Genomic DNA, 124741 nt, shown 5'->3' on the forward strand with positions numbered 1-124741 from the left:
CACTGACAATACCTTATTTATGGTAGGCCTACATCATATTTATCATATTTGTTACTTCTGAATTTGTTGCGTTTAACCCAATACAGCTCCAAATTTGATCCTAGTGAAAACAAAACCCAACTCCAGTCATCAACCTTTATTGGAAATGTTAAAGCTCACTTTATATACAGTAACTACAAGCATATATTGAGGGTGTAGTGATCTTACATAATTCACCTATCGAACTGAAGTTCCGGGGTTCCGGGGGAACTGTTATACTGGGGGAATTTCCTGTTTTGTCTTGTTGGCGTTTTGAGACTATCAGGAGTTTACTGTCTGCTCCGTTGTTGTTACTTGACAAGTGCATTAATGTCATTAAAGCAGTTAGCTCCGTCTTTTGACACTCCGCCTCCGACTCCTGTCTTTACACGCCACAAGGGCATACTTTATTGCATAGTCCACACGGTCCATCTAGCCTACATAATACATGTAAAATTGCCAAAATTGTCATAAGAATTAAAGAAAATACAAGCATCATGAGTTATAAGTGCTACTTGATGAAATTCTGAGATCCTATGTAGTATAAATGTGCGAAAAAAATTGTTACTGTGATGTCACAGTAAAAGACATCACAGTAATATTTACAAAGTACGTTTTTTTTAACCCTATATTTCTCTTTCTGTGATGTCACGAGAAAGAGAAATATAGGGTTAAAAAAAACACTCTTTCTGCCTTTTCTCAGGCTAGGATGAACCGATTTTAATTTTTTTTGCACATTTATACTACACAGGATCTCAGAATTCAATACACCTTCATATTCAAACCGGTGAAGTAGGCCTTTAAGTGAGTACACAACTATCAAGGGGGATGTAGCCTGTATGTGGTATACAAAATACAAGTATTCAGCAGCAGAATGACCCCCTTCAGAGTTTTATATTACAGTGGATTATTATCACTGATGTTTTGCTTTATTAACAGTATATTGAAGCTGGATGAGGCTATATGCCAATGTTTGTTAGTTTAATTGATAACCTGCAACAAATCATACAAAATAAAACATATTAGCAGCTCATATGTTTTCTAGTAAATTCTGGATCATCAAAGTAACAAGCAACCATAGCTGTAGAGAATATATAGTGCAGTAAAAAGTACAATAGTTCCCTTAAATATATTTATATTTACACAGTAACTTTTTTAATTACCCTCTCACTCTCTACAAGAACTTCTTTTCCATCCTCTCTCTCTGCTTGTGTCATCTTTCTCTTCTTCTTTACCAAGAGGTAAAATGCCACCACACTTCCCACCACCATTAAACTGAGGGCCAGAATCACGAGTCCCAGTACCAGTAAGTGAGAGGTTCCCCCTTTAGACCACTTCAGTTCGTCCCACAGCCCCACAGCTACACAACTGAAGCCGATGAGAGTTCCCCAAAAACCAAAGGCCAGCATGCACGATCCACAGGACAGCTCAGCACCACCAGTCACTACCGTGATGCCCGCCACCGAGACCACCCCTCCTGGTAAGGTCACTGTCTCAGATTTAGGATCGTAGGTGACAGTAGAAGTGACACCTGGCAGCTTTGAAGGATCAAGCATTTCCATCTTGGTTGTCATGGTTGCTTTGTATTCCTTTGTCAGATGGCCAAAAGTGATTTTTCATGCAGCTTCCTCTTCTTCTTTTTCTAAACATACAAAACCACACAGTCATGATTATTTTTCTTTCTTTCATTATGTAGCTTTAAGGTTGGTAAAATCATCTTATCCCTATAGTTGAACTCTTCATAAGCTGAATGATGTTTTCACTGCTTAGAATATTTAAAACTAAGAATCCATATTATGATATAGCTTTTGATCAAATTTGCCTTGTGCACAATTTACACGTTTTTACCGAAAATATGATATGATTAGTATAGCTTTGAGAACTTTTGCATCTCGACTACAATTTAAAATCAATGTACGTGGCTGCACCGCATAAGCAGTAACTGGCCCACTGGTAGGCTTTACTAATTGAATATGAATGTTTTAACTTTTGTCATTACAAATGATAAAATGCCAAAATTGCTCAAAGGATTTCTTCCGAACTGAGTTAAAAAGTACAAAGCAAGTGAATTCAATTCTATATACAAATACAGGTGAAAACTCTTTTTCTTTGGTCTCTCCCACTTGAATCAACAAAGATTAGAGACTGCATTAACTATAGCCTCATATCGATATCATTAACCTTAGCCTTAGTTTTCTTCAGCCCGATGTATTTAGCATTGTAATATCATGTAAAGCGCTATTCTTCACTACATTTTTGAATTCTAAATTGAAATCAATATAAAAAGGTTTCTCATAAATGCAAATCTTTACCATTCAATCAGGTGGATATAATAGAATATGAAAGAGTGGCTTACATGCTTACACCATAAATTCAAAAAGATTAAATTAGTAATGACAAAATTACATTATGTTGATATTGATAACTTTAGAATAGCTAAAACTAAAAACTTTCTCTGTAAAAATGTCAGCATTTCTTACCACAGTGTTGAATCGGGTGATGTCAGTGGAAATTTTTCTTCAGTGAAGGTCCTTTAAATTCATAGATTTGATTTTGTTTCCCCACAACGTTTTGTGAGTGATTGTAGTGAAAGTCTAACAGTGCTTCTGACTTTCTTTCTGGACAATGGGTGTAGAAATGTGGGCAGGGGCCCCTAAGTGCTGTTACCTTTATCACATACGTCACAACCTGAGGCCTCACAATATGGTGGACACAATTGTCAAGATTGTTGTCATAGTTTGTTTGTTCCTCTCTTTCCTTGTGTTCAGACGGAAGCTCTCGTCTGTCATTAAGCGTCATTACAACCCATTACCAGATATTTATCTTTAGGAACAACTCCCTTCCTTCTTTTCCTCCCTCTCTCATTCTTAAGATTTAGTTGTGTCCCACCAAAAGGCATTGTATGGGTGTATTTTTCTTTTTTAAAGCATGTTCCTGTTCAGCATTCCCTTTCTCGTGTCACTTGTAGTGTTGTGCATCAGTGCGCTTTCTTATAGAACTCTCTTTTCTAGAACTTTAGGACAGGAGGTGAACGACTTAAACGTGTAGCTCCCTTGAAATATGATTGAGAGTTGTCTACCTTTATGGAAGACATGAAAAAAACGTGTGTTGTAAACAGGCAGTTAATTTGGGAAATAACCATTAATTATATCACACAAATATAACAAACATATCCTACTAAGTGCAAAATAATACAGGAATGCAGGGGCCCCTCAAGTGGGGCATATTTGAAGTAGATGTGTCAGTGCTGGTATTGAACTGACTGACTTGTTGATGCTTTAATGCAGGAAGGTGAAGCTACTATATATTCTGCCAGTTAATAGGCTGCAATGCTGCCCTGCCAACTGGGATATTGCCAACTTGCCTAGTGACTTAATTGCAGATATTTTTAGATGTGTTGGGTTTTACAACTGATGAACTTTCACCTGTTACTGATGTATGTTTAATGTCAATTATACATTACTGTGCTCAAAATAAATATAGATCCCATTTAGTGTTGCAAATAAATGTAATAAACAATACTACAATATTTATAAATGAATGAACTGGCTGTGTCCTAAAAGGAGCAAGGGGAAACCAAAGCTTATTAATTCCCACCCCTTACTCAACTGCTTATAATTATCTTATAAATATACATATTATCAGCTATAAACAGTGACACATATTTACATATGAACACCAAATTATTTAAATGGTTACAATAGTTGAATATTCACAAAGCCATACAAAAAGAGACACAAAATAGAATCAGGGTTACTTATATACCACAAGAAAATGTGTTTATTAAATTATATTTTTTGGTTGAAATACTGTAGATCAGAGGTTTTCAAAGTGTGAGAGAGTGAGCCCCCCCCTCAGAGAAAAAAATTCAGCTGAGCCCCCCCCCCCAAAAAAAAAGTTCTAAATCCCTGTGTGTTTTGAAAGATATTTTAATTATTTTACACATTTTAAACAACTCTGTTCCTATTTTACACATTTTAAACATATTTTTTAAACATTATAACACGTATGTTTTTGTTTTGCTTTTTTAAAATACATTTGAACATCTTAATCCAGTGGTTCCTGCTTCCTTTAAGCATGGATAGTAGTGACTGAGTGTGCAGCGGAGTGAGAAAGATAGGCAGACAGACTTGCCCAAATTATTGACTATTGTTAAATGTCCATCACACACCCAGTTTTTTTTCTCGCTAGTGCCTCCAGTGTCCTGCTGTGTGAAAATAGTAGCCAGCTGAGACCCAGACCCTACTAGGGTGGTCCGGGGGTACGCCCCCCCGGGAGATTTTTTTTTTACCTTTTTAAAGTGAAATGCATGAATCTGGTGCACTTTGAGAGGAAAATTAAGAGGCTAAATATGAGGAATTTTGCGTGAACAAATAATTTGGAGACACTGGGTCGGATGAATTGGAAGCTATTGAAAGAAGACACTTGAATTTTCCATAAAAATATTAATTTAAAATAAAATATTATGCAGGGTCCTCTGGGTTGGGCTTGGTGCTCTTTTTCTTTAACAAGACATATTTCTCTGTAATATAGTGAATGCATTTAAATGCTGTGAGAGGAACGAAGCAGAATAACTCTTGTCCAACTATCTTTATTTCCACAGACGAGGCTGAAATAGGCTATAGACTATACACAGTGCATGTGAAACTGAGGGCAGCTATCAAAACTATAATAATATTCGCGTTCGTTGATCGGATGTATGGAAGGTGAAAAATAAATGATTGTCTGAAAAAAAGTCTCTGAGTTATAATTGTTGTTTAATATGAATTCACATGATACAGAATGCAAGTCAAGAGCATCAGGAAACAGTGAAAAAAAAGTGGCTCGATCTTCTCAACAGCAAGATCTATATACAAAACTTAACAAGGCTGATGATTGGCTAAAATGTTGTCATGTGTTTCATATGGTTCCTCTTCTGACTGACATCATCTTCTGCATTATGGGAGAAAAGTATGACTATGCCTTGTCCCTGAATGTATCAATGGCTTGCTCAGCTGAGAAAACGGAATTACAGAAGGCCTTTGTTTAAAACGATACCTCGCACCTAGTTCTATCGCTATCTTTATGGGAAAAGCATCGTAAAGTTCTCAAAGGGGCTTTTTGTTGCAAATTCATCTCTACCTCCCTTTCTCTCTCACGAGTCTGGAGTGAGAGAAGATGAGCGAGTTTAGACACACGTTAAGAATATATTGATTTTTCTATTGATTATCTATGAGTAATGCAAATTAATGAGGGGGGCTATAACATAATTTAATTAGACATGGGGGGGGGGCATAGTATCATTAATTAGAACTATATTTCCTTACACAGCCCCGTTTCCAAATGTTTTTAAATAAACTCAATACACACTGTGCTAGGACGTCATCGTGACATCACGTGATCAATTAACCTCGGATTATCTCCCAGATGATCTGATTCAATTATTAGGCTATTAACAATCTAGACCAAAACATTGTATTCCTTTTTTGTATGATAACTTACATTTGCTTAATATGATGTTAATATCAAAAACACAAACAAAAAAAAAGTGGCGCCCCACAGTTTGAAAACCACTGCTGTAGATTGTTCTTAATATAAACATGATCTCTCCAGAGGTAGAAAAACATTTGCAAAGGGAACACAAATCCCTGTTTGCTCTAGTAATTAGCCGTGAGGGTACAGGTCAGATGTGAGGACTTTTCTGTGAAGGGGAGGGGGTAATTCTTTTGGCCATGACCCTCATTTGTGGATGTTGATTGTAATTGGCTAAGGGGTGGATTGGGTGGGACTGGGCGTGGCATTAGTAATCCAATAGATGAACTCACTGTCGAGCATATTTATGGAGCAAAGAAAATCCTGACATAAAAACAAGACATGCATGCCTGATAATCATATATTGTAATAAACCAGTGGTTTTCAAACTGTGGGAGTTATGGCAGGGGGGGCGCGGATGAATATGTGAAAAAAATTTTTAATTTTTTTTTAGTTTGTGTTTTTGATATTAACATCATATTAAGCAAATGTAAGTTATCATACAAAAAAGGAATACAATGTTTTGGTCTAGATTGTTAATAGCCTAATAATTGAATCAGATCATCTGGGAGATAATCCGAGGTTAACTGATCACGTGATATCACGTTCACGTCCTAGCACAGTGTGTATTGAGTTTATTTAAAAACATTTGGAAACGGGGCTGCCCTCAGTTTCACATGCACTGTGTATAGTCTATAGCCTATTTCAGCGTCGTCTGTGGAAATAAAGATAGCTGGACAAGAGTTCTTCTGCTTCGTTCCTCTCACAGCATTTAAATGCATTCACTATATTACAGAGAAATATGTCTTGTTAAAGAAAAAGAGCACCAAGTCCAACCCAGAGGACCCTGCATAATATTTTATTTTAAATTAATATTTTTATTTTCAATAGCTTCTAATTCATCCGACCCAGTGTCTCCAAATTATTTGTTCACGCAAAATTCCTCATATTTTGCCTCTTAATTTTCCTCTCAAAGTGCACCAGATTCATGCATTTCACTTTAAAAAGGTAAAAAAAAAATCTCCCGGGGGGGCATACCCCCGGACCCTACTAGTAGGGTCTGGTTCTCCGCTGGCTACTATTTTCACACAGCAGGACACTGGAGGCACTAGCGAGAAAAAAAATTGGGTGTTTGATGGACATTTAACTATAGTCAATAATTTGGGCAAGTCTGTCTGCCTATCTTTCTCACTCCGCTGCACACTCAGTCACTACTATCCATGCTTAAAGGAAGCAGGAACCACTGGATTAAGATGTTCAAATGTATTTTAAAAAAGCAAAACAAAAACATACTTAGATAAAGATGTTAAAATGTTTTAAAAAAATTTTTTTAAACGCACAAAGATGTTTAGAATGTTTAAAAAATATGTTTAAAATGTGTAAAATAATTAAAATATCTTTCAAAACACACAGGGATTTAGAACTTTTTTTGGGGTGGGGGACTCAGCTGAATTTTTTTCTCTGAGGGGGGGCTCACTCTCTCACACTTTGAAAACCCCTGTAATGAACAATATGAGAAATGTTATGTCGTCAACATATGTTTCCATTGGTCTCCTTTACACAATACACACACCCTTGTGCATATTTGTAACACATTAGCTCTGCCATACGCAACCACCGCCATGCTCAGCCAAGTTAAGACAACCAAGATAATACTGTCAGTCTAATCGAGAAAACACAGACAAACCAGACTAACAACACACATGAAGGAGTCAGCCAAATTGGCAAGGGGTTAGATTGATGTGCTGATAGTTTTTATTTATTTATTTGATTATTTGCTGATTAGTTAGATGAGTTACATTAGCGTCAGTCAGTACACAAAACAATACTCCTTTAGTGCGACAGACTACACTCAAAAAAAGCTGAAAAGACAGAGAATATGTCAGTCTAACAGCAAAACACTAACACTAAATAAACTAAGGCTAATTTGTAAAGTCAGTAAAAGCAGGGAGGAGGCGTAGGTGGGATTGGAAGTGGAGGTGGGCGAGAGAGGGAGATAAACTGCCTGGACAGATGGTAGTCTGGAATTAGATGACAACTAAGTCCATTGACAGGTCACTACTTAAATAGCAAACATGGTGCCGAACCTAAAGCAACCTTTGAAAACCCACCTGGAGCCATGTTTACATTGTCCCAGAGCATTGTCTTCTTATCTGCTGCCGGCCCATGAATAAAAGTATATGTTTAAGTTTGAATCATTTTGTAGCACTCAGATACCAAACCATTTCACAACGTGGTTGTAACCTTAAAGGAATACTTCACCCTTACGGAACCGGCGTTCTCTCATTATTAAATTGCTATTATAATATATTGAATGAGGTTTTTCTTTCCTCAGTTTTATCTTGGCCCAGCTGTCCTATTTATCCTAACCCTACATTTTTACTAGTGTGATGTCACACTAGTAAAATGTATGGGTTAGACAGTGAGACCATAAAACACTCTTTCTGCCTTTTCTCAGGCTGGGATGAACTGATTTAAAAAAATGTTTGCACATTTATACTACATAGGATCTCAGAGTTCAATACACCTTCATATTCCCACCGGTGAAGTAGGCCTTTAAGGCTCAAGTGAAATGCATTATACCTTTGCAGATTGATTAATATTGAGTTATTTAAGATTAACAATTTATTGGATACACTGTCACAAGGTATAACTCAGAATTCCTACTGTAAATAAATAGAATAACACTGGAATGACCCTTTTCCTATACTGTAAATCTTTCTAGACGTCCAGACTCATTAGATGCAATTAGGATTGTGGGGTTCCTTTTGGTAAAGAGCTCATCCACCTTAAGTCCCGCCAACAGGATTAACCCGGTCAGTGTTCCCCCTGTGCTCCTTATCTCCGACGCATGATAAAGACAAAAGACTCCAGCCAAAGCCATCGACTGACAGCGAAACACACAGGTAAGCTTTCTCTACATTTTCTGACAATCCTCGCAGTGTAATTTGCTGATTAGTATTATAAAAAAGTAAGGATATAACAAGCGGACTGTACCATAGGTGTCAATCTCCCTTTAAAAAAAAACAGAATTGGTTGAGCTAGTGAAAAACAATATACAGTAGCCTATCTAGAACAAAGGAAAGGTTCAGGTGGCAAGGAAGAAAAAAACTCCAGTGGTAAACATTTGCCTGTGTGTTTGTTTGTCAGACACATTATAAAAGACGCCAGGAAGCAGCTACTATGGGAAATACCACCAGTAGCGCGATGTCGAAGGAGATCCTGGAGGACCTGAAGCTCAGCACCAAATTCACCGAGACTGAGATCTGTCAGTGGTACGAGAACTTCCAGAAGCAGTGTCCGACGGGCCGCATATCGCCGGAAGAGTTTGAGCAGATTTACTCCCGCTTCTTTCCCGAGAGCGATGCCAAGAGCTACGCTGGACATGTGTTCCGCTCCTTTGACACCAACGACGATGGCACTTTGGACTTCAAGGAGTACATCATTGCACTGCACATGACCTCCACCGGAAAGACCACACGGAAACTGGAGTGGGCCTTCTCGCTGTTTGATGTCGACAAAAATGGATACATAACCAAGACAGAAGTGACGGAGATCTGTCAGGTGAGGAGGGGGATAAAGGCAGTGATGTGACACATTTAAACGTGGTCGTAGTGTGTCAAAAAGCAGCTGCGATTTCCACTGTTCCAACATCATGATGATATGTTTCAAATTATTTCTGTTATAGTTCATTTCTAAACTGCTATCAAGCTATGTTAAATAGAAGAACTAAAGTCAGGCTTTTTTGTCTCTATTGTAATAATCATCATTATGTCGGTTAGTCGGTAAGTGAAATATATGATATTTGTTTGTAACAGTTGAAATGGGGCAAAAGGGGGAGGACATATTGAAGCTTTTCTTTCGCTCATAGTCCTCAGGGAAAGGTTTTTTTCTTGTCAAAACTTCAACAGAAAGACAAAACAAGAGGATTACTTGAACTCATGTAATTCAATACAATAGTCCTGTTGTAAATATATGCTACTACTTTTTAGTTATTAATGTTACATTTTCTTGTATTTTTTATGCTAATTGGGCATTATTGAGGACAGAACTTTGGAAAATGGTTGTCAGACTGCATCATGTTGACATTTATTGCCTAGGCTATTCCCCTCATTGGATGCATGACTCAATGTTAATCGCCAGCCCAAATACTAGTCTTTTTGAGTCTTAGGGTGTATTCACACTGGGAAAGTCCGCTAGTTCACTTGCTTTGGTCCAGACCAAATAGAGGTTTGATTTTTGTTTGTTTGGTGTGGTCCACTTTCATATTGCCCCTTTTGCAAGTGAACCAGCATTACGAAGCAAAACCACACGTGATCTGAGGTCATTCATTCATTGGACAGACATTCTGGGGTGGAGAGAAACAGGAAGCATGACGTTAAAACTGCGAAATATATATCATTGATATAATATGGGGTTAAAAATAATAAAAAGGCCTACATCTAAAGGCCAGGACACACCGGCCCGATAATCGCTGTCGTAGAGTTTCGAGGGGACGGAGAGACGAATCTGTTTGGTGTGTGCCGTGAAATCGGTTGTAGTTGATGTCGTCGGGCTTCTTTTTTTTTTAACATGTTCAATCGGCGGCGGACAGTCTTTCAGTTTGAGCAATTTGATTTGTGGAGGGCTAGCGAATCAGTGAAGCCCGGAAGTCAGGCGGGTAGCACAAACCGCTAACAACAGTTAGCCATCGTTTTAATGTGTTTGTTTGTTTCGTTCAGCGAGTACTCACATGCATCAACCGTTGTTGACTGCTCGACACCATGCTCGACACTCTTTGCTAAAAATGGTGCTCTTTATGGTCCATAAATATAAATACATATTTCTATGGTCTAGAGAGCCGTCCCATCATTTCCGGCTTCCGTATTTTTTCGGGCCACAATACAGATTAGCGCCGCCTGCTGTTATGGAGACATTACGTCCCGCGCAAGCGCAGAGCGTACGGAAAGGCAACAGTTGGTTTGGTGTGTTCTTTGCACTTTTTCGGCCACGACGGGAAGACTGGAGCTCCCTGAATCGGCAGTCACCATTTTCGGGTAGTCGGACTGGTGTGTCCTGGCCTTAACCTATAAATAAAGAGGAAAAACATCAAATTATTGTTGTTTCATATGGTTATAATATGTAGCCCTATGTCAATGCCACGTTATGTGGCTTGTAGCCTACGATATGAAACATAATTTTTACTGTATTTTTGGTGCTGGACGTGCGTCACGCGAGAAGAATAGGCAATTAAGCTGTGTATCAGCTGGGTCGGCGCAGTTCAGCTCCAAACTGACACGGGATAGTAGCCTATTGACGGTCCCGTACATGGGAAGCAAAATAAAAACACACACTTCTTGCGCAGCGTGAACCAGTTGGCACTGTGCGGGAGACGCTCCCCTCTCCTTCATCTGATCGCTGAACACATTCAGCATTTTTACGCGTCCTCTCGATCAAATGTAATATATTGTTCTGGGCTCCCGGTCAAACCACAACTTATCGTCCTAACAATGGCGACAACAACACTTTCCCATAATGTGAAGCTGACGGCTATTTAATAAAAAGAAAAGAAAGAAAAGGCACAGTGCCTCCTGCATTTGGGTCGGATCGAGTCCAGACAAATTCACACCCCAAACGAACTGCAGCAGAGTGCGTTTGGAAACGCACCGAGACTACCTCTTCAGCTAGGTCTCGGAGTTTGGTCCGCACCCGAGTGCGATTGCTGTATTCACACCTGCCTGAAAGATGCGCACCGAAGGCAGAAGTGCATCTGAGTTCGTTTCAACCGAACTAAACACGGCATGTGTGATTACACGCTTAATCTCCTGATAATCTCTATGATTACAGGTTTACTTCTCAAACAATTGAAGCAGTAAGCAAGACTGCTACTGTCCTGGTCTGTCACCAAAGGGTCTTCTCGTTATGCCTGAGTCTAATCCCCTCTTCTGTTTTGTTATTACATAATATTTGTTAGCCTTAATTTTCATATAATCAACACTGATGGAAGTTGTACAGGTTTTTTAAATCTTCTGTTAATACAAGTTATTTAGTAGCCTATCGTAAGAGGTTTAGACAGATCCTCTGAGGATCCACCTGGCATTGTAATGGGATTTAACTCCAGGCCATCTGGCCAGAGTCCATATGCATCATGTTTACAACAAGTGCAAAAAATTGCCACATCATAGCCACCCTGTCATAAAGTTCACAACCTGTAACAAAATTAGACTTTAAGGAAAGGTTGGGATCTGTTTTTTCTTTTATAACTAAACAGTAACTATATAGCTAACAGTGTTCCTATGCACAAGATGGATAGATCAGGAGAGAAAATAGAAGACATCTTGGTATTTGGCCTGTGGCCTGAGTCTTGGCACTAATCCATGTTAATCTAGGTGTCTGGGAGATGAGAGCGTCCTCTCTAAATAGGACACACATTTAAAGGCCCGAACAGTCATTTATAATCTGTTTGATTCGAAGTGGCCCATAGAAGATTAACAAAGGGTGTATTCACACTGGGAAAGTCCGCTAGTTCACTTGCTTTGGTCCAGACAAAAACTTCCTTTCCTATACCTTAACCCCTAAACGTCATCGGGGTTATGTTGATGTTGAAATTAACTGCCCCCAGCAACTTCATTAAATGTGAAGTTGGTATTTTATTTTCTTATGGTGTAAATTATGTGCTACGAAAATAACTATTATGATGTTGGTCTTTTATGAGTTCTTTATTATCTTAATGGGGGAGGAGGGGAGTATTTTGTTTTAGCCGAGTTAAATGTTCCTCTCTTCTCTTCTCCTCTCCTCTCTTCTGTTTTACCTCTCGTTCGTATTCGTGTAGAGTCGGTAAACTCCGGCGGTGGCCTATGCTAAAGGAGGGTTAAAGGATGAATCGAGGCTCCTTTCCTATGCCTTTCCTAAGCATTTTGAGAATTTGAATCACCTATCCGCTGAGCACATCCGGTTCATCTCGATAGGAAAGGAAATTTCCTATGCAAAAAAGACTATTCGGATTGGCCCACGGTCCCGTTAACATGGCAAGAAAAAGAAAAACACACACTTCATGCAAAGCGCAGAGTGAACCTGTTGGCACTGTGTGTGTAAGCGTCTCAATCAAATGTAATATTTTCTCTCGGGGCTCCCGGGGCCTCTACGGATTCTCTTTTTTGCATAGGAAATTTCCTTTCCTATTGAGATGACCCGGAAGTACTCGGCGGATAGGTGGTTCGAATTCTCAAAATGCTTAGGAAAGGAGCCTCGATTCATCATTTAACCCTCCTTTAACCCTCCTTTAGCATAGGTTACTCCGGACTTGGGCTTCAAGTGGCCTTAAATATTCCCCTTGGCCAAGTCCGATCTAAGTGATTCTCACTCTGTTGGCGACAACCTGATTGAAATCAATATGAAAAGAACGCATGGATCAAACGAGCGCAATGACGTCGGTTAGGAAAAGTGGAGTCGAATTCATTTGAAACAGAGCTGTCTTTTCCTTTGTTCGATAGGAAGCACCTTTTCATCTCTCCTTGACCCCCATGATGTTTAGGGTTAAGGCATAGGAAAGGAGGCTTATGGGATAGGAGATTGGACTATTCGTAGAGGCCCCCGGTCAAACCACAAGTAATCTTCCTAACTATGGCGACAACAACACTTTCCCCTAATGTGAAGCTGACGGCGATTTATTAAAAAAGAAAAGAAAGGAAAGGCGCAGTGCTTCCTGCAATTCGGTCGGATTGAGTCCTGCCGAATTCACACCACAAACGAACTGCAGCAGATTGCCTTTGGAAGCACATCGAGACCACCTCTTCAGCTGGGTCTCGGAGCGCTTGTTTGGTTCGCCCCCGAGTGCGATTGCTGTATTCACACCTGCCTGAATGATGCGCACCGAAGGCGGAAGTGCATCTGAGTTTGTTTCAACCAAACTAAACACGGCATGTGTGAATACACCCTAACAGTGAAAAATTCAAAATCAGTTGTTTGTGTTAATTGCAGACCACAGTTTAAGATTCAATTGTAGGGTACTTGATTTAGTTGTATTTAGCCAAATTGCACATAGTGTACCAGGGTTGATGGTAGTTATCAGGGAGTCCATCAGACAATCATTAGGATAAAGTCTTGGCTTGAAGTTGTCTTGCATCAGACGCTCAATAAAGCACAAGTACATACTGTATGAGACCATAATTAACTCACGAGTGGCTTTAAGCTTATTCACTTGTCCTACTGTTTGTCTTATGTGTTGTGTGGACTTTCCATAAATTATTTGTGAAAGAAATAATGCAACATTATCACCAATCTTATACCCAATCCCCTCTTAGGCCATGTTTAAGCTGATCCCTAAGGAGGACCTGAGCAGCCTACCAGCGGACGAGAACACAGCTGACAAGAGAGCTGACAAGCTATGGTCTTTCTTCGAAAAGAAAGACAACGGTGAGGGAAATAACACAAACGCAACTATTTTTGTGTGTCATATAAGTATTATTATAAGTATTTAAGTTTTTCCCCATTTTTAATGAGGTTGTATGTTTAAAATGTAATTGTATGTATTGTATATTATTATATTATTGCATGTTTAACATATTACTACCTATGTATTACCTGCAACCTTTGCGATCGAGACTGTGTGACACTAAATATTCTTTATTAGGTTAAACACTTCCTGGCACGCAATTAAAAGAATAAGAGAAAAAAGCTACATGGGCTGCGGGGTAATGTGAGACACTTTTTACATTTGCTCCCCTCTAAGGGAGCTAAAATTATTTATCATTCAAATTTACAAATTTTCCATTAATTCAGGATGTTTCCTAGAAAAGAGCATTAGCAGAATTTATTCATGACGAATGGCAGTGAAAATATGATTGTTTTAAAAAAAGTTGTCTTTTGTCTCAGTTTACCCCAGCCGTGGGGTAAACTGAGACAGACCAGAGAAATCAAGGGGGTAAACTGATCCACTTACTTTTTCCACTCTGAAACTACCATAACAACACATGTTGTAACAGTTAGAATCCTGACAGCCAGCTTGAAAACCAAATATTCCAAAACTAATGTCGGACTAGTAACAGAATCATGGAGTTTGGTCAATTAAGAATTTTTTTTCTAAACACTTGAAAGTAACTCTGATCAAATACACCATATATAATTCATATTCAATAATTAACATTCAAATGACAGATATAACCAGTTTGATTAAAACACAGTCTGGGGGTCAGAACACAGGACCCTTAGAGCCAGAAGTCAGAAGTCAGAAGTCAGATTTATTTATTGTCATATGCACCGTTACAGCACAATGAAATTTGCCTTTCAGTACACACCTCGCCAAGAAACTTACAAGACAGTGACAATAACATGGGTGGACAGGAGAGAGTGTAACTGCAGGGTCGCAGCGTGCGCCGCGCCCCTCTTTCATGGAAGGAAAAGGAGAGCAACAAGGGAAGATAGGTTAAAAAAAAAATGCAAATCTCGAACTACGTTCCTTATGGGAGCGCAGTGCGTGATCAGTGAAAAAACACCTTAGCACAAATAAGCAACATGATAAACACCACAAACAATAAGACTCGTAGACATTGCACATTAAAGGAACGGGTTAGGGATTTATGGGAAGGTAGTTGTCACAGCCCAGGCACCAGGGGGCGTACGCAGCCGACAGGCGCGCCCCTCCCGCAGCTTCCGGTCCGTAACGAGGGAGGGAGAGGGGGTGGGCAGTCAAGAGGGCTTGAGTAGTCGGGATTGTGTGTGCTATGTGTTTACGTGTGTGTGTGTGTGTGTGTTCCATGAAGCTATCTTTGTCCAGACGTAGTGGGAGTCTACATGCGCCAGGTGTTATGAGACAGACCGTGGAGACGACCTCGAGGCCCGGTCACAGATAGAGTTCACGGGAGAAGTAGGTGATGGGAGGGTGGGGGTAGAGCGTCTCTCCACATAAACATCCCGGAGAGAAGAGATAACACCGCCAAGGACGGTGTGGGGAGCCGAATCGAGAGATTATGATTTGTTTTGGTTGAGACTAGGCGCTGGAATGAAGCCTGTCTTACAGTCACTGGTTTCCGTAGTATCCAAATAAGCCGAAATCCAGTGGCCTTTTCCAAGTGCCTACGGCCCATTAATGGCAGCCATGATCGAATCCACTTTCCGAATAAGTCCAGGAATCACTTCCAGCTTGCGATTCACCTCGCTTATCACATGAGTCTGTGCATTAACGGCCCGGCACAAACCCTCAAAGACGGGCAGCTTCTCAATGGCCTGATGTGCTGCCAACGCCTTATTACCGTTGCGGTAAATCAAGAATCCGCCAACTCCAAACAGCAGGAAACCTGATACCAGAAGCCCAATAGTGTAGATGTCTTCGGCGTCCTCAATGGAGAGTATTGCTAGACACATCTGGTTCCAGCCACTCCACCCGTTCCAGGTGTATCCAACAGTAAAGGTTCCATCGGGACAAGGGGCATCTCCTTTGCCCCCTTTTCTCGTTGAGAACATTTGGTTAATTGCAGAAAGACCCCAGCTGATCAGATCCATAATTTAGGTTTTCGGAGGAATATGCACAGAGACACTCGGAGATTAGACAGAGACAGCACAAGACAGGAGAGAGCACAGCAGGGAAGATAAGGTTTTCGGGAGGGAACAGAGTATGCGACTGCCCTCGTTGAAGTGCAGGAAGAGAGAGCCTGCTCGTGTCTGGGGGAAAAGAACAATCAGAACCAGCTAGAACAGCTTGGGACTCGGAACACAGGACTAGACCCAGCTGTAATTTTATTTGATTAATATTTGTCTGCATTTGTTTTATTGGGATCATTCATTGAATAAGGACATATTACTTAGAGTCTATTGATGTTAAAGGTCACTCTCCTGTCCCCCACATACATACGTGCCAAACCATGCCCTTGCTGACACCCTTTCAACCATTCAACCCCCACCTCCAGCCCACATTGTCTTTTGTCTTATTCAAACTAGTCTCCTTGCTACCTCAAATATAATGGATTCATTAAAAGACGGCACAGACACTGTCTCACTTTACCCCACAGCATTTGTCTCACTTTACCCCACGGCCACAATTTGAGAAAAAACTAACTCTCGTAGCAATTCAGGCTAATCTTTAGCTAGCATCATCACATGGTTTCATATGTTGGTAGTTCATCAACATGTATGATATAAGTTTTTCTACCTGAATCAATTTGCTTTGGCACAACAATCGATTAAGTTGACAGCAAGAAAATTTCGTTTTACATGCAAAAAAGATTTTTTTGTGAAAAAAAACATGCTTACAACATCACCATGAGGTCCTCTCTTTTATGGCCACGGGGAAATGAGAGGGGCTTGAAAACATTTATCTCACATGACCAAAAATGTGTTCCATTGCCTAGATACAGGGGGTGTCTCACATTACCCAATGGCTCACATTCCCCTGTTCTCCCCTATATGTACAATGTGTGTTTATATATGTTGTGCCCCTGTGGTGCATGACATTTTGTTGTCAGAGAGAGAGGGAGAGATAAAAACTGTGTAAGCTCTTATTACCTTTCCTCAGCAGATGTTCTTAATTTCTAAGACTACATTTTATAATCAACTTAACTTTAACAACAAGCTTTATTGTGTTTGTACCAGCGGTGACCCATCAAACCTTCAGTGACCCAGTAGCCGTGCATACTACGGTTTAATACACATTAAGCACACCCAAACAGGAGATGAGACCAGATTTTCTCACAGTCATTATTCAACCTCATCTTGAACCCACACTCTTGTTTACTGTTCTTCATTCATGCCACTGTAACATCTCCTACTCTCTTTCTTTTTCCATCCATAGAGCGACTGGCTGAAGGAGAGTTCATCAAAGGAGTAATCGAAAATGAGAATGCAATGCGTCTGATCCACTACGAACCAATCAAGGAATAAAGTCATGCCCATTTAACCCCTCTCCTTTTTTCTCTGATTAGACTTATTTGTTTCTTTTAAACTTTCTCCCTTTCCTCTCCCGATCCCTCCTCTTTAATCAACTGACATCGTACTATTTGTAATTACTCTTTTCTGCAGTGTCTTGGTTGCATCTCACTACGTTTTGTTCACGTAATTTTATTGTTTTACTTCTGTCTGTTTAATTAATTTAAGAAGAATCTAGGTTAAACTATAGAAATGATTAACCTTTTAAATGGTTCTAATTAAATTGTGTCTATGGAGAAAATAAGTGGTAAGGATAATTTGTATCATGCTGGATTGTTAGTTTGTTTGAACTTGTTTACAACATATCTGAAAATGTCTTGATAGAGGTTGAGGTTCTTCAGTGTTGTACTTTATTCAATGTACATTATATTAAAGATTTTCTCATATATCAGTGCTTTTACTTTTCCCAACCCCCATCTTTACAGAAAAACATTTAATTCTCACATGACCTAAAAAACATACTATTTAATATCATGCTGGTGGTGGTTGACAAAAATCGTGTTTTTAGTCTTACGTTTTCAATTGTATTCATCCCCAACACTAAATCCAGGATTATCCCAAACGTATTCTTAGTATAACCTACAGACATTTAAGGTACATTTATTTAGATTTAGAAATTGTTGCATCTATGATTTCACATTAAACACAGTAACTACCAGAATATAATATCCATTCCCGAAAAAAATTATCTTCCTGAAAGCAAGGTTTTTTTCATGGTTCAGATTGTTTGTTTGTGTGTGTGTGTGTGTGTGTGTGTGTGTGTGTGTGTGCATGCCTTTCTTTCCAACTTTCATGCTGATCCCTACCACCCAGTCCCACCTTCCCCCTTTCCATCTCTTCACATGCCTTCCATCTCTCCTTACTCCATTCCTCCGTCTTTCCATCCAATTTGGGATTACTGCCTTAAACATAATCTTCTGTTCAACATCAGATAGCAGACTTTTCAAAATCTCTGTAATCTTTCTATCTCTGTGTGTATCTTGTGGGTATGTCTGTGCATCTGAAAAGAGACGGGTGTTCTAGTACAGTAAATGGTAGCCAAGATGCTGCTTACAGTATGTCAAAAGTTGTCACAAGAGAAGGAAGGGCTTGAAGAAAGGAAACATGTTGACTGTCCCACTCAGATACTATTGAATGTAAAGGATGGACTTTACTGTACTGTTTAGGTATCAACAGGAGGAGAAGCATTCATCCCATTTATACAATGAAATGCTCATTGAGTTGTCCTTTTACATAGCATATAAACAATGAAATAATACAAACATTTACAATTATTTAGATGGAGACATACAGTACATTTACTTTCCTACCAATAGGCACTGAGAAAATACCCAGACAACATGCAGGATTGCATGTTAGTGTCATCTATACTTACGTTGCAGCCATTACATTTTGATGTGGATTTCCCTGGCCTTCAAGTACTATTAGTACGTCCCAACTTCATTGAAAGTCATGCTTCACAGTGATCTTCCACAAGCACAGCGACAGCATCTTTCCCCCATCAGGCCTTTTAGCTGATAGACATAAATAATCTCCTAACAGGGTGAATCAACTCGGTCCAGCGCCCCCCCTTCCATCTCATCCATCTCTCTCTCACAGTCTTCACACCCCTCCGGCCCACATCCTCCCACCAAAACCAGCGTTGGTACATCCCCATTTCCCACTCCGACCACGTTGCCGTTAGGTGCCCAGGCCACGTCAATCACGCCATCTGGACACTGCAATAGGCCACTGACAGAGTAGAGCCCGCCCCCTGGAACAACCTCGTCATATGAGGGGGCATGAGTGGCAGCTCTTGCCTCCTCCAAACGGAGCCTCTGTCTGCGACGGAGCTCAATGATGGTTTTTGTGTAGGAGTTGAGTGTGACCACTGCGGCACCCATACAGCAACTGAAGGACACCCAGGCCATACTAGGAGAAGAGGAGATTTAGAATATTAAAAAGGGAGAAAATAAACTTATCACACCCTGCAGCCTTATTTTTGTATCACTCCGCCAATCACCCTCTCGACTCAGGGCTAGTGCAGATTCTTCAAGAGACACAAGAAAACAAATATAAACAGCTGCCTGTCGGCAAACTAAAGCTGTGGAATAATTCTCAGTTTAGCGTACAATTGAAAGAATATTTAGGATTTAGGTTAGCATTTATATATGTGGAGGAAAAACGTTTTTCTTCTGGCCCCCTCTGCAACAATATAAGGCTGATTTCTGCTACAGTGACCCCTCCCTGGAACTCCTAAAAAATTATTGTGCTGACCCCCATCTCCATAAGGTAAAACTAACTATGCCTAAGTACCCCATACAACCCAACTTAAAAAATACTGAACCATCCCTTTAATAACAAGTATTGTATGCTTTAATTAAACAAGCGTGTATGCTGTTCGCTAAGGAGCAACCACCTACGCAAATGACCAGCCGTAGTCCCAGGTCTGAGGCCTCCAGTCTTTGGGGCCCACAATGACTGTCATCTGAAAGACTGTGGTGAACATCATGTGGGCCACCATCCCAAGAAGACCTACATTGGGGATGAAACCAAAAAAAAATAGACACATCAAATCTAAGTTTAGAAAACCAAGATGAGCATGCAAACAGAATGATGTATGAAGAACTTGAAGGATACACTAAGTCTCACCTGATAAGACAGTACAGATAGCTGCATAGGCATTGATTTTAAGTGAGTGCATTTCTTTATGAGAACACAAGACTTCCAGCCACATCAGTAAGAAGCCCATACCCAGCAGGCCGATGTATGTAAACTCGGAAATAACTGACAGCCAGAGCACACCTGCAACATTTGACAATACGAACACAATTGACACAAAAGCATACTTATACAATATTTAAGAAGGTTAGATAGCCTATATATATATACACTCAACAAAAATATAAACACAACACTTTTGTTTTTGCTCCCATTTTTCATGAGATGGACTTAAAGATCTAAAATTCATTCCAGATACACAATTGTACCATTTCTCTCAAACATTGTTCACAAATCTGACTAAATGTGTGATAGTGAGCACTTCTGCTTTGCTGAGATAATCCATCCCACCTCACAGGTGTGCCACATCAAGATGCTGATCTGACATCATGATTAGTGCACAGGTGTGCCTTAGACTGTCCACAATAAAAGGCCACCCTGAAATGTGCAGTTTTGTCTCACAGCAAAATGCTACAGATGCCACAAGCATTGAGGGAGCGTGCAATTGGCATGCTGACAGCAGGAATGTCAACCAGATCTGTTGCTCGTGCATTGAATGTTCATTTCTCCACCATAAGCCGTCTCCAGCAACTTCGCACAGCCATTGAAGAGGAGTGGACCAACATTCCACAGGCCACAATTGACAATCTGATAAACTCTATGCGAAGAAGATGTGTTGCACTGCATGAGGCAAATGGTGGTCACACCAGATACTGACTGGTTCTGAGTCCCCAGACCCCCAATAAAGCAAAACAATTCACATTTCAGAGTGGCCTTTTATTGTGGACAGTCTAAGGCACACCTGTGCACTAATCATGATGTCAGATCAGCATCTTGATGTGGCACACCTGTGAGGTGGGATGGATTATCTCAGCAAAGCAGAAGTGCTCACTATCACACATTTAGACAGATTTGTGAACAATGTTTGAGAGAAATAGTACAATTGTGTACCTGGAATGAATTTTAGATCTTTAAGTCCATCTCATGAAAAATGGGAGCAAAAACAAAAGTGTTGCGTTTATATTTTTGTTGAGTGTATATATATATATATATATATACACACAGTATATATATATATATATATACACAGTATATATTGGCACACACTGATATACTACAACTCACCTTGTGTTTCTCCAGGCGTTAAATCTATAAAGCTTCGACATTTCTCCCCTGCCAACAAAACATACAAACATGAACAAAATGAAGATAAAATCGTTTTTCCAGATTTTGTGGAAAGCTGAGACTACAAATAAAACCTTAAGATACACAGAAATAAGACTAGTCATACAGTATCACTAATAGTGTGACCTATAGTGCAAGTGCATTTGTGTGATTTGACGTTTGCTGTGTTCACACCGTCACTGTGTTTCTCGCAGCTTTCCCAGAAACCAGTGTGGAAGTATCTGAAAGCAAACTTGTCTTCTCCCGTCTCCCAGATGTAGTGAACCGCGTTGGCCAACTGCCTCTGTCTGATCTTGGAAAGCTCATCCCTCCTGGCTGGAGACAGTGTGCGGTTGAAGGGGTTCTGAGTAGGACTCTCTGTATGACAGCACAAGAAAATGATGGGATGAGAAGATCTTTTTTGGCCCATCTTTGCACCTGTTCCTATTGGGATTGATAAACGAGCTGTGGCAGGAGTAGAACTAAAACTGTACTGGGTGGACCATGTCTTCACAGCATGGAGATACCAATGCATTTAATCTCACACGTCTATTGGCAATTTATATTCTCCAAACCAATCCAGGTTTGGATAATATGGGATACCTGCATTAATGACAGATTGAAAACGCAACTTAACAGTGCAAACACGCAGTGTGTGCAAACTGCAAATATCTAACGGGATATAAGATTTGACTGGGTATATTACATAGTCAAAAAACAAAAAACATGGGGGCACCCCAGTTACTCAAGTGGTAGGGTGTGTAACACTAAGCTCAAGACCTTGATGGAGTGACCTGGGTTCAAATCCAGCCCAGGTCCTTTGCTACATGTCTACCCCCCTCGCTTCTTTGTTTCCTATCTATCTCTCTAATAAAACATAGCAATGGCCCCCAAGAAAAAATCTTAGAAGAAAAACCCCTGAATGCCCCCAAAAGTCAGAGTAGACAATTAAATGATGAGCAAACACTGTTCATGCAGGTTTGTGTTGACGGGGAATTATTGAAGGTCCAATTGAAAGTTTTGAAAAAACGTTTTAGAATATGAGATGGATGTGTTTACAGCAGGGGTTTTCAAAGTGTGAGAGAGTGAGCCCCCCCTCAGAGAACAAAATTTCAGCGGCGCCCCCCCCCCCCCCCCAATTTTTTTTTCTAAATCCCTGTGTGTTTTGAAAGGTCTTTTAATTATTTTACAAATTTAAACATATTTTTGAAACATTCTAAAAAATGTTGTGCATTTTTAAACACATTTTTTAATACATTTTAACATCTTAATCCAGTGTTTTAATCCTGCTTCCTTTAAGCATGGATAGTAGTGACTGAGTGTGCAGCGGAGTGAGAAAGATAGGCAGATAGACTTGCCCAAATTATTGACTAGTTAAATGTCATTCACACGCCCGGTGTTTTTTCGCTATTGCCTCCAATGTCCTGCTAGCCAGCGGAGAACCAGACCCTCCTGGGGGGTCTGGGGGTATGCCCCCCCCCGGGAGATTTTTTTTCACCTTTTTAAAGTGAAATGCATGAATCTGGTGCACTTTGAGAGGAAAATTAAGAGGCTAAATATGAGGAATTTTGTGTGAACAAATCATTTGGGTCACTGGGTCTGATGAATTAGAAGCTTTTGAAGAAACACACATGGATTTTCCATAAAAATATTAATTTAGAATAAAAAAATGTATGCAGGGTCCTCTGGGTTGAAACCTGTATGAGACCTATTTCTCTGTAATATAATGAATGCATTTAAATGCAGTGAGAGAAACGAAGCAGAATAACTCTTGTCCAGCTATGGCGTGATCTTAATATAAAAAACACAAACTCAATTTATTTATTTTTATTTTTTTTTTCACATATTCATCCGCGCCCCCCCTGCCACAACCCCGCGCCCCCCACTGGTTTACAGTAACATGCAGGCTTGTTAGCCAGCATCTTGTCATCCCACTGGTGTGTGTGTGTGTTTGTTAATCTGGCTTTGAAGCATAATGGAGAGTTAAAATCCACTACTGCAAGGTAGGTCTTTCTGAACAAGTAAACAAAGTACATCAAAGGGGATTCCTTTATACACTAGTGGATAATAATCTCAGTGCGGATTAAGCATATCTGTCGAGAAATTTTAAAAACAGGCAGCACCAAGCCGCGTAAACCTGACCTGCATTGATTATTTAACCTTTGGGAACTACAGTTCACTCACACCCTACAGCTTAATACTAAACCATAATTAAATTCAGTGTGGGACTAAGGTATGGGCAAAAAGAGATTAAACCTCAAAACCAAGGACAATCTGTATATAACAGGGGGAGTTGTTGATCCAGTCAGATTAGTTCTAGGTATCCGTTGGTATGAATTGAAAAGATCTAGAAATTAAATGCTTGTTTAATCAGTTTCAACAGTCTAGACTGATCGTAGACCAAGTCAAGGTCAGAAATATGGAATATATGCATGTATATCCTGACACCTTTGAGATGATACACAAGAGCTGACTGCATGCACAGACACTCAGACAAGTGTATTATTTATAAACACTTTGTATTGTATCCACTTTACTTGATTCAAAGAGCCCTGCTTACTGGCTTTTTCCATTGGAAAGAGTGAGTCCAATGTATTACTTGATGTGCATTCCGGAGTCTGCCGACAAAGACTGTGGTATGCACATGAAAGCTCCAGAAAAAGCTTATAAATTACACCTTGAGTTAAGATTAAGTTGTCAAAATGATGGGGATTGTTCATATATGATTAGGAGTACATTAATGATAAATACATATCTGATCATTAGATACCAATCAGACAAGCCACTGCAATGACCTGAAGTCATGTTCCTAAATGTGTCATGCATTATCTCTGTCTGACAAAGGGTAATCTGTTGCTTCGATAGGCTGGTACATTTTCAGAAACAATGTATCAACATTCAAATTATACCAGACTATTGCAAAAGCCAATTTTCAAGAAACACCATGACTGTTGAAGTCCAGAATGATGAGTCCAGGAACTCAAGTTGTTTACAATAAATTGTGGCAGGTCACTCAGCACTGATCTCCAGTGAATTCAAGTAATATTCACAAGAAAGATGTTGAGGTGAATTTGATGTGACTTTATACTATATTGTATTATTAGAGGTAAATGTGTAATCATTGTCCACTAAATGTTTTTGACAACCATACAAATGAATTATTTTGCAGATTAATAAAAAAAACAATCTATTGATTAGCCTATTGATGTAGATATGAGGCAGTTGGGTATGTAGAAAGCTAAAATAAGCTTCATGTCAACCAGCTACAACGTTCAAATTCTGCATATATGTGAACACATCAGCAACACTTATTTGAATGCAGGACTTTTACTTGTCATTGAGTATTTTTACATTGCATAACTTCAAAGGATCTGAATACGTTTAGTCTCACTGATTTGAACATATCTGATGTCACCTTTATATCTATGGTTGTCACTTGGTTACTTGTTGCTTCCTTGTTAGCTAGAAAATATCAAGTTAGGTTGAACAGTTATTCTCCACCTTCCTGTTAAATTAAATGTTCTGTTGAGACAAAAATCATTGTCAATACAAGGTGCGGGCTGATTGTCCAAAAAATGTAATGTAAGATCTCAGTACCTGTGGTGTAGGGCTGGCTGTTGTTCTGGCCACAATTCTTCATTTTGACAGGCGACAGGCAGAGGGGCTTCACCACCTTGTGAGTGCCCTCACACCAGTAAGAGGTGCAGAGCGCCAGGATGGAGAGGGCCAGAGCCAGAGTGGTCAAGGTCAGGGAGAGCAGGGAGCGAGAGCGACGGGACATATGCTCCAGCATGGCCACACCAGGGGAGAGGCAGACAAGGGGAGGCTAGACAGACAGATGATGGGGGATAGAGGCCAATAGGGGCAGAAGGCACGTGGGAATAGGACAACACAGGACAGAAGGTATGACTGCAGCCACAGATGGAGCCTAGAGGGCTCGGTTTAAAGAGGCGATGAACTGCCAGGTTTTAAATGGAAAAGCAAAGATGAATGTGATGTAACGGAAATTAAGATGACAAAACACAGCTGACAGAGCGATACTGGAAAGTCAGTGTGATTAAAAGAGAGGAAGATAGAGGGATATAGGGATAAGACGCTCAGCAGTTGATACATGTGGGACAGATGAAACCGAACAAATGAACAACAAAGGATTTAGGTGGACGATGGTTCACATTAGGAGAGAACAGTTGGCTGTGAGGACATGGCCAGAAAAGCCTTAGTGAGATATCCTGCTATTGATCCATGTGGGGAAGGATGTTGCAATACATCCCCTGACCCTTTTTGTGTTCACTTATGAGATCAGTGTGACTGTACCAAAACAGCATAAGGTCATTTAAAAATGCTTGAATCTATCGTTAACAGTTGTTTATCTAAAGAGGAGACCAAGGGCATCCTCAAATGCAAATTTGAAACCTGGCAAGAAAATGAAATTAAATGGGGCAGACAACAAAGGCAGACAGGAGATTTTCCATATGGTGACATCTAACTTTGTTGAATGTCCCTTTAGTTAGATAGTGTCATAAACCTGCCTGAGGTCACATGAATCCTATAGCTGGGTTTTTAACGGAGGAGTTATGGAAGAAGGGGAAGTAATGTGTGCTTTCCTGTGACCCGGGACCCATGTCTCCCTGCTCGCTGATTAACACACTATGGCCTGCCCATGCTGCTTGTCAGGATCTGCACCGCTGGACCCTCTGTAGAAAGACAATAGGCAGGGGAACAAAAAACAAGCGATCATGTTTTTGATGAAATTATGTATAAACCAGATATCTAAATTAAATTTGTGTTAGTAATCCCTAGTAATCTACTTTAATTTGTTTGTGTGTTAGGCATGTTTTAGTGTGAAGTGCCTCCTGACCCTGTCTGCCATCACTATCTTTCATGCAATGCCCCTGTCAGCCCACAGCCCCTGAAATACAACAGAACATTAGTTTAACAAATTGGATTGGGGACAATCCCTTATCTACATAGTGACACACCAGGTGATTGTTGGCGTGTGAATAATGCTGCAGGAAAAATACATTAAGAAGCTATTTGGTAATGAAGAAAAGCATAACACCTAATGGATGCCCTGAGGTAGACCAATTACTTCCTCCAATGTCAGGACAATTTCTTCTCAACCAAGAATATTAGTCTTCAGCCTTCTTTTTTTGCTAGTAGTTATTACATATGAGAACACACAATACAGTGTGAGCAATATAAGTTTGCAAAAGTTTAAAGAAATAACAGCAGTAACTTAGTTTGGTTTATATCCTTAATGGAGTTATCTGTGTCTGCGGCAACTGTCACACAACTGTAACCACAACAAGAATACATTTTGGACAGAGATTTAATAGCAAAAATCTCCACAACAACACCAGTAATCAAAAATGAAGTCCATTATCACTATGAAAATAAAAATGACTCATATCACCATTTAGATGCAGGCTAGTCTGTAGATTGTTCTAGAATCACAGAAGTCTTTCATAAAGACCTTTATAACATTATAGTTTTTTGTTGAAATTTTAAATGAATAAACCTGGAAAATTCTCTATACAAACATAGTCCTGTGATAAAGATGAGCTTATTGTTGTTCAGTTGCATCATCTAGTGTGTCCGTCATTACAAATATTAAGAGGCTTGTTAGAATATGGATACAAAGTGTTTGCCTAATTTTATCTGCATTCATTAGCAAGATGTCGGGAAACTGTATCATCAGTATATCAGAAAGCTTTAATAAGAGAAGCGATATAAAGCTCGGAAGAAAAATAAAAAGAGGCCACTCAAAATAATCAATGTCTCTGGTTTTATCAGTTACAGTCATGTCTTCAAGTGAATTATTTTAGACTACTGGCAGCACTTACTCCAAATTCAAATTTCCATTAATGAATGAGATCCAGATTTGAGAAAAATAGAGTTGATATAATGTGGATATTTTTCCAGAGCTCTATATCTCAATTATTTTTAAGGTTGGAAATAATGATTATTTCTCTTTTCAATCGCCAATGCTTCATATTCCAGAAAATGTGGCTAAATTACCCCATTTTACTGCCATATATGACAAAGGAAGAATAACATTAAAAAAATAGCCGATATAATTATTCTATAATCAAAATTGTTGCCGTAATTCTCTGCCAATTGACATTTCAACTGTAATTCTTTTAAAGCAATACATACCGCAGGTTGTTTTTCTTGTGGCTTGTGGTACTTCAGGTCAAACACTTTCACTTCTTGCAGTCCTCCAAAACCTACAATCCTCGGTTATCTCTGTCTTGCTCAAGAGCCCTTAATCAAAAAGCTCCTTAAGAACTTGATTTTGGTGGCTCCATCTTGATTCTCCGCTTCACTTCCCTCTTCATCTTTTCCCTCTGTGTGTGTCACCAGTATTCCTCCACCAGGATAAACGTCGTGGACCCTTACCTCTCCAGCTGCAATCCCCCTTTAATTCTCCGGCCAATAGTCGGACACAAATCAGAGACTGGTGGAGCCACGGGTGTGTGTGTGTGTGTGTGTGTGTGTGTGTGTTCACGCCGCTTTTCTCTATTTACTGTCTTTCTTGGGAATTTATGTCACAAACCCATCCTGAATCATGTAATCCCTCTAAGTCCATCTGTTACTGCAGTGCCCCCTCTCTTCCCACATCCATCCTTTTTTAGAATCGTTTCCATCTCAATCTCCCAAAATCGTTTACCACCAGTCCAATCTCTTCACCAATCTAACTTCTACTAGTTGTTCCATTATTACACTTAGAAGGGCGGAGAACACATGGACCCACATTATCCATGTGAATGGGCTTTTCCGGTGCACTGCAAAGCCAAATCCTGTGCCCACTTGATTATGTGTTTATTTATGGATGGGTGCCAAATGTGAAACCTAAAAATCACTGTGCAAAAAGCTTTACATAGTCATAATAATTTATTTACAATATGTATGTACAGAAAAAACAAGAAGAAAACAATTGGCAAAATAGCAAAACATCATTGTGTGCATGTTTGGAGGATAGTTTTAAGAAAATGGGAGTCGGAAAAACAGTTCAGCCCCAAGCTTGAGATTTACAGTAATGTAAAACCAGCTTTCCATCACTGCCAAAACACTGAAAAAGAGAGAAAAAAAGACATACATGAAATTATTAAAATGACAGTTTTATTTGACATTAGCCTGTCGAGCAGCAGAATGAGTTCTGGACTTTGAGTGTTTTGCCTTTACTTATCAAGACATTAAACAGGAGACGAGGACTTTGGCACATGTAACATGATGGAGACTCCCTTTTATTGCTCCCTCTGCTGGTCAAACCTCAACACAGCCTCAACATAAACTGGTCTTTAGTGTGCACGTGTTGGTATTTAGACTCATGGTTTAAGTTTGTGTGTAGGGTCCAGTTACTTGCTTCTGAACTTTAACCCACATGGCATTGTCTTTATCAGTGAATGAACGCTGAAGTTGAAAGCTCCGAAAGGGATAGTAAGTGGTTGTTGGAGATGAGACTATGTTGTAACACGTTGGTGAGAAATGAACTTTCATGCTCAAGTTTTCAAAACTAAAACCAAGGAGACAAATGATTATTGCAGAATTGTATCTATATTAAATCAAGGAATATGAGCTTTAAATACACAACACACACTAAAACAGGCATGTATAGTATATTGTCTATACTCACATCAAAAAGGATTCCTATGTCTTGATCCGGTGAGGGGGCGAACGACTGGTTTACATAAATGATCTGGGGGGGTTGGGGGGTGGGGGAACAGATAAAGATGCAGTTATATGAAAAGAACTGAAATACCTGAGGATCTGTTTTCCAAGCCTCTGTCCAAGACATGATTTGCAAGACAAGAAAAACTTGATGCTTACCAGTTGTTCACCAGCATCAAGTTTGAGGAAGCGAGAGATGAACTGAGACAGCGACTGCACCGTCCTCCCCCTGTCCACTGCCCACTTCTTTGTTTTCATTATAGGAGTGTCGCCCACTGCCTTCAGCAGCACATCAACTATAGAAATTGAGAAAATAAAAATGTCAAAAGTGCTGCCGTTGCCACCCAGACAGGTCGAGGCAAATCTGAACATGAACCGTTGAGAGGAATTTCTGGAGAAGTGTTACCGGTAAGTGGTAAATCTACTGTCACATAACCGCTATTCAACTGCGGAAAAAACAAAACTATGAAGACGTGCGTCCATCACAGAATTAGAGAAAACAGTATAGTAATACAGGACCTGTAATGAGCCAATGCCAAAATGACTGACTGATTGCTTTTCTTGATTTATTATCAGCTTTTGTGATTTTGATCAGTGGACATCCTTTATAATTGGCCAGTAGGTACAATTAGAAAATGCATTCCCTATGTGTACTAATATATTAAAGCCTTTTATTTGTTGCAAATATAAGATTTGAGATTTACTGTGAGGATTTAGTGAAAGTAATTACAAAAGAATGCCACATTTTAAGTTTTTTTAATGGAATTAGAGTAGTTTATACACTTGGGTTGATACATTTGTTGTATTTTCTCTTTCAAGTTTATAAAATGTGAATGAATAAAGGATACCTAATTATCCTAAGGAAAAAAACTGAATCACAATATAAAAATATGTACAAATGTCCAATCCGATGCTGTTCTGATCACATCGTGTTCTAGTTGTAGATCAGATTTTGTAAACTGTATACAAACAACATAATTGTTTGCACATAAACTAAATGATAGCAGGACTACATAACAGGAAAAGTGAACTGGAGTCCATTTTCGTATCCACCAGAAATTATGAACTACTGTCACAGTGCAGGCGTTTATTTACTGGTATTAATTGAACTGTGAAATCAATCTAAGGGTTTTATCAGTTGCTAATTACACGCAAATCTAAATAAAATAAATGGTTAAATATCAAAGTCTCCAATACTTTTTTGTGAATTGGCTCTGAAACAGAAAGCCTTCATTGAATTAAACCCCGCCTAATAGAAATTTAAAAAGGACAATATTTATTGCAATCTCTTATTGCTTAACTTATTTCAAATCCTGAAGATAGGCTATATTGAACAAACTGAAAGTTTGACAGTGTGAAGCTAACCGATGCATGCTAGCTTTATTATCCTTATGTACAAGACGTGTAGTTGCTACTAGCAATAGCACAACATATATTTGATACATTTTTTTACACACACAGCACCCCTTTGAAGATAAAACTATTTCTTATAAGAGCAAACATATGTAATGTTGTGTTCATGGACATTAGCATTATATTTAGCCATTTCCACATGTTATAACTTCAATGTTGATTGGTTAAGGAGAAAAATGCTGCCTTCCTATTGGTCACAATTTCTGTAAATTATTTTCAACGTCATGCACCCGGAAGTGATTCCCATCGTACTAGTAAGAATCCTTGGAAACAGATATCATTCGCTAATTGAGAGGAATTCTCACAATATTGCGCTTTCTTACTTTTTTTCTTCTCTTCATTTGTCGCCGAGTCGTCGGACGGAGGCTGTGGCTCGTCTTTTTGCGTCTCTGTCGGGGACTCTGCGTTGTCAGACATCTTCACATAACCAATATGGATGGGTGTTATGGTTCCTACCTACCCGAGCAAGGAAGGCGCCTCGCAGACCTAATACCGGTTGCTATTGGCTCAGAAAAACATCAATCACCAAGACACGCAATACTATTGGTCCTTGCGCTTCTGAGGGGAATGGTGTTTACACCAAAAAGGCTGTTGAACCTCAGTGTCCTCCTCGGTCCTCCTCTTAGCTGAATGCTAGGTTAGTTACAATTTTGACTTTGCTTGATATAGGCCTATGTAAATAACTGTTTCATGATGTATGGTTAATCTTATGGTATGCTGTTTTTGTCCTACATTTAATGCATACTTCCTCTTTCTCTCTCAAGTTACACAAGTTATGTTACTTTCCAGTTACACAGGAGGGATCATATGGAACACTACTGACTGATTAACTTTCTACCGTCCTGTTTAACCTGTCACCCACTCCTCCTCCAAATCCGACCATTCAGACAACAAGAGTAAGTTGAAGGTCGCTTTTTGTTGAACTATTATTTAAGATCGTCTATTTGTCATGTGCACTACCATTACAGCAAAGCAATTCTTGAATATCTGGCTCCCTTTAACAATGCAACATAAAAACATAAATATATAAAGAGAAACTCCCGACTTAACGGCGAAATCTGAGATAAAAAGACACATCTATTTGCAAATAATTTATAATGTAGAGATAAATGTATGATGTATAAAATAGAATGGGAACACACATTTTAATGAAATAGAATACTGTGAAATTAAATTATGTGTTGGCTTCACAGCATGCACGGATTTTAATGATAAGTTATAAACAGGTCTAATATTATTGAACAGATGTGAACCATTGTAAAGTGACAATAATTACAGAGTGTTATTGTCATCTTCACTTGTACCTTGAATCTCTCTCTGTCTGTCTGTCTGTCTGTCTGTCTGTCTGTCTGTCTCTGTATCTCTCTAATGATGGTGAATCCAACATATGTTGTATTGTTTCTTTCCTTCTGACCATGTTCTTGCAGTGGCACACATTGGCAGGCTCTCCACCAAGGATTCGGTGCTATTCCTGTGTGACATGCAAGAGAAGTTTAGACCCAACATCTTCCAGTTCACTAACATTGTTAGCAACGCGTCCAGATTGCTCCAGGTCGGAAATGCTCACTGTTGTACACCTGTCTCAGTGTCTTGTCAGTCACACAGACATTCTTTTGTAACTATTCCTTATTTGTTTAACAAATGTGATGAAATCTGCATGCTGTCTCATCTTTCTTCCCACAGGCCAGCCGTATTCTGGGCATCCCCCCCATTTTGACAGAACAGTACCCTAAAGGCTTGGGTCCCACAGTGCCTGAGCTGGGAGCAGAGGACCTGAAGGCTCATGCTAAAACCTCTTTCACAATGATGATAGAGGAGGTGGAGAAGGAGCTACAGGCCCTGGGGAACCCCAAACAGGCTATACTGTGTGGAATAGAGGCACACGCCTGTATAGCAGTAAGACCACGTCAATATTTCCGCAGCTTAGAATCACATAAGATCCGTCTCTGCATCAAGACGACAAGAAACGGTTTAAGAATTCTTGTTTTTTACCCCGTTGTATTGGCTATTATGCTACTACTAAGTTTTGCCAATATGGTAGTATGTGTGACTGAAGACCTCTGCTTTGTCTGGTCTTCTCCACAGTGCACAACATATGACCTGCTTGAAAAGGGATTTGAGGTCCACATTGTGGCTGATGCCGTCTCATCTAGAAGGTATGTGTATTTAAAAAAAAAAAATAATAATATATATATATATATATATATATATATATCTATCCCTTAGGTGCTCTTGGGGACGTTTTTGTCCTTTCGCACTTTTTTTATGCTCTTTTTTTTGTATAACTTTGGCTGTGCTTATATATATATTGTATAGCATTGTTATCAGCTGCAGTGAATGTAGATCCGTCCCCTTGTGCTTCAGGGAAGTCTATACATCTATGTTACGACTCTTCCGTCTCCCTCCACAGCCAGACGGACCGTTTGTTCGCTCTGTCCCGACTGAAGCAGAGCGGAGCTTACCTCACCACCACAGAGGCTGTTCTGCTGCAGCTGGTCCAGGGCGCTAAACACCCCAACTTCAAGGAGGTACCTACTTCCCTCTGTACTCCTTAGTAACTTTTGTTTGCTTGGACATGTCATAAATATCCGCCCTGGAAGTAAAATCCAAACTTCTGTCGAAAACAGTGCAACAAATCAATTTCCATTCTACAGGCTACAGTTGCCAAAACACACCACCTTTAATAAATATCACTGGCTTTGTTGACGGGGAACAGGTGCACTTATACTAGTTTGTCATGAGACTTCATACTGCAGTGTCAAACTCAAACGTGGCACATTTCTTTGCAGTCGTAAAGCTGCCACCTTTCCCCTGCAAACATGATCAAGTTGATTTAATTCTGATTGTGCTGCCAGCATAAGTAATGAATGCAACAATCATATATTCTTTCAACTTCATTGACAGATCCAGAAGCTTCTGGCCCATCCGTCCCCTGACACCGGCCTCCTTTCCTTCTTCAGCGCTCTATAGGAAGATCGTCAGCTCTCGCACGGTTCCATTCTTACTGCACTGGATTTTTCACGGCTTCCAACGTCCTGATGAAGTGCTTCAATAAAGTGATGCTGCTACTTTAAAATCTGTACTGTTTTGTGTTCATGTTTGTGTTTTAGGTGAAACTTAAAAAGTTGTTCCTCTTCATTTAAAATCCTGCTTAGCCCAGCATCTGCGGAAACTGTGACTTCCAGCTTTTGGAAGCTGAATAGGTGGGACCAGTTTAACAGGGGCGTGTGCAAAGAGTGATGTCACACAGTGGGAGGAGCGAGTGACGTAAATGTGATGCAGTCAGAAAAGGAGGGGAAGGAGAGGGAGGGGAAGGAGAGAGAGGGAGAGAAAAAGGAAGCTCTCCGATACATTTTGAGTGTTTATTTCAAGTTAACCAAATGTAAAGGTTTGACTGGAGGGGATCAACATGCTTAAGAGGGAGATCTAAAGTTGGAAGACGGACTCCAGTTTGTTCAGCTGTTGTGCACAGCTGATGACAACATCAAATATTAACACTCTTTAAGGCCTTGGGCCTCCAGTGGCTGTAGAGAGGTAAGCAAGTCCCTGTTCTTCCATAGAAAATAGGTGTCGGTAGAATCGGCACAGTTAAAGGCTTCCACATGTATGCGATGTCTCTGCTTGTGAATGGAAAGTGTTTATTTGGAACAGAACAAAGTGTTCAGTGTTAGAACTCACTGGTTTGAAACTTACTGACGCTGGTTGGAAATACAGGAACAGAGCGACAGGCAGTGTTACATTACAGCATTTGTCAGTGATTGTGATAACGTAAACACAGAGTCAAAAGTTGATTTAGGTCTTTGTCTTCTCATCCCTCAGTTCCTTGGACAGAGAAAAACAAAACAAAAGTAACAATGTCCTCTGACCTGAACTCCAGTCTCACCAGTATCGACTGGCTGCCTCAGCTGGGAATCAGCAGCCTGCGCTCGGGAAGGGAGAGAGGAGGAGGAGGGGAGAGGGACAAGAAGAGAGACAGAGGGAGGGAGAGGGGAGACTTCTTCCCCACGCTACCGGACCCCTCCCCATCCAACTCTAAAGGGAAACCCCCTCACAGCTACGCCACTCTTATTGCCATGGCCATAGCAGCTACATCTGAGAGGAAGTTGAGTTTGAATGACATCTACACCTGGATCAGTGACACTTTCCCCTACTACAGCCGAGCTGGCCGTGGATGGAAGGTAAGCTTTAGGAACAGCAATTATCGTGCTACTAAAGTACTGTTTGGTGATTTGTAACCAAGTTTAATATTTGCATCACAGTTTAACTTATTTGTTCATTTGACTTTTTTGTGTCTGTAACAGAACTCCATTCGTCACAATCTGTCGCTGAATAAATGCTTCAGGAAAGTCCCTCGGCCACAGAATGACCCCGGCAAGGTGGATTACTTTTTATGTTATGATCTTTTGAACATACATATATGTGCTTGAATTTGAAATTGCCTCATGTGAGATAGATAAATGATTGCTTAAAAGAGCATACAGCTAGAAACTTGAACCGTGTTTTTCAGGGTTCCTACTGGACGATGGATGGCCCCGCTGAGGCGCACCCAGTGAGGGCTCTCAAACGTCCCTATCCAGAGGAGGAGGACGAGGAGGAGAGGCAGGATGTACAGGTATGTTGTTTAATATCACTCATTCAGTTAGTCTCTTTCTAAGCATCACACAGACCTGTATTGTTGAAATGTTAACAACCAAAAGTGTAAAGAAATCACATCACACACGTTTTTAACATTTCCCGGCTGCACTTCATTAATCAAAAAATTTCAAACAAAGGGGGATGAGAGGCAAAAACTGTTTCTGGTGCTCACAGCATTAAAAAAATAACATCTAAAATTCAACACCAGTATCCAGAAACAATGTCCTGCTTACTCATCATCATAATAGATGGATGCAGATAGGTGCTACTTTCTATGGAAGAAATGGTTCCCATTAAAACGGTTGACATTTTTTTGAGAGTTGTCGCCATTCACTGATATTATAATGCGAGGGAAGGAGAAAACAAAATACAGGCAAATAAAAGCATGGCCACATTTAAGATAGCATTTTTGTAATGTAGGCTATTTGTTTATTTTTTAGACACTTTCATTTCAGTTTTTGGGTGAACCAACCCTTTAACTTGAGTAAACCCAAGTAATGCTACGTTCAGCACTACTTGTACCTGATTTAAATACCTTTCCCACAATTGCACATACAGTAGTAACCCTGTGCTGTAACAGGTCCATCAAGTACTGGCTCATAGAGGACCTTCTCCTCATCAACCACAGCCTAGCCCACACACAGACCACCAGCCGCAGGGAGCCATCCAGCAACAATCGCCCCGGTCTGCCTCCCTCTCTCCTCCCCCACGCAAGGTAACGCTACTCTCTCTCTCTCTCTTTCTCTCCCACCCCAGGCTTCATCACAGCCAGGTTTACCAGGTGTGTTTTGTTCTCAGTCAAACCAACACCTCTCCTTTATTTCCACAGCAACCGTCACTTTACATTCCGAGCCCCGTGTCCAGTCTCCCCAGCCCTTACGCGTCTGCCTCTCCCTCAGCTGGACTCCCACCCGTTGCCCCCATGTCCTCCATTGATTCTTTCCCTTCTTCCAATCATCCACCTGGCCCCACTTTCTCCATCCCCGCCTCCTCTGCCACGCCTCTGTCCGTGGCCGAAATGCCTGCGACGGCTTCTCCCTCTTTCTCCCAGGCCGCTCTGTCCTTTCCCTCTGACTCTGTGTGTGTTTCCACTTTCTCCTGCGCCCCCGACTCAGGGCCGGTTCCTGTTTCCACCGTGTCGGGGCCATCACCCTCCTCTGTGTCTGTGGGCCCTTCTTCTTCTTCTTCTTCTTCTTCTACTGTTGCCGCCCCTCCTCTTGTCTCGCTAGACTCCACCACTGACGTTCCGCTGCGTTTCACCTTCGACGAGATGAATCTGCCTGACCTGTACGCCTCGTTCAAGTCTCTCTTCAAGACCATGCGGGAGAGGGGAGGCTCACAGTGTAAGAACTTTGTGTGTGTGTGTACTAATACAACTATTTTTGTGAGATAAATTTGAGTTCTATGAAGGCCTGTTCCAAAGGGTTGAGGGTTAAGACTAGGTTTTAAGGTTCAGGTATGAATCAGACTTAGATAAGGAATAGTGTAAGGATTTTTGGGTTAGGCAATTAGTTTTGATTGTTAGGGTAAGCAGCTAGGGAATTCATTATGTCAATGAATTTCCTCACGAGTCTAGCCCTACAAACGCGTGTGTGTGTGTGTGTGTGTGTGTGTGTGTGTGTGTGAGTGTGAGTGTGTCTGTTTTTGAGTATTTATTAACCCTACAAGGTATACATTGTACACATTAATAGCTCGGACAAATTACTTATTCTTTTCCTCTTTCCAGCCGATGTTGCTTCCCTGGCTGTTCCAACCAATGACACTACCCCACTCCACACTCCAACTCTGCTGCCGATGTCTCCTCACCCCACACCTGCACCACCCGCACCCCCTCCTGAGACAGAGCGCCTTCCACAATACAGTCAGTCCCACGTCACCTCACTGACCCTAGAAACGCTTGAATTGCAATGACAAGAGCAATGCAACCCAAGAAATATCAGTACTTTCTAAAGTCTCCTTCCTCCCTTTCAGCGGTGCCAGCCGGCTGGTTCAGTAACCAGGATTCTCTGAAGGAGAGCTTCCGCATCGTCAGCAATCTAGACTGGGCAAACATAGACCTCTCTGGCCACCCAGGTCTGTGCTGCTGTTCACCAGATACATTTTTTAAAGGGTCGCTTCACCCCAAATGACAAAATAACATCTGTAGCCTGGTGAGCCTGATCTCACCAGCTCGACATATGTTTAGAGAAACAAATGTGAAGCTCACGGATTGGGCTGGTCTCTTGTAGCTTTGAGTGACAGCTGTGAAATTGCATTCACCTACACTGTTCCTCAACAGATAAACACCCATCTCCATTATGACATAGCTAGCAAGCTAGTATGTGTTTGCCATTTAGTTGAACTGGCCCTTTAAGACATTGAACAATAAATATGATCATTTAGACCTTTGCACCATGATAACATTTTGAGATAATTCCTCACCCGTATTCTATAGACCTCTTTATTTACTGAGAGCCTAACCTCACTGTTTTTCATTACCAGATCTACTGGAGAGCATGCGCCAGGCGGAGCTCTGCGACTGGGCCCTGGACCCGACTCTCTTCACCTCCCTCTGTGACTCTCTCAACCGCTTTTTCACTCAGAAAGGCATGATCACCTCTGGGAACAACTCCCCTGTAGCCATGGGCACACCGCAATCCTTACAGGTCCCAACATTCAGCTCCAATCCTCCTCCCACCCTCGCCAGCCTCACTCACCCCTCACCCCTTCCCTACTCTACCATAGCTCCCCCGGCCATCCGGAGGCCTATGCACATGCAGGGACAGGGACTTCAGAGGCCACAGATGACACAGCCTGCAAACACAACCGGTAAGACTATCATATCATGTTCACAGCTTACATTTTCTGGGGAGCATATTTGCAGAATCCTGCCAGGCATGTGGGTGACTCTTAAAGTTGAAGTAAGCGGTTTATTTATGTTAATATAAGTGTAAAATCGCTCTTTATTCATACAGTGATCACTTACATAATGTGCGCGTTTCATAAAGCCGGTCTCTCAGTCAGCTGCTTTGCATGTAATCGGCAAATAAACGTATTGGAGTATCCCGAAATATTTATCCAATCAGAAGAGAGAACGCTACAAACCGACACTAGTCTCACTCATATATACTATATACACTCCATGGTCTCACTGCCGGTGCACGCCAGAGCAACAGATGGGTGAATGTGTATGTGCCTACAATGGCGGAGCAGGTAAAAATCCTTCCCAATTTCTGTTTTGATGGTTTTTATCATGTTTTATCACACTTATGGATCTGAGATGATGCTAGATAACTTGCTGCTTGAAGACCGCAGTGCATTAATGTGGTGACGTAGGGACGAGCGAGGGGTCTGCTAACTGCAGTAACTGACAGGAAGTTAGCTAAAAGAACAATTCCGCTTACAGCACCTTTAAAGTTGGAGGCCATGTTTGAAAATAATAATCACATGGTGTCACTGTCATCTCTCTTCCTGTCTGAAGATTCTTTATTTCTGAAGGCGATTTTAATTTAAGTACCACATCCAATCCTTTCTCCATCAGTCCACGAGGTGTATTCTAACTTAGTCCATGATTCTCTTCCTGTCTCAGCTGGGATGCAGCCTCAGTCTATGACGCCACGACAGCGTCCACCGCTGAAGAGTCTGCACAGCAACAGCGAGGAGATCCAGGACGACTTTGACTGGGATTCTCTGCTCGCTTGATCGTCTGCGTGGAGTTAAAATGGAACTGTTTAGAGAAATGTGACTCTTCTCTGCCCTCTGTGCATCTTGGTGCTTCTGTGAGAGAACGTTTGGGATCAAGTTTGGTCACATATGACTGAACGCTGTACTTCAAGGTCAAAATAGTTGTACGTGTGTTGTTCGTGTTTTTATTTTATTTCACCTTTATTGACATTCATATGCTGTAATAACTTTTGTTTAGGCTTATCTTCAGCAGGTAGTTGGCAGGGTGTTCTTTCTGTTGAATTTTAGTTATAAACATGGCCAGCAAAGTAAATAAAGGAGGTGTGTCAAACATGCGGGCCGGAGATGATTTTTTTATTTAATCCGACTTGTAGAGCATACATTTCTGAGTATGTCAAAAAAAAAGTAACCCTGCATTCCAAATCACATACTTTTTCTTTTTACTACACTACATACTAAAGTACAGAAGAGTTTTAGGGCCACAGGAGAGAGAAAAAATCAGATATGGAAGATTTTCTTTTCATTATGTTGAAATGTCAAGAATAAATATCAATACTGCAAAATGCTATTGGAGTTAGTGGGGCATTTATGTATTTTCAGCATACTACAATTGATTTGCATGTATTGGGACATCCTACTTTTTTGGGCATTCTAAATAGTATGGAAATATGGGTATTGGAACTCAGGGTAAGTCTCTGGCCCATTCCCGTGAGGAGTTATGAATTTTTAAAGAAATAACCAAAATGCTCACTGGAGCCGCTAGGGGGCAGCCAAAAAAAACTAGGAAGAAATTCCACACTTGTCCAGCAGAAGGCACTGACATAACAAGAGCCCATGAAATAAACACCTACCTATAAAAAAAACTAATTTAAATATACACACCGGCCTGAGATATATATATATATAGTGCTGCACAGTTAATTTAGTAACAAGCGCGATCTATACTTGTGCATGGTCATAACTGCGCGAAAGACCCCGATTTGCGGTAAATAAATGTGCATGTGTCTTTCAGCTGCTATGTGTGTGTGCGGCATTGCGTGACATTATTGTACTCTGCAGCAGTTAAAAAAATAAATAAAAACAGACATACACATTACCTACAGAGTAAGCATGAAACAAGCCAAACACACATCCCATGTTTTTGTTTTATTTCATAAATTCCTTGATTTTTTTTTCCATTTTACTTTTCAAATGTGAATGTTCACAGTCATCACCACACAAAATTCAACCTTACCCGATAAAAGATATTTTTCTTGTTGATATAAAATAACAATAAATTCATCAAACTAAATTAAAAGAACAGCATGGAGCATGTCGTCAAGTCCGTTTTTTTTCTTCAAATTCATCCATTCATTGAAATAATTGTCTATTTTCCCCGAAAGAAGCATCAATCTCTCCCTCCTCGAAAGAAAGAGGGATGAAACACAAGGACAGGCACCTGTACACCAGGGATCCCATATGAAATGAGTGATTTGGGGGGGGAAAATGCTTCGGATTAAAAAAAATATTAAAAAACATGAGGTGAGATTGGCAGAGAAATGCGTGACCCTTATAATACCTCATTTGAAATCCCAACATTACATAGTATTAATACAAGTGACAATTTTTAAAAACAAAAATAATTTGATTTAATTTCTTTCTTTCCGAGTGACTGAAATAAGATCGGACACAGGAAAAGAGGAGCCACATTGATACATATACACAGAAACAAGCATTTGCACTATTGCATACTCACAAAAGAGCATTCATATTCTCATTCACACATTGCAGCAAATACACATTCAAAAAACATCCCATCATTTTCTCCCATCAGACCACAGGTGTCAGAACTCTTTAGTTTTCACAATAAATCAGGAAGGAAACAAATAAGCATTTGATTTAAATGGCATCATGTGATTTTCCTTCTTTATTTGTTCCCAAAAAATTGGGAAAAAATAAATTACATTTAAATTAAATTAAAAGTGAAATTGTTGAAACAATTTGACCACATTGTGCCTGAAATGTTAATGCAGGTTTTTCAGTCCGTATCTCAGTCTGGATTGAATTTTAAAAAATCCTTCTTCATGCACTGGTTTCATTTCAGTGATCCAGTGTTTGTCTTCAGTCTAGAGGGAGAGAAGAGGCCAAGGCAGGAACAACAGTTTCTCTGTTCAGTTTGTTAGTAGCTATGTCCCCTCTCCCTTCATCTCTCTCTCAGTGCAGTAATAATATTAGAACACAGTACAGTGACACTACTGAAGACGCCTCCTGTTCTCACAGACTTACCTTCATCTCAAAACAGGACTGAAAACAACATGAAGAACGATACAGAACAGGATTAAAACAAAATAAATAGATCTCTATTTCCCACCCACAAACACCCCATACTGAAATGAAAGGAACTAAATGTGGAAAATAATGAAATGAAATAATGCTTTTGAAGGAAAAATAAAACATAATTTTAGATTTTTTTCTCACATTTTTCTTTTCGGACACAAATTGTGTTGAGGGGATGAATGAAGGGGGCAGCAGGTACGACAGAGGAGGTGGAAACCAGAGAGCAAAGTAGTGGTGACACTTCCTCAAAGAAGGAAAGGGTTGGTGCTTGCTCCCGTCGTTCCTCCGCCTCCCATTGAGCCTCCAGCCCCCATCACTCCTCCTGTTCCAGTGGGCCCACCCAAAATCAGCTGAGGCGGCACTGCACCTCCGGGCCCCAACAAAGCTGAACCTGGGGGGGCCATTGGCGAGAGGCCGCTGTAGGGCATGCCCATGGGGCTGGCCTGCATCATGCCCAGGCCCATTGCTGGAGCACCCATACCCACACTCATTGGCCCCATGCCCATTCCTGGTTGTACCATGGCCAGCATGGGATTGGGAGGCACAGGACTGGAGCGCAGGCCGCTCAGGCCAAGTGATGAGGGCTGAGGTGAGATGGAGCTCATGGGTGGAGCCACGCCAAAAGGGTTGGAGGAGGCAGGCGTCGGAGAAACCCCTCTGCTCGAAATGGTGCTGCCTGGGGTCACTGCCATGCCAGGGGCAGGAGATGAGCCTGAGAGTTAGACACAATAACAGTCATTAAATTTCTGTTTATATATTATGAACGTCAATCTGTGACACTAGCCGGTGGTCAGTATAAAGATGAATAGCTGCTGGCCCTGAACTGTTAAGGCCAGGACACACCGGCCCGATAATCGGCCATCGGACATGGTCGGAGAGTCTGGAGGGGGCGGGGACACAAATCCGTTTGGTGAGTTTGGTGACATCGGCCGTCGTAGATGTCGTCGGGCTTCTTTTCAGCCAATTCAACACGTTCAATCGGCGTCGGGCAGTCTTTCAGTCGGAGCAATTTGATTGGTGGAGGGCTAGCGAATCAGTGAAGCCCGGAAGTGAGGCGTGTAGCACAAACAGCTGTATCGCATCGCTAACCATTGTTTTAGTTTGTTTGTTTGTTTCGTTCAGCGAGTACTCACATGCATCAACCCTTCTTGACTGCTCGACACTCTCTGCTAAAAATGGTGCTCTTTATGGTCTAGAGAGCTGTCCCATCATTTCCGGATACCGTATTGTTTTGGGAAACAATACAGATTTGCGCCGCCTGCTGTTATGGAGACATTACGTCCCGCGCAAGCGCAGAGCGTATGGAAAGTCAGTAGTCGGCTCGGTGTGTTCTTGGCACTTTTTTGGCGGCGACGGGCAGACTGGAGCTGCCTGAATCGGCAGACTCCATTTTCGGGCGACGGTCGGTAGTCGGACCCGTGTGTCCTGGCCTTTAGCGGAGGTGTGTAAAAAACAAACTTTTTTTCAGCACGCACACAAGACGGACTGGGAAGCGTATGGTGAGTTGAAATTAGCTGATTGACAAAAAGTGTTCTAGATTAGATTACCTAGTATGCCTTTAATACTATCAGGTTTTCATATCATAAAACAATAACATGTCAAAATTAGAGTGGAACAACCTGACTCAAACTACAATACTATTGTAAATAGTGTCTAGGAATAAGGTAAGACTGTGAAACAAATTGTGGTTACTTTTGTTCTCAGGTTAAACTAACCTGTGTTCTGGAGAAAAGGGTTGTGCGCTGAGGAGGAAGAGATGGAGGGAGGCGGTGGCTGTTTGGGTTTGGGTTTAGATGACAGCAGGGAATCAAGATCCACCAGTGCTGCGTTGGGGCCTAGGAAGGACTCAGGAGTCTTACGAACAGGAAGTGAAGAACCAAGAGACGACAGGTCAAAGGGCACTGGAGAGCCTGTGCTCATTGCTGGGGAACCGCGTCGCTCTGGGTCTCCTAAGGAATAGCAAAAGCAAATGAAACACAGAATACAAAAGAACAAAAAAACAATACAGCGCTGCATTACCACACATACTAGAGGAGGGTGAAATGTAAGACAAGACAACTGCTGTGTACATGCACTTGAGAATCTGTGAGTAAATTATGAAAATCCATTTAAAAGGGTGAACTAGTACCTCAGTGCCTGTGAGCCCATGTAGCTTTATGTTTGAATGTACCTGTGCCGTTAGTGTGTTTGGCGGTGCCACTCCAGATGTCAGAGGTGATAAGGTCAGAGGCAGGGACAGGCCCGTCCCTTGCCCAGGGGTCTACTGGCCCCCCCGAGGAGGAAGTGCTGGGTGGCACTGTGGGGCCCCAGGGGTCGGCACTGGGGGGGGTCACAGCTACAGGGAGGGGAGGGGAGGGTTAACACAACACCTTACACGGGAACAATCCACAATAAGGAGGGAGCAGGAAGCTGGGCTGGCTGCCTACACTGGTGTTTCTCTCCTTGACCTCTGCAGTCCCACTGACTTGTCAGATGAGAGCAGATTTTATGTGGCTTTCCACCAGGTTACTTTCACTTTCTAGTTCATATCTTCAGCTCCGTGGAGGTAAAGGAGAGATAATTAGAAGCTACTTCATACATTAAGGGGTAAGAGACGAGACCGCTTTGGTTGAGACACAGCCACAGTCAGTCCTGAGTAGAAACAAGAGGATAATAAAAATCTCTGGTTTAGACACAGAGGGAGAATGGATTTAGCATGCTTGCTTTCTTCATTACAAACTGAAAGCATGTATGTAATGGATGAGACAATATGACAGAAGTGTTACATGAGAGAAAATGTAACAGGGCTTTTATGTAGACAGGAAATGGAGCGGTGGAGTGACGGGTCTTCACATCCTCTTTGACCCACTGAGCGGCTTCTCTTCTGATACTGGAGTACATTCCCACCAACCTGATGGGAACAGAGTTTACACGTGCTTACCCGAGCTGCCCCAGGGGTCCACGTTGTTGACTCTGTTCTCTCCCCAGGGGTCTGGAGGAGGGGCCATGTTTGGTGGTGGTCCCCCACCCCAGGGGTCAGAGCTGGTAGGAGACGTGGGCGACGCCACCCCCCATGGGTCTGCGGAGGCTGCGCCCCACGCACCAGAATCACCAGCAGTGGGTGGTGGCGAGGGGCCGGCGGAGCCCACAGTGGCAACGGCAGCAGAAGCAGCAGAGGCCCCCCAGGGGTCAACGGCACTCAGCTCCATAAGAGCACCCTATACAAGAGAATATATATTACTGATAAATGATCCAACAGCTGGATTCAAGAGGAAATCTGACTTTTTCCCATGACTTTTTCTTTTTCAATTTTGTTTCCAATTGACTGGTGAAACAAGTTATTGTTACATTTGTATTGTAAATACATTATTTAAATTTGACATTAAAGCCTCAGTGTGGTACATTGCAAATAATGAATAATGGATATTACATCACTCATGCCACCATCTTTAGAAATAAGAATCAAACCATTAAAATAATTATTATGGCATCAAACCAATGATCCTACACTTGAAAAATCAAGAATCAAATCGTGACCTTAAAATCAATAATGTAGAATGCTGAGAATCGTGACACCCCTAGCAAACATATAGTGTGCACTACGGTCAACATGTCAGAGATGCTGAACAAATATAAACTGACACATCTGATGAGCCTACTTCACTACTGGCATTCCAATACTATATCAGCTGCACTGTCCCTTTTGTTTCTGTAACAATGTCAATGTTAAGGTTTATCTTATCTTATTTGACTTGAATGGTCTGAAAGACAAACAAAGCTTAGTGGCTTGATTGGTTTTATTTTATTTGTGTATGGACATGACAATGACATTGGACGAACCAGATGCAATGTTTTCAGTGTATTAGCATAAATGCTAGTTTACAACACCTGTCCACAGGAGGCTTTTAAAAACAACAAAATAAACAAGTCAAAACAAAAACAAGATCAAATACTGATAAAAACTGACAATTAAAAGAGTAAAAATGCAGTATACAATGGAGACAGAGCAGCAATCTAATAAGTCAAATATATATATAGGATACGTAGAGTAAAACAAAGGCAGCATGATCAAATTATTTGTGTGAGCACTGTTGATTTGATTTGAGCCGTTGTTTAAGTTCTCTGTTGTGCTTAAAACAAAAAATAAACTAATCAAAGCTGGTCAAGATTTGTATATTAGTGCCGGTAATTACATATAGAGGAGTGGAAATGCAATCATTATTAGGAGCTATCTTAATCTCTTACCGATGGATTTGTTTGGACTGGGCACTCTAATAGTAAAGATTCATGTGTTATTGTTATACATTTCAAACGACTACTCTTTGAAACTTCTTACCTTGAACTTTGAAAGAGACATATAGAGAAAGTAATGCTAGTAAAGGAAGCGATATACAGATACCAGGGCTGTACAGTGCGACAGTTTTGGTCGCATTTGCTATTAAAATGTATCACGTGCGATGATGAATACAAGTCTACTCGCACTAGTGCGACAGGTTGCTAATGAGGAGATACTATCTCATTTAGACACAGAGAGAGGAGTGATGCACAACACTGCTTAGAAGGCTCTACATTAACACTCTCCAAAAGCGGGTAAATGTATTCTTAGGCGAGTAAGTAGTTGAGTCCACCCGCCACTTTGGCTGGTGAAAGATGTGTGGTCAGGATCTATGCTCGAGCGGCGATTCTAGCGTCTAATAAACTTCACCAACGTCAAAAAACGGAAGGACACGGCTCTTTTTTCCATTAAACGCAGTTAAGTTACCGCGAGTGCAAACATACCATTTCCTATGCGCCTTCACATTAAAAGCATGTTAATGCAAGGGTTAAGGTTATGCAAGTTTTCGATCATACTTTGTGTGCTACAAAACAAAATTGTGCTACTGAATGTTTTTGCTTGCTAGCACCTGTGCTACCACCTAAAAAAATAAGCGTACAGCCCTGGATACACTTTACACACATACCTCCTCGGACTTGCCCTTTTCGGCCTTCTCGGCCTTCTCCCTCCTGCTCTCCTCGAGGGCCATCTGCAGTCTCAGGTCATCACCTCTGCGCAGTCGCTCTTCCTGCCAATCACACACACTGTGATGTCAGCAACCTGAGACACACAACCTCGGAAAGCACACCACAGGTACAGGTTTAGGATCAGTTTACAATTCCACATTTAAAGTGGAAACCGAAAACCTGACCTTTAATCACTATCTTATGTGTGCACAGAATGTACACTAATCAACCAATCCCTGCATTATGTGCAAGGGTTTGCAAAGTCTGATTTTTACGGCACTTTGGCAAAAACACCATCAGATCTATGCTTGTAATCAGTTTAGTGCAGTTTCACACAGAAAATGCCTTGATCAGTCCTGATACAGGTCTTGTACTTCTCTCTACCACCTTATAACCACCTCAGTATAGGCATGATCAAACAGCAGAACACCGACTAATCCACAAGGAAAGGACTGTCTCTGCTTAAGAACTGAGCAGGTCTTATGTTTGATGACGTTTTTTTTAATATTAACAATGACATTCTCCTTTAAGAGATCCTTTATTAGTTTATAGACTCGTCAAGTGGTCTCAATCTCACTAGTTGCATACAACAATTAAATACATTTTGCACTCAGAACAGAGAGGAAGTTAAAACAGCAGGAGAAGTGTAAAATAGAAGTTACATATACGTATATATATATATTTCAATCAACACTACAGCTGAATGCATGCTATCATAGAGGGAAACAGAGGGGAGAATAATCAATTCTCATAATCCACCCAAGTCTTTCATTTTGTCAATTATGATGAATATTTGCCAATGTCATGCAATTTTCACAATTAAATTAAAGTTATTAGATGATTTGGTTGCTCAATTTTGTGCAGTATTCACACATCTTGACATGGATTTAAAAAATCACCTACTTTGCACACAATGTATTAATGCAAGCTCTGTAAAAGAGTGCGACACGGAACAGCAAACTTAATTATCTCTACAGTATTACCTCATTCTGATGCAAATTTGTATTTTGACGTAAATGACACAAGACAAATATGATTATAAATATATTTTCTTGATTGATCAATGCTTGATGTTTGTTGGAAAATTTCCAATTGACAGAAAGACAGACAGTTGATGACTGGCTGGCCAGTCAGCCGGGCACACACTCTGCCCCTGACCTTTTGTTGAATCTCTTTGCTGAGTGTGAGTGCATAGCGGAGCTCTGCGTCCTCCAGAGGGTCCTTGCTAGTCTAAGGGAAGGTCAGGTGTTAGATGGTGAAAGCAAGACTAGGTGTATGAGGTGAATAATATTAGTAATATCCCTCTCTGTACACAGGTGCTGCATCAGATTCAAACTGCATATTTAGTTGGAGGTCTGTGTATCTGGCAATGCGATACCTATCCTGATACTGCGATATATCGGGATACTATAAGCAAGGTGATATATTATAAATTTTCTTTTAAAAAGATGTATTAAAAAAAAAAAAAAAACTCATAGTATAAAGAAAACACAATGTTTTATGTATAAATAAATAGTTATGTTATATACATTAGTACATTCTACTGACTAATACAAGAGAGCTAGTGCAAGCCCAAGGACTGTACGCCTGCGAGATCTCTAGTGAGATGAGTTGAAAGAGGGGGAGAGTCTAACGGCTGAATGCCTGGTACCAACTAGCAGTTGGAGGCTTAAATACAACAAAAAAAACACTGTCACCATTTGTTGTGAACTATTCATAAAATATCGATACAGCTCTTCAAAGAATAAATCCAGTATGTTTTCTTACACGCCTAGTTGGAGTAAATTCTAGTTATGATTTAATCCTATTAACCTGGCTGTGCTTGGCTTGAATAGGCTGCTTTGTGTTACCTGCTCTGCCTCTTCTTTACTCATGGCCAAAGCCAGCTGGAGCTGCAGGTCTTCCTCTCCAGAGCTTTGTGGCCAGGCCTGCTCAGGGTCTGCCCCTCCAGAGTGGGAGCCCGCTGACAGGCTGCCCCCGATGCTGGGTGCTGAGGGAGCAGAGGAGGCTGGAGCACAAACAAATGAGCATTATGCATGAATAGGAACCTGTTAACTACCCAGAAGCAAAGTGAGGCTGCAGTAGAGAGGCTGCCCTTCTTTAATAGTGTAACACTTTACCTTTGAACCTTTAACTCTATTTAAACACTATATAAAAGTAACCATCTCACCACTTGGGTTCTGTGCCATCTTCTCTTTGGTTTTGAGGGCGTGGATCCTCTCTTCTCTTAGTCTCTCTTCATCTTTCAGCAGTGTCACCAACTGTTTGGCTTTCTCTCGCACATTCACCCCCTGGACAAATACAGACATAAACACACAATTACAGACATTGTGGGGCTCAGATCGTATATTTTTGGTCAGCCTGGATCTATATTATTCATTTATGTTTACAACCTATAATTTAATTCATACTGTTAATTTACTTTGTGAGTCTGTCTGTCCTGGAAGAGGGATCCCTCATCTGTTGCTCTTCCTGAGATTTCTTCCATTTTTTCCAAGATAAAATATTTTTTTTGGGAGGGAGGGAGGGAGGGAGGGAGGGAGGGAGGAAGGAGGGAGGGAGGGAGGGAGGGTGGGTGTATGGCCAATATATGTGTATGATTGATATTGGGCTATATCAGGGGTGTCCAAACTACAGCTGTAGTTTGGACACCCCTGATATAGATTTATTGGCCCGCGGCCGATTTTAAAAATATAATGTAATATGGCCCTTAAATAAAAGTTTTTTTTTTTTGTTTTTTTTTTGCATTTCTTAGTTAACCCACTAGTGCAGGGGTGTCAAACACTGATTGATTGGCCCGTGGCACATTTTAAAAATATAATGTAATATGGCGCTTTTAATTTTTAAATAATTTAAATGCACTCCTTATATTACAGAGAAATATGTCCCATAAAAGAAAAAGAGCAACAAGCCCATCCCAGAGGACCCTGCATAATATTTTATTTTAAATTAATATTATTATGGAAAATCTGTGTCCTTCTCCAATAGCTTCTAATTCATCTGACACAGTGTCTCAGTGTTTTTTTTCATACAAAATTCTTCAGATTTAGCCTCTTAATTTCCCTCTCAAAGGCCCTCATTTATCAATCTTGCGTAGACCAGAAAAATGGGTATACGTACATTTCCACGCAAATCTCGGCATTTATCAATATGGACGTGAGCGTAGGGTACGCTCAAATCCCACGCCAGCTCTCAGCTCGTGTACGCAAATTTGAAAACAGCATGGACTCGCAGTGCAGGCTGTGCCGGGTAGCCGATGACTTTGTTGGACACTTATTGGAAGATAATACAAATGCAGTGCAAATAAGACCGAAATAAAGATATTAATCACTTAAAAATTAGCAGCTTATGTGCAACTGAGTAGGAGAGCTGATTCAATAGTGCGCACACCGGCTGCATGGGACTGCGTAAGGGCAGTCTCCGTCTTGGAGCAGCTGGGGGGACACTGAGGCACGGGGGCTGCATTCATTCAAAATGTTAGCCTAAGTATTAAATATGTAGGCTAGTAGACATACACTGCTCTTTATGATACAAAAAAATACACGGCACAACATTCAGCTTAACATTTTATTTATTTGACGCACTTTGTAGATGTTAGTTCCTCTTTTAATGTGTCATTAATGCTAAAGCGAGCGATTTATTTCCACCGTTAACCGGCACGTTGTTCCTATCTGCTGGTGGAGCAGGACGGTGGGCGCTCTCACAGCTGATCGCTGCCGGGTCGGCTTGTGCAGCTGACGGCCGGGCTGACCACTCGTGCCAAGCGCATGCTGTCATACAGTAAAATGCTAAATGTGTTATTTTTAGTTTTTAAAACCCTTTTGAATAGTGCTATCTAAAAGGGCCAATACATTCCAATCATTCAAATCTCTGCAGACGTGTATTTATTTTATGGGGACCATTATCGGACAGTTGGTGCGTCTTTTTCTCCTCCACCACTTATATTATGCCCGCAGCCCCGCACCCCCAGTTGGTTGCATTTCAGAACAGCAACACGCTTTTTTAGTGGCGATTTTGAGTCAACACCAACGCTGTTGACCGCAGCAGTTATTTCCTTCCTAACTGCTGCCTTCTGTCGTTCTTTGATGCTGCTTGTAGGCTAATGCTCCGAAATGAAACTCTTTTTTTTCTACTTTCGCTGTTATTCTGTCAATTTCTACTTCAGGGAAGTGCCGTATTGCGCATATCCATGTCGTAAAACCTCTGGGCGAGGCCTCTAAACTGAGAAAATATAGGGGCGTGATACACTCGTTTTCATCCGCCGCATTTATCAATAATGGCCTGGCGTACGCTGAGATTGGCGAGATACGCCTGTTTGATAAATACCACGCGACACCTGGCGTAGGGAGGTATTTGCGCCAGAATCTGCACCAGTTTCCACGCAAAATTGATAAATGAGGGCCAAAGTGCACCAGATTCATGCATTTCACTTTAAAAACTTAAAAAAATCTCCAGGGGGGGCATAGTATCCAGACCTCGGCTGGATACTATTTTCACCCTGTTGGACATTGGACGCAAAGGCAGAAAACACTGGGTGTATCATTGGCATATAAACAAGAGGGGAAATGTGTCTGTTTAATGTGCAAGGAAAGTGTTGCCGTGAAGAAGGATTACAATTTACGAAGACACTATGAAACTAAACATCCGAGCAGCTACATGTCCTGATAAATGTGTTATTTTTGCAAAGTGGCCCGGCCCTTCGTAGATTTTTCTGTATGTGGCCCTCAGTGAAAAAAGTTTGGACACCCCTGGGCTATATAGATAAAATGTACTTGTTTACATTCTAAAAATGAGTGTATGTTTTTAACTATTTTTGTATGTTACATACACAGAGATAAATGTAGTTACAAAATCAAAAAAGCAAATAGGTAAACTGCAGTTTCAGCTTAGCCTGGAAATCCAGACCCTGATATCTTGAACGATAGAGGCAGGGTTCAACATAACTTTTGATCTGAGTTTTACTGGCCCCATGTACATTTTCACTGGCCCTGCAAACCCTTTTTTTCTTCTTCATAATTTAGTGTGAATAATTATAATACCTATATTAAAAAAAATAACTAAATCTAAAGGGAATATCTATACTGTAACAGCATAGATATTCCCTTTAGATTGGGTTATTTTTCTTTTAGTTAATGATATAAAATATTGATATTGCTCATACACATAATATAAAACCAGGCAAACATATTGAATTTGAAGCCTACAACTGAAAGTATGTGGAAGGAGTCGGCCAGTATTTTAAAGTCCAGAAGTTTGATAATAGATTTTATTCTTGAATTTGGGCAGTTTAATGAATAGTTCACCTGCAGAAATCATGTTCAAACATAAAAAAAAAAATAAGAGATGAAGTTCTGATCAGTCTTTGTGGTGTGGTAGTGTTTACTGCTTTCTCTATGCATTAGGGATGTGAATGTGTCAAACCAATGACCAGTTTTCCACTTGCGCTCAATTTGACGTAAAAAATAGAAATCCAAAAATCAGAAGGTTATGCCGTTTTTTTTTTTTTTTTTTTTAATGGGAGATTTCACCGTGTATGCGAGTTCACGTCTGGTCGTGAGCGCGCTGCAGGAGCGTCACTTCTACATGAAGTGTCAGCTTCACATTAAGAGTCCGGTGTGGGACCATTTTTTCAAACTATTGATAAAAAACAATGCAGTGCAAAATATGCAACATAATGTTAAACTCTCGTCTTAGGCTATGATGTTAAATCACCTTAGAAACACACAATGCCTTCGTCCGAGCAAAGCAGCGTTTACCTCGAGATCTCGCCAGTGAGTGAGCGAGTGAGCCGCCGCGCAGAAGAACTGCGGGGTTTGTGGCTAAAATAATAACCGGGGATATTCTCCCCGTTAGCGATTTCACTGGGAAAGACTTCCGCGATCTGATTGTAGATCATGAAAACACAGAGCCATGTCGGCAGACAAACTGCGCGACTATAGGAACTGTCCAGTGAGCAGAGTCCCTCCGTTCGTTTCTGTCTACAACCGACACAATCACCGGAGACGCATTCACAGCGTTTAAATAAAGCCTCTCATTTGTATTACCATTGGGGCTTTGATTCAAATACTGTAACATAACGGCGGCAGCTAAAGGAAAAGCGCAGTTATCACTTAATTTTCTGCACCTCAACCTCTGCTGTGGGAAGAAAAAAAGGGGGCAAAGTAAGTTGATTGATTTGTCGACTCGCAGGCGGACAGTAGAAGCTCTGCCAATGGAGCGAGAGTGCGCCCGCTTGTTGCTCCGCCTGTCAAAACGCCCACGCATTGTTTGTCCACTGGCCTTTCATTAAAAAATATATTATGTTTATTATATTGATAAACACTGCTTTCATTACGACTCTCAACGCGCATTTCAATGAACCATGATGTAGGCTATTCTACAAAAAGATACTGAACTGTGATAGGCCGTTACTGGCCCGGGCGGGACAGTGACTGGCCAATCAACTTGCCCTGCATATGATTTTACTGGCCCCGGGCCAGCGGGCCATTGGTTATGTCGAACCCTGTAGAGGGTCTGGCCACGATCAATAGTTATTTCCAACTCAAGGGGAGGCTCCTACTCGTGCATTTCATATGCCACTGCACGCAATTGGATAGCACTACAACCAATCAGAGCGATGCACAAGTTGACGTACTAAGCCCCGTTCGTTTAGCGAACAGCGGTTTAACTGTTAAATTAAACTTTTGCAGTGGTCGGTCGGCAAAACAGAACATTCCACTTACTTGCTAATGAAAGATTTGAGTGCCGTCTTCCAAATCGTAAAACGTCGAGGCCAAAGCCGTCTCAAACTCAAACAACATATCCGCAGCCATCTTTGATGTTTACTATCACGGCTTTGACGGCGCATGCACGTCACTGTTGTCATCCGGTTACGTCCGCCCCAGAGCACCATACAAAGGGCTCTGGCCCGCCCATATCAGATAGAACGATTTGATTGGTAGCTCAGGATTTCATGACATATTTAATGAGCGTCAATGGAGAGTGTCCAGACCAACAGGCACAGCAAATTTAATTTGCCAGCACCTAGTGGCAGGTCTGGAAATGCCAGGCTAATTTCAGCTATCAATAGCCCATGAAAACTTAAATGACTGGCTTTGTAGGGTTGTGCAATTGTACAAACCAATTAATTGTAGAATGTATTATAAAACCACAAGCAGCATGGTGGCAAAGTGTGCCTGGACCTTACTCACTAATCACTTTAACTTTCCATGTAGCTTTGTGGGCATGGGTGTGTGTTTATGTACCTGGTCTTTGCCGTCCCTGTCTATGAACTGAAAATCCTTAAGAGTTTGGACTGCGTATATGTTCTCTCGGCACTGTTGGGCGACACGCTCTGAACCTGTCTTGATCAGGTACTCCATAAGGGTCATGGCCTGGTGGAAATACAAAACCACAACCGATGAATAACAGTAGAAAAGGCCTTGTGAGGATCGTGAGGGACTAAATATACAAACATTAAAGCAGTTAACTCACAATGTAAACACTCAAAAAAGCTTATTACTACAAGCAGAAACATTTCCAAGTCTATATTTCATAAAGTAAAATATAGTACACAAAACTGTAAAAAGCAATAGATTTCGGACTTATCTTTTAAGCCATTATGATATAAGTATAGTGTATTATGCATCTGTTCCCACCTTCCACACACACAGACACACCTTGTACACATGTCTCCAGTTCTTGCCGTGATCATTGAGGCGCTTCCACACCATGCTCATGATTTCAGAGAAGGCCACAACATTATAGGTCAGATCAGCAATCTCTGACATCAGAGAGCTGCTTGGGCCCCATGGGTCATTGGATGTTGCCTCTCTTACCTGGAGAACAACACAATCTTAAATTTATCCTCTGTCCGGGAGGAGAATAACTTTGGGCCAATACTTTGTGACAATTTTAAAAAGGTCCACCATGTTCTGAGTTGGAATGCAAACATAATCATAACAGAAGGCTGCAGAGGGGAAAAATAATGAGTGGATAATATGATTTGATTAGCTCATACTGTGTCTAACGAGGAAAGAGACATTAGATAATCAGCAGCTAAATGATGTCGTCTGTGCTGGAGAGAGACATTGGCTACATTTAAGCTATGGACATGGGAGGGGCGGTGGGGGGGTGTAAAAAGAAAAGAGAAGAAGAAAAGCACACAACCTTGATTTCAGCCTCTGAATAGTTGTGGACGATGTTCTTTACTTGTCGCCGTAGCGATGAGGTCGACATGGCAACGGTCTGGCCGCCGAGTTCTGTCACAATCTGAACGGCAGATGGAGAAGACAGGTTGTAATTTAGAATAGGTAATAAAAAAAAACAACACTGACATGTCAAAGAACATTGTTATTTCAAACACATTCAAATGAAAAAATACCTATTAAAAAAGAGCTAGAAGAAAAAGAGTAAAAAAAATTAAATTATGTAGACGAGTACAGGGGTGTGGATGAAAGAGTGGGAGACCTTGAGAAGAAAAATCTAGAGTGTGAAAGAGGCGTGTATAGCAGAAATCAGCCATGTATATGCCGCTATCAGAGGGAGAGGGAGAGCGAGAGCGCCATGCACACCTGTTACACAAGAATGATGCAGAATAGGGGACTCTCCTCTTGATATCTCTTCGTTTCCCTGGCTTGTGAGCCACTCATTCATAGAGTGTTATGTCTCAGTTTGTCTGATTCCTTCCCGCAGCAACATTGGGTCCCCAAACCACGGGCGTAAGGCGATGAAAACTATGGAGCAAGATTAAGAATAATATAAATAAAAAAGAACCCATACTCAGAGAGATGACAGCTAAATCACAACAAACAGACAAGAACAAGCTAAAACTTAATGCTAGAACTGATTTATAAAGTAACCAAAATACAATAAGGACAAAGCAGATATACAACAAAATCACATGGTTTTATTACAGATCCACACATGACTGATGGTCATAGAGATACAACTTATTAGTTTTACTTTATCAAAATCAAGTTGTCGAGTTGTAGCAGTGGGATTCACATTAGCAGGAGCCTACATATTGTAATTTTGAGCAGAAACTAGATTTCTACTGCCTGCCACATAATAGGATATATATCAACTTACTTTTATTGATTGATTAAACTATAAACTTTAAGGCATATTTCTAGGCTGTAACATCAAGTACATTTTGGGTTAATAAAAACACTCTGTAAGCAACAGTTTGTGAAATAATGAGAGACAAAGAGGTAGTACAGTCAAGTACAGCAATACTTTTTAAGATAACAGATGAAGCAGATGTCCAAAGCTATGTTAATATGTAATTAATAAGCCACGCTGTGCAAGGCTAGCTAAGAACAAAGTTGTTTATCTCAAGTCAGCCATTAACAGGAGGTCGATTGTAGAGGGAGCAATGATCGTGTTATCAGCAAAAGCTGAAGGACTGACAGGTAGAAAAAATGTCTGTCAGCTCTGCTGCAATAAATGATTTCTGATTTGTCATACTGGAAGCAGAGTCTGAACCTGACATTAAAAGGTGGATTCAGCAATTCTGGAGAACGCCTTTTGTCAAAATCACTTTGTCCTAATTAGTGAACATCTCCTCATGATCAGACCCCTGTCTATACTGTGTGGAGTCAACTGAACAAAAAATCTGGTGTTAATACAAAACCTATGCTCTTGTCAAATGTAGTGGTATGTGTACAAAGGGGGCCCACCATAGCTAGCAACATGCCAGTTTACAGAGCCTATGGCTGGGTATATTAACACTAGAATTGTTTTCTCTTTTTTCAGTCAGGCAGTGGATCATGAGGAGACTTTAACTGATTTTGACAAAAAGGGAGTTTGACAACAAGCATTCTCCAGCTGCTGACTTTGCTGGTGGTGTAATGGCATGTGGAGAATGATTTTTTGGCACAATATTAGATCCCTCAGTACCTAGTGAGCATTGTTTGTATTTGATTGCTTACACAGCAGGCTGAAACATTGTTGCTGACCAGATGCATCCTTTCACTGCCACAATCGGCATTTTCTCACCAAATACATGCTCGCTCTGGGCCCATGACACAAAGCAACAGAGGCCAGCGATAAAACAAAAAAAACCTTTCTGAAACTGTCTTTTGAATAAATAAGATCAACTACAAATTAAAATGACTCATTATTAAAAAGTTCTCCTGTAAAAATTCTTTTTTCAAAAACTAAATCATCATCCAGTTAAACTACTGCCTTTTAATAAGATTGAGCCATCATTATATCATAGCTTGAGTTTGGAGCAGTCTTCTTTTTGATTGCACTCAAGGAAAGCGGAGAAACAAAATGCAGGAAAGCACAATCTCTTTGCTAAGGAGATGATTAATGTCCTCTGTTTCCTCAGCCTCCTGCAAACTGCACTCAACTTATTAACAAGAAAACTTAAAATTCATATAGCAATATAGCAAATGCATTTGGACATTTATTCAAGTTTGAAATGTGCTTTGGCAAAACAGTTATATCACAAATTCACTATAGAAAATACACACCTGATCTGTATGTTAAGTGCTAAATGCAATATAGACTATACTGTAGGGATACATATAGATGTGTAGGTCAGACAAATATGAGACGATGTTGCGTAACTGGACATAAGGCAACAATTGCAAAAGTTTAGAGACTCCTTAAGCTCCGTACCAAAGTTCAGACATGTCAACTAATCTTTGATATTCCTTTTGTTTCTCAGGGCTTCCTGCTGTGTAATACTGTTATTATCACTTTAGTCTCTTTAAGTTGCATTGACTAGTATTAGTATGTATAAATTCTGCTGCTCTGAAACACGAGTCAGAAATGCGAGTCACAGGCCGTGGCTTAAATTCCTTCCTACAGCTTCAAGAAATTTAGATTTAAGACTTTTTAAGATTTTTTTTTTTTTTTTTATGCAACCCAAAATGAAATTTAACATTTAAAATTAAGCCAATTGTTGGGCGGTGAGGGGGGACGTGCATTACTGACATGACATGTTTTACCAGTGAAAAAGTTGTTGATCTACAAAAATAATAATAATAATTGCTATTTGCTACATTATTATTATACCTAATCTATTCATTAAAATACAAAGATAATAGTTCAGTAATAATGTGTTCCTTAAATGTGTTAACGTGCCCATATTGGTTCATGTCATGCTGATCTGCATGATGCTATGAAGTACATTATTTAAAAAAATAGATGCAAATCAGTTTTGTTGGAATTAAAACTAAGCTTACGTCTTGCTGCTATCACTTGCATGCAGTTGACATTAAACAGCCACCATCAAGGAGTTACCCCTCCCACCCAGTTAGCCTGCACACAGATAAGGTATATACAATCGTTACCCGTCCAGAGTTACAGCCTGCCCACCAGAATTGCCTGCACCTTAATAATGCATCATTAACTTTATTTCTGTAGATTTTTTAAATTGAATAGTTTTACTAACCTATATTTTGGGCAATTTTGGCTCTACAGTGTGAACTTCTTAATTTTGTTTAAAAGTGACCTAAACTGATTTTGTATCATCATATTAGCCTACATCATTATAATGTCCATAAGACTGCTCAACTAGCCTATATTCATACACTACTTTATATTCATACCCAAAGGGAATTTAAAAATCACATTGTCTATTTATTCTGATTGAAGGGGAAGGCAGAGGCGATGTTATATATTATACTTTATCTTTACATTTTAATTTGGACTATTATACTTAATCTCTACATTTTTATTTTAAGTATGTATCTGCACTATTTTAGTGTTTATTAATGTCATCTAGTCTCTGATTTCTCGACGTCAATGACTCGACATCATTGTAAATGAGGGTCCCCCCTCAATGATCTCTTGAGTAGGCCAGGCCTATAAATAAAAGGTTACATTTAATGTTCATCTTTCAAGATTTATCTTTCCTTATTGTTGAGTGGAGCCTGAGACTCAAGAATGTCATTGCCAACGACTGCTCCTGTAATCGTTGTGCATATGACAAATAAAAGATATTGAAACTTATCTAGTTTTTCCTATGAGTTTTTCCTTTTGCTAAGGTGCAGCCAACCCCCGTCACACCTACCAACCTATGATGTTGATGCTACAACCGCAGTCAACTGACGTAACCGTTAATTTAGCTGTCGTTAGGTGTCAAAACACAGAAGTAATCAGCACCAAGCCACTATACATCAATGTTACGAAGAGCATCATAAAACAAGCATATCAGTGTACCAAAGCCTGTAGAGTAGAAGTTTATAAAGTTAATGAGCAACATAACGGTAGCTGTCATCTGTTACCGTTAGTAACTATCAACCAATTAGCAACTCTCCCATTCTCACCTAAGCTAACCGAAACAGTTGGTTAGCACTTTGCCACAAGGTTTTTATTATGTAAAGTCTGGGTAAAAGTATATATAGAAAGTACAAACTAACGTCAAACAAAAATGCGAGGCTCTCGTCACACCCCTGAATCACACCAGACTAGAAACGAAGCAGTAAGGTTACCTTCCAGTTGGCCTGATAAAACAAATCACTTTGCTGCTGCTTCTGGGATTAGCCAGCTAGTTTAGCAGTTAGCTAGCCTAGCTCCTGCTAGTTACTTCGTAACTGGCAACAGCGCAGCTCCACTGTACGGACATTAACAAGGACACATCTCGCTTCAGGACAGTGTTCAATATACACGCTTATATAACGATAAGAAGTGTCAGGAAAATATTGACAGCACGGCACAGTAAATATCCAAATCCAGTGTGTACTGACCCTGTAGTAGCTTGAGTGTACGAGGAGATGGCCGAATTTCCGCTTCCGTCCTCGGCTTCAGGAGAGACCGCACCCCCGACAGCTTTGTTTTCCTGCGCTGGTAGTAGCACACTCATGAATAATTCATTGACTTTTTTAACAGCAAAAAATTCAAACTCTAAAATGAAAACATGTAAGATACGTTTTGAAGGAGTCAGAGGGACGTAACTTTTGATTGGTTGTTTGGATTCATTTACCCTCCCAGGGTTCATTGCAGATCCTTAAAAAAGTAATTAGGCCTATCTAAAAATAGGCTATTAAAATGTCTTCAATCAATATTCAAAAGTCCTCAAAATGCAAAAAAGAAAACATGACAAAAGGATTTGTATCATTGTTTTCTGATGTTGCAATTAACATCATCACAGAGATCAAAATTTGTTGGCTTTTTTATGTTAGGCCGATGTGTTTTAAATGACCTGAAATAAATGCGTTTTTTTAAAGTAGATGCAAGAAGTCATGTTCATGTAAAATTGTCCCTAATGTTTTAATTAGCCTAATGTCTTTTTTTCTAGAGTTTTTGTCAAGGTCCTCATTTTTATTCAAATACCACCTACACTGTCTGTGGATAGGAAGAACTCACATCCTCATTCATGCTCTTCCTATTTATTAAACAGTTTCGTTTTAAACCTTGTGGATATTGTAAAACAGGCCTACCAGCTGTGGGATGATAAGCTTGATTAGGCCTGTGCATCCATGTGGAAAAAAGCAATAGTGGAAAATAATGAACTCTTATTAAGTAAAAAATGTATAATTACTTTTCTACTGCAGTTCAGTAGAAACAAGTACTCTTTATTGATCTCACAGATAGCCTATTTACTTTTCAGATTAAGATTTTACTTGAAAAAACATATTGGTAGGCTATATCTAAATAATCAGCCATTTGGTCATAAGTGTGTGGGGATGTTTTGAATGTACTTACGTCTGGGCTTTGTTACTGAGAAAAATCCAATAGATCAAACCATAGGCTATGAACCCTCGTGGCTTTTGACCCCTTACAAAAAAGCTGTCTAGTTTGGGCCCCAATAATTCAGATGTCAATGAGTTGAAAGTTATTCAACCAATCAGATATGACCCCTTTAAACTCACATGGTTTTGTTTTAATAACTGTTCAAGGCACAAAGAGGTAAAATTATTATTTATTTCACAAAAATAAAATAAAAAGTTCTGATTTTATTTTAGCTGAACTTTTTTTTAGTTGTTTTTAATCTTCTTACCTGCAACATTAATCATATCAGGACTCAGATTTATCGTGTGACCCTTTGAATGGGGCCTGAGCAATAGAAGAAGAATGACTTTATTAATCCTTTTGGGCGAAATTCCATATTTATGTAGGAATTCCTTGACAAAAGTACCAAACTCTATAGATAAAATGGTTAAAAGTATCTTGAATTTTGACATTATAATGCCGTTTACACACTGCTGCATCAATATTAGAAACATAACAGTGTCAGATAATAACACATCAGACTTTGTTCTTAATAAATACTTACTTTTAATTCTGTATTTTGAATGTTTAACTTGAGTATACTCTTTAAAATGCAGGACATTTACTTATATCGGAGAGTTTTTATACAGTTTCTTTTTTCGTACTTTTACTGCGCAACAGATCTGAGTACTTCCTCCACCGCTGGAAAGCAGAAGTGTGCTGCTTGGCAGATGAGAACACAATTATACAGAGACATAAAAAAGAGGGATGATAAACTGTGAAATTATGTATAGTTCTGTTTTAATTATTAAAATAGAAACTGACATTATTCATGTCCAAATGAATTCTTTATTTACTGTTTGTGTAAACAATATTAAAGGCCTTGAAAAAAAGAGTCCTTTCTTTATTTTGAGTTTGGTGGACATAACTCAATGCATGATGTGGTTCATTATGATGTAGGTTTTTATATATAGGCTAAACGTTATATGTTGTATGTATAACTATATATTGAATACTAAAAACTATACTATATAACTATATTTATTGTAAATATAACTCAAATATAAAATAACTTTAATAAAGTTGATCACTAGTTTTAAAATCATCCCTACCCACACAGTGCTTTTTTTTTAAATTCATGTTAGCCATTGGTTTATTATTATCTTTTTGTTGCATGAATAGACTAGTTATAAATACATTATATTTTCTTCTTCCTGTCGGAGGCTCCGTGGGGAGACACAATAGCAGACTGCTGATGGATTTTCCTCTGTGGTTTGAAACTATTGCTTATATAGAATCCAAAATCCCTCTCTAATCTCCACAACTCATGAAATATATTGCATGACAGCATGTGCAGTTTCTCCTCAGTTATGTAACTGCACACTTTGTCCACCGAGAGGCATCGTTGGACTAACTATAGGATCATGTGAACCAAGAACAGCTTCTCTCAAGAGTCGCCCTGTCAGTGGGACTATAAATAATATACAGTATGTTAAGCCCCATAGATCAGAACAACATTGTAACAGCTGGCATGCATGTGTGTTACAAACTCCCCTTTTATCCTGCATCTCTTTATCCTTTTATCTCTGCCCTCTCTCCAGGGGGGAAGGTGTCTGAGGGGAACATTGCAGCATGACTGGAGCAAACTATACAGCCATAACACGCTGTCAGTCTGCTTTGGAAACACTAATCTCACGAAGATAAACAAAGAAATGCAGGCGATAATTACAAGCATAAGAGCTATTTAGACAGGTGTTGTTCCACTGTTATGTCATGGAAGAACAGAACGCATTTTCTTATTGACATGATTCATTCATATACAAATTTAAAACGCAATAATGAACATGAAAACAATGAAAGCACAACAATAGACCAGACAAATGCCAATTGTACAAGGAATAAAAAGTACTAAACAAGCTTGAGACATTGGATGGTTGCAGTAACCAGAGCACAGAATCAATGTTTTGCAGTGTTACATACATCAAATAATTTTTTAGATATCTTGTTGAATAATTGATATTATCATTTGGACCATAAGTGTATGGAATGTGATAGTCAATGCTCAAATGAATTAATGGACATACTCTTAAAACAAATCTAATTAAGGTCCTGTCAAGATGGTGCTCATAGGTTTCTGTCTAGATTGTGCAGTTTATTATCTTAGAAATACACACACCACTCATCGTATGATCTTACTTGTGTCTCTCTTTTTTGAGTGTGTTCTTTTATTGTGATATATTCCATGTTATCTTCACTTAAAATTAGGGCCTTTGTGACTTGGATCTGGACATGTTCTTGCTTTAATCTGCATCTGCACTCTGAACGCTGAGGATTAAGCATGGCCCTTATGTATTTATGTATTGTGTAGTGTGTGTATGTCTGTATGTATATTTGTGTTATATGTTTTGTACGTTGGAACCTGTACCAAGCTGTACTGACAACAAATTCAACCAGCCTGGCTGTGTGGTCATTAAAAGAAATAAAATAATCAATCAATCAATCCTGCACTTACCATTGAATTGTAACTCATTGGAGACCTTTTTTCTGGTCTGTCCCCAAAACTTGAACTCTCTGAGCTATTTATATTATTTCCAAAGTGGTGAGGTGAGAAATGCTTCATCCTCTTTTTTAAATCTCTGATTTATTTCATTGCACCATTCTCACAACACACACCAGGAAACTGCATTACCTGACCTATACAACTATAGTGCTAATATATTTAGCCAATGACAAACATTCCTTTTTTTGAATCAGGACAATTTTTCTCATTTATCTTTTTTAAATGAGAACAATCTTAGTTAATAATATCATGTTTGTTGTACACAAATACAGTTCAGTAGTTTTTTTTGTGCAAGCTTAAACAGTTTCATGTTTTAATTAAAAGCATTTAAAAATATGGAAGTGTAACAAAATAGCAGGGTCTTACATTATGTAACTTGTCAGTACCTGTCAGCAAAGCTGTCCTTAGTGTGTGCTATTGTGGGTGTGGGAAAGACCCTCTTTGCTTCCATGAATCCAAGCTCATATAGTATATGACTGTGTGCATAGTATACGCTGTGCATGTGTGCACCCTGTATTTGTGAATGAAAGTTACTCTCTTGTGGCATCGGCTTAGTTAAAGCGATGTGAAAGGTTGTGTTTTGGTGGTGGAGTGCCAAAGGTTGTCACAACAGGGGCCCTGGGCCCCTATGGCGTAAGCAAAAACATGGAAGTACATATAGATGATTTACACCCCTCGACAGCACAGCAGGGGTCGTAACGTGAGCAGGGACTGGTCGTTGTGATAGCAGTCAGTGTTTGTGTTACATAAGGAACAGCCGTGGAGCAAGTGTCAATTATAGTCCAGTATGTAGTACCAAGGAAAATCGATCTGAGCGGACAGAAAGAGGAGGAGGGTGTCAAGCTCATGGGAGCTGGAGTAAAGGCCTAACACACAGCTGGTGCTAAGTAGGAAACAGAGCTGAAATGTAAGTACAGAATGAAGGTGTTTTTCAAGGAAAGGTTTCAGCTGTTAGCTATGTCAATCTGTGGTGGAGGGCCATAATATGCATTGGGTGTTTTGACAAGAGAAAAGTAAGATGAGGCAGAGAAGATTAAGTTTCTTCATCGCAGACTCAAGAGGTCAAAGGATGTCCTAGGCAAATTAAATGGTTTTGATATATTATTAATCTTATTATAAAGATTAGAAAGCTAAATATGTTTCCAATCTATATTATAATGCAGCACATTGATATAGGGGTGAAATATAATGGTCCACAAGTGGCATGCTTAACTGTACCTTGTAATCCCCGCATAAGAGGTCGGGATCATGGGTACAGCTTGTTGGCCTATCCCAATCATTCCAGCATACCTGTTGATTAAATGAGGAATACTACTCTGTGGGGGGAATTTACTGACTCGGATGGACTGAGGGGGTGAGAAGGAAAGAGAGACATGGAAGGAGAAGTGTGTGTGTGTGTGTGTGTGTGTGTGTGTGTGTGTGTGTGTGTGTGTGTGTGTGTGTGTGTGTGTGTGTGGAGGGGGGGGGGGTGGGGGGAGTGAGTGAGTGACAACTGTGGAGAGGGGAGGCATGACAGTGATGGGTTGATGTGATCCAGACGACTGACGGACTGAAAACACCGGTGGGACGTTAACACTGTTGTGTAGTGGGAGGGGGACTGAGGGGTGAAGGGAGGGCACACAGGAGAGAGGGAGAGGAATGACATGCCTTCTAGTTGGTTCACACCTGCCAGTAATACAGGGGAGACGCAGAGAGAGTGTGTGTGAGAGAGAGGGACAGAGAGAATTGGCACAAGAGTAGGGAAAGAGAGGAAGAGGGGTCAGTGTGTCTCCTGGGGACGCAGCAATATCCAGGTCTCCAGTAAGAGCCCTCCTCTATAAAGCTACTGTGCTGCTACAGGGAACCACGGGGCAAAGGCAAGAGAAAAACATCAACTTTAATTCCAGCTAAATTATTGGTGAAACTGAGGACATACAGCCCCAGTAGAGAACATCAGACAGTTGCAGTGGCAACAGGAGTCTTTAGATGCTGACAAGAGCAGAGACAAAGTGAACAGAGATCAACCAACTGAACAGAAAATGACAGTAAGTATTGCACTTTATCCCTGTGTATAGGTTAATCCGGCAAAAACATTCAATGCACACTTAAACACTATGTGCTGCAAGTCATGAAATCATCATATTGAGCTGCAAAATAACAATCAGGAACAATGGCAACAAAAGTGTGCATGCATGCCATCATTCCCTGTAAGAGCAAATGGTTAAAGGGTTTATGTATCATAATGCAAATGTGTTTGCCGCTTTATAATGGGATGACATGCAGGCATTGCACTAATGCATTGCTAACTTTTTATTGCAAAATGACTCAGAGGCTGCAAATGGTTCGATAGACAATGGCATTTAGTTGATTTTACAGCCTGTAAAGTTAAGCACTTGTGCTGCACTTCAAATTTGTTAATGATGTTAGCTCAGCAAGAGCTCATATTAGAATCTCACATCACTTGTCGCTTCCAGCCAAACGCCATTTACAAACGGGGGAGTTGATTATTATTATTATTATCACCTCAGTTTAGTAGGACGTGGCAAATATCAGGAAGCTTATTAAGCCGCATCAGTGACCATTTGTGTGTCCACTGACTCACTCCAAACCATTGAGTAAACGTGATAATTAATTTTTTATTTATTGATGGGATGAGTTGAAAGAAGAGCAGGCAAATAATGTTAGAATGTGATAACCCTAGCATGTGTTAAAAGCTATGTGGATGTAAACCAACTGAGATCTGAATTCAGGAGTTTAACACTTGTGCTTTCGGTTCAAAAGTGTGATCTTGCATAGACGATATTTTCAAATTTGACCAGTTATATCAATGTACAAATACTGTTCGCTGACACATTATTAATTACCATAGGGCTTCCTTTGTCTTGCTTCCATTCTACTTTCTGTGCATTTCCAAATTGTCCCCAAATGCAGCATTTTATAAGCCTTTGAGTTTGTGCCTGAGGTGCCTGAAAAGTTGATGTTCAGGAGATCCAAACTGGAGCTGATCTGTGTATAGCTGTGTATAGTATAGCATCAATCTCTACACCATTGATCTGGAAGCAGCCAATCATCGACTCTTTTTAAAATAGTTTTATTGGATAACATCCATTCAAAGCAGCACTCTCAGGCCGGCTGAAACCTGCAATCTTATTTTTGGATGCACATCAGATGCATCTGCTTGTCATAACTGAGTTCCGTCCATTTTTAAAGCTCCTGACATGGCATAACTCAAGTATCATATCGCATCGTTTGATTGCTTAGCACCATCACAGTTTTATTGGAAAATGTCACTGATCGTAACCAGGCTATTATCTTAATCCAAACCAGGACAATTGATTGAAATTAAACCGAAGAACTGTCACATTTGTTTGTGATGGTGTAGCAGGTCCAATTGAATCGAAATTAAAATGAATTAAGCTCAGTGCCGCAACATGTGGAAAAAATATGCTATCCTCCTGCTATCCCTCTATATTTTGTGCTAAGCTGTGTGTGGTAACGAATCGCAATCTTCCTAATTTGCTGGGGTATGTGTGTGTGTGTGTGGGGGGGGGGGGGGGGAGGGGGGGTTTACTCCAATGAAAGCCTTTATGGATGTGACAGTGATCAGTGAGTGACATTGGAGACTGAATGACAGCGGCAAATGTTCTGATCGCCCTGATAAGACACATGTTGATGTTTGAAGTTAATCCCGTTGTAGGGCATTGGAGATCATGACAGATCTGTAGACAGTGGTAACATGACACAATGTCCATCAAACATGCACAGATGGATGCTGGGATAGCATGTGGATTGTTCAAGTATGCAAGCGCAGAATTGTATTAAAGGTAGAGCCAGCAATTCTGAGCATTCAGCAATGCTTGTTGTAATATGACTTTTTGTCAAAATCAGTGAATATCTCCTCATGATCCATTTACCTGTCTGTGCTGTGTGTGCGTTTAAAAAATAAATAAGTGTCAATACACAGCCTAGTATCAGGTATCTTAAACGGGTATGCTGTGTTAATACACATACCCGGTATCTTAAACAGGTATATTTACACTTTGACTTCATACCAGTTTTCAGTGCACACACAGTATGGAAAGGTAGCCAATCATAGAGTTTAATTATTTACTGATTTTTACAAAAAGTGTTCTCCAGAATCACTGACTCCGTCTTTAAGTTTCAGAAAACAACAAGAACCCCTCAGAGGAATGGTAAAAGTAACATATGAGTGTTGAGGCTAAGGAGATATATGAGATTCACATTTGCAAGTTATATTTTAAAGTAACAGGTTCAGGTGACGCATCAGCATGTCTGGTCTGCGATTCAGACTTCATTCTGTGAAATTAACTATGGTTAACATCAACACATGCCATTCAACATGTGGATCTCCTTTCACTTGACACCACTAAACTGGTCTTCATCTGTAGGCACTGAATATTAATATCTGTGTGTGTGTGTGTGTGTGTGTGTGTGTGTGTGTGTGTGTGTGTGTGTGTGTGTGTGTGTGTGTGTGTGTGTGTGTGTGTGTGTGTGTGTGTGTGTGTGTGCGCGCCCAGGCTGCAGCAGCTCAGGAGCTTGACGAGAGATGTTTTCTGTCGGCGCAGTCCATGCCAAGTCTTAAAGTATCCGAACACTTCCAGGTGTTGAAGCTCCTTGGAGAGGGATCCTACGGGAAGGTCATGTTAGCTGTGCACAGAAAGAGAGGTTAGTGCAGGAATCCATGTTAAAGGTCACAGGCCCTGTTACGTCTCAATTGAATCAGTCTTGTATATGAAATTTACATTCAAATTCCCGAATACGGATATATTTGTATAATATTTTTAGTTATGTGTCTAAGCTCCTGTTGCATAATCTGACATGGTATTTCCACTGCAGCACATTTTTCTCGGGCATCGTGTTTCTTTCTGTTACACATGTTGAGTGCTCTGATGTGAGGACGGATCTGTCTTTTAATAGTGTTCACATAGCACTTTAAGCTTCTGTTGCTTTAGTGATGTGGTTTGGTACATTCTCTAAGATAGAGTTGCCGCAAAGGGAAAGTTATATTTGTTCACAGTGTTGCTGATGGACATCCATCAATGATGGCATCATTTTCTCTCACTGGAGCTTATTAGATACTGTAGTATTCAACGTATGTTGTTTTGCCTCCTTCCCTTCAGGAACCCCCATGGCTCTGAAGTTCTTCCCTCGGGAGTCCACCACGCTCTCCTCTTTCCTGCGTGAATACAACCTCTCCCTTTCTTACTGCACCCATCCCTCTCTGACACGGGCCCTTGGCATCTTCTTTTCGACACCTACCTACTACATATTTGCTCAGCAAGCTGGGCTATATGGTGACCTCTACAGTGTAATAGTGTCAGAGGTCAGTTATGCTGCTTTGTGACATGTAATAGGGCTGTTAATGCCCTGTATGTGATGCCTAACATGCTTTCACTTCACAGACATGGAAAAATACAGGGTGTTTCCTGTAGTTTTAGCAGAATAAGAGCTTGCATGAATGTTAAGTAGGACTACAATTCTGTCTCCTAGAAGTTACATTAATATTCTACAAATATGCAACAGAGAACACGGTTTAAAATAAATATAATGCCAACCAGATAACGTTTTTTGTTACACAATGCGGAAATTGTTTCAATGAATGTAACTTTCAAAATGTTACATTCCAAATAACTATACTATACTATACCAAATATACCAACTGCAAAATGTTTAGTCAAATGGTATTTAAATTGTTTGTCCTACAATAGCCGTAATACAATATTTCAACAAAAGCACAATTCAACTTTTTTATCGTTATGTTTAGGAACTCAGAGCACCTTTCAAAGTTAGGGAAGGATTACATTCTTGATTTTGATAGTTAGAAGTAAACAGTAAGGAAACTGTCTAGTTTATCAACATTTCTTATTTTGCAATAAGAATACTGCACTTCCTTCACTGAAAAAAAAAGCCTGTGAGCATAATCCAGTAGAAGCAAAAACAAATAAGAATAGAATAATAATGAATATAATTGAAATAGAACAAGGTTGTAGATTGACATCTGCATTAAAGGCTGCAACGGTCCAAAGGATTATACTTTTTGGGGCGACCGTGGCTCAGGTGGTTAAGCGGGTCGGCCAACGATCCAAGGGTTGGCGGTTCGATCCCCGCCCGGCCACCTGTGTCATGGTTGTTGTGTCCTTGGGCAAGACACTTCACCCACCTTGCCTTGTGTGAATGTGTATGATTGCTGTATGTTTGAGGTGGTGGTCGGAGGGGCCGTTGGCGCTGAATGGCAGCCACGCTTCCGTCAGTCTGCCCCTGGGCAGCTGTGGCTACTATAGTAGTTTACCACCACCGGTATGACTGTGTGTGAACGAATTGAACCAGGAACCCTGTAAAGCGTCTTTGAGTGCCTAGGCAATAAAGCGCTATATAAAACCTATCAATTATTATTATTATTACTTGCAGTGTGGCTTCCTCGTAGGAATTTTATGGAAAATGTAACCGCTGACCATGCCCTTTTGAGCCCTCGTTTCAGTCAGCAAAAACTTGAGCCATGCTTGATAAGGGCTTTCAGCTCACCCTCTTCTGTGTCTGTGTCACTGCCAGTACATAATACAGTACTGATAAAAGTAAGGGCACCTGCTTTCACAGAATGAAGTGGAAGTACATGAAGTTAAGCAGAGGTTTCCAAGAATGTCACCAACCATTTTGGTGACGCAGATTTTGTGTGCCTTTATGCAGGGGCGGCCTTAACGATCTGGGGGCCTGTTTCAAGACCTAGTGTGGGGCCCCCCACTTATTTTTTTCTTTTCTTTGTTATTATTATTATTATTTATTTTTTTGTAAATAATTCTTGTGCATGCTTGTGCATACTCCCCGCAAAAAGAAAACAGATCGTAGAATCCAGTTGGTTCATAGATGGTTTATAACCCAAAGACAGTAGATTGGTCTGCAGACCCATGTTATATGATGGAGAGACCCATTTCAACAGATAAAGGGTGGATAGCTACTTTTTATGAACAGTATAGAATTTACACATTATAAATCTTATCTCGTATGTGTTGGGGCCCTAAAGGCTCATCATGAAGCACCTTAGACAGAGCTACTAATGCTGCTTTTTTATAATTTTGTATTTCTCCCCTACTATTTGAGGGAGCCATGATGATTTATTTCCTTATATTTAGGTTATTCCTTTTTGGACCCTGTTATTGACAGTGACTGAGCTCTTTGACAATGCGACATGAAAAGTAACTATGAGTATCTCTGGAGAGCCCCCTGAGCCCTTAGGCCCCTGGGCCGGGGCCCGGAAGCAAGCACAATAATTATTTATCACATTTTTTATTTTTATTTTTTTGGGGTGGCTAAGGCCGTTACTGCCTTTATGCCAACTATGTGAGGTTCTAATCAGACTCATTTTAATCTGTCATAGGCTGTACATCTAGTTACGAGGTCAAAGAGAGTATGTTTTTTGTTTTTTGTTTTGTCTCAGATGGAGGTGGATGAAGAATGTGTCCAGAGGGTGATGTCCCAGCTGAGCGGGGCCGTTACACATCTCCACTCTTTGGGCTTTGTCCACCGCGACATCAAACCGGAGAACATCTTCCTGTGTGATCGCTCTTGTCGTTGGGTCAAACTCGGTGATTTCGGCCTGTCCCGGGCCATCGGCTCCACCGTTCGCGCTGTGTGGTACGAGTCGCCCTTCTGTACCCCAGAGGTGGAGCCTGCCAAGGAAATGGAGAGGCTGGTGATGAGCGGGCAGTGGGACGGGAACGAAGAGGACTTGGAGGACATCTGGGTAACGGTGGAGCCTTGTATTGACAGCTGGGCCCTGGGTGTACTCATCTACTGCCTCTTAACCGGCTGCTTCCCCTGGGAGGAGAGCACACTCGACGACAGTGGCTACCGCAGATTCAAGGAGTGGTTTGACCGCGAGGCTGTCAAGGAAGAGAAGATGGAGAATGGCGGGTGGATCGGTGAGAAGGAGATAGACAATTACTCCGTCATTAGTGAAAAAAGCCAAAGGGACAACCCTCCTCCCTCACAGTTCCGGGGCTTCAGTTCGCTGGTGATGACTCTTTTCAAGGAGCTGCTCCACCCTGAGCCCAAACACAGAGGAAGCCCCGAGGAGATCCTGAGCTACCTGGGAGGACCATGGCTGAAGGCGACGGAGAGAGAGGAGAAGAGGAAGGAAGAGGAGGCAGAGAAGGAGGCCAGAATAATAAAAGAGGGTGGAGGGGTGGCAGAGGAGCTGATGAGGGAAGGACGAGGGGAGAGATAAGCTTTGTCGTGGTACAAATTGTTTCAGGGCCTGGGTTCGGGTTAGCAGGTTAATACCATGCTTGACCTCACGCTGCAATGTATTTTTGTGTATAAGTAGCCAATGGATTTTTATTTAATACAAATGTACTGTACTAAGGTGCTGTATTTTTAATAGACTGTATATTTCTTTTTTTATAAATATCCTTACGAAATGTTACCACTTCTGTTGTATATATTTCAGTGTGTGTGTGTGTGTGTGTGTGTGTGTGTGTGTGTGTGTGTGTGTGTGTGTGTGTGTGTGTGTGTGTCTTAAGGAAGAGTCAGATAATGTAAGGAAAGTTTGATATTTGAAAGAAAAACCATCTGTATTCCATCTGTAGTTCCATCTGTATTGTTGTCTTTTTTTCATCAGTTTTAAACACTGTACATTTGATTGTAAATTTGAATATTGTTATTGTTGTTTTTAACTCTGCCTTGTAAGGTGAGATTTAGTGCTTTGAAAGGCGCCTATAAATAAAATTAATTATTATTATTATTATTATTATTATTATTATTATTATTAATAATAATATAAAATAAAATAAATCCTTTTATTTACCTTACCTTCTCGTGTGTGTCCCTTTTATTTAAATTAAGGTAACATTTTAGTATAGTTTATTAGGAGTTGAAACTCTAAAAACACCAAAAACCTACACTTTACGCTGTAAAGACATACCCCACTGATAATATCGCAGCAATGCAGCACCCACCCGGACCTCAGGGTTTCTGATCTTGTTGACTAAAATATCAGTGTTTATGATCATCTTTCTAAGCTAGGGCAACTACCTCTTAATGGTTTAAGTCGTTGGTAATGACTAAAAAAATAAACTAAACTTGAAAGTAGATGTTTTAATAAACAAACTATTTAGAAATGTTTTGATTATAATAATTTAAAATGTTCATAACAACAAGACATATTGGCTTGAAAGGCCACACAGATATTTGTTAATTAAAAAACAGATATGGTGATCCTCCTTTAACATAACCTGCTTTGTTTTTTATTTAAATTTAAACAGATCAAGAAGGAAACCTACCAAAAACTGGAAGATAAAGAACATTTATCATTGACTTACAAACATTTGTAAAAGTCAACAGCCCTGTATTTATGTTTCATCTTGTTTAAGTTTAATGTGAGCTGAGCTATAAACCAGGTAATCAATTTTTATTTAAACATAATTACTTATTATTTGTGTGTAAATAATTAAATAAATAAGCAATTATATGATCACTGACAACTTATGAGACCTCTATAAGAGACTCTAAAGCCATACCTATGGAACCAAGTGACATCTCTGACGTGGTAAATTAACAGGTGCTGCACTTCTAAAATTGGACTGAACAATACAAGCCGATAGCGATCCCAGCGGGATCTTCTTCGAATGATGAGTGTTACAGACAGACCCCAGTCATTCTAACTGCAACAGGAGGGACATGATATTTATTCACACTGCCAATTATTTTCTATTTCATACTTGGATACATGATCGATTGGTGTCTGGGCAGTAAGTGAAAGTAAAAACAGCAGGTTGACCTCCATACTGTTCATAAGGACAGTTTTCACAGATGACAATAACTGAATGGAAAATCACCTGCACTCCTATAACACTGCCCCCCAAAGCATGCTTTGGACTTGCTTATAGCCACTTTGTTCACTCCTTCCACTACAGAATCATGCTATGATGTTAACAGCTTTCTGCCACTCTAATAAAATACACCTTCAATTGGGCTTTCTTTATACTGCAATGAGCAAAACAAGCATTAACAGACAACTTCATCGTCAGTTTTACTTTTCACTTTGCAGTTGCACAATTTCTTAGTGTCAATTTGGATGGGATCCCTGTTGGTAGCAAGCTGCTAATGTGCAGTGTGGTTGGGTGTGTATCTCTGCAGGGTATGTGCTAACCCTTGCTAACGGCCACTCCAGATGGATTTATAAATAGAGCCCAGACCCATCTATTTACAAACCATTCCCATCATCACCTACCTCTGACTATCTGTACTCAACAGCTTTCCAAATGCAAGTCAGGCAGCCTTGGCGCCCGCAGGCCTGTAACAGCACAATCTAGTGGAACACCGTGACCCATCTTGTCTGTTAACTCCCCCGTGTCTACTCTCTTTTTAATCTCTGCCCTTCTAGCTGATTGCTTAGCCCTAGCGTTTCTCTTCTCATGTCACTTAGTCCGTGTCTTTCCCTTTCATCTTTTTATCTGTGGTCATCTACAATGTGGAACCTTTGGTGACTGACTCCCTTTCATTCACTCAGCACAATTCTTGACGGTTGTCACCAGTAACATGAGTCAAGGACTACTTCCATAGATAGATAGATAGATAGATAGATAGATAGATAGATAGATAGATAGATAGATAGATAGATAGATAGATAGATAGATAGATAGATAGATAGATAGATAGATAGATAGATAGATAGATAGATAGATAGATAGATAGATAGATAGATAGATAGATAGATAGATAGATAGATAGATAGATAGATAGATAGAAAGAAAGAAAGAAAGAAAGAAAGAAAGAAAGAAAGAAAGAAAGAAAGAAAGAAAGAAAGAAAGAAAGAAAGAAAGAAAGAAAGAAAGAAAGAAATGTCCTTTTTCAGCAAAAGGGAAATTGTATTAGTGCCATAGTGATATTTGTTTACATTTAAACACTTGATAGCTCATTTAGTAACGGGTGTGTTTGTATGTGCTGTTTTCAGGGTAACAGATAAACAAGGCTCATGTGATACTTGGGTGGAGAGTGAAAGGCAGACCACAGGCTGACAAATATAAACACATGGTGCGGACCACAAAGACAACAGAGTGTCAACAAAAGGATGCTGGTCGAGGTGCAAATCTTTTCGAGATCCATGGGGACACCATAGAAGGAATGCTGAAATCAGGAGAAACAAGGACCGCTATACACGAGGACTGACTGACTCATTTTTGTCAGTCCAAATCACTACCGACCTGGAAACGTTTCTAAAGTTGAAAGACACACTCGCTTAAAGAAACCCAAGAACAGGTTTAGATTTTTACTCTCAGCAAGATTCCAATTTTATGCTACCTATATTAAGTGAAGCAAAGTTTGGCACAAAAACTTGTGTGGTGTCACAATCACTGCCCATAAATTGCTTCCAAATTTACACGTTAAATCAAGTTACCTTGTTTCTGTCTTTAGAAGAGGGTATCATGCTCTTTCAATGTTTATCTTACCACAGGCTACGTGGATAATCGTTAAGGAGACAACTAGCTGGAAAACGATGTTAGATGTTATAGATATTTCGACATATTTAGATATCTGATAAAATATGTCATATGGTCTGAGAATGATAGTGGCAAAAGCAGACACTGTTATGGGAGCCAGATTAATGTCCAGTCTGAAGGAAGTAAAAAGTTTGACTGCAGAGCGAAAAGCACTGCTGGGGGGGAGGGGGGGGGGGGGGGGGGGTCATTGCGAGGACTGGACTGCCAGACTCGGTTTTAAGGTTTAATGTGAAAATTAGGACTAGGTTTGGGGTAGTGTAAGGGTTGGGGTTAGGCAGTTAGTTGTGATAGTAAAGGTTAAGCTAAGGAGCAAAGGAATGCAATATGGGTCCAACAAGGGTCTTCACAGATGTAGAAATACAAGTGTGTGTGTGTGTGTGTGTGTGTGTGTGTGTGTGTGTGTGTGTGTGTGTGTGTGTGTGTGTGTGTGTGTGTGTGTGTGTGTGTGTGTGTGTGTGTGTGTGTGTGTGTGTGTGTGAGAGAGAGAGAGAGAGAGAGAGAGAGAATGTAACAGCTGGTTGAATTGCAGAGACTGTAAGACAAGTAGAGTGATGGAGAAGTGTGTCGGGGTGAAGAGGAGGTCGGTGACAGAGAAGGAATGTATTGCAGAGCTGGCATGCCTCATGCATTGCCGTCTAACTAATAAACAAGTCGAGAGATTACCATGTGTTTACTATCTGGCATGCCTGCCCAAACTGTTCTGCATTGCTTTTTATGTCTCTCCAACCACCTGGGTCCTTTACCTCTCTCCTGTCTTTCCCCCATTTATTCTTTTCTGCCCCCTATCTTTGCTCTCCACTCGCCCTACTAACCCCGGTTAGAGCAACGTGACCAGAGTGACAAGTTAATGTGTTCGAATGAAATATCGTACGTCTAAGCTTCTCTCCTCTTCTCTTTTGCTTGCACTGATCTGTCAAACTGTCATCGGGTGCGCTCAGTCGACCTTGTTAGGGCCATACGAAAGACTGTGTAGCCCAGATATGTCAAGGGGATGATGAGTGTCTCCCTCTTGACCTGACTAAACCTTCCTTAGGATGAGAGCCAGTGAGAAGTTTTGATTGTCCATGTCTGACACTGGGGGTATGTGTAGCAGCATTTCTATTAGTCAAGTCCATGGGAGCCGTTGCAGAGTCAAGTTTCGCTCCCAGTGCAGTGGGATGTTCCCTATGGACAGCATCTTTTAAACACAAACATCCTCTGGGACAATGGCTCAGGGAACTATGGCCTTGATCGCCACTTTCATCTTTGCACAGGCAACCACTTGGAATATTTGAAGGACTACTTAACGGATAACTGAGGATTGTTTTGTTGACACTCTTGTGTCTTCTGTTGTAACAACTATTTCTTAATGAAGACATATGAAGTAAAGTGTCAACACTTTTTTATTTCACAGCTGAAATGCAACAGTTGATTAATATTGTGTGAGATTAAGTATTTTTCTGTTTAACTGTTTACAGCTGTCAGGTTGTAATTGGGCTGCATCTACAGTATGATAAGTATTTTGAGTCTTGTCAACAAAATAGAGCAGATTTAGCTGGTGACAAATTATTTGTACTTTAGGCTTATTATGGATTACAAATTTATAGGATCTTCCTGGTGATGTCTTTTTTCATGGTATGGTCAACTAAACCATTTTTTCCGTAAAAATGTAAACGTCTCCTGTAAAGTCAAAACTTAGTTATAGGCCTAGTCTACCAATATCTCACTGAAAGTCTCATATAGCGTCCTACAGTCTCGGAGCAAGATTTATTGATTCAATTAGGGAGGTTAAACATGTTGGAATATGAGACTGTCACTGACTATTAGTTCAGAGATAAATTGACCTGGGTTAGGGCGACTTATATTCCTAGGGCTTAAGTGAGTAACTTCTGTTCTGTAGTGTAAGAGAAACGCAATGACAGAACATCACTCACTTGATAGTACTGCATGGTCTATATTGTACATGACTGTATGCAGAGGCCGAAGATCATATTCTATGTGCAGTGCTCCACCTGCTGGTTATATAAAGTAGCACTGTAGTCAGATTCAAGGCCCACTTGAATATAATCTGACAGGACACAGTGTGGCTGTATACCTGTCTAATAAATGATCTGCTCAAGAAGGCCAATAAAAATGGCAAAAGTCTTCACCTTAAAGATTTATCAATGTGTGGCTGCATGCTGTACTTTCTATTTTTTACGAGATTGTGGCAGAGAAGCAATTGAAAAGAAAGAAAACTATGAAGGTAAGGAGCACAGGGGGAGGGGGAGGATGATGAGGAGGGGGAGGGAGAGGTGGAGGAGGAGGGAGAAAGAGAAGGAGGGAGGGGAGAGAACAGAAGAGAAGACAAAAGATTCATAAAACAAACGCAGTTGTGGACGACCGCAAAAGTTGTGAGTATGAGTTAATTCTCCTCCTTTTTCACCTGATTTTACCACATGCTGTAGGAAATAATAGAGGAGCATCCGCACACACTCGATACCTCACATCCAAAGATACTAATGGAAGGTTATCTCCTATTGATTAGATGTAAACATGGAATGTGAAGAGCGATCGCTTGGCTGATTAACTGATTCACTTCAGGATTTGATGTATACTTTTTAAATTATGTGATGTGTGGTTGCATACAGAGCTCAGCAAGTGCAAGCGTTGAAAAAAACATGTCAAAAACAGATCAACATAGGTATGCAGTATTGAGCTAAGCCAGGACAATCCTAGAAGTCTAAATACTGTAATAGCAAATGCATGACTCTGGGATGATTGGAGAAGAAGGGAAAGACACAACTTGTGACAACACTGTCACACCCAGAAGGGACTGGTGATGATCAGTACAGTGGGAAAGCAGCGATATGTTCAATGAAAATAAAGCTGGGGAAGAATGTGCGACTGTACCAGAGGAGGGGCGGAGGGGTTTCTCAAATAGGGCACAAAAAAAAACACACATTCTTTTGAGAGAACTCACATCTTGGACTCCAAAGTTGCACTGACACATCACGAGAGGAATGATGCAGGGCGGGAGAGGAAAGGGGAGAAAGAGTTAGAAACGGATGAGGGAAGGAAGAAAAACAAATCCACAAAGGTAAAAAAAAATAAAAAATTGTTATTTAAAACATTTTCATTTTATAGTTCTTCCACTGCAACTTTATCTAGTTGTTTACAGGCATTCCAAAGTATACGAGAATATACTGCAGGACAAATTATTCCAGAGAAAAATGACATCAGGGTGACATATGGCGATGACAACTTGTCTGTTATCCAAAACATAGCAGCACTGTCTGTGTTTTTAGCTGGAGCCAAAGCTGAAAGGGGGGAAAACATGACGGCGTCCAACGTTGGGAACATTTATATGCCGAGATTAAAGGAAACATAAACAGCACAAAAATCTTGTGCGAGGATATTGAACAGTTCCACTCTGTGAAATCACCCTGACTCTTTTCCTCTCCGGTTTCCTCCAGCTCGTAAAGCTTACCTCTTACAAGTTGCAGGAAATGGGCGCCCTTCCAGTGGTCCTGCTCCTCTGCAGTTTCCACGGTAATGCTGCCAAACAGAACACACAAATCATCTTGTTTAATTACGGTTGAGTCGCTGTGTGTTTGTTTTCTATGCTGCGAAACACTCCCCTCATGTGGTTTCTGTTCCACAGCGTTCGCAGCTGTAGCCCAAGCCCAGCAGGCTGGTAATGCTCTCCTATACTCATAAGTCACACTTCAGATCATGACCGGTTATGTTGCATGACATCTGTCAGTCTGTGAGCCAGTGCAATGGGTCACCGGTAAGATGTTTTCCCACACCTGATCGTGTTTTTTCTTCTTTCCTCATTTCTAGAGAGCTCTGAGGCAACTCCCAGCCTGTTGCCAGGCGGTGAGTGACAGCAGATCGGCAATGACCTCTGACCTGCCTCAAGGCCAGGAGGCTCCATGAACTGCTGCGCAAAACAAAATGTGTTTCATCTTTTGTGATTGTAATTGATACCATTTCAATGCGGTTCACCATCTTCTCTCTCTGCAGACTGTAGGGAGGAGATGTACCCTTGCACCAGGATGTATTCCGTTCATCGACCCCTCAAGAGATGCATCGGAGCACTTTGCCTCTACAGGTGATCTGCCATTTACCTGCAAAGTGCACCAGTGAATACAGCATTAGCTTTTCTTGAACACACCTATTGCAGAGGTTAAAAGTATAACTAAGTAGCCCACTCAGTTGATTTATTGGAGTAAAAGTATTGACATCACACTGTAGAAATACTCCATGAATAGTCATTCTGTTTAATTTGATTTAGTTGCATGATAGTAATCATCTGAAAAGAGTTATTCATATTTATCAATCCAAATTTAAGATATTAATGTAATTTAAGTAATATAACCTCTTTTAGAAATTCAGTTTATATGAAGCGGGCTATGCTATGCTATGGTTCTTATGACACAGTAAGTATTTTGAACCAATCAATGCAGTTCTTTGCCCAAACATTCTATAAAAAAAATTACGGTTGCCATGGAGATTGTTTAATACGTCACGCCCACGCAGTCCGGTCAAACTGTGTAGACAGTAAAATAGCTGTTTTCTTCGAACTAAGTTTTATAGTATTTATAAACATTTTTTTTCAATCTGATTTTTGTAAAAGCTTGTTGAGACACCCAACTTTGATATCATGAATTGATTTTTTACTATTTTTGACCAGGTTTCCAGAGGCTTTAAAGCCCTGGACATATGGTTTTACAATTATTGTTGACAATACACTTTCATGACAATATAGGCAATAATAAGTTGAGCATAAACACATCTTATTTTTTTTAATTTTTTAAGAATTGTATCACTACTGCTTCATCAGGATGGTGTGACTGGTTTAATAAAAAGTATGATTGACAGAGGCCTATCAGCACACATGACTCTCAACTGTCATCAGACTTTTGATTCAAATGTTGCTGAACAGTGACCCGCCCACATATACTGTAGAGTGAGAGAGACAGGGATACAAAGCAGAAATACAAAAAAATCTTATGTGTAACAACCAAAACGGTTCTAACTTTGGCAGAGAACAAACAGTGTGTCCATGTCAGGCTCCAGTGCTCATAATAATAAGCTAATTGAATAAATGAAATTCCAGGGCCTTTTAGTCAAAGCAATTTAGCATTATAAGCAAAATGTGCTCAAAATGAAGAAATAATGCAGAAAAACAGCTATTGTTGGGGACTTGATTGATATTACTGATGCATTCATTGTAAATCAGTGTTTAAATGTTGCAGCTGGAGCTCATTTACACTACTCTATTTACTGTCAGTCAATTTAATATTTGAAAAAAATCATTTACTGGTAACGTTTGAAGTTCATATCTGCAAAGTAAAAATAGCTACATATGTCATATAATGTAGTGCAATAAAAGTATTGGCAATAAAATGTAAAGTATTTTGAGAGTACTAGTATCTCAAAATCATAAATGTGTTCAGTACTCGAGTAAAGGTGCATTGCTGGTAAGATCAGTATGATGTTTTAGTCATTGCCTGTCACACTGCGTTAAACTGTGTCTCTACATCTCTTTTCAAAATACCCATGATGTTAATGTTTCGTCCTATTTCTGCCGCAGCCTTTCTCGTGTCTATGTGATCAACAATGAGATCTGTGTGAGGATAGTGTGCCCACAGGATGAGTACCTAAAGGGTGAGATCTCTCTACTACAAGAAAAACAAGCTTGAAATTTAGTGCATGATCACACCTTTACGGAAAAAAATCTGTCTTTTTGCACATTACAGCTGAGCTGTGCAGAGAGCTGTCCGGGTGGCCAAAGCGTGCTAAGAGGTCATCTAATAGGCAACGCTGTCGCAATCGCCGTAGCAACTCCAAAACCTGGGCAAACAAGGCCTGATGTGACCACCAGTGAGGATTGAGACCCTTAGAGACACAAACCAAGAACGTTGTCATAAAAACAGCCCATAACACCATAAATCCACCGCTCAACACCTGGGGGTCTTTTTCTCTCGTCTTCACACATACACCCACGTGCGCTGCTGAGTCATATCTGTGTTTATGTATTAGTCTTTTGTGTGAATACTGAAGGTGTGCTCATTTCATCTATGCGTTGTTGGACACAGATCATGTCTTTCATGGTTTACGACCCATTTAAGGTACTGTAGTAATGGGCCTATAGCAGAGTCATTTCGTTGTACACTATGCACTATGTACACTATGTTGTGGATTGGAAAGTACTCACAATCCAATATTATATGCACTTTTGTATCCAAGAAAAAAAAAATATAACTTCAATTGTTTATTGAGTTGTTTATTGATTAATTTTTCTTCACTCAGTTAATTCAGGAGAAGAAAAATAAATGACAAAATTAAAATGATGTTCATTGAGTGATATCTTCATGTTTCTCTTTGCATGTTAATTTCCATATACTGTACATTTCCATACACACATAAAGTTTGTATAACAATTAACATTTGGTAAACAAGCAGATCATTTAAACAGTAAACAAACACTGACAAACATATTCAGGGCTTTACCCAGTGTGTTCCAATCAACATCCATCATCACGGTCATCAGTCACAACACAGGTGCATGTGATATCAGTGCAACATAATCCCTCGCTTGGTAAATAACAATATCACTACAAAACACTGCATCAAACACAGACTGGCTTGGTTCCACATTGCATTTGTCTGCATCCGAATACCATTAATAACATTATTCCTTAAGTTAAGATGGAATTGAAGTTCACAGTTAAAACTTGTTTGTACAGTACAACATGCTCTCCGACCTGACCCCCTTCACGTGAAGGATTAAGGAGATGAAGCTCTCCCCAGACTGACAGGGCAGGAACACAGACCTGTTCATTGAGCAGGAGATAGGTCATGACCTAAATGACTCACCAGTCACTGCTGTAACAGCTGTGCTGAGAAGAGATTACATAACATGGACTAAATCACCTCGGTTTCCCCTTGAGACAAAGATAAAAAAGACTTGATGCCTTGCTTTCTTTCGCTAACACCCTACCGCGTCCAGCATTCCTACTGAGCACTGGGGCCAGGACCCATCCCCGGTGAAATATGTGTTCAACGGCTGCAGTTAAGTTTGATATCTCCATTTGACAGGACGGGAATCACCTATGACAATAGGTCCGTTTTTATTAGTTATTAATAAGTATTTAGTTCCATGGTCGACATTACCCTGCCATTAGGAGTTTATACTAGGCGAGTCTAATGGCCAGTCACTGAGTCTGGGACGTGAGCGTTTTAGAAGATATGATCGTTTTCAAGACATGTGACTGATGGAATACATCGTGACTTGATGAAGTTCACGTGGGGGAAGTGCAATCAATATGCAATGTGTTCTATGCCCGCCTTAGATTTAACTAGTATTTGAAAAGAAATGTAAAAAAAAAAAAAAAGAAAAAAAAAAAAAACTTTACAAGGGTATGAAAAGAAAGGGGCTATCTACTCTAATAGCAAAATGGGATGGGACGGGAGTCACTCTTCCGGGATTTGGATGGGAGAGGACTGTTATAAGATTGGGACGGTATGGAACAGTAAAATCCACTCTTGTGTCTTCTTTTAATCTCCCTTGAGATGATTCTGCAGAGCCACAAGAGCCCACTAGTTAGTGCTAGAGAGCACATCTGCTCTGTGAATCAGCTACTGCTAAACAGAAACCTTTCAAGTAAAATCCTTTCGTGGTAAACTTCACTGTAACCTAAGTCTAAGATTTAAACAATCCCTGCGTTAAATGCAGACTTTATGCATTACTAACTACTTAGACGACTGGTTTCCCAGTCAGTGCATATAGTCAGTCCCACTGCTTGGGGACTTTGAGAGAAATAAGCTACAGTACATACAGGTGACAATATCAATTACAATAACAACAAACTACTCACTATATATACATTTAAAATAAATAGTCTCTGTACATAAAATCCATTAATATTACATGTTTTTTTAGATTTCATCATTAGATGTTTGTAATTATGTCCCCCTTGATCATAATTATTTTACGTATACTCAACGATAGAAATGAGAACAATAAAGCATTGAGAGGAGGAGAACAACGGGCAAAGGCAGAATTAAAACAGGTAATGTGGATTAATAGTGTGATGAGTTGGTGGAGTTCTACATCTTTCAAATTAAGACTGGACTGTGAGGTCTGGATGTAACTCTGGCTTCGAACAAAATTCATGAGGAACTGAGCTAAAATGAAACAAACTAGTTGATGGGGTTACCCTGCTTGGCAGGGAGAGATACAGGACCCCAAAGAGTTGCAAAGGAGCTGCATACATTTACAGAGAGATAAGAGGGAGAAAAACAAAATGAATCTCTCCTCACTTTGGGGATACCGAGTCAAAGTCTCCCCACAGGTCAGAGCTGGCTGTGGTGGCAGCGTCCAACGGGGCCGCTGAGTTGGAGTTACTAGCGTCCAGGTCTAGCAAACAACCTGGTGGGTAAAGAAAGTTTTAAAAAAATTAAAAAATGATATATATATATATATATATATAAAATGCACCTCTGAAATGGTCACAAACTTGATGTTTTCAATCAGTCAGGATTTAAAGACTTTTATTGTAAATTCCCCTAAAAGAAAGTCGGTATCGTATGAGTCATTTCACCTCCTAAAGGTACGAACACACTGCACATCGCCGCGCGGCGAGTTTACATAGAAAGTCAATGTATTTCGAGCGCCACCGCGCGAATCGGCGGCCGGCGGCGAGCGGATCACGCGGCGCGGCCAGGGGCGGCGCGGCGCGAATGCTGCGGCCGCCGCAGAAGTTGAAAATATTGAACTTTTCGCCGCCGGCCGCGCCGCGATAGCCAATCAGCGTTGAGCTCCTCCCGACATCACTCGGGTGAGTCTGCTGAGCTACAAGACACGTGAAACCTGGCTGGCGGTGCAGTCGGGAAAGGAGGGATGAAGGGAAAAAAGAAGGAAAAGACAGAGAGACATGGAGAGAGAGAGAGAGAGAGAGAGAGAGAAAGTTCCAACACATCGATAAAATGTATGACAGCAGTTTAATGAGACACCTTTTAGTAAAAGGAGCAAGGAATAGACTCACATTATAGAAGAGAGAAGGAGAGAAAGCCAGGGAAGATGTACTGCAGATGAGTGAATATGCAGAGACAATAAAAACTAAATACGACAACTGACACTTCCAAACATTTCCCTAAACATCTGAAAATCTGTTTGGGTTTTCTCTACATGTTGATATGCCGGCGTGAATGTGTAGCCTATATGCACGGCCATGGATACATATGTGCGTGTGTGTGTGTGTGTGTGTGGGCGGGTTGTGTGTGTATGTGTGTGTGGGCGCATGTGTGGGTGTGTTTACGAAGCTTGGGTGGCAGGTGGCGGGGAGAAATGTGTGAGAGGTGCAGTGAGACCAATACAAGGGCCGATGGCAGAGATGATGAAGGCAGAATAGCCTACTTCAGAGACGCTCCCAACAAAAATAAATCAGTGAGGATGACGACGATGATGAGAGAGATGTAAATAGCTGGAAGAAACTGGGGGTGCCCATTCAATGAGTCATCGGGCGGCGGGCGGCGGCGGACACAAATGAGCCAAAATGATCACGCGGCGCGGAACCTGCGATTCGCGCGGCCAACCGCCGCGCCGCGCTGTGCAGTGTGTTCGCACCTTAAGAAGACTGACATTTTCTTTTGCTAAAGCCATTTTCCTCATTGTATCTAACCACGGTGATACCTTCAGTATTATATGCTGTGGTCTTGTGAAAACGTCCACCCAAACACAATGGATTTGAGAGTTTTATTGGCTGCAGAAATCTTATAGATCTCAGCACATGATACTGAAAGTATGTGCATGGCTAAATACCACTAGAGAGATTGAAATAAATCAATATCATTGGCAGTGTAAAAGCATCTACATTACCAATGAAGACAGGAAAAATAATGATTTTTAAAGGAGCGCTCCAGCATTTTATGACTGGAGTCCACCTGTCTTGGCTGGTTCTTATACTGTAGGTCTTCATAACATTGCATTCATCACAGTCTCTGTAAAAGCTGTGGATACAAGTGCTCCACTGGAAACAGCTTTACAACAGACACCATTGGGGCCAAAGAAATACAAGCTTTCAACAAAGTAACTTTCCTCTGATTAATATTGACATGGAACCATCATTCTGTGTGACTTCCGAGTTGCCATAGCAACGTCACACTGAAACTAAAACAGGGACACCAATCTGAATTTCCACTGTATATGGAAATAAAGCTGCGCTCCAATGGATTACTGGGGAAACAATGTTTACCTTTGTTTTTACTTGAATTGGACAATAAAATCAAGATTGAGCTAATTTGCTTTAAGTGGAGCGCTCGGGTGGACTATCTCTAAAGTAACAGTTGCGAGTATACAATGCTATGCTGACTCATACTGTAAATTTGGTGGCCAAAAGAACAACAATGTGTCTCTTATCACAAGGAAAACGTTGTCCATTACTCTAAAGCCTCTCCACCCTGAAGTGTTCCATACCTGTGTCACTTCCTCCTTCGTCCAGTTCTGTGTTATCATTGGTGGATTGCAACGAAGGGGGTGGGGCTAACTTGCCCCCAGGAGGAGGTGGAAGAAGCCCAAAGCCTCCTGAACTCTGTGGGCGAGACCTGTCCCTCTTTTTTGATTGCTGGAAAAAGAACAGTAAGGGGAATCCAAAAATTGGGTGAGTGTTAGTGTTATATACAGGAGTCACTTTGCAGGGTTTAATTTGTTAAGAGATAGTATTGTTGATTTGGAACAATACTATCGTTGTAAAATTGTAAAAATCAGAGCTATATTAGAGTTACTTCACAAGTCCTCCACAAGTTTTACAAAGACCCTTCTACAGCCTCATCTTGCTTTGGAGAGACTAAAACACTAAAAGCAATTTTTCCTGTTCCAGTTATAACAGCAAGCTTATAAGAATAACATGTAATGGACATAAGGTTACCCCAATATTGAGAGTAATGGTCTGCCCTTCTTTGAAGCCCAGGTCTAGTTTAGGTGTGTTGTCAGGAACCAGCGCCTGCTTACTGAATTCTTTTTCCTGTTTCACCCACCTGGAGAAGACGAGGGAGGGAGACGGATGCACAGGGAATAAAGGCGGAAGGAATAAAAATAGAGTAATATACTAGAATACATAAACTCACTACTGAATTAGTGATTGCCACACTATGAAGCAGCAGCTGCATACTTGAAATGGTCCTGAAGTGCAACGTTGAAGTCAAAGGCATCACCTCGGTCTCCAAAGCCAATCCCTATGAACGCACTTCGGCCTGCGAGAGAAATGAACATGGGATTTAGTTTGAAATATTGCACACAATAATAACAACAATCTGTACACTACAATAAAAAAATGTAAGAATTATTTTCTGGGGTAAATTATGAGCACATTTACCAAATAGTGATGGCTACGCAACAAACAGTTTACCCACCACTGTCATCCTGGATGCGGAGCACAAAGTACCGGCTTGAGTCACTGACTGTTTCTACTGTGAGGCCAGGATACTCGTCCACTGGTGCTTGGGCAAAAAGCTCCCCTGTAATTGACAAGAAAAGAAACATGTTCATTCTCTATATTTGGCAAAATAGTCCAGTGAGTGGATATTTGGGATCATGAAGAGACATTTACTAAGCCTTCAGATTCAAGAAATTAAAGTTTAAAAAAGAAATGTATCGTAAAAAATATGCAAGATGGATCCCAATTTCCGTAAATGACATAAAAAAAACAATCCTATGTAAGATTTAGTGAAAGGACAATAAGCATGCCAATACATTGACACAGAAGCATACCAAAAGAGATTAATCAGCCTTTTTTCTTTGAATATAAACTGCCTGCTCGGACATGGTCACCTTGGAATAGACGAATAAGAACAGTGAAAGGAGATGGATAATAACACAGTGAAATGATTTATAACGGCGGCACTGAGACAAACAATTGCCCTGCTCTGTCTGCTTCTCCCTCACCAGAGATTTTGTCTTCTAGTTTCACGGTAACCAGTTTGCCCCGGGCCGTCACACGCATGCGTCCTGTCCAGTCGGGAGCATCCAGCTTCCAGTCAGCCGCCCTGGGACATAAAACACAGGAGACAGAGTGATGTAGGTGAAGTGGTGACAGTGGTTTATTGGGACTAATGTTGGGACCGTGTGGGGCAAGAAAAAAAGGAGACAGGAGTTGAGCAGATTCGCTGTTGTTATGATTCGTCCAAAACTCAAGACACTATAGCATAGCTCTACACTGGCTCTTTTCTGTGTGAAGTAAACGTGACTAAGACACCAGATGGGCATTTCACTCAGACCTAAGGCTGCAATATTACATCATCACCCTTACTCACTGGTTAACCAATTATGTGTCTCATGGGTCTCGGGCCTGTGCTACTGTTTGGTTGGTGTTGTGTCGACTCAGATGCAGCTGTGGCGGGTCAGCCAGTGAAAATTGTGTAAACAATTCAATGTCAACCTCTGAAACAAACAACAACAGCAGATTTACTGCACTGTGACCTGAAAGTGTGTCAGCACGGACAACACTGTCTTGCTGTTGGATTATTCACGTCAAAGCCCCTTGTTATTTAAACAGCATCGACCCTGCTGAAGTGTCCTTGAGCATGACTACAGCTCAAGCTCCAGGGATGCTTTATATCTTTTTGCTCACACAAGCATGATGGGAATCGCTGGAGCAAAATGAAGCATCAATATTACCGAGCTAGGTGTCCGATAATTTCACTTTGATGTTTAAAGCAGTGTTTAGGCTAAGCAGAAATGTACGTCTCCTCTGAGGGGCCTTTGGACGAAAGCACACTAACACACGGACACTGACGGTAATTTAGTTTACTCAGTCCATCCCTGTCCCTCAGTAACATATTTTCCATAATGACCTTGTAACACAAAGACAACCAGCACAAAAAACTACCGCCGCTGTCACAAAAGGCTGCTTGATTATAAAGGGATGAACTCGGGAGGTAGGTCGCCGAGGCAACGGCTCCAAACGGCTACAACTCGCGGATGCAGGGTCAGAAAACTCTCGCCTTCTTCAGGCCGCTGCTCTCTCCCTCCCTCACCTGATAGCCCGGTTTGATGCTCTCGGTGGGATTCGGTAAACGTTAACTTCAGGTTTGACACAGAGAACCGACTCGTACTCGGACTGACCCTCGGTCGCCATCTTGACTTCTGCTAAATCGGTGCACGCCGCCGGTGGTGGTGGTGGTGGATGCGGTGACGGTGAGAGTGGCGTGTCAGTGCGGCTTTAACGGCTACGTGACCGTAATACGCGTAGTATTTGCGCACGAACAGTCGACACTTCTTCACTGCTACAGTTTAACATATAAAGAGCAGTTTACTTATTATGGGTAGCCTACTCCTGCTGAGGTTTGTTTCATGCAGTGAAATCACTAGCCAAAAAAACAGATAGAAAATGTAATAATAATTTAAAAAAAATAAACTGCCAAATGATGGGCCACATCCATCTTTTTTTCATTCTTATAGGCCTAGGCCTAGTCTAAGAAAGACTTAGGCTACTTTCACGTATTTTATCGAATAGCTTACAAATTAAAATGGCCCCATGACATTTAGGCTAAGTTTAAAACAATAATGTAGGTTAAAGCATACAACTGCAATGTGTCCATAGGCCTACTACTAGGCTATTAAGTATCACTAGATTATTGTGCTAATCATTAGATTAGCATGCCCTGTAGGCTATTGCTTTCTGACCACATTTAGGCCTAAGCATTGGGATTTTTAGAAAGACATAATTAATTTGAGGAAAACAAACAAACAAGCCAAAATACATCTTAACCATAGCCTACAGTTATGAGGCGTTTAATGGGGCCCTTGGTAGCTTGGGGCCCAAGGTCTACTCTACGGCCTATAAACTACCTTTGCCTAATGCTAAATCTCCTGCATGTAGCCCACCAGACTGGTAAAGTAACAAAAGCTGTTGCGTCTCTCCCATAATGCATAGTTTGGACTACTGTTATTTTACGTCTATCCCCACTTAATAAAATAATAATATTTTAGTGAGGGTAACCACCTGCAACATCATAGCACGTCCATAAAATAAACTTACATCAAGAACACAAACCAATTTTGCATTGTATAGCCTATTATTTTATTTTATTTTTATTTGCACAGAAACAGCAAGCAGCACCCTAAATGATACAAGCCTTGCCATAACTTCAAAGCTTTTCTCAGTTTTTCTCATTCTCAGTTTATCAGCTGTAGTGAGCGACCAACGCCCGCATTTATTTTACTCTGCAGGCTTAATGCTAAAACCAGAGGAGGTCACAGATGCTTCACAGTCCAAGAAGCTTGAAGGCATCTCTGAAATCTTCTGTTTCACAGGGCTGAGAAAGAAAGACAGGAAGGAAACTCATTGTGAGTATTTAAAAACAAGTCATTATACTGTAAGTTTGACCCTGTCCTTTTGGTTGCAGGATGGTAAATATTCTACCTGGAGGATGCGGTTGAGTTTTCTAGTAAGGCGAACAGAGTTTTGGTGCAGCTCTTCCCAGGCCTTGAAGCCTCTCTGCTTACAAGCCACAAAGGTCTGCCAGCAATAGAAGAAGTCTGAAGAGAGTGGAAAAAAATTAATGACAGTCACAGAGACATCGTCATACATCTTTGGCTATAGAATCATAAACACATCTGATCCGTCTTCATACATCTACTTTGTATACAATACATCGACTTATCCCTCTACCTTTGTAACTCATAATGGTGATCTGCACGCCGGCTTTTTTCAGCATTCTTAGGCCCTCTCGTTCAAGGCTGTCCTCCATGTCACAGAAGTAAAGGCGGGAGACGAAGATCCTGAGGCGAAGGTTGGGCGTCTGCTTGAGGAACTGGGTGAGTCTGATGGAGCAGTTGGAACAGGGAGACCATGAGCAGAACCAGGTGATGGAGTAACTCAGCCTCTTCTCTCCGGGACCTCCACACCCCCACAGACCAGGGCACAGGGCTCCCAGGTAGCGCAGGAACAGCAGCTATGGAGAAAAACGAGAAGGTAGAAAATAAGAGATAAAGTCACCTTACTTCAATTGTTATTTTCTGCCTCTCCCCTGAACAAGGCCTTTTCATTTGCTCCCTGCATTACTTACCTCTACATGGCAGCCGCTGCGATTGCGGAGGTGTCCAAAGTCAAAGGTCATTGTGTCTGGCCCCACTCGCCTCTTCACTACAAAGCAGAGGTATGTCTCGTGCCGGCCCCTTGCCCAGCGCACGTTCTTGTAATGGTAGATGAACTTTTTTTGTTGCAAAAGCACACTGAGACAAAGGGGAAAAAGAGTCCCTTTTTATTTGCTAGTGACATGTGTTGCAGGTAGAACAGAAAAATGCACTACAGTGGGTAAAGTACAGCTAAAATAAAGAATATTTAAACTTTTCTTTTTAAAGATTAGATCCCTTTACAAAATGTATCAGCCGACATTTGATTAGTAATAATGCCATTCTCAAATCTTTAGTGACACAATCTCAGTAGTATTTTGCAAATGTACTAATTTTATGGCGGGAAAGTCTTTGACAAATTATGTTTTAATTCCACAAGTTAGCACGTTGTTTAGCTCATGTAAAATCCGTGGTTAACCAAATGTGAGTGATGGACAGTCAGAAACAACTTACATTCACTCCTCTCACTTTCACAACGTTTAAAGAAACCAGAATAGTTGTTCAATTAATAATGAAACCTCAATTGAGAGTGCTCAGGGGTGACATAGTGTCATTATTCTTGAAACAGATGTCCACCAAAGAATATCTTCAGTGGGAAAGTATCAGCATGTGCAAAAATCTTTAAGACGTTTACATTTTTATTTTTTATCATAGTATGAATGTGTAGTCATTATAAATATGTGTCAAATAGAAAGACATTTATGACATAAACAAATGCTCACCTGTCTAGCTTTGTAATCATTTCGAAAGACGCGCTTTGTCACTCTGGCGGACGTGATGGCTAATAATATGAGTGAAGGTAAATGAGAAAGAGATGAGTATGACGAAAGTATGAGTGTGTGTGTGTGTTGGGGGGAGTGGGGGTTTAAAAGGAGGGAACTGAAAACATATACCTCTAAACATAAACCTCCTGCAGACAACAAAGGGAGCTTTTGGTTGGACGGCAAGATTTTTCAAAGTAGGTTCAGGGGGCGTGATACAAAAGAGGGGGAAAGGATTGTATTGTTTTACTGCAAAACAATTTAAGCCTTTAAATGAATCACTCATTTGCTTAATTATTTTAAAGAGCATCTGGGTTTTTATGTGAAACCGCTCTTTTGGTACAAGGCAGGAAAGGCATTTTATTGGGCAGGCAAATTACACAACACAGATTTTACAAAGTAATCTGTGTGACCACTCATGAGAGGAGGAGTGTATGACGTGATTTAAAGCCTTTGGAATTGTTTTTCAGGCGTCAGCAAAACAAAGTCAACCGGCTGGAACTTTCCAAACACTTGAGAGTCATCCATTCACTGGCACCTCCACGTTGGTGTTCCCAGATCATTAAGTGAAAACTTACCTTCTCACCTTGATCTTCAGCGGGATCCCCGAGACCCCTCCTGCTATTCAGCCTTTCCAGCTAATCCAGAATTCTTTGGGAGCCCCAAGATTTGGTGGAACCATAGGCGTTCCCAGACCTCGAGGCTCGGAGGCCTTGACACTACTTGGTCCTTCTGATCTGGGTTTTCCCAAACTGTGTCAGTCTGGGAGCAGAACTGTAATCGAGCTGCCTCACCATACGTGTCTGCTGGAACGGCCGGCCAGCAAGCCAGCCAGCTGACTGACCACAGTGTGTGGATAAATCTCACTCATGAGCCTTTGAACCTTTCCGATGCTGTCGTCTGTCGCTGCCAAATCAGGATGTGTATTATTTTGCTCTCGTCTTTTCCTTGCTCTGTCTGTTTTAGCTCTGGCCCAGCCTGCTCACTCAGTGGCACTACATGCAGGCATCCTACTTTCCCATGACTCCCCTCACCCTCTCATGCACTCTGTGGTTTGGGGAATTCACCGTTTCCCAGGATGGCTGTTTTTGGAGCTCATCTGTGTGTGTGTGTGTGTGTGTGTGTGTGTGTGTGTGTTAACCATCTGTATGAGCATTTCATTAACACAGTCTATATGTTCTACATCATCTGGAACAAATTTATCTAATATATGCTATGATTGTGTGGTGCCCCAACTTTTCAAGTGATTCATGTGTATGTGTGTCTGCATGCTCTGAGCGACCTCACATAATATTGCATTACTCTGACGGTGCACAAAGACTAATGTCTCTGCACATTTGATCGTGTGCATTTGTCTCTTCTCAACTTCAATTGGCTGATTAAATGCCAAACTGTATGTAACCACTTCCCACCCAGCTCCCTGGGTTTGACCACAGTTGACCAAGGTCATCTCACAGTCACACATGAACGCTCACATGCACTACACCTCCTCCCGTGCACTGGCTGTGTGTGTGTGTGTGTGTGTGTGTGTGTGTGGTGGAGTAGTACAGTAAGGCCAGACATGGCTGTGCATTTAACCCGTCGTCAGGGGCAGAAACCGGGTGTAGGAAACGCCAAGTCATACTTTCCGAAAACCCACCCGCCCACACCCAGCACACGCACGCACAAACACTCACACACAGCCCTACCGTGCAGACGCACATGACCACAGTCACAAACAGACTTTCTTTCCAGAGCGTGAACTGACATCTGTTTCCTGACAACAATAATAGCTACAGCGGATAGAGGCCCAGCTAACAGGTGTCTTTGACGTTCAGGAAGAAACAACCCGATGATGACCAAGAATTGTCACAAGTAAAAGAAATACAGCTTCTACCGAGGTGAAAGTGGCCTGACCACACACTTACAACAGTGTTATGTTACTGGGTGTCTAAGCAGTTTCCTCAAAATTAATTAAAGCCGTGTGATTTTCCACTACAGCTTGCATGATCAAGAGTTTGCAGTAAAGCGTGGGGCCTATGTTTGTCCTCACATCAGGTGAGATATGTCTTTCCCCCACACATTTACAATGTACAAACATCCTGTGGTGTTTATCTGTGGCTGGCTATACTGACATCGAGGTTAGCAGAAGGTAGATGCGCAATGCGAGCATGAGGGCTGCTGCTAACCATATAAAGGTTAGCCTCAGACTGGAGCTGTGTGCATTCCTCGCTTAGTTACATAAACTGCCATTCACCTGCAAACCACACACATTCTCAAGTCAGTATATCTACAGTATGCATATAACTTATGTGTTATCCTAATAGCCAACTCTTTATAATTAATTCAATATTGTGGGACTTCAACTAACAGATCATGTTATGTTAACTAAAATCTACATTTATTATTAATCAGTTAATTTAGTATAAACCAATGGATGTGCAATGCAAGTGATGCCTGGTGACACGTTATTCAAAAAGGAATTGTTTTCAGCTTGATCATTAACATCAAAAATAAAGTTTGTAATGGGGACTGATTCATTTCCTATCAGACAGGAAAACTTAGTTTGACAACTAAAATATTTAAAACCACCAACCCAAACTACTATTACTAAATACAACATTAAAGAATGCAGACTTTGGAAATCTCATAGTAAAATATAACAAAGAAAACCAAAATGAAAGAACAAAACGGGCGTAAAGCAGGGAGAGGACCCTTTTTTGCAGACTTATGGACTCAGATACTGTATGTGTCACAGAGAGTGCATAAAGATAAAAGCAGAGAAATTCTGCAGATTCACATCAGTAATCAGTAACTGTACATCCTCCAACACATCTGTATGGTTTCATTGCAATGCAATCACACACACACACACACACACACACACACACGTAATTTACATCGGATTAGATCCACACAAGCACATATTTTACATAAATATTTTGTTTTATTTCATCACAAATGGTGACTTCATGGCTTCATGTCATTTCTGAATGATCAAATAATAAACAACCCTTTGTTTTGTGAAAATGGAGATTGTACTTTTTATGATAAAAAGTTGTAAATATAAAACAGTAAAGCATCACACACAGTAAATAAATACTGGCATAAATAACACAAATATTAAATAAATTATTAACTTAAAACAAATATCCCAAACTGTTGTAGCAATGACACCTTCAGCAGTGTACACTCATATAATGTCTTCAGTCCATCACCACTCAATCACAGGTCTTTGTAAAACACCTTAGTGAGAGGGTGTCCCAGAAAACCTCTCTCTGGAGTCTCCAACTTCCTCTCCTCATCATCGTCTTCTTCTTGACCCTCACCGAGTTGCTGGTAGCTGAGCTTTCTGAAGAAGACCTCGGCCACCTTGGAGGGGTAAGGGACATGTGTGTACACTCTGCGTGCGCCACTCTCTCTCTCTCTTTGCTCCAGACCGCGGACCAACAGTTGGCCCAGACCCTCCCTACGGTACCAGCAGCCCGTCACCACCCTACAGATCCTCCTGATGTCAGCTCGATTCTCGCTTTCCCGGAAGATGCAGCCGATTATCTCACCGTCGCATTCTGCCACCCAGACCTCTCCGGCTGCCTGCTCCCTCTCTGGAGAGACCTTCTCTGTTGACGTCTCTTGGTCCTTGTCTTTGGGTGCGATCCTGCGCCTTGGCTGAGTAAGAGAAATGAGATTACTTTGTTGGCTGCCACATTTGGTCACTAGAGTTCAGTGATAAAAAAACAAACAGTTGACCAACCTTTTTAGTCACTGGTGTCTTGCCACTGATCCTACAGTAGGAATTTGGAAGGGTCTCATCCTGTGTGCCTCTGTAGCTGCTTCCCACATAGTCCCAGGAGGGGCGGCTGCTGCCCAGGACCCCTGTGGACCGCGGCATGGTGATCTTGAGGAAGATAATTAGCAGGAAGACAGGAATAGCAAGAGCCAGGATAAAGGAGTGGACCAGGCAGCGCAGCATTGAGGAGAGAACAGCCAGGATGAAGAGACAGAGTGGACGAGTGAGGACGTGGAGAATGAGGCGGTTTTCTGTGCCCTCGCAGCCCTCCTGGAGAGACATTGATACAATATCAGCACAAGCCTCACTAAGGATAAGAGTAAATTGCCACTACGATTAAAGAAGCCCATCTCGAAGTGTATCTATTTGTAGTGCACAAACCTTGATGAGGGCTTTGACATGCTCTATGTCGTCCTCCTTCATCCTCCTCATCACCACCTGATCCAGCTCCAGCTTCACCATATTTAGGCTGTATGCTCTAACAGCAGGGTCGCTGTGCCACCGTTTCTGCACGTGTCTATGGTAAACTCCAACATCCACACCACCTGCAAAGGGAGCCTGCAATAACACATTTAAAGAGTTAATGGCGTAGAAAGTGATGCTTTTTTTAGTAGAACAAGTGACAATGAAATGCAACATCGGTATTTTTTATACTTAATTATGTAGATGATTGAAACTGCTTTACACTGACAGACTAGTTAGTACGGCATTGCTGTTATCTATACGGGGGAGACAGTGAAATGGGTCATTACATTTCAAACGGTCAAATCGTGCAATGCAGCAGGCTTCGAGTTCGACTCCGGCGAGCCAGTAGTTGCATTGTAACTTGTTTACACCCACGCTGGCTCCAAAACAACAAAGGCAGATGGGGATTAGAGGATTTGTAGCACGCATGTGTCACCATCATGCTGTTCTCATTGTATAAAGCACGCTAGCTTTCTTTTGCTCGCGTTAACTTTGATCATCAGCGAAAGCGAAAAGACCTTGTTGAAATCCTTATATGGTTATAACGAAGTGCTATGGTACGTCCTGACACATTTCGACCACCGTGCTCCTGCTCTAAACCACCCATTTCCGCTTAGGCTACCTTCTGCACAAGTCGCTGCTCACATTAAACACAGAATAGGAAATACACACTGTTTGTACCTTTCAGTTTGATGTTTAGTCTTGCAATGGCCACGGAGTCGTTTTTGCGGAAATGAAGAATTCTGCTTACAAACGTACGCTCTTGTATGCCCCGTTACACGGCTCAACGTTTCGATTTACGCAATTTGCGTGCGTAGGATCCGCACTGCGCAAATGCTACGTGAATGGCAAACCAAACGTAACAACGTAAACAGCGGTCCAAATGCAATGACCTGTGTATGATCAGTTTTTCTGGAAACTCATAAAAGAAACAGAAAGCAAAAAAAAGCAAAGGTATTACCAGATTTATTAATAATTAGTTACTATTTACTAGAAACAGCATGAAGAAAGTGGGTCGTGTACAACAGTTATTCACAAGTAAACTTATTAAATTCATAAACAAACTGTCAAAGACAGTATTATTTAAACTAATATGTTTAGGAATATACAGAGGTCCATGTGCAGCCTATTTAAATGTATAACATTTCTAATATGTGGCACCATGGGATTACAAGACAGTACTAAATCGGACTGCATGTTCTCCCTCAGTTCCAGGAGAACTCAAACTGACTAAAGTGCTAACACACAGAGCCCACATATAGTGAGGCATTCGCTCGCATACTTTCGTCTTTAACATACACACTGGTTTTAATTAGAGTATTTCATCTCTTTGGAGTTGGGTAAAGGTCCGTTTCCTATTGTGTCGTCCGTTGGTGACTGTACCTCTGTACTGTCCGTGGGGTTGTGTTCCTTTGCAGACTTTTCCTTTGACTCTGCTGGTACGCTCTCATTTTTCACCTCACTACTTTGAGAGACCTCCCTATCCCCTGCTCTCTCCAGTCTTCCATCTCTTAAGCTACTGGTGCTGACCTCAATTATGACAATTTCCTCTCCACTTCCCAGCTGAAACATATTTTCCATGGCTCCCCTACCCTCCTCGACCCTACCGCTTGCAGCATTGCAACTTGCGCCCTCCCCCTCCCCTATCATCCCCCCTTCACCTTCTATCAGGGCTATCATCTGCATTCCCTCCTCAGTGTCCTGCGCCATCTTGGTCTCGCCCCCGAGTTCAAACACCACCTCCTGTCCATCGAGTGGCACCAAACCTTGAGCAGGTGTGCAGGAGAGCTGAAGACTGCTTCCCTGCCCTTGGCTGTAGGCAGCACTGGATGGACAGCCTTCCTGTGCCTGTGTGTGAAAATGAAGGACGTAGGACTCTTCCTGGCTGCTGCCCTCTCCTGTCTGTCCCTCTCCGGGCTTCGCTCCGCCCCATTCGCGCAGTAGTGACATCATCCCTTCCTTATCTCCCCCCATTTCTCCATCTCCTGCCTCTCCTGATGCGTCCCCGTTAAACTGTAACACATATGAATTCCCACCCCCCTCAATGCTTATCCCCTCCTTTGCCTGTCCTTCATCGTCAAAACAAAACACAAACTGTTTCCCTGCCATAGATTCCCCTGTCTTTATTTGGCCCACAGTGGCATGGGGTTTCCTTTCCGGAGCAGCAGGGACAGGGGGAGAAACTGATGCTGTGGCTACTGTGGTGACTGGTTGAACCATGGCAACAGATGCTGTGGGTCCTGAGGTGTATACTGTGGAGGCTACATTGGTGGAAGATGGAAGAATTGGGGCCATAGTGCAATATGTTGACAGAGGACCGTGGGACACTGTGGACGCAGATGATGGTGTAGTGTTAGCAGGACTCATAGTTTGTGTGACACAGTTCACAGCCTGACTCACGGGAGCCCTCACAGATTTCTGAAGAGTATCTTTTGGTTTGCGTCCCCGTCTGCACCGAGCCGTCCTAGTGCTTTTGCCGAATATGGGCTTGGACAGTAGGGAGTTGGCTGAGTGTGTGTGTGCTGCCGACGTAGCAACAGGAGTGTTTGCATTGTTATTATTGTTGGTGATTATGATCCTGGTCTGCTGTTGTTGCTGTGAAATGTTGGGAAACTGGGGCATGTGAGTCTGTGTTTGGTTTAGGACGGGCTGGAGTGCTTGGAAAGTCTGCAGCACAGGGAGGCTCTGAGGCTCCGGCGGAGGGTTGTTTGCCGTGGGGACGAGGATCAAGCTGCCATTGTTGGAGGGGCACTGCAGTAGGAAGAAGTTTTGGGGCTGGGACAGAGGTGGTGGTGGTGGTGGAGGAGGAGGTGGGAGTGCTGGTGCAGGGGATGTCAGCGGGATGAGCTGCAGGCCACTGGCTGTCTGAATCATAAAGTAGTTCTGGGAGCTGTTGGGGGGAATATTAAGTGCTGGCTGGGACACAATCAGGCTGCCCTGGTTTCCTGAGGTTTCCAGGGTGATGGGGTTGAGCAGGGTCGTGGTGGTCGTTACTCCCCCGACGCTGGCTTTCACCGCTACTCCATCTTTAGCTCCAGCGCTGGCACAGGGCAGGGGAACACTACTGCCATGGGTGCGGATGTGCCTCTGCAGGTAGGAGTGCATGACAAACTCTTTGGAGCAGTACGGGCACTTGAAGTCCTTGCTCGTGGAGTGTGTGCGAAGGTGGAGCTGGAGGTTGGACGAGTGTGTAAAGCTTTTGCTGCAGTGCGTGCACTGGAAGGGTCTCTCACCAGAATGGGTGCGTTCGTGCTGCTCACAGTAAAATAACAAGAGGAGAGGGGAGACAAAAGAGATAAAACAGTGGTTCAGTATGAGATAAGACAATCTATTCAATATGAACAGCTGATAGAGGCTGTGCTGACCTGTTTGAGGTTTGACGTCTGCGAGAAAGATTTGGAGCAGATGGTACAAACGTGAGGCCGCAGTCCAGAGTGCATCTGACTGTGTCTACGCAGGCAGCTTGTGTTCTTGAAGGCTTTGCCACACTCCTTACACACGTATGGCCTCTCGCCTGTGTGCTGACGCAAGTGGTATTGGTAGTGGGAGCTCCATTTGAAAGTGAGAGGGCAGTGAGGGCACTGGAACGCCCGCACGCCTGTGTGCACCTGAGTAAGGTGAACGTGGGAAAAAAATAAATAATTATTCATACTTTTTGGGGTCATGTTTTATGTTTCTAACATGATCTTATGCTCAGCTGTATTTACAGTATCTAAATCTCACAGTTTTTGGATCTTATTATTACATATATAAATACCGTTGTTTCCGAAGTAAAAAATAAATTAAGAAATTTGAGTACAATAAAATCAATTGTTTCCATTTTATTTTATCTTTTGCAATAAGACCAAAATTCTGCCCAACAGTGGCAACTAACACACGTTGAAATTAGTGCTGTCAGTTTAACGGCGTTAACGCAAACCCATTTTAACGGCGTCAATTTTTTTATCGCGCGATTAACGCTCGTCATGGCCTAGGAAACGTTGTGGTTTTTTCACATGTTGTTGTATCAACTAGTAATGTTAGAACAACTGAAACACCACAAACTATACAAATGGCTCGCATTTAAGTTACTGTCAATTCAAACGGAACATGTCCTACAGCGTAATTTCACATTAAAATCATTTAACTGGCAAAACGTCAAGTCAATTCTGACTTTTATTTTGAAGCAGAAACCGGAACCTAGCACTTCCTAGCTCAGCTGCGCGACCTTCACTAGTCTTCCGTGTTGTGACTCTGGGACTACGCAGAAAAGAACAGAAAAGAAAGGCATAGTGTGTCCACTTCACACAGTCTGAAATAAGCCGTGGATGAAAGAATCCCAAAACATTTAGGCCTACAACAACCAGTTTAATTTAGCCTGAATACTAATTTGTTTTATATACCCTATGTTGTTATGGTTTGGTTTTTAAATAAAAAAAATAAGTTCCAGTTATGTTTGTGAATGCTGTTACATTGTTATTTGCACTGAATTGCAAATTATGATATTTTAGAAGAAATACACTGAATTACAATGGTGTAGACTCTACTTGTAATTCTGTGTATTTCTTCTAAAATATGATGATTAGAATGGGTGTGATAAGAGCATTAAAATGAGATAAATTAATGGGACAAAAAGAAATCAAGGGACATTCAGGCTAGAATAGATAAAAATGCGATTAATCGCGAGTTAACTATGACATTAATGCGATTAATCGCGATTAAATATTTTAATCGTTTGACAGCACTAGTTAAAATATGTGAAGGATGCAATATGAAGTTTTGCTTTTTGGATTTGGCTGCTGTCCCTGTAAACTACCAAAATCGTTGTACAGTGACAGAACATTTTGCTCCCACGTGATTGAGATTTCTTTATTTAGAAGGGACAGCGCACATTGATAAACATGAGCACCAAAGTTCAACATGTAAATGTGCCAGATTTAGCCAATGATCAATGAGATTGATCTCTAATTTGGAAAACATAACTGGAGCCTTACCCTCTGATGGATTGAAAGCAGTGATGACCTCTTGAAGCTCTTTCCGCACTCTGTGCAGCGGTAGGGCCTTTCTCCCGTGTGATCCCTCATGTGATACTTTAGCCCTGAAGAACCTTTAAAGGCTTTTCCACACTCCGAACAGCGATATGGCCTCTCTGTACAAAAGTGTGTGGAAATGGAAATGAAAAATGACGTAATTCCGGAAAAGCCTCAAATCGAGTTCACTGTTTGCTTGAAACGTTTTTAAAAACAACCACTTTGATATTGGATGAAGCATGGCTAGCTTTGCATTAATACATTTTGCTGTGCAGTGTGGATTTATTGGCGTTTATTTGTCCATTTTCTCCACGTTGAAATGCAATTTAAAATTTGAATTTTGCTATAAAAAAAAAGTCTTTACCTCCAGTGGGAGCGGTCTTGTTGGCTCCTGTCCTTTTGGGGGCTTTGGTGGGTTTGGCTGGGTGTTCCTCTTGCTCTTCACCGACGGCGATGATGTCGACGTGGATCTCCCTCTGGCCCTCCTGCTGCTTGTCGGCCTGGCTGGGAGAGGAGGGGAGGGGGAGGGACAGGGACAGGGAAGCGGGGCACACGATCTCAGCCTCGGCCTCTGCCAGGAGACGCTGCTCCGGGGTGTGGGAGTGTTGGTGGGTGAGCAGTGAGGAGAGAAGGGGGAAGGAGCGGTCGCACGCCGAGCAGCTGAACTGGGAGCGGGACTGTGACGAGAGAGAATGCATCTGGACAAAACCAAAAGGAGGGAGAAGCGGATGGCAAAGATTACTTCAAGAATAGATCAAATTATACCAGTTTATATTAATATAGCCCAATATCACAAATACCAGTAACCCTGTGCCTCAGTGGTTCGTACACAATATGACACCCTCTGCCCTTAGACCCTAAGCTCGACTGAGGAAAAAAAACTTTATGGGGAAAAAAGGTTGAGAAACCTCATGGAGAGTGACAGAGGAAGTGATCACTCTCCCAGGACGGACATATACCATGCAATACCATGTTAGTAGAGGAGAAATTAAAAGTCATTCTCACCAGTGACACATGTCTATTGAGCCCTCCACTGGTCTTGAAGGTCTTATTGCAGTAGCCACATGACAGCCCTGCCCATGTGGTTCTGGTCTCCGGATGAATGGCCTCAGAGCTCTGAGTCACCTCGGTGAAGCTGTGCAGCAGGTCAAACTGGGCCTGGGTGGTGGCTACATTCTGAAGACAAACCAACGGAAGTATTGCTTATCAACAAAAAAAACTAAAGCACTTTATTGTGTAGCAATGTCTCCTGTAGATCAATTTAAATTAGAAAATAAAGACATATGACTGTTTGTCCTTTCAAGAGTTGTATTCCATACATTACAAACAGCAAATATACTGTACATCATATGCCTCAATTTAAAGTAGCAACAAGCATGTTTTTGCCTGTGTTGCACGCAGTTGTTAAAGAGAGTGAGAGACGCAGTATGCACCGCGATGAGGTAATGTAAACATGTGACTATTTGAGATTATTAATGTTTATATAAGGTGGTGAAGCAGATTAAACTTTGATCTAGTACCAGATCAAAGTAGTGTCAAAGGTAATTTATGATCATCAGAAGAAAAATCGGACTGTTTCATGAACATTAATAAGTTCCTCTTTGTTTCACTTAATTTCCCTTTTTTTCTTTTAATGTGATGAAGTAAGGTTTATTTGGTTCTTCTCACATCTATCTGTTTGAGCCGATCACTTACTGCGTTGCTGCCATCTGCTCCCTCTGTCAGTCCAAGGAGCACCTCTGTTGAGTGTCCATTTTCGGCTGCTGTGGTAGTCTCCACCACCTCCTCAAAATCAGCCAGCAGGTGGCCCGCTCCGACCAGCCCATCCCCAACCTCCATCCCTGCCCCGGGCCCCACCTCCGCACTAGCCCCGTGCCCCCCCGGACCCATGTGGATGGCCTGGTGGTCCTCTAGCTCAGTTCTCGTGCCAAAGGTGTGGCTGCAGCTGCCACAGCTGTACAGCAGCACGCTGGCACCAGTGTCTGTGCTGAGGTGAACCTCTGTCCCGATGGCCCTGGACGTACACACATGCTCCCCAGAGGAGGTGAGGGTAAGCTGGGGGAGGAGGTGAGGATTCTGGCCCGACGAGGTGGCAGACAGGAACACTTCTTCCATCCCCACCCCGACTCCATCAGTTCCTTCCTGGCTCACAAAACCCACCATGTCCGTCAACATAGACGATGTCACTTCCTCTGTCCCCATCACCACCTCTACTACCTCAATGCCCTTCCTCGTGACTTCGCCCCTCTTAACCTCCTTCCCTCCTGCGTTGGGGTTGGTGTGCGAGTTCTTGTGCAGGGCCAGGTTTGACGAATGCGTGAAGCTGCGTCCACACTCGCTACAGATGTAGGGCCTCTCGCCTGTGTGTATCCTCATGTGCTGCCTCAGGTTGGTGGACTGAGTGAAGGACTTGTTACACACGGAGCAGGTGTAAGGCTTGAGGCCCAGGTGGACGTTCTTGTGTCGCCGCAGACTGCTTGAGTTCTTGAAGGCCTTGGGGCAGGTGTCACAGGGGTAGGGGCACTCTCCTGTGTGCTGCCGTAGGTGATACTGGTAATGGGAACTCCACTTGAAGGTCAGCGGGCAGTAGGGGCACAAGAAGGTACGCACTCCAGTGTGAACGCTCTGATGCACCTGGAGCAGAGAGGAGCGTTTGAAAGCTTTGCCACAGTCCTGACATTTGTAAGGCTTCTCCCCTGAGTGAGACCTACAGAAAAAAAGAAAGATAAGCAGTTAACAGGTGTGACACATAAATGAGTGTAGAAATACATTGCAATGTGTTCTTGTGATCTGTCTAATACACCGGCACCATGAAGAGCTGTTTTTTTTAAAAGGTATGGATTTCACATGAAAGGTGTAGTCAGCAATTCTGGCGGATGCTTGTTTTCACCTTATTTTTTAAAATCAGTATATATCTCCTCACGATCCGCTATCTTTCACTACCGTGTGTGCGTTCGAAAGAAAAGCCAGTGTTACACAGACTAGGCTCTGTAACTGGGCATTTTGCTAGCTAAGTTGAGCCCCTTTGTTTACATACCCTGTGTTTACATACCAGTTTACAGAGCCTAGGCTGTGACTTAACACCAAATTTCTATTCAGTGCTCGAACACAGTATGGACAGATAGTGGATCGTGAGGAGAGATATTCAGTGATTTTGACAACATGCATTCTCCAGAATCGCTGACTCCACCTTTACGTTGCCTGTGAACCTGAATTTTGAAAAATTAAACCAAATACAAGTGAGGTGTGTCATTCAAGTCTTTGCAACAGGTTATATTTTTTTTAGAAACTATTCTCTTTTCTGGATAATGAAGTTACAAAAACCACACACTTCTGTCCAATCTTTCCCCCATTCACTTCAATACATAAAGTAGTAATAACAGCTTGTGGACACTATAGTATCATTGTATCTTTGGTATACCGTTGGTGGTAGAGCAGAGCAGAGGAGCCCTTGAAGGCCTTGGGGCAGAGGTTGCAGCGGTACGGCCTCTCATTGTTGTGGCTCCGCTGGTGGTGTGTCAGCCTGGACGACCACCTGAAGCTCTTCCCACAGTCCATACACTGGAACGGATGGTCCGACTGCTCCGGCTGCTGGATGGCTGGGCCAGAAACAGATGACGACACCATGTCCAGAACCACCTCTTCTCCGCCCTCCTCTACTCCCTTGTCTCCCTCAGCAAGCTCCCCTCTGTCCCGCTCTTCCTCGCCATCCTCTCCCGAAGCCAGGAGAGATGATGGGAAGTGGGAGAGGGAGGCGGCAGACTGAGGCGGTAAGAGTTCTGCTTGGACCACTAAGGCCCCTGAGTTGGCCATGACAAGGGGGCGAGCTGGTAGCAGATAATGGGATTATTCCTTGGGAAGTGAGCGAAGGATCAGTTTTTTTGGTGCAGTGTCATGTTTTTTTCTTTTTCTGCCTTTCCTTAGTTTACATATTCTTCTGTGTGTCTTCCTTCCCTTTCGTCATCCCAAGTGGACAGCTCAGGAGAGGTCTGAGAATGAGTGAAAGAAAAATAAATACGGTATTATAACTTGGTTACTCCTTGTAAGAATGTCCCCTTTAAATTCCACCCCCATCGTATGTGTTTATGAAGCCAGTCCCTCCTCCCATTCCCGCTGTCTTTCCTCTGGATGTCAGTCCGTTTCTGGCCGCGTCCCCGCAGTGCGGTGCTTAGCAAAGCACACAGAAAAGCTACGGTAAAGTTACACATTCAGCTACTTCATAGGTGTATTCTAATGTGCAAGCCGAAAGACAAACATAAACAGGAACTATAATTTTTTTCACAGTATCAACACAAACAGCTCCTGGCCTTCATATAAAACTGATGTAGCCCTTCGTCACTGCGGAATAACGTCATTAAAACTGCTCGAGAAGGACGCGCGTGAACACAGGGTGCAGCAGTACTCACCAGGCATCTTTACCTCATCTTTAACATATATTGTTGATATTATGAAAAGGAACTGGGTACCGCAGTGCTAATCCACACAACCTTAACAATAAACACAGCACAAACTAACAGCAGTTCTCCACCCGATGCCGCCTCCTAAGAACAGCGACGGCGATTGGCTGCTTGCTGCGATAGATGGGCTACTACCATTGGACAGGAGCTTCGACAGACAGATTGACATTTCTAAATCTCCCCTTAAAATATTTTTAACGCTCACATTTTACGGAAATAATTAATAAATTATGTGGCTACGTTCCAAAATCTTCAAAAATAATTTATAACTTTTTACCCACAATCGATATTTACCCGTTGTATTCTGAGTCGGGTGCATAGAATTCTGGGTAATGTAGTAGGCTTATCTGCACGTCTCTCTTCTCTACCCCTGTATAGGTCCATGCTCTGCCCTAAAGCCCATCTGTCACAGTTCACATTGCAGGCTAGATAGGTTTATCAAATTATAGTCCAATGCATTGTGCACATTCTTTAGTATTTTATTTCACCAAGGCACATATTTCACATTGAGGCCAATCAGTGTGTGGAAGAGGCATCTTGATGATACAACAATAATTTAAACATGATGGGATAATGATAGTAAATAAGAATAAAAACTGTATAAAAGTACAAAAAGATAGGCTAGGAGACTCGCTCCATTGCAGCACAAAATAAATAGTTCCACCAAGTTACTTAAATAAATAATCAATACTGTAACAAATACTAGAAAGGAACGAACAAAAATGATAGTGATAAAATTGGTAAATCTATACTATATTGTAGAAAACAACATAATACACAAAAGCACTGTATACAACAATTTACATTCTTGTACACGTATGTACACATGTACAGAACATTGTGTCACAATACATAGTATTTTAAGGCTTTGGGTGTTTGACTAGAACAAAACAAACTTTTCTACACCCAAAACACAAGTTCAAAATCAGCCATCTCACTTATTGAATGGCTAATCCTAACAAGTTTGTGCAAAGGATCTAATCAGGTCCATCAGTGCTCAGCAACGGGGCACATTCATACAACTTTACCACAATGTTAAATATGCCTCGTCATGCAGACTGCAAGAAACAGACATCGAAAAATAGAAACTCTGCCTGTGGTACAAAATAAAGTTTTCACTTATCTTTGGCTATATCTCAATTTCAGATCAACTATATTCATTTCATATAGGCCATCAAGTGATACATTAAGATGTGGCACATTTGACATGGTTTGAAGATAACATTAACATCTTCTAAAACTTTAAGGGCACTGTACATGAGAGATAGTGAAAACCTTGAGTGTCCCAAAAGTTTGCTACATCTACTGGAAGAATTAGTCGCTGAAGAAATGCACAAATGCAAAGAAAAATTAAAAGATGAAGTAAGTTTAACAAAAGTCTTTATCAGAGCTATACGTCCAGGAAGTGCTACTGTTTTTTTTTTTCTTAGTTTTTTTCTTGAGGATCAGTGAGACACAAGACAAAATGAAAGATAACAGAGATGCGGGCAAATAAATTCACGTTAATACAGAAATAAAGATAAGAGTGACACATTACAACATCAAATAAATAATAGAAATAAATAAATTACTAACAGTCAATAAATAAATAAATACATAAATAAAATGGTCATTAACAAGGCCTTTAGGAGAGAGTTGGGGAATCATGACATGATCATCGTAATTAAACTGGCAGTTTGCTTTAACGGGAGTCTTGATGGTTGTAACTGGCTGCAGTACGGCGCATCCTTATTGGCTGGGATGGAAAGACACATTCTTCAGCACACATGTCATTGGTTGACGTTTGGGCCTCTTTAAAGGATGCGATCGACTGCAAAGCACACACTGACATGGTCTTAATTCCCCTTTGGCTGAGGCGGGACTCCATGTGTCCTCACTGGCTCTGCAGCCAAGAAGTTGAAAGGAGAAGAGCGAATGTGCTTTGGATATCATTGTACTGCAGACGCCTTGGGCTTGAGACTAATGAACGCTCTGTATGCCCAATCGCAGAAGAGTTTAAAGTGTTGAAGAAGCTCGTGGCTGGACTGCAGGACATCAAACTGATATGGGAGGTGAGGGGGGAGGGAGGGGGTCGCCGGAGTCAGCTTTGGCGCTTCAACTCTTAGCATCTGTAGGTGAGAGGAGAGGCAGACGAACGGATTAGAAAAACTGTTAATCGCAGAGAAAATTTTGAAAAAGTTGTTAACAAACTGTTGCCAATTGACACGATTCCTACTAAAACTTTCACGGGTCAGTATATAATTAAACACTGACCAACATAATGGAACTCAGCTCTTTACCTGACGGTGCAGCAGGTTGATGAGAGATCTCATTTCTCTGATCATCTCCACAAGCCTGGGCACTGCAGGGTGGTGGTGCTTCTTTGAAACCCTGTTCAGCCACTCAAAGTGGTGCTCGTACAGCTTCAGGTCAGCATGCAACTGAGAGAGTGTGGGCTTCAGCTGGAAACAACACAGACACATACTTTAGAGACTTAGCATGGGTGTGGCAAGATGTAACTGCGTGGATAGAAACAGACCAGCCCGTGTCTCTCATTCACAGGCGCGCACACACACACACACACACACACACACACACACACGGTCACGCACACACACGGTCACGCACAAATACATTATCGAGGCATTACCTCAAGATTGTTGAGGTCATTGGCAGATCTGTTGCTCATTTCTGGCAGAGACCTGAACCGGTGTGGCTCCACGTCAGAGTCAAACGCATGCTCCTTCTGTAAGATAAAAACAAGACACAGCGCAGTCCGTTAGTGATTTGCATAAGGACAATTTTAATCATCCTGAGACAAGTCACGGCAGCATGAGGAAAGTGTTAGTCTAGCCCTCTGATTGGATGGGATGGGATGTTTTTCTGTGCTAAAAGACAGTAGCTCTTGAACTGAAGGGACTGTGGCTGATTGGGTCAGTGTAAGTTCAGCCAAATTCAACCACCCCAAATGTCAACAATAAGAGCAAATGACCCGAACCCACAGGATGTTTTCTACGGGGAGCGAGGATAACAACATATGCAGTGACTAAGACAGCTCCAATAGGGCAGACAACACACAGGGCTGTAGGGAAACTCCAGGGTCACAGCTATAAAAAGATGGGATGACGCAGTGCCGCTGCCCGGCTAGAGTTGTGTTGTAAACTACGTCCAGACAGCAGTAGTGCCCATTGTGGCCACCAGAGGGGAACCTGACTGCAGGTTTATGGAGTTTTACCTAACAAACGGAAGCTGTGCTCATGGCTATGGATAGTACAATTTAGCATTAAAGATGTTCCTCTTATTCATTAATGAATGTGGGATGAATGGAGATGACTGATGTGGCATGCGTCATTTCCAATCAGTAGAGGAACATAACAGCATTAGGATGATGAGTGCTGAGAAATGGTTTGTGTAAACAGGTTGTGTGTGCACCTAATGCTTCCTTAACCTGTTACGCAGTGTTTTCCTTGCTCCACTGTTCTCCCCCAGTTGTTTGTGTTGATGTTTTGAGTGAATGAATGTGCCACATTGTCTCGCATGTCTCTCCATCAGCCTTTCGTAAGAGCTCACTTGTGTTTGTGGTCCAATGTTTTGTCTCCGTTGCTTTTGTCCCCTTCCATCCCTTGCTTCCCTCACCCTTTCTCTCCCCCCCTCTCCTCTCTCTCACTCTGTCTCACACCAGGTGCACAAGCACATACAGTGTCACGTGCACGTGCGGATGCATGCACACACACACACTGCTGGCTTGTCATCTAGTCCGCTCTCTGATCTCTTTATCTCTTGTGGTTTTCTGCTCCTTCTTTCGCAGACTTTAATTCTCCCTCTTATCCTCCTTTTCTTGCTCTCTCCATCGTAGATCATGACCTCACCTGACAGAACTTAGCATCGAGACTTTTTCTTCCTGAATGCAAATACTGGAATGTGATAAATCTTTTTGATTTTTATCAAGTCACTTTGCTGTGGCGACCGAAAGCAAAACACTAAACACCGCACCTACACAACCATGACTATTTACAGAACCCTCAATGCATACTGAGACACACACATACAGCCACAAAAATGCATGCACACATATAACCATTTGCACCCATACAGCAGGCATGCAAACACACACAGACTCACTCACACACACACACACACATACACACAGTCGGAAAACTTATATAGACCTATGCGTGTACACACGCAGACATTTCTCTGTCTTTAAAGCATCAGTTGCATTGCTTTTTGCAGGGACTTTCCATGGATTTCCATTCTATTTGTCTTTCCAAAAGTTGTCCTTTTTTTAGTTGAATTCCAGACAATAAGGAAAAAAATTTGAATTAATCTTCCATGGTACTGAAGACTGTCTATTACTGTCCCCAATGCCCTTTGATATTGCTGGTTTGTTCACATCTGGAACCCAGGTTAGACTACTGCTACAATGCTGTGTAACATTGTTTTTTTTTAAATCAACAAACCCAGACACACATACAGAACACACACACACTGTTTGAACGTTATCTACTGGCCAAGACTAGAGAGAGTATGCGGCTATTTTTGATTTTTATCCCCTGAACAAAAGAGTATAAGGATTTGCATATTGCAAAAATAGAATCCAGCTCAGTCATGTGTAACCAAAGATCCAGAGATATAATCCAGCTTTCTTTTCACCTGTTATAACACAGTGTTGATACACCATCACCAGCTGGGGCCAGATCTTGGCTAAGTTTTCAAATCTGATTTTCCTGCCTACTTGACGGTCATCAAAATACGATTTTAAGCCAGAGTCGTCAGTAAGGTGCAAACAATTCACATTTCCTTGGAGGAATAAAATCTCCCTAATCCATCCTCACTTTCACAGCCTCGCCGCAGAACATAAACGTGTTTCTGTGTAAACAGGTGTGCAATATACTATATATCATTACACAGCGTGGCAGTTTGTTGGATGCAAGTACGGTGTTGACATGTAGTTCTAAATTTGGACTAATGGGAGATGTTAAACTAATTCCAAGAACTTAATGTTTTATCCCCTTGACCACATCATGCATCTTGCTGGACCATAACTGTACAAGTGTGTTTATTCTACTTAATTTCATAATACTTATATTAATGAATTGCATGTCACTGGACTGGATGTAGGCACTGACCTGGTCACCATCTCCCTACTACCACCACCTGTCAGGTGACTGGGCAGACCATGAGGTTGTCAGACCTCCCCTTCCTTCCCAGACTAGTGCGGATTAAAAGTGAGATCACTCAGTCAAATCTCCCCGGAGGTTTTTTTGCTGCCCTGATCTAAGTACACAGATGGACTCCAGCCAGTCTGTCATCAATGAAAGCTGCTTAAGTCAAACTGAATCCTGAGCCAAACCTATACTATAGTCAATCCTAACAAAGATTCCACAACAGTGCATGGTGCAACCTCAGTGGCTGATTGAAGGCACAATGATGCATCCCTTAATTTAGAGGTGATTATTAACCAATACAGTCCGATTAGGGAAAGACAAATCAGTGACCAGCGTCCTCTCCCACCCTTGCCTTGTCAATTCAAATAGCAAAAGGTAGTGACTTAGCGTCTTATAGACATCCTCACTTACCAGCAGTTCTTGGGTGAGCTTCATTAAATTTTTGGTCTGATTGGACAGTTTATCCATGTCAGTGGGCCGCCGGTGTGGCACTGGTGAGGCAGACGTGAACACGGGCAGCTGGGCCAATAGCAGCGAGAAGAGCAGCGACGAGGAGGAGTCCAGCAGCACTGTATGGGGGGAGAGCGAAACGGAAGCAATTAGTGGAAAGGCGCTGTCATCTTGCCATAATGATAGTGACCTCAGGCCACGGCTGTCAGCTACAGGGGGAAGATATTGCACCATAATATAAACAATAGCTCCAGACTTGGCAGAGGCATCCTCAAGAGCTTCAATGTCAGAGTCATGTTTTCACAGGATGAATGCAAATCATTAAATCATTATATACAAAAAACACCCGGGCTTTGACACTGAATATCACCATCACTCCTTTACCATAAGCAACGCAATGAATGCTGCTTTTTGTCACACCTGCAACTGGATAGGTACGTGAGTTGGTGGTATAAATTATATAGAGCCAGCCAAGTCAACTCTCTAACAGTAAGCTCATTCATTCTTCTCCCTTTCAAGTTCAAATAGAAGGTAGACTAAGTATTAAAAGGGAACCACAGCGGTGTTGAAATGATGAATGCTTGATAATTACAGGTGAACCACAAGAATCATGGCCAAAAAAACACTGCAGGAGCATCTGAGCGCACTGTGCCAGAGTAACTTAGAGCTCAGGGTTCGCCAGAGAAAAAAAAGTTGTTCAGAATCAACGTCAAGTCATAAGTAAAAACAAATTGTTTAGAATTTAATGTAAAAAAATAAATATTGTAATGTAACCTGTATAGGGGCGGTACAACAGTGTTTAACTGTTCAACGTTATAGCAGCCACATTTTCAATATAGCGCTTGGCAAATAAATAGGCTATGCTAAAACAAAAAGCTGTCAAATCAGTGTCAATTAACACCCAGAGCAATTATACGAGTCGAAGCAGCACACTCATACGAAGACTTACATTTCATATTGGTTCGGATCCAAGGGATATGTAACCCAGCAAACGGACGTAGATAAGTAAATAAATTTAAAATTATTAAATAAATTGAACTCCGGAAACTGTCACGTGCTCCGGTTCCTTGGTCGCACTCTTCAGTCAGAGCGAGGAGGAAAGTTGTCAGGACAGGACACGGAGAGGATGAATGAGCGAGCAGAGTGATGACTGAAGCACTCACTCACACACAGAGAGAGAGAGAGAGAGAGTGGGAAAAGTAAAAGGTAAAAGTCAATCTCGTCAAACTTTTTTTTTCTGCTATTTGGTTAAAGTTTGGGATGAGCCCCGGTAGTCTTTATGGAGTTCTGAAGGCAGAGATACACTCAGACAGTTTGGAGAGAGAGTGAGAGAGAGGGAGGCAACAGGAGTGCAGAGAGAGGGATGCGAGTGTGGTAAGTCCAATTTTTGCGCGCAGTGAAGTGTTTAGGCTTGTTTAAAACTTCCTTTATAAAGACGTCGGGCCTATGACACATCGGCAGTGACTCACTTCATTCATAAAAACACACACACACAGACACACGCGCTCTCTCTCCTCTCTCTCCCTCTCTCTCTTTCCTCCTCCCCTCCCTGCTGCCTGTCTCCCTTTGCTAAACTTAAAAAAATGTTCCGTTGTTTTTTTTCTTCTCTTTCCTCTATCACTTTCTCCCCGTCCTGTCCTGTATGTCGCTATCTCCAACACTTCCTCCGTGGCATCTCGCTACCTGCGCCAATCAATCCCCATCTACCTCTTTCTATCTTTCCATCTCCAAATCTCTTCCTCCCTCTCTCCCTATCTCTCCCTCTATCACTGCAGACGTTTTAAAACGCTCATTGTTTTCACATGTATCCGCATATCTCCCTCTCACCATGTATCTTTTAGAGCCTCTAGTTTTACCTGGCCTTTCGTTTTTTTTGTTTTTGTTTTTTGTTTTCTTGTGCCAGTGCCATGTGCTGTATTGGATGCCACAGAAAGTGTGTTCTCGCTTGGGTAATTTAATTTATGGCAGGACAACTTTGGACTACACGCGTCACATTCCCTGTATTATAACTAATGCGCACAGCAAACACCGTTTCTCTCCCGTATTTCTCTCCCTCCTTTTCTCACCCCTTGCTCTCTCTCTCTCTTTTCAGAGCCCCTCCTGAGACAGCAGCCTGTTATTTCCACTGCCCCCCCCCCCCACCCACCTTCTCTTTTTTTCACTCCTTCTCTCCCTCTCCAGGGTGAAGGAAAGAGTGAGGAGTGAGAGACGGACAGGAGCGGGGAGAGAGGTGTTGTCCAGACCAGAAGGGGCCTCTGAAAGTGTTGCATAGAAACAGTGAGCGGACACACACACACACACACACACACACACACACACACACACACACACACACACACCACAGGACATCAACACAGACACACGCTTGAGGGGCGTGGGGTGGTTGATGGGGTCAACACGGCAAAAACACATACACACACACACACACACAAACACACATGCAAAACATGCACATCGATGCACACACACGACAGGCGCTGTGTCATAGAAAAACATTGTGCCCCAGTAAACCAAAACACACCAAAAAAATACGTTTCCTAGCTCAGAAACACACACTTTGATACAAACAGAAACACAACCGTCCACTGCACACACATCAACAGGATTTTCTCACACTGTATATTTCTCTCTCTCTCTCTCTCTCTCTCTCTCTCTCTCTCTCTCTCTTTCACACACTCACACACACACACACACACACACACACACACACACACACACACACACACACACACACACACACACACACACTCACACACACACACACACACACACACACACACACACACACACACACACACACACACACACACACACACACACACACACACTCATAGAGCAGGGCAGTCTGGAAACACTCTGTCAGGTGCAGTAAAGCGTGGCTTACTATTGCAAAGGGCAAGAATGAGTTTCCAGTCATCACAGAGGGATAGTTGATGCATCATACTGTAAACATACTGTATATCACAAAGGGGTCAATAGGTGCATTTCCATTCCCCTGATTTTATTCACTTTTCGACTTTGTTGCGCATAAAAACACCTGCGTGGAAATGCCCAGAATTTGAAAAGAAAACCCTCAAAGTTTTGACATGTGACAACTAATAATGACATACATGAAAACATATGACTTTTAGTTTACGATCTGTGTGGAGCGATGAGGATACAGTTACCTCCCTCAAATCATTGTGCGAAACAAGCAGAAAATAGCTTTTATCCATCAAGATTAACTGGTGCTTTGAAACCCTTCATCTCATTGCAACTCTTCTTCTGTGATGGCGTAATGGCACCCGATTGTAAAAATCTGTGCCTTGTACTGCTTATCTCAATGAACCAACCCCTAATAATTGCATTAAGGATGGAAACGCCGACTTTCTGCAAAGTTGTTGGAAATGTTTGTCACATTTGGTGGAAACCTGAGCACAGACGCTCAAACAGACATCGGGAGGGAGAGACCTGGGAGAAAAGAAGAAACCATTTTGAGTCTGGGTGTGAGATTAGGAGACCCTCATTCACAGACATACACTCATGGTGTGGTTAGAAAATAATTAGTGGTGGGCCTTGTACGCACACACTCGCACACTCATACACATATACACACAGAGTTGCCAGTCCGGTGGTGGGCCTACACAGACAAACAAACACCCTCCAAATGATGAGGGCCTGGTGGCAGTGAGTGGGTGGCAGAGTTGTTGTGGTTAGAAAGGGTCATACTCTGTTTTCTCGGGTCAACAGGAGAGAAGAAAAGCAGGAAAAGGAGGAGAGCGGGAGAAGAAGGAGAGGAAATAGATGAGTGTGGTTGGACGTAGGGAGATATTGACACACTCGCTCTTTTTAATTTCCCACATCAAAGGGCCGTTTGAAGACACAGCTGGGGAGAGAAGAAAAGAAAAAGTGAAGTTAGTCACTCTCCCTCATTCCCTCTATGGGCTGCTGCCTCTCATGATGGGGGTCTCCTGGGTGGTTCTGAAGCACACAGTCCTCTGTAAGGCCATCCCCCAGTGCTGATCACTCACACACTATGACACCGGGTGGGTGCCCTTCAAGTATGTGTGCCTGTGGGAGTGTGCGCTCACATGCATTAATGTCAGTGTGCAAAAAAAAATGGGGTAATGTATCTTTGTTTAGAATATTGTTTTTGTGCGAGAGAGCGCACACGCACGGACGCACGGCTGCTGGAAAAGGGGGAATCCAGGGTTTGTATAAATGGGTGTGCGTATAGTATATGTGTGTAATTATGGGTATGTGGTGGTATAAGTGTGGTGTCTGTATAACGTGCATGAGCATCAGTGTTTGTGTGTGCGCCTGTGTGTTTGTGTGTGGCCTTCATATGCTACCCATTACATCACCAATCTGTGTAAACCACCATAGGAGGAGAAACAGAGTGAGACACTCAGACTACGACCTCAAAGACATCAGAGAGGAAGGGGAACCTGTGACAGGGCCTGCCAAGCCTCGCTGCCAGACAAACTTTACTCACACAGGCTTCACTCAATTCGGTCATGCTCTACACTGGGTTTCCTGTGCCCCATGGCATGTACTCACACAATATTACGCAGGTTTCAAATCATTTATATGCCTCACACTCTTTGCTCACCTTTTGCCGGGCTGTTAATCCACACAGTTGCGTGATTCATGCCAAAGTCCCCTTCAAAAAGTTGGACTAATTCTGAATGAGTGTTACTGTAATATTCTTCATAGTTTATTTATTTGACAAGGAAGAGCTTGAGCAAGAATCTGTTATTTTATGATGGGGATTTTTGTTCATTGTTTGCTTTAGTGTGAATGCAATTGCAGTCTGTTCATGAGAACAAATACCAAATCAGCCCATTCTGATATTGTGGGCTTTCCCATAAATGTGTGCTACCCGGGGTTAATTTCCATGTTAAGGTGGATGATTAAGTAGTCATGTGGGTTTTAGGGTTAAAAGTCATGTTCTGCTTACCTCAGAGTGTCATAAGTAAACAGTGCAAATGCTGGCCTTGACGCAACACTGCCCGGATGGTAAAAGGGATTATGGGAGAAGGAGTAATAATAAATTCATAATTTTTTATGTTACACCCTCATTTCCTTTAGGGAATTCCAGTAGGGCCTTAAGTAAACAAAGGCTGAGATTACGTTCAAAGGGAAAACCAAAGGTCCGACCTATTACTGTTAATATTTACTCTCCTATAACAGGACACTTTCAAGTTTCCCCATGACCTCCTCCACCTCCCCTCTCCTTCCTCTCTCCTCCGTCATTCTGTCCCCCATTCATTCTCTGCAGCTTGCTGCCAAGTGCGCAATTCTGGCGGGGCATCCTATCTGGGGGGAATTGTCATGGTTACCCTATCCCAACTCGCTATACCCAGCGCCATCACTGCCCCCATCCCCCTTCTCCAGTCCCCTTGCCCCCTCAGTTCAACCTACGTCAGAGAGCAAGTGAGTATATTATAGTTCAGGGGGGGTGGGAGGGAGAAATAGTGACAAACAGGAGGGGAGCTGCAGTCATTGGGCAATAAAGTGACGTCTCTGACTCTCTCTTTCTCACTGTCAGAGATCAGTGTTAAAGCACTGTTGTTCAGACGGATATATGACTAGAGCCCCCCCCCCCCCCTCCCCACCACCACCACCACCACCCTCCTCCACCTCCCCAGCTTCCACTGGCGAGCCTTCAGTGAAGGAAACTCCCCATGGACGTGATTTACAAATTATGTGTCAATTGCTCTCTTCCTTTTTCATTTGCGCTGCCCAATGGAGGCAGATATGGCTGTTGCACATCTGTTGCTTTGCCTTTTTTTTATTAGACCATTAAAGGGGGATTTTTAACCGGCATCATTACTGCAGGGTTCCTCCACTGGCTCAGCTCACAGGGCCGTGCAAAGGGCAGGATGCAGGGATGAAAGGGAGAGCATGAGGCAAACGTCTCTCCTGGCAAAAAAACGGGGGGAGCAAAATGTTTAAATCAGCTCTCTATTAAACACACATTTACGAGGCTCATTTTGTTTGGAAACCAAACTGTATGCTATGTGACAAAACACAGTCTATGTGTTTGTGTTTGTGTATGCATGTGTGTATGAATGTGTATGTGTGTGTGTGTGTGTGTGTGTGTGTGTGTGTGTGTGTGTGTGTGTGTGTGTGTGTGTGTGTGTAACAGCGAGAGTCAGCCGAAACCCTCTCCCTCTCTGACATCCGCGTTGCTCACCTGCTCACTCTCACTGCCTCCATGCAGTTTTGCGTCGGCCAGTGAGGAAATCTCTGAATGAACTAGTTGAAGCAATAGGTCACAGACAGAGTGTGAGAAGGAGAAGAGGAAGGGGGGGCAGCGAAGGGAAGCACCCAACCCACGCAAAAAGGAACTTTTTACTGTGCAAACACTCTTTCCATCTACCCTGCTCGCTCCCTCCATCTCAGACTGGTGTTAACACACTGTAGAGCCCAGGCCTGTCTCAGAGCTCCCGCTTTCTCCTCCGGTTCTCCCCCTGCTTCTCTCGCCGCCATTCTCAGTCGCCCTAAACATTCTTTCCTCCCCTGTCATTGTGTGTCCTGTCTGCATCCCTCTCTCTCTCTCACTCTCTCTCTCTTTCTCTCTCTTCCTCCATCTCGTTCTCCCTCATCTCCCTCTTAGTTTCTCTTTTACACACTCACTCGTTTCGACTTCACGTCCCTCTCGCCTCCTGGTTTACTCTGGCGTAGGCCTACAGGAGGATCAATAAAATACAAACAGTACAAGCTTTGAACAATCAAAGCGTATGTAATCAAGCGTGTGCATGTAAAGGGAGTTATTTTTATCACCTGGCTGCAGTATCTATGCACCACTGAACCTGTATGGAACTTTTCGTAAACGTAAGGAAGAGAAAGGAGATGAGAGTGAAAGTGAAGGGCCTATTTTCGGTGCATTCCTCAGCGTGCTGAATAGTTATCCTGGAGACATTACTTGGGCATTATCTGTCCCTTTGTGAGTCTTGCACCGTTTCTGTAGTGAGCTATTACATCTGTGTGTGTGTGTGTGTGTGTGTGTGTGTGTGTGTGTGTGTGTGTGTGTGTGTGTGTGTGTGTGTGTGTCTGTCTGTGAGTGATGTACACTGTATCAGAGCTGACCACTACTTGCCGGCGCGCCGTGCGTCTGCGTCAGCCACACACTGAGCCTGTTGTCGTGTTATTCTACGGAAGCTTAGAGCTGCTGACAAACTCTGGGGAAACGGGGAGGGCTGTGTGTGTGTGTGTGTGTGTGTGTGTGTGTGTGTGTGTGTGTGTGTGTGTGTGTGTGCGTAAGGGGGCAGGGGGGCCTGGAGAGACGATGGGGAAAGGGAGCGGGAAGACAAAAGGAAGAGGACTTCTATGACGTCGCACTTTGCCCTCCTGAGTGACTTGACCTCAGTCACATGGGGGGGGGGGGGGAAATGGGGGGGTGGCCTTTTGCAGACAGATGGACACACACATACGCACAAACACAACACAAACTCACAGAAACACACATATGCTTACGTATGTTAGACTGTTCACTCCAGCATTTAAACCAATTTATAACCCACTGCCCCCTTTAACCTGACATAGCCCGGCTGTTTCTGTCAATGCTGACGCACATCAGGCCACTTCATCACTGGCCATTCATTAAATTAACGCTTGTTAGACACCGACAATCATAAATCAACCTCCCACAACAATGATAGCAGATAACACAACTTATAACACAACACATGGGCAGCTGTATTGATTCTACCGCCGTTCCACTGACCACTTCCTGTGCGTCAGCCATGCAGAGTGTGTCAATTTCATCATAACTAAGAGCAAACACAGGAAAGGAAATTTCATATCCGCATGTTCTCACTGTTTATGTTTAGAAATAACGTACAGACAAGGACCGGGCCGCTAAGCACAACAGTTTGGAGTCAGAGTGTGTTTCACAATGTTTGGAAATCAAAAAGACTTCTCTCCACATTCAGTAGGCTGTGCTTTGACCGCACAGGGAGGGGAGGCGGACCTCAAGTTCACTGAAATGTCAGCAATGGTTTGAAGGGACTTTGACTTTCAGCGATGAAAACACAGCACAAAAGATACACTGTCCTCCTTATTTAGATTGGAATTTCTGCAGCTGTTGTCATATCGTTTGTTTTTTACTTTTGCGTTTCCTTTTCTTTTGCGGAAAGAAAACATTTACTGTAAATGTTTATATAAACTGTGAACTATCTATGCGACATACTTCTTGGATATACAATCTTATCTCTGTAAAAGTGAAAGTAAGATATGGAAGTAATGTGTTTGCGTGCATTCTTCTTTACCACCATTATCATTATCTCCAGCTGACAAGTCTGAGTCAGAAGGCCATCTTGGACTTGTCCGTCTGTACGACACTCCTCAGCCCCAGCTTTTCTCCGCTTTTATGTTTCTTGACCTTTGTTCATTGTGGGAACTTACAAAAGCTTTGTTTAGTGTGCAGTTCGGTAACCACCTTTTATCCTTGGAGGGCCGTGACTAAGAGGATTGAAATTAAAGTTATTCTAATCTCTCTATTCTTGTTCCCAATGTTTTTGTGCACTCTGACCCCTGCTGTTGCCAATTAGCCACTTAACCGCCTTACATGTCTTCTTTTATCAATAACAGTCAGTGAGTGAAGGACTTAGAAATGAAAGCTATCCGGAGATTCTATTTTTGGCACTGAGTTCACATATTAAATACGCTCCCACCACTGCGGTCTTTTTATGTCTGCCCCTTTCTCCCTGGCTCCTCATCTTCTTTCGGTTCATCAATCACACTGTCCATTCTCTAGGAAGGTCACCTCTGGATGTATGAACGGTGTTGGCCTCAGCGTCTGCCTTGTATATACAGACGCCCTCGCATCAGACTGGACCCCCAGTAGTGCCAGGAAGCATGCGAGGAATGCTAGGAATGGGCCCAGTGAGCGATAAGAAGGAAATTCCCTTCAGCAGTTTGGACGAATAGCCCAGAAACAACAGGCACGCGGTGGACAATCACTGGGGAGAAATTAGATGGATGACGACAGAGTTGGGACGGTATAGGGGATGGAACAGGATGCCTGGACAAATATAGGTCTATCTTTGACACTGAGACAATAAACACGGTCACAGAGGCTATCCTCAGAAGCTGCAGACTGATGTGATGACCATGATGAGATGGTGACACATGAAAAAGACGATAAGAAAAGAGTGGGATAGGTTGGAAAGATAGGTGAGACAGGAAGGGCAAAAAAAAAGCAATTACCAGCAATAGATATGTAATTAGAAAAAACAAAGTGATGCTATGGAAGAGAATGCAAGATAAGTGATGGCGAAGAAGACGTAAAACAGACAATCACCCATCTGAAAGACAGAGAGACAACCGTGGGACAGGAAGAGGACCTAGAGATAGAGGCATGTCACAGGAAATGGCGAACCCCTTTAATCAGCCCGGGATGGGATGACAGTAAGTGGTAAGAGGAAGACACACGTACATCACAGTATGGTGTAGATTTCTGGTTGGTGAATTCTTGGGTTTGACTGACAGCACCTCTTTATGACTCACTGACCGGGGTTTTATACTGTAGCCCACACTGCGCCATCTGCAGAGAGGCTTTCAAGCTCAGTTTGAACAGCGAACCAAACACTGCCAAACCCTGATCCAGATTAGCTTCCCCTCTGTAGTGACCCACTAAATCTGACTTTAAATCAGTGTCTAATGACAAGCCAAGTCTACATCCCTTTTGTCTGGCTGCCTGTGCTGATTTCGGGGCAGCCAGTTGGTAATTGTGTTGAGCTGCTAAATTGCACCGAGAGGGATTGGATTACCTACCACCAGGGTAGTCCCCCCCGTACACACACACACACACACCCTTCTCATTTCCCCTGTTTCCCCAGGATTACATCAGCGTTTAGGCTACTTCATCTGTGAGTAAGCACATACCTCACAGTCACACAGGAGGCCAGAAACATTGCCTAATGTGTTACAACAGAAAGGTGGATAATGGGATACGGAGGAGGGCAGGAAGTGTAAAAAGTCCTTCCTCTACATGGATTTCTATTCATCTCCAATGGAAAGATAAGAGGTGTAGCGGATGGTTGATGGCGATCTCGTTTCTGTTTATGCATGCTGGTGTGTGTATGCTTGTGCATGTGTGCTTATTGTTCCTAGCTTGCTGAAACCTCAGTCTTTTCTGTATTTAGATCGTAAATAATGAACAACCCAGAAGGGAATGAAACTTTATCCATATAAAACTCCCCAGGGCGTCTTATCTTGTATGACAATGATTGATTCCTGTAATATCATGATCGCAGCATAGACCTTTGCCAATAACAATAACAAAATTGAGATAGATAAAACAATATTCCGGCCACAATCTGGGCTTCTCCTCTCGAAAAGCGATGTACTAATTAATCTTCAAAGTGAAAAGCATTCTTGCGTGACAAAGCGCGTCCTGTAAGTCGCCATTGAGAGAACATTTCCCCAGGTCAGATCAACATTGTTCAGCTCAACAGAGACACAGTAAGTGCAGAGTGCTGTGATGAGAGGCAGTACATGAGACTGTATTTGTACTTGATGGTGTGGTTTTACTGAACAAATTAGGGTCAGAATTCGATCCAGTGAATGTGGACATTTCGCTTGTACGTTTGGGTCAAAACCTCATATAATGACTTATTGCGGTTTCCATGGCTTTTCGACCCGTCTGAATACAGCTGACACAAGGTAGATAGCTGGGTGTGTGAGTTATAAGGCGAGCCAGGGAAAGGCACAGGCAGACAAGGAGAGGTAACTATTTTTTTTAACTCCATTAAATAGAACCCCTGGGAGTTTTGGACGACTGACAGCTGAGGTAGAGTCCAGGGCAGCCAAGCAGGAGGGATAGTGTTTTCATGTGTTAATTTGTGTGTTTTCCTTCACTACTGGGACTTGTGTATATATAGGGCTGCAGGGCTGTCTCTCAGGTCCGCTGCTGAGTGTGATGGGGGTTCGCTCATGGGTATAGGAACAGGCTGCGGGACGACCTGTAGAACACCCCCTTTATCCCCCCAGGGAGCGATGCTTTTGAGGTGCAGTCCCCCCACCACCCTTCACCTCCAATGTGCCGAATCAGTGGAAGGCAGAAACCCGGAGAGTATCCCTGACACTAATATGGAAAAAAGCCTGTTTGGAGCGAATATAAGGGCAAATATTATTCTTCCTGAGCGTAACCACGGCGAGCACCTCTGACCTGGCAGTGAAAGTGCTGAAACAAAAAGCCCAAAGACTTTTTCTGCTCCATCAAAGGAGAGCTGCATAAAATAAACACGGCCATCAGATTACCACGCTGAACACGGGGCCGCGTTAACCCGCGCCGGCCGCCCTGCCGCCCAACCCCATTGCTCTATGGGAGTTAAGTGTGGGGTCCGCTCAGTCAACACCATGACGCAAAATGGAACAAGCCTCTGACAGAAGCCCCAGGCTGATGGAATAAGGCCCCTACCCACAGGCCCCCCGGCCCGAGAGAAACGTACTGAGCGAGGGATAGGGGAGAGAGGCAGGAAAACAGGAGGAAAGAAGAGGAAAGGAGGGAAAAGGTATGAAGATTTTTTTAGAAATGAGGAAAAGACCACGAGTCCCAAATCGGTGGCACTGGCCCTGTACCAAATTGAAAAGCACACACATAAAACGCACTGCTGCCCAAGAACCAGCATCAGCAGGCCAGGACAGACGGCCGCCAGTGAAGAGAGAACCGGGGCAGGGCAGGGCAGGGCAAAGCAGGGTACAGTGGTTGGTGGTAGTGGTTGTAGCTGCCAGTGAGACTGTGAGGCTTAGTTGGCTAGTGCTACTAACAGTGGACAGCCTCAGTCTGGTGGATCTGACCTCACAGGGGTTCATTATATCCCTGCATATGCCTGTTTGCATTTGTGTGTAGGGGCATGCATGTGTGCACCAAAAAAAAAAGGTTTGTGTGTTTACAGTATATGTGCATTTCACGTTCAGGTGACGTAACCAGGAGAAAACAGATCTGTCCCTTGAGGAAGACCAAGGCTTTTCTCTTGGCCTTTTAGTCATCTCACTGGGGCCCCACTGTCCATTTCATCCACCTAAAGCCCTCAGCCACAGTCTGTCTTCTGTCTGAGTCTGCGTCTGATTTCCCTCCCGGCACCTCTGACCTTCTCGCCACTCGTCTCTAACCTCATGCAGATTCCTACTCCCCCAGTCTGTCTTTTTGTCTGCCCGTGACCTAACAGAGCTATCCCCTGCTCCCTTGTTTCCTCCTTGGCCTTAACACAGGACTTACAGTAGCCTGAAGTGATGCACAATGTTTCAATTAAACTTTGTTTCGGACTTTCTGGTGACTGTATCTCGTGCAGCTAGGTCTGGCTTAAATATTTTCAGTCAGTAAAAATAATATTGCTCCCCTTTGCTGTGTGAGACCAGAATAAAAAAAGATGACTACTTTGGACTTAGAACCTAAAACTTTCCCCCTCTGATTTTCCTGATAAAACAGGTCTCACAACCGCCATCAGTAGCCCCCCACACACAGTCATGGTATTCTGCCCTTTCCCCTGACGTATGACTTGAAAAACCTCCTTATACTGCGGGCTTTAGGATGACGCAGGACTCAGGTAAAGTGTTACCAGATCACAAATAGATACAGAGACCGTGCCAGGTTGTAGCTGTTAGTGTTAAGTGTAAGACCCATGGGCCTTCTCTGGTTCCTGAAAATTACTCCTGTGTGTAACAACAATGAACACAATCACTGTGGTCCACTGGGCCTCACACCAGCAGCATTGCATTACCGCACTTGCCTCCCTACTGTTCTCCTTTTCTTTTCATCCTTCCCTCTTTTCTCCTCTGACTCAGCTGTTTTGTAGGAAACTCCGTCTCTTTGAAGAAGGGAAGAATCTTTCATTACCCGACAGCAGGGAGAGAGAAGGAGATGATAGGGAGAGAATAACTGGCCCATTGTCTTCACACACACACACACACACACACACACACACACACACACACACACTCTCCATGTCCCAATTATAATTGTGTTGAGCTAATTACAGAGAGCTACTACAACAGGTGTGCAACTTTGCACCTGGGTAAAAAAGGTCTAGTAAGTGTGTGTGAGACAGACAAAGAGGATTGTGTCTATGTCTACGTAAACCTTGGTGAAAGTGTGTATGACAGTGTCAGTAATTGAGATCACAGAAATCTGTGTGTGTCATATGCTTACTAAACCTTACATGTTACTTAATAGTATGCAGACATTGGTCACCGTATTGTATCACAGGCTACTGTATTATCACACAATCAGCATGGACCTATACCAGTCTGAACCCCATCTGTGTTTAATTATAAAGCTACAGGCTACATCTGTTTGACATTACTGGAAAGCTGAAATTAGCACACAAACACAGTCTCACTCTCACTCATACACCGCATTGCATTTTAAATGAGAGTGATTACAATCACCTAATTGATAAATGTAACCACAGTGAGCCTCTTCTTGTGATTCATAATCTATAAGCAGCCTTTCTCAATGGCGTGTCGGCACAGTATGACATAGGGGGAGACAGAACCGGAGGCAATAGTGATGTAAGCAGGGGTCTCTCACGGGACTGATGTGTTTTTGTTGAGCTTTTTACCGTAAAGGAATTCATCCAAGAAGCTGACCGGAAGAATGGAAGCCATTTGGTCGTGCGCCAAAGGAGGAGCATGATAACTTGAGTTTGTGGAGACGTCATAGAGTTTCACTCTAAAAAAAACAAAGCGGTGAAGTGTTTTCTAAAGACGTCTGACCGACTAGACGGTGAAATTGACTGGATATTAGCCATTTGTAATATGTTCAAGTTCCAGTTAAGCTGTTACTCACTCTAGTTGATGATATCACCTGTCTGCTGTCTGTTCATGACAGCCACTTGCTATGTTGTGCCTGATGAGCTGGACTTGTTCTATAGGGCCAAGCTATTGTACCATATTAATGAAAAGGGAAACCCTACCAGTTCAACCACTTGTGTGTCACATCAACCATAGGGAAATTAAAATCTCTGTTGCACTTAAGTCACCAGCATTTCCCTTTACGACAGCTCACCTTGGTGAAGGTAACCTTTGTGTGTGGTCGTCACAGTCTAATTTGCTTGCTTGAGTCATGACCCCTGGTCAAATTCTGCCATTATTACAGGAAATGAGAATGTTCATCATGGAGCAGACGATACTGTTGTATGATTAGTCAAGCTATTCTACCTGCCGACTCATCATTTAACGTCAGAGGGGAATGAGTCCTGCATTGCCACCTTGTGGAATATTCCTTTGGTGTTGAAGTTGAGGTGAGTGCCAAGCCCAAGGGGCCCTGCTGTGGGAAAAAAGCTTGTCAAAGATAATACGGAAACTGAAGGTCTTTTGACTAGAATTCTGCGTTTTATTAATAACAAGTAGTTAACAAGCATACATGAATGCCAAGTAAAACAGTCACATAAAGCATAACACTGCATCGTCCAACAGACATGCTGTTTTTACTCCCTGCTTTAAAACAAAATCTGTAAAGACTTACCAAAGTCAATACAATTCTCTTACTTGAAAATATCTAAATGAATAAATGAATTGATATGGAAATGTCGTGAAAAAACAACCAAGCAACAAAATGCAAAAAAAAAAAAAAAAAAAAAAAAGTCCAGTTTGCATTTTTGGTGGTGTCAGTTTGTTTCTGGGGATATCCTTTCTTACTTCTACAAGACATCCATTGAGGGACAAATATTGGCTTTCTCAAAGCCGAGTCCTCTGATTGGCAGGGAGCTCATCCTGGTCGAGTCCCCACAAGAAGGTTCGGAGACGTGTTACCTCCTTTTGGAGCTCAGGGCTAGGGATTGGCTGGGAGAGGTCGAGGCGTGGAGTCTCATTGGGTAGAATTAAAGGAGGATGGTCCAGGAAGCTCTCGAAAATGTCTGGAAGGTCAGTAAAGAAATTAGACAATTGACAGATAATTTGATTATTTTACTGCCTTAATTACATGGTTGAATTTCTACACTTCTTAGTTTATATTATTACTATTATTTTTTGAATGCATTACCTCCACACAGCTCCGTGCCTGATGGTGGGGACCAGGATGCAGGTGAGGCTCTGGTTGGACCCAGTTTGTAATGGGTGAGCAGGTGGTGCAACTGACCTGGGCTTAACAAGACATGGTCATCCAGTAGGCTGGTCCAGGATGACTGGGAGGTACAAGAGGTTAATATAGAGACTAAAATTACAGTTAATGTTCTAGGTCTTAGGGCTGAGAAAGGACGCCGCTCATGTAGATTGTGTTACCTGGATAAGTCGAGTCTTGGGGATACACAGGAAGTTCACTGTGATAGAAAGCTTCTTCATAAACTCAGAAGCTATATCTCCTAATCCCGCACCCTGCAGCCAGTCCAGAACCAGGTCCAAGTTTGTACGGATCTGGACTGCTCTGGACCATGAAAACAGCCCATCTAAAGGGGGAAAACAGAAAGGAGAAATACATTTATTTAAAAAAATAAATAATCTGTTAGCATCTACTTAAATCTCACAAGATCGGAGAAACGCGACTTTAAAGCAAGACTATCTTTAACTTTTGAAAGGGGAAAAAACTTAAACTTCCTTTTATAAATTAAAAGTTAAATTCGTAAATAATAAATTATATTTGCTCAGTTCATTACACTCTTATTACAGCCTTATATGGTCTGGTTTTACCAGTAGGCTATCTTATTGTTAGCTACTGTAAGAAACAAGATATTGCTGTATAACTGGCATTACTGACTTCATGACTCTTCTCTACTTGTCCTTTTGTTATATGTCTTTATTGTCACGCTTAAACCTGTGTGGCCCTCTCACCTCTCTCCAGCAAAGTGTTGAGCAGTGAGGTGTTGGTGAAGAAGAAGAGGTAGCCAAAGGTTTGGGAGGTTAGCGGCGGGGACAGACACGCCTCCCGCGACATTATCAGTGAACAGCGGTACACTTCCACCAGTGCGGCGACTTTGG

At 41.8% G+C, this 124741-nt stretch overlaps 14 protein-coding genes across 20 annotated transcripts in view; 5 read left to right on the top strand and 9 right to left on the bottom strand.

Moving 5' to 3' along the window:
* Positions 1–8379: 8379 nt before the first annotated feature.
* rcvrn2 (recoverin 2) lies at positions 8380–17382 on the top strand (the record flags this gene model as incomplete). Its single annotated transcript, XM_080040229.1, has 4 exons — positions 8380–8435; positions 8680–9093; positions 13812–13923; positions 17294–17382. The coding sequence occupies exons 2-4, from the start codon at positions 8713–8715 to the stop codon at positions 17380–17382; spliced, it is 582 nt and encodes a 193-aa protein (XP_079896355.1). The 5' UTR covers positions 8380–8435; positions 8680–8712.
* A 1580-nt stretch (positions 17383–18962) lies between these two features.
* Positions 18963–25084, bottom strand: LOC307260063 (germ cell-specific gene 1-like protein; the record flags this gene model as incomplete). The annotated part of the gene is made up of 6 exons (XM_080040189.1): positions 18963–19338; positions 19830–19941; positions 20059–20211; positions 21253–21300; positions 21487–21669; positions 24889–25084. 6 exons carry the CDS (start codon positions 25082–25084, stop codon positions 18963–18965), a joined length of 1068 nt encoding a protein of 355 aa, XP_079896315.1.
* A 3094-nt stretch (positions 25085–28178) lies between these two features.
* On the bottom strand, positions 28179–30804 carry atg12 (ATG12 autophagy related 12 homolog). Its single transcript, XM_080039530.1, has 4 exons — positions 30699–30804; positions 29122–29258; positions 28928–28990; positions 28179–28363 (listed from the first exon to the last, which is right to left on the bottom strand). Exons 1-4 carry the CDS (start codon positions 30790–30792, stop codon positions 28304–28306), a joined length of 354 nt encoding a protein of 117 aa, XP_079895656.1. The 5' UTR covers positions 30793–30804; the 3' UTR covers positions 28179–28303.
* A 132-nt stretch (positions 30805–30936) lies between these two features.
* Positions 30937–33665, top strand: isoc2 (isochorismatase domain containing 2). Its single transcript, XM_080039855.1, has 7 exons — positions 30937–31012; positions 31165–31271; positions 31803–31927; positions 32059–32271; positions 32461–32531; positions 32786–32903; positions 33280–33665. Coding segments are annotated over exons 2-7 (594 nt in total). The 5' UTR covers positions 30937–31012; positions 31165–31270; the 3' UTR covers positions 33346–33665.
* Positions 33666–33669: 4 nt separating this feature from the next.
* Positions 33670–38718, top strand: foxj2 (forkhead box J2). The gene is made up of 10 exons (XM_080039854.1): positions 33670–33909; positions 34195–34553; positions 34677–34751; positions 34883–34987; positions 35591–35725; positions 35840–36353; positions 36737–36871; positions 36982–37083; positions 37492–37818; positions 38579–38718. Exons 2-10 carry the CDS (start codon positions 34230–34232, stop codon positions 38689–38691), a joined length of 1830 nt encoding a protein of 609 aa, XP_079895980.1. The 5' UTR covers positions 33670–33909; positions 34195–34229; the 3' UTR covers positions 38692–38718.
* Positions 38719–41234: 2516 nt separating this feature from the next.
* Positions 41235–58694, bottom strand: epn1a (epsin 1a; the record flags this gene model as incomplete). 4 transcript variants are annotated; one of them, XM_080039853.1, is made up of 12 exons in its annotated part: positions 58653–58694; positions 54522–54683; positions 54118–54219; positions 53628–53786; positions 53214–53342; positions 48140–48260; positions 47820–47977; positions 45930–46031; positions 43910–44186; positions 43160–43324; positions 42705–42935; positions 41235–41701 (listed from the first exon to the last, which is right to left on the bottom strand). In XM_080039853.1, exons 3-12 carry the CDS (start codon positions 54184–54186, stop codon positions 41235–41237), a joined length of 1878 nt encoding a protein of 625 aa, XP_079895979.1. In that variant the 5' UTR covers positions 54187–54219; positions 54522–54683; positions 58653–58694. The 4 variants fall into 4 exon arrangements, with proteins under 4 accessions (XP_079895979.1, XP_079895976.1, XP_079895977.1 ...); XM_080039850.1 differs by having other exon boundaries at positions 42705–42938; XM_080039851.1 differs by lacking the exon at positions 58653–58694 and adding an exon at positions 58398–58562 and having other exon boundaries at positions 42705–42938.
* sbk3 (SH3 domain binding kinase family, member 3) lies at positions 58337–70397 on the top strand (the record flags this gene model as incomplete). The annotated part of the gene is made up of 4 exons (XM_080039595.1): positions 58337–58387; positions 66694–66841; positions 67297–67499; positions 69609–70397. The coding sequence occupies 4 exons, from the start codon at positions 58337–58339 to the stop codon at positions 70395–70397; spliced, it is 1191 nt and encodes a 396-aa protein (XP_079895721.1).
* A 3825-nt stretch (positions 70398–74222) lies between these two features.
* Positions 74223–79985, top strand: mfap5 (microfibril associated protein 5; the record flags this gene model as incomplete). Its single annotated transcript, XM_080039596.1, has 8 exons — positions 74223–74271; positions 76629–76729; positions 77106–77181; positions 77294–77326; positions 77476–77511; positions 77659–77746; positions 79232–79305; positions 79398–79985. 8 exons carry the CDS (start codon positions 74223–74225, stop codon positions 79508–79510), a joined length of 570 nt encoding a protein of 189 aa, XP_079895722.1. The 3' UTR covers positions 79511–79985.
* Positions 79986–81959: 1974 nt separating this feature from the next.
* Positions 81960–86777, bottom strand: LOC307259761 (adaptin ear-binding coat-associated protein 1-like; the record flags this gene model as incomplete). Its single annotated transcript, XM_080039732.1, has 7 exons — positions 81960–82072; positions 84119–84266; positions 84570–84678; positions 84813–84894; positions 85054–85158; positions 85586–85686; positions 86677–86777. The coding sequence occupies 7 exons, from the start codon at positions 86775–86777 to the stop codon at positions 81960–81962; spliced, it is 759 nt and encodes a 252-aa protein (XP_079895858.1).
* Positions 86778–87835: 1058 nt separating this feature from the next.
* On the bottom strand, positions 87836–89591 carry aicda (activation-induced cytidine deaminase). Its single transcript, XM_080039733.1, has 5 exons — positions 89500–89591; positions 88711–88876; positions 88314–88596; positions 88065–88180; positions 87836–87957 (listed from the first exon to the last, which is right to left on the bottom strand). The coding sequence occupies exons 1-5, from the start codon at positions 89517–89519 to the stop codon at positions 87907–87909; spliced, it is 636 nt and encodes a 211-aa protein (XP_079895859.1). The 5' UTR covers positions 89520–89591; the 3' UTR covers positions 87836–87906.
* Positions 89592–92491: 2900 nt separating this feature from the next.
* nat14 (N-acetyltransferase 14 (GCN5-related, putative)) lies at positions 92492–94498 on the bottom strand. Of its 3 annotated transcripts, none has more exons than XM_080039729.1 (4): positions 94454–94498; positions 93689–93865; positions 93272–93415; positions 92492–93186 (listed from the first exon to the last, which is right to left on the bottom strand). In XM_080039729.1, the coding sequence occupies exons 2-4, from the start codon at positions 93767–93769 to the stop codon at positions 92743–92745; spliced, it is 669 nt and encodes a 222-aa protein (XP_079895855.1). In that variant the 5' UTR covers positions 93770–93865; positions 94454–94498; the 3' UTR covers positions 92492–92742. The 3 variants fall into 3 exon arrangements, with proteins under 3 accessions (XP_079895855.1, XP_079895853.1, XP_079895854.1); XM_080039727.1 differs by having other exon boundaries at positions 93272–93577; XM_080039728.1 differs by lacking the exon at positions 94454–94498 and adding an exon at positions 94060–94153 and having other exon boundaries at positions 93272–93577.
* Positions 94499–95080: 582 nt separating this feature from the next.
* znf628 (zinc finger protein 628) lies at positions 95081–103263 on the bottom strand (the record flags this gene model as incomplete). Its single annotated transcript, XM_080039598.1, has 8 exons — positions 103201–103263; positions 102203–102770; positions 100477–101488; positions 99787–99957; positions 99146–99479; positions 98746–98900; positions 97138–97380; positions 95081–97024 (listed from the first exon to the last, which is right to left on the bottom strand). The coding sequence occupies exons 2-8, from the start codon at positions 102592–102594 to the stop codon at positions 95081–95083; spliced, it is 4251 nt and encodes a 1416-aa protein (XP_079895724.1). The 5' UTR covers positions 102595–102770; positions 103201–103263.
* A 1656-nt stretch (positions 103264–104919) lies between these two features.
* il11a (interleukin 11a) lies at positions 104920–109898 on the bottom strand (the record flags this gene model as incomplete). The annotated part of the gene is made up of 6 exons (XM_080039599.1): positions 109785–109898; positions 108797–108954; positions 105868–105963; positions 105518–105679; positions 105176–105346; positions 104920–104973 (listed from the first exon to the last, which is right to left on the bottom strand). The coding sequence occupies exons 1-6, from the start codon at positions 109789–109791 to the stop codon at positions 104920–104922; spliced, it is 648 nt and encodes a 215-aa protein (XP_079895725.1). The 5' UTR covers positions 109792–109898.
* Positions 109899–123266: 13368 nt separating this feature from the next.
* rasip1 (Ras interacting protein 1) overlaps positions 123267–124741 on the bottom strand; it is a 7821-nt gene continuing 6346 nt past the window's right edge. For both annotated transcript variants that reach the window (XM_080039712.1, XM_080039711.1), the window contains exons 13-16: positions 124595–124741; positions 124049–124212; positions 123810–123951; positions 123267–123684 (exon numbers count right to left, since the gene is read on the bottom strand). The exon at positions 124595–124741 is cut by the window's right edge and continues 139 nt beyond it. In XM_080039712.1, coding sequence (XP_079895838.1) covers positions 123506–123684; positions 123810–123951; positions 124049–124212; positions 124595–124741 — 632 coding nt within the window. In that variant the 3' untranslated portion in view covers positions 123267–123505. The remainder of the gene's footprint in view (positions 123685–123809; positions 123952–124048; positions 124213–124594) is intronic.

Source organism: Ammodytes marinus (assembly GCF_949987685.1).
Source record: "Ammodytes marinus genome assembly, chromosome: 13".
In the NCBI taxonomy this organism is placed as follows: Eukaryota; Metazoa; Chordata; class Actinopteri; order Uranoscopiformes; family Ammodytidae; genus Ammodytes; species Ammodytes marinus.

Excerpts from the sequence above, each read along its gene's own strand:
- atg12 (XM_080039530.1), bottom strand. The coding sequence starts at position 30,792 with ATGTCTGACAACGCAGAGTCCCCGACAGAGACGCAAAAAGACGAGCCA. Across the intron at positions 29,259-30,698 it reads AAATGAAGAGAAGAAAAAAA|TTGATGTGCTGCTGAAGGCA; the intron begins GTAAGAAAGCGC and ends CAATTTCTATAG. Across the intron at positions 28,991-29,121 it reads TTGATGCTGGTGAACAACTG|ATCATTTATGTAAACCAGTC; the intron begins GTAAGCATCAAG and ends CAACCCCCCCAG.
- isoc2 (XM_080039855.1), top strand. Across the intron at positions 32,272-32,460 it reads AGGCACACGCCTGTATAGCA|TGCACAACATATGACCTGCT; the intron begins GTAAGACCACGT and ends TCTTCTCCACAG. Across the intron at positions 32,904-33,279 it reads AACACCCCAACTTCAAGGAG|ATCCAGAAGCTTCTGGCCCA; the intron begins GTACCTACTTCC and ends CTTCATTGACAG.
- foxj2 (XM_080039854.1), top strand. The coding sequence starts at position 34,230 with ATGTCCTCTGACCTGAACTCCAGTCTCACCAGTATCGACTGGCTGCCT. Across the intron at positions 35,726-35,839 it reads TCTCTCCTCCCCCACGCAAG|CAACCGTCACTTTACATTCC; the intron begins GTAACGCTACTC and ends TTATTTCCACAG. Across the intron at positions 37,819-38,578 it reads ACAGCCTGCAAACACAACCG|CTGGGATGCAGCCTCAGTCT; the intron begins GTAAGACTATCA and ends TTCCTGTCTCAG.
- aicda (XM_080039733.1), bottom strand. The coding sequence starts at position 89,519 with ATGATTACAAAGCTAGACAG. Across the intron at positions 88,181-88,313 it reads CACCATTATGAGTTACAAAG|ACTTCTTCTATTGCTGGCAG; the intron begins GTAGAGGGATAA and ends CACTCTCTTCAG. Across the intron at positions 87,958-88,064 it reads AACTCAACCGCATCCTCCAG|CCCTGTGAAACAGAAGATTT; the intron begins GTAGAATATTTA and ends TTTCTTTCTCAG.
- nat14 (XM_080039727.1), bottom strand. The coding sequence starts at position 93,769 with ATGGTGAAGCTGGAGCTGGATCAGGTGGTGATGAGGAGGATGAAGGAG. Across the intron at positions 93,578-93,688 it reads ATGTCAAAGCCCTCATCAAG|GAGGGCTGCGAGGGCACAGA; the intron begins GTTTGTGCACTA and ends ATGTCTCTCCAG. Across the intron at positions 93,187-93,271 it reads AGACACCAGTGACTAAAAAG|CCAAGGCGCAGGATCGCACC; the intron begins GTTGGTCAACTG and ends TCTCTTACTCAG.